Below are 101,472 nucleotides of genomic sequence, written 5' to 3'. Positions count from 1 at the left end.
TCGTCAGCTGATACTAGAGCTAGCCAATCAGGTGCCTTCACACATTGGCATTATATTATATAAATGACCCTCGCAGCCCCAAAATCAGCGGAATTCCGCAAATCCGCGGAAAATTCCCATCCCTGAATAATTCTGCCCACATTAATCCACATTAAACTGTCTCAAGTTGTTGCTTGGATTAAATAAGATGACAACATTTTTCTTCTACACATAAAAAGTGCAACATTAAACAGTTTCAAGTCAACTCATCAAGCTTAATTTATTACAGCATTTGGGAAGCCTGTTGTTGACTTTTATTATGTAAATGTTTTATTTTTGTCAACATGTGATAGGACGGACCCTGCCATTCAAAACTAGGCTGCTAAATTACTAATGACTAATGTAACTATTGCTGAAAAAATAGTACAATAGCAATAGGAGAGACTATTCATCCCTGAACACCATGGAGTTCAAGTGAAATAACAGACAGACAGTGCTTTGCTGCCCCTAACACACACGCACACGCACACGCACACACACACACACAGCAAAATGAGCTAACGTTACGCTAAAAGCTAATTAGCCTTCACCTCAAGCCAGAACTGCGACCTAGCTGAGCTGCAGTTTAAGTTTCTAGAAGGTCAACGGGCTCATAGTGATGTTAGTAGTAACTGTGACTGGGAGGTGTTTTTTATAATTTGGGGAGAGTACGCTGTTTTATGCTCACCTGCTGAACAATATTCTGCTCGACGCTGAAGCATTGACTCCATGTGCTCTGAATACGCACTGCTGAATGGCTGTTACCGCTCTGAATACACACTGCTGAATCAATCAATCAATCAATCAATCAATCAGTGTTTATTTCTATAGCCCTAAATCACAAGTATCTCAAAGGGCTGCACAAACCACAACGACATCCTCGGTAGAGCCCACATGAGGGCAAGGAATAACTCACCCCAGTGGGACGTCGACAATGATGACTATGAGAAACCTTGGAGAGGACCGCATATGTGGGCAACCCTCATTACAGTAATCGAGACGAGACGTAACAAACGCATGGATAATGATCTCGGCGTCGTTAGTGGACAAAATGTAGCGAATTTTAGCGATATTACAGAGATGAAAGAAGGCCGTTTTAGTAACGCTTTTAATGTGTGACTCAAACGAGAGTTGGGTCGAAGATAATACCCAGATTCTTAACTGAGTCGCCTTGTTTAATTGTTTGGTTGTCAAATGTTAAAGTTGTATCATTAAATAGAGGTCGGTGTCTAGCAGTACCGATAATCAGCATTTCCGTTTTTTTGGCGTTGAGTTGCAAAAAGTTAGCAGACATCCAATGTTTAATTTCATTAAGACACGCCTCCAGCTGACTACAATCCGGCGTGTTGGTCAGCTTTAGGGGCATGTAGAGTTGGATGTCATCAGCATAACAGTGAAAGCTAACATCGTATTTGAAGTATTATGTCGCCTAGTGGCAGCATGTAGATGCTAAAGAGTGCAGGGCCAAGGACCGAAACCTGGGGAACGCCACTCGTTACCTTAACATAGTCCGAGGTCACATTGTTATGGGAAATGCACTGCATCCTGTCAGTAAGATAAGAGTTAAAGGCCTACTGAAACCCACTACTACCGACCACGCAGTCTGATAGTTTATACATCAATGATGACATATTAACATTGCAACACATGCCAAATCGGCCTTTTTAGTTCACTAAATTGCAATTTTTAAAATCCAGCGAAGTGTCCTGTTGAAAACGTCGCAGTATGATGACTCGTGCGTTTGACGTCTCGGGTTGTAGCGGACATTATTTTCCAGCCCGATCCAAGCTATAAGTAGTCTGCTTTAATCGCATAATTAAACAGTATTCTGGACATCTATGTTGCAGAATCTTTTGCAATTTGTTCAATTAATAATGGAGAAGTCAAAGTAGAAAGATGGAGGTGGGAAGCTTTTGGCCTTTAGCCACACAAACACAGTCGGTGTTTCCTTGTTTAAAATTCCCGAAGATGAAGCTTTACTATGGATCAGAGCAGTCAAGCGAACATGGATCCCGACCAAATGTCAACCGGTAGTTTTCGGTGAGAAAATTGTGGTAATAAGTCAGCTCTTACTGGAGACATCAGCGGAGCTTCCGTCTTGCTGCAGCTGCGTGACTTCCCTCAGAGACTGGCGTCAACACACCCGTGGCCATACCCCTCCGCTTTTCAGGTACTTTATAATCTCACTAAAATACTAGTAACACAATAGGCAGATAAGGGATTTTCCAGAATCATCCTAGTAAATGTGTCTAACAACATAGATTTGAATCGCTCTCACTGCAATCGCCTTTTTTTCCTCTTTTTTTTTCCTAGTCCTTCACTCAAAATTTCCCCATCAATGAATCTTTCATTCTCGCTCAAATTTAATGGGGAAATTGTCGCTTTCTCGGTCTTACAACTTTACCACTACGCTTGACTTTATTGTGGCATGTTTTGCACTCCACCTCTTCATCTTTTTCGTTTTGTAGGATAAAATAACCCCACACAGCTGATATTTTTACCGTAATTTATTCACACGGCCGTCCGAACGGTTAGAACGCAGACCTGTGGATGTTTTGACGGTGTTCTGGAAAATGCGGAACAGAGTTTAGGGAGCAGCAGAAGAGTGGAATGTATTATTTAAATTGGTGTGTTGGAAAACACGGACCAAAGTCTTGTTAAAAACTGGATCTGGATCGGCATTTTCCCATGCCTTGCCGATTTGCATTTTTTGGCAAATATCGGCGACAACTCTATTAGCAACCAAAAGTTGCGAACTTTATCGTCGATGTTCTCTACTAAATCCTTTCAGCAAAAATATGGCAATATCGCAAAATAATCAAGTATAACACATAGAATGGACCTGCTATCCCCGTTTAAATAAGAAAATCTCATTTCAGTAGGCCTTTAAACCAGGACAGGGCTAAGTCTGACATACCAATTCGTGTTTTGATACGTTCTAATAAAATATTATGATCGACGGTATCGAAAGCAGCGCTAAGATTGAGGAGCAGCAACATAGATGACGCATCAGAATCCATCGTTAGCAATAGATCATTAGTCATTTTTGCGAGGGCTGTCTCCGTAGAGTGATTTGCCCTGAAACCGGATTGAAAGGTTTCACATAGATTGTTAGATGCTAAGAGTTCATTTAGCTGCTCTGCAACAATTTTTTCGAGGATTTTCGAAATAAACGGAAGGTGAGACACCGGTTGGTAATTTACCATGAGGTCAGGATCGAGGTTAGGTCTTTTAAGGAGAGGATGAATAACCGCTTTTCTGAATGCTAGGTGAACAGTGCCAGAGGAAAATGATAGGTTTATAATATTTAGCACTGATGGACCTAATTATACAAAGAGCTCCTTGATAGGTTTCCCAGGATGTGGGTCAAGTAAGCATGTTGTTCGTTTTATTCCATTTACACGTAACACATCTTCTAATGTTATTTCATCAAAACGAGAGAAACTATTTTGGAGGGCAGGATCCGCCGTATATACAGTCGTATCTGTGTTAATAGAACCCAGTTGTAGCTGGGACGCATTGTCTTTAATCTCCTTTCTAATGAGTTCAATTTTCTTATTAAAAAAATTCATAAAGTCATCCGCCGAGTGGGTGGAGCCACTGGAAGGAGTCCCTTGTTGGGTTAGCGATGCTACTGTACTAAACAAAAATTTAGGATCGTTTTTATTAAGGCGGATGATATTTGAGTAATATTTAGCTTTAGCTAAGGTAAGCATGCGTTTATAAGTTATTAAACTATCACTCCATGCTTGATGGTAAACCTCAAGTTTAGTCGTGCGCCATTTGCATTTCAGCTTTCTACATGATAATTTATGAGCTCTAATTTCTTCTGTAAACCATGGGGTACGCCTTTTTGGAGCCTTATTTAACTTCAGCGGTGCTATACTATCAATGGTTTCGAGCAGGACGTAGTTAAAATTGTCAGTGAAGTTATCAATAGAGCCCACATACTTTGGGAATGGTGCCATTACCGAGGGCAGTAAGCCAGCAAGAGTCGTCGTTGTGGCAGCATTAATGTTGCGGCTGCTAAAGCAGTTATTATTATTATTAGCTTGCCGAACATTAGTCTAAACTTCGAATTTTATAAGGTAATGATCGGACATTACTTTGGTATACGGGAGTATCATAACAATACTTAAGACTTGGGTCTTTGCAAACCTTACAAGCACTAGGTCTATCGTATTACCGTTGCGATGCGTGGGTTCATTTATTATTTGTGTAAGACAACAGCTATCAATTGTAGTCTGGAGTGCCACGCACGGTGGGTCCGATGGGGTATTCATTTGGATATTAAAGTCCTCCATTATAACTATATTATCGGCTTTGTATGTAACCAATCAGATGGTTGTGTGGGTGGGACAATTCTGGGTGCTGAGACAGAGGCAGAAGAAGCAAAGCAGCTTGTTAAGGATTTAGCTTAGAAAATCGTTCGGTACACCCCCGGACCTAACCGGAACCCCCGTACCGAAACGGTTCAATACAAATACACGTACTGTTACACCCCTAATCTATTTACATTAGAGTACGAGAGTTGAAGAACCAGTGGTGGTTGGAGAAGGCCCTGGAAATCCAGAGACTTGCAGACTCGGGAGACACCAGGGGTTTCTTTAACGCCACCAAGGCCGTGTATGGGCCCTGCTATCGAGGCCTAAACCCTCTCCGCTTCAAAGATGGACAAACCTTGCTGAAGGACAATGTTGGTATCAGTTCCAGATGGCAAGAACACTTCAAAGAACTCCTGAACCGAAAGACCACAGTCGAGCTCGAAACCATCAACCAGATCCCTCAGTGTCCCATCATGGAGCAGTTTGGCCAACCCCCAACCGAAAATGAGGTCCTGGATGCCGTGAGGAAACTGAGCAACAACAAGGCCTCTGGACCAGATGGGATTCCAGCAGAAATCCTCAAGCAAGGAGGACCAAAACTCCTGTGTCACATCCATAGCCTGCTGGGCAAAATCTGGGATGAAGAGGAAATACCGGCTGAGCTCAGGGATGCCCTGGTTGTTACCATCTTCAAAAATGGAGACAAGGCCGACTGTGGCAACTACAGGGGTATCTCCCTCCTGTCGACAACGGGCAAAGTGCTGGCTCGTATATTGGCCAACCGGCTACTGCCTCTGTCAGAGAACACCCTACCAGAATCGCAGTGTGGCTTTCGTCCTGCCAGGGGGACCTCCGACATGATTTTTACAGCTCGTCAACTGCAGGAAAAATGTCGGGAGCAACATCTACCTTTGTACATGGCGTTCATTGACCTCACAAAGGCCTTTGACTCCATAAACAGAACTGCCCTCTGGTGTGTTCTCTCCAAGATTGGATGCCCAGACAAGTATATAAAGATCTTGCGACTACTCCATGATGACATGACGGCAACCGTAGTCGGCAATGGTGGATTGGAGACACCTCCTTTCAAAGTAGACACTGGTGTTAAGCAGGGCTGCATCATCGCACCAACCCTGTTCGCCGTCTTCATTTCCACCATCCTCCACATCACCAGCCAGAACCTACCTGAGGGAGTCAAGCTCATATACAGGACTGAGGGAGGGCTATTTAACATCAACAGATTCAAGGCAAAAAGCAAGGTGTTCACATCCTCCATCATGGAGCTCCAGTATGCGGATGACAATGCCCTAGTTGCACACTCCGAAGTGGACCTCCAGGACATCTTAAACGCCTTTGCCAGAGCCTACAGACTCCTGGGACTTGACATAAACATAAAAAAGACCCAAATCCTATACCAACCAGCTCCTGACACACTCCCACAACCCCCCACAATTCATGTGGGAGACAACATCCTCGATAATGTGGATCAATTCGCCTACCTTGGCAGCCTTCTCGCTACAAGAGCTGTCATTGACGCAGAGATTCACCACCGCATCGGGTGTGCCAGTGCAGCCTTTGCCAGGCTGCGGAAGAGGGTTTTTGAAAACCGAGACATCCAGACAAAGACAAAGCTACTTGTCTATCAAGCAGTAGTTCTGCCCACACTGCTCTATGGAGCCGACAGCTGGACCACCTACAGCAGACATCTGAAGGCCCTGGAGCAGTACCACCAACGATGTCTCCGGAAGATCCTCAGGATCGGTTGGGAGGAGAGGCGTACAAACATCAGTGTTCTGAAAGAAGCCAACATCTCCACCATCACCACAACCATCATCCGACATCAACTGCGATGGACAGGCCATGTCATACGCATGCCTGACAACCGCCTTCCAAAGCAAATGCTGTATGGCCAGCTAAAGGAAGGAAAACGTACCCAAGGAGGGCAGAAGAAGAGGTACAAGGATAACATCAAAACCCACCTGAGAAAGTGTCACTTCAGCCTCAGCAACTGGGAGGGGGTAGCCCACCAGAGGAACATGTGGAGCAAGATGGTCCATGAAGGCACAACTCACCTAGAGAAGGACCTCCACCGTGCCGCAGAAACCAATAGGCAACAGAGAAAGGAGAGATCCACCACCAACACAGCTCCTCACACCACAACCACTACCTAGTCAACCACCCACGCATGCCCCCACTGCGACAAAGTCTGCGGATCCAGGATCGGCCTCTACAGCCACCTGAGGACCCACAGATGACCAGACCCACCGACAGGAGGACAATCTTACTCGTCTCGAGTGATCGCCGATGATGATGATGGAATCTATTTACATATATATATATACACACAAATATATATATATACACTTATATATATACATATTTATTAAATATATAAATGTATATATATATATATAAATATATATATATATAAATATGTATACATATATATATATATATATATATATATATATATATACATATATATATATATACATATATATATATATATATATATATATATATATATATATATATATATATATATATATATATATATATATATATATATTTCGGGACGGCGTGTCGCAGTGGGAGAGTGGCCGTGCGCAACCCGAGGGTCCCTGATTCCATCCCCACCTAGTATCAACCTCGTCACGTCCGTTGTGTCCCGAGCAAGACACTTCACCCTTTCTCCTGATGGAGGCACCTTGCATGGCAGCTTCCTCCATCAGTGTGTGAATGTGTGTGTGAATGGGTAAATGTCGAAGTAGTGTCAAAGCGCTTTGAGTACCTTGAAGGTAGAAAAGCGCTATACAAGTACAACCCATATATATATATATATATATATATATATATATATATATATATATATATATATATATATATACGGGGGTTTCGGTTTGGTCCGGGGGTGTACCGAACGAGTTTCTAAGCTAAAGTCTTAACAAGCTGCTTTGCTTCTTCTGCCTCTGTCTCATATATATATATACATATACATATCTATATATACACACACACATATACATATACGTATATATATATATATATATATATATATATATATATATATATATATATATATATATATATACACACACACATATATATACATATTTATATACACACATATATATATATATATATATATATACACACACACACATATATATATATAAATACGGTATATATGTATATATACAGTATATATATATACATACACAGACACATATATAAATACGGTATATATGTATATATACAGTATATATATATATACAGTATATATATATACAGTATATATATGTATATATATATATATATATATATATATATATAGATATATATATAGGGCTGCAACTAACGAATAATTTGATAATGGATTAATCTGTCGATTATTACTTTGATTAATCGATTGATAATCGAATAAAAGAGACAAACTACATTTCTATCCTTTCCAATACTTTATTTAAAAAACAGCATACTGGCACCATGTCCTTTCGACTTGCCAACTAAAATAGGGCAAGTGTTACACAAATGTTTTTTTTTTATAAAGTGCACCATTGTCCTGAACAATAGCAATAATTTTGCTTCGGGGAATTTCAAATCTGGCTTTCCTCTACTGGCATGGTCGTAAGGCAGATTGACTTCATGTTCCATTCGTCTCCAATGTAGTGGCATGTATTGCCAAGGTAGGCTACACTTGTCCACACTTCAGTAGTGAGAGCAATTTTGCTCTGGGTGGCTTTTATGTCAGTCTACACAGCATGGAAAGTCTGCTCGTACTTCCTCTCCATCAGTTTGGTAAAATGGGTCCTCGAGGGAAGAGTGTAACCAGGATTGAGGATGTGAATCATTTGTCTAAAACCTTCATCCTCCACCATTGATAGTAGCCTCATGTCAGTTAGCAACATATTCAGGAAGCCTCAGTCAATGCAGCCTCTTGCTGTGGCGTGCACACCTTCCTTTCTACCAAGTTGCTAATGCTGGCTTGTTTCTTTCTGAAATGATAGAAAACATATAATGAATGTACATAGTAGTATTATTTACATGTAATTCAATATATACCCAGTTGATTTTATTAATAATTTCTGACATAAAAGACAAATTCGCCACCACTTTGAAAAAAACAGCTAAATGAAATAAATGGACATTGGGGATGCAGCATACACCAATAATAACACAGAAATGTAACTAATTAGATCATAATTGAATCAGATATTGTACACGTTTCTGTTGTAAATAATAAAGGATTCATTTTAGGCTGCCTGTGAATAATAGCATGAAATATTCCAGCACCTTCATAACGTTTAGTTATACTAAAGCGTCACTCAAATCTAAATATATTTATATAGCTTTATCAGGTCCGGCTACATTGATCCAATACGAAACCAACCTGAGATATTTATTTTTGTTACGTTTATTTCCAAATTGGTAACCGTGCGTTTTCTCTCTGAAAACAGAGTCAAATGTGCCGGAGACAAATCATCAGCCCCGCGTTGCAACAAATATATAACGTTAACGTTACTCAAAAAAAAGCTGAACTTATGAATGCCTGTTGCCGCTCATAACAACACAGAAAATGAAGACGTCACACCATCGAAAACGTTCCTGACACTCTGAAAATTAATAGACAATAGTTGCTGCTGTGCTTCCTGAAAAAAATCTTGTTAACAAAATATTAAAAACACACAAAGACAGACACAACGGATCAATTTACTCGGACTATGGACTGAAAAAGTTACATACCGTGAGTTCTCTTCATGCATTGATCCAACATGCTTGCGCTTCAGGTGCTCCCGAAGCGATGTAGTACTTCCGTGCCACGCGAGGTCGATGCTGCACATTTTGCAGGAAATGTCTTCTTTGCCGTGTTTAAAGTGAAGTATTCCCACACTTTTGAAGACTTAGGTCGTACACTTTTCTCCAATGCTTCATTCACCTCCAGATGCTTCTGCGCCGAACTATCGGTACTGTTTCCGCCATTTTTCCAATGTTTCCAAGCAAATGAGACTGCGTGGTCACGTGAGCTGCACACGACACATCATTGGCTGGCTTACTGCCACCTCATGAGACGTAGCCTCAACGCCGCCCTGGCGCTGTTTTGTACTGTTTTTGTACTTATTTGATTATTGTTTCTCAGCTGTTTGTAAATGTTGCAGTTTATAAATAAAGGTTTAGGGGGGAGAAAAAAAAGAGACTCAGCGCATGCGCATTGCATACATCCAACGAATCAATGACAAAATAAATCGCCAACTATTTTTAAATTCGATTTTAATCGATTAGTTGTTGCAGCCCTAATATATACAGTATGTACACAGGAATATATATATATATATATATATATATATATATATATATATATATATATATATATATATACATATATATATATATATATATATATATATATTAGGGGTGGGCAAATTAATGATTTAATTACGAGTTAACTCATCAATCTATTAACGCCGACAATTATTTTATCGCGCATTTGCATATGTTGTTTACATGCTTTTATTTTGTTAACGCCTTTTCTTATAAAGATGGCGGCGCCTGGACGGGCTTCGGCGTGGAAGGGCTCTTGGTAAAGATGGAACATTTGGCAAAATACCGGACAATTCTGCAAATTTCATGGCTGGCTTACAGCGTGGTCACTCCGGGATCACTTAAGACCGGCAGACAAATCTGAATGTGGATAGATCGGGCCGTTTTGGACTGAATGACGCGTGCTTGCTAGACTGGCTAGCTAGCATGGGAATACTTTGCCGGCTACATCCAGCGGCCTGTGAAGCAGCGGAGTATATGTGTTGTCCGTCTATTTATGAATAATGCAGACGAGGAGTGTTGGCTGAGTTCTTAACGTTTGCTTTCAGAGCGTGCATATCACAACATACAAGATGCCGTCATGGCGACACACAACCTACACCGGGCTACCGCGCATGCTCGTCACTCCTGTTGCATGCTGGGTAGGGTAGTTCTTTTTTTCCCTGGCTCATAACATCACAATATAGTACCATGTATATGATGCGTTCAGTTTATTAAAGCACCAAGCAAACAATCGGAAAATTCCCATCATATCAATTCCTAGATATGGTCATAATCATTTTAAGTGCACTACGCATAATAAACACAAAATTATTAATATTGCTACTACGGATAATTTGATCAAAAATTCCCTAAAACAACCCACTACCTGTAATATAGTTTTTTTAAACATAAGATCCCTGATGAAAAAAATGTTCCTGCTGTTACCTCAGAAATTGCCTGTTCGGATGTTATGATTGTGGCTCAGAGATTTGTATGTAGATTATATTTATTTTCCATAACAAACAGGATAACTTAAATACCCTGGCAGTGGAAATAAGCTTAAATGTTTGTATTTACATTTTTTGAGTTGATTTTCATAAAATATGCTATTTAACTGCTACTGTTTAAGAAGTACTTTTTTAAATCGTGTTTGCACAACAAATGTTTTGGCACTTTTGTTCATGTGGTAGAATATTCCAATAAAGGTGCACTACACACTACTTTGGAATTCATTATTGGGCTATGCGTATACAATGCAGTTAATCGCGATTAATCAGAGAAAAAGTGTGATTAACTTCGATTAAAATATTTTTAATCGTTGCCCTAATATATATATAAATATATATATATATATATATATATATATATATATATATATATATATATATATATATATATATATGTATGTGTGGGGAAAAAAATCACAAGACTACTTCATCTCTACAGAACTGTTCCATGAGGGGTTTAGCTTTTAGCGTAACGTTAGCTCATTTTGCTGTGTGTGTGTGTGTGTGTGTGTGTGTGTGTGTGTGTGTGTGTGTGTGTGTGTGTGTGTGTGTGTGTGTGTGTGTGTGTGTGTGTGTGTGTGTGTGAGTCTATGCAGAGTATTCAATTGAATAGACTGCAAAGAAAAGATACTTAATATTTGAACTGGTAAACTTTGTTATTTTTTGCAAACATTAGCTCATCTGGAATTTGATGCCTGCAACATGTTTCAAAAAAGCTGGCACAAGTGCCTAACAAGACTGAGAAAGTTGAGGAATGCTCAACACTTATTTGGAACATCCTACAGGTAAATAGGCTTAATGGGAACAGGTGGGTGCTATGATTGGATATAAAAGCAGCTTCCATTTAATGATCAGTCATTCCCAAACAAGGATGGGGCGAGGGTCACCACTTAGTGAACAAAATGCATGAGCTAATTGTCTTACAGTTTAAAAACAACTTTTCTCAACGAGCTATTGCAAGAAATTTAGGGATTTCACCATCTACAGTCGGTAACAGCATCAACGGGTTAAGACAATCTGGAGAAATCACGGCACGTAAGCGGCAATACCTGTTATTTTTGATCCCTCAGGCGGTACTGCATCAAACACTGACATCAGTGTGTAAAGGATATCACCAGATGGGCTCAGGAATACTTCAGAAAACGATTGTCAGTAATTATAGTTTGACGCTACATCTGTAAGTACAAGTTAAAATTCTACTACTATGCAAAGCGAAAGCCATTTATCAACAACATCCATAAACACCGCCGGCCTCGCAGGGCCCGAGCTCATCTAAGATGGACTAATGCAAAGTGGAAAAGTGTTCTGTCGTCTGACAAGTCCACATTTTAAATTGTTTTTGGAAACTGTGGAAGTTCAAAAGTTCAAAAGCCAGCATCTGTGATGGTATGGGTATCTTACACATCTGTGAAGGCACCATTAATGCTGAAAGGTACATACAGGTTTTGTAGCAACATATGTTGCCATCCAACCACTGTCTTTTTCATGGACGCCCCTGCTAATTTCAGCTAGACAATACTAAGCCACATTCTGCACGTGTTACATCAGCGTGGCTTCGTAGCAAAAGAGTATGATTACTACACTGGCCTTCCTGTAGTCCAGACATGTCTCTTATTGAAAATGTGTGCCGCATTTTGAAGCGTAAAATACAACAACGGAGACCCCGGACTGTTGACCAACTTAAGCTGTACATCGAGCAAGAATGGGAAAGAATTCCACCTGAAAAGTTTCAAAAATTGGTGTTGTTAAAAGGAAAGGCCATGTAACACATTGGTAAACAATACATAAAAATAAAGAGGCTTGCAAGGGGAAAAAAGGAAGTCCTCCTGAGTGGGAACTTATCTTGAAATACCAATAGCTCTGCTTCATTCAAGGAAACATCCAGATACAACTCTTTTCTATCACCAGGATAAAATAGTTAAATACTAAATGGCTTACGTAGTGTTGATGCAAAATGAAAACAATATGCCGCGTTCTACAGCAATGCTATTGTGCTGGGCACGAAGACTTCCTTCCCATTTTTTAAATTTCAGGACACTCTCCCAGTGTTCATGTGTCATACTGGCCCATTTAATTACTTTTTGCTCACATTGAAGGAGAACAGGTTACTTAAAACCTGCAGATAATTAGGATAGTTCCAACCATTGCGGTGACTTGGCAGAAAAATGCTGATGTAATAGTTCAGCACTTCAGAGGCAATTCCATTCAAGGCTGTGACAATACCCTATGTGTGCACCATCACTTACAGAGTAATCCCAACAACAGGCCACAAAAACCATGCTGCGTCGAGACAAACAGCTGCATAGAAAAAAGCAGAAGGGCAAGTAAGTTTATGCGGTCAAGAGAATGAGAGCTAAGTGCTAATTACCTTGCAGAAAATCAGGTTACTGTTAGTGGCTGCCAGTTCAAAGGGGAACTCGTACACTCCCAGAGTCTCACTTACTTGCATCTACTGACTTTTAGCTACAAAAGTGGGAACAAATTGGCACAATGTAATATTCACAGTTCAATTTTTTAATTGTGATGGTTCCAGCCCCCTTGCAACCCCGAAAGGAACAAGTGGTAGAAATGGATGGATGGGTTTGTTTTGACCGCCTTTTACATTTCGCTACATTGTGAATTATTTTAAATTCATGGATTACATGTGAATGACACAGTCTAATTGTAGTTATTTTGTTGTTTGACTTAATAAAGTATATTCACTTAATAAAGTCTAACAACTCACTGGAATATATTTTTGAGAGGAACTGAGAGGCAGAGCAGCATGGTGGAGCATGTATTAGTGCATGTGCCTCACAATACAAAGGTCCTGGGTTCGATCAACAGGTTCGGGGTCTGTATGTGTGGAGTTTGCATGTTGTCCCTGTGACTGCGTGGGTTCCCTCCGGGATTTCCGGCTTCTTCCCACCTCCAAAGACATGCACCTGGGGATAGGTTGATTGGCAACGCTAAATTGTCCCTAGTGTGTGAATGTGAGTGTGAATGTTGTCTTGTCTATCTGTGTTGGCCCTGCGATGAGGTGGTGACTTGTCCAGGCTGACCCCATCTTCCGTCCGGATGCAGCTGAGATAGGCTTCAGCACGCCCTGAGACCCCGAAAGGGACAAGTGGTAGTAAATGGATGGATGGATGGTGAGGCAGACAATACTTTTGATGTTATCTGCAGAATTTGATTTTTTTTATTACTAATGATATAAGACTTAAGCCAATTTTGAATAAAATAAAAAATAATTCAAATATGGCTTTTTGAAAGCGGTGCTTTCTACCGATCACCACATGTTGGTGAGGGAGGATGCCAGACAGACCTGGCAGGCCCAAACATATAGCGAGGGTCTGCTGGGAACGTCTGACAAGAGTCTCCCCGTCAGAGTTTTAATTCCCACCTCCGGAAGAACTTCGAACATGTTAAGAGGGAGGTGCTGGATATTGAGTCCAAGTGGACCATGTTCCGTGCCTCTATTGTCAAGGCAGCAAGCAGATTGGAAGCTCTGGTCGCAAGGTGGTCGATGCCTGCAGTGACGATAATCCTTGAACCCGCTGTTGGACACCTATGGTAAAGGATGCCGTCAAGCTGAAGGAGTCCTATCAGGTTCTTTTGGCTCATGGGGCTCCGGAGGCAGTGGACAGGTACCAACAGGCCAAGCGATGTGCGGCTTCGGCGGTTGTAGAGGCGAAAAATCGGACATGGGAGGAGTTCGGAAAAGCCATGGAGAACAACTACTAGACCAGACATGGGCAAACTACGGCCCGCGTTTTAATCCGGCCATCCATCCATTTTCTACAGCTAATTCCCTTTGGGGTTGTGGGGGGTGCTGGTGCCTATCTCAGCTACAATCGGGCGGAAGGAGAGGTACACCCTAGACAAGTCGCCACCTCATCGCGGCCCGCAGAAATTGTCCAAATTATTGAAAAAAAATAGATAAATAAAAATAATTTTAATTTTTTTTTTTTACAAAAAACTCTTATCAATGTTAAGGCTTCTGCCTACCGTATGCGTTTTCAGCGCTTGACTATCATTAAAGGCCTACTGAAATGAGATTTTCTTATTCAAACAGGGATAGCAGGTCCATTCTATGTGTCATACTTGATCATTTCGCGATATTGCCATATTTTTGCTGACTGGATTTAGTAGAGAACATTGACGATAAAGTTCGCAACTTTTGGTCGCTAATAAAAAAGCTTTGCCTTTACCGGAAGTAGAAGACAAAGTGCGCGTGATGTCACGGGTTGTAGGGCTCCTCACATCCTCACATTGTTTACAATCATAGCCACCAGCAGCTAGAGCTATTTGGACCGAGAAAGTGACAATTTCCCCATTAATTAGAGCGAGGATGAAAGATTTGTGGATGAGGATATTGAGAGTGAAGGACTAGAAAAAAGAAAAAAAAAGAAAAAAAGTTTAAAAAAAAAATTAAAAAAAAGGCGATTGCAGTGGGAGCGATTCAGATGTTATTAGACACATTTACTAGGATAATTCTGGAAAATCCCTTATCTGCCTATTGTGTTACTAGTGTTTTAGTGAGATTATATAGTACCTGAAAGTCGGAGGGGTGTGGCCACGGGTGTGGTGACCGCCAGTGTCTCCGTAGGAGGTAATAGTCCGCGGCAGCTGCAGGAGGACGCAGGTTCTGCTCATAACTACGGTAAGAGCCGACTTATTACCACAATTTTCTCACCAAAACCTGCTGGTTGACATGTGGTCGGGATCCATGTTCGCTTGACCGCTCTGTTCCATAGTAAAGCTTAACCTTCGGGAATTTTAAATAAGGAAACACCGGCTGTTTACTTGTGGCTAAAGGCTAAAAGATTCCCACCTCCATCTTTCTACTTTGACTCCTCCATTATTAATTGAACAAATTGCAAAAGATTCAGCAACACAGATGTCCAGAATACTGTGTACTTCTCCACCTCGCACAGTATCTCAGGCTCCTTCCCTACCAGTGAGGTGATGTTCCATGTCCCAAGAGCTAACTTCTGTAGCTGAGGATCGGACCGCCAAGTGCCCTGCCTTCGGCCCCCGCCCAGCTCACGTCGCACCCAACCTCTATGGCCCCTGCTATGGGTGGTGAGCCCATTGTATGTGGGACCCACGTTGCCTCTTCGCTTGCCATCGTGCCCCACCTCAGGGCCTGGCTCAAAAGGGGGGCCCAGGTGACTATTGTCCGGGCGAGGGAAATCTGGGTCCTTTTCTTCTTTTCTTCATAGAGGTCTTCGAGCTGCTCTTTGTCTGATCCCTCACCTCGGACCTGTTTGTCTTGGGAGACCCTACCAAGGGGCATAAAGCCCCCGGACAACATAGCTCCTAGGATCATTGGGACACGCAAACTCCTCTACCACGATAAGGTGGAAGCTCAGAGAAGAAAAAATAAAATAAATAAATAAAAATGTTAACGTTTATGTTTCATTAGTCCTGGGACTATACACTATATCATCTTATACAGGGTCTCTAGTTGTTTGTACTACAAATCTTATTTTGTGGAAAAACATTTTGATTTCTGAAAAATAATAAATGTTCAATTTTCAATAGCTTTAAGATTATACAATATATCATTTCAAAAAACATATGACTTCTAGATGGTGTCTAGTTGCTAAGCTATGCAAGAACGATTTAAGTCACTTCCGCTAGATACTGTATGCACTGTAATTAAAATATTTGGTCAAAACTGAAACGTCACGTCATCTAGCCATCGTATCACGCCATATCTTCTTCAATAAAGAGTTAGTATTTGTAAAAAAAGGGGTGTGGCGGAAATTAATTTTTTGTTTATAATTTCTGTAGGAGGACAAACATGACAGAAACATCCCTAATTGTTAGAAATCCCACTGTTTGTTTAAACATGCTTTACTAATGACAGAATTTGGTAAGCGCCGTTTTGTCCTACTAATTGTGGCGGTCCTTGAACTCACCATACTTTGTTTACATGTAAAAACCCCGTTTCCATATGAGTTGGGAAATTGTGTTAAATGTAAATATAAACGGATTACAATAATTTGCAAATCCTTTTCAACCCATATTCAATTGAATGCACTACAAAGACAAGATATTTGATGTTCAAACACAAACTTTTTTTTTTTGACAAATAATAATTAACTTAGAATTTCATGGCTGCAACACGTGCCAAAGTAGTTGGGAAAGGAAATGTTCACCATTGTGTTTCATCACCTTTTCTTAACGTTTGGGAATTGAGAAAACTAATTGTTGAAGCTTTGAAAGTTGAATTCTTTCCCATTCTGTTTTATGTAGCGCTTCAGTCGTTCAAGTTCGGGGTCTCCGCTGTCGTATTTTACGTTTCATAATACGCCACACATTTTCGATGGGAGACAGGTCTGTACTGCAGGCGGGTCAGGAAGTACCCGCACTCTTTTTTTACGAAGCCGCGCTGTTGCTGAAATAAGCAGGGGCGTCCATGATAACGTTGCTTGGATGACAACATATGTTCCTCCAGAACCTGTATGGACTTTTCAGCATTAATGGTGCCTTCACAGATGTGTAAGTTACCCATGTCTTGGGCACTAATACACCCCCATACCATCACAGATGTTGGCTTTTGAACTTTGCGCATATAACAATCCGAATGGTGATTTTCCTCTTTGATGTTAACATGCTATTTAGGCGAGCATATATCTTGCATCATTATGCCTTGTTTGTAGGCATATTTGAGATAATTTGATTTCCTTTACTTATTTCCTATGTGTATTTAATTTATATTTGCATGTCTCATGACAAATTATCTGTATGTGTTAAGGGTGCATTTCTGATAGATGTTTGTGTGCCACGTTGTTCCGGACCTAGCTCGCAAAGATTGTAATAAATCCATTAGACGACAGACTGCCATTTCCTTTAACTAAGACACACACTTGACCATTCTAAGCCAGTAATTTCCAGGAGTTATTTTACCCTCAGAGAAGCCTACATTTTACTAATGTTTTACAATGTTGTAAAAATGTGTAGAATAAATAACAACTTTTAACATTTCTGTCAACAAAGATTTGTGTTTCCCTGCGACACATAGTAGTAGGCTAACATAGCTAATATAGAGACTTATGTGTTGGATTCCATCCATCCATCCATTTTCTACCGCTTGTCCCTTTCGGAGCCACTGGGGGTAATGGAGCCTATCTCAGCTGCATTCGGCGGAAGGAGGGGTACACCCTGGAAGAGTCGCCACCTCATTGCAGGGCCAACACAGATAGACAGACAACATTCACACTCACATTCACACACTAGGGCCAATTTAGTGTTGCCAATCAACCTATCCCCAGATGCATGTCTTTGGAGGTGGGAAGAAGCTGGATAATTCATTTAACACTCATGTAAGGCTTATAATTTTGTGTGGCTCAAGACAGATTGTATTTGTATTGTTGATGCAATATGGCTCAATTTTTTTGGTCCTATATGGTCCTCATGCAAATGCTCGGCAATAATCTTTGTGCCTGTATTCTCTAGAAGAAGGAATATTGGAATAATGTACAGTCCAAATATTGCACAGGATCATTTTTGATAGGACAGTTACTCACACAGTGGTCACTACAAATAGCACGAGTATAGAATTACTGTCAAGCAGTTAACCACATAGATCATTCATAATCGACCTCTGGCAAAACAAACACACTGCTTTTATTCTGGGAAAAACTAAATATATATTGAAGATACGGCATATGTAGAGTATATATCGATCTACTTTCTTCATACTTATACAGTTTGTTGCTTAATGTGCATTTCTTACACCTAAAAAGTTTTGAAAAATAAATCCCTCATCTTATCAAAAGTGCTGCAGCTAGCATATTTTAGGTCCTTTATTTAACAAGGCAGCCAAGCCTTCAATACCACTTGCATGATTTGAAGAATTACAGCATATCCAATACTACTTGACTGCAAGCGGCAATGACTGGACCTGGGAGTTGCTGATTTAGCAGCACATTTACCTTTCCCAACTATCAGTGTAGTCAGATTTAAGGCATCATCAGCTGTAGTATTAAATCCAGCAAAAAAAAAAAACAACATTACTCATTCAAGCAAAGACAAAGTAGTGGTCACAGACTTTATGGTTAAGAGGCAAAAGCTGCATGTACACCAACCAAACACAACATTGTCACCAACACACATTGTCATACCAAAAGCTTTTTTAAATATTTTGGTTACCTTCGCTTAATGAGCCAAATATTGCATACGGCTGTGTAGCATTGTAGACGGCTGAAAACTACAGTCACAGTATTAATAAACATATTGTTAGGCGAATGATTCACTGACAGTGCCAATATAAACTGGAAATGGTTCTCTTTTTAAAGGTGGACTTAAAGGCCTACTGAAATAAGATGTTCTTATTTAGACGGGGATAGTAGGTCCATTCTATGTGTCACACTTGATCATTTCGCGATATTGCCGTTTTTTGCTGAAAGGATTTAGTAGAGAACATCTACGATAAAGTTCGCAACTTTTGGTCGCTAATAAAAAAGCCTTGCCTTTACCGGAAGTAGCAGACGATGTGCAAGTGACGTCACGGGTTGTAGGGCTTCTCACATCCTGACATTGTTTACAATCATAGCCAGCAGCAGCTAGAGCTATTCGGACCGAGAAAGCGACAATTTCCCCATTAATTTGAGCGAGGATGAAAGTTTTGTGGATGAGGAAATTTAGAGTGAAGGACTAGGGAAAAAAAAAAAGGCGATTGCAGTGGGAGCGATTCAGATGTTTTTAGACACATTTACTAGGATAATTATGGGAAATTCCTTATCTGCCTATTGTGTTGCTAGTGTTTTAGTGAGTTAAATAGTACCTGAAAGTCGGAGGGGTGTGGCCACGGGTGTGTTGACGCCAGAGTCTCTGAGGGAAGTTACGAAGCTGCAGCAGGACAGAAGCTTCGCTGATCTCCAATAAAATCCGACTTATTACCACAATTTCATCACCAAAAACTGCCGGTTGACATGTAGTCGGGATCCATGTTTGCTTGACCGCTCAGATCCATAGTAAAGCTTCACCTCCAGGAATTTTAAACAAGGAAATACTGTGTGTTTGTGTGGCTAAAGGCTAAAAGCTTCCCACCTCCATCTTTCTACTTTGACTTCTCCATTATTAATTGGACAAACTGCAAAAGATTCAGCAACACAGATGTCCAGAATACTGTTTAATTATGCGATTAAAGCAGACTACTTATAGCTTGTCTGCTACAACCCGAGACGTCAAACGCACGCGTCATCATACGAGTCATCATACCGTGACGTTTTCAACACGACACTTCGCGGGAAATTTTAAATTGCAATTTAGTCAACCAAAAAGGCTGTATTGGCATGTGTTGCAATGTTAATATTTCATCATTGATATATAAACTATCAGACTGCGTGGACGGTAGTAGTGGGTTTCAGTAGGCCTTTAAAGGCCTACTGAAATGAGATTTTATTATGAGATTTTATTATTTAAACGGGGATAGCAGGTCCATTCTATGTGTCATACTTGATCATTTCGTGATATTGCCATATTTTTGCTGAAAGTATTTAGAAGAGAACATCGACGATAAAGTTCGCAACTTTTGGTCGCTAATAAAAAAGCCTTGCCTGTACCGGAAGTAGCAGACGATGTGCGTGTGACGACACGGGTTGTAGGGCTCCTCACATTGTTTATAATCATAGCCACCAGCAGCAAGAGCAATTCGGACCGAGAAAGCGACGATTTCTCCATTAATTTTAGCGAGGATAAAAGATTTGTGGATGAGGAAAGTTAGAGTGAAGCACTAGAGAAAAAAAAGGAAAAAAAAGGCAAAGGCAGTGGGAGCGATTCAGATGTTATTAGACACATTTACTAGGATAATTATGGAAAATCTCTTATCTGCTTATTGTGTTACTAGTGTTTTAGTGAGATTATAACGGCATACCTGAAAGTCGGAGGGCTGCGGTCACCGCCAGTGTCTCTGAGGGAAGCCATATGGAGGAGCCAAGCTGCCACAGCTGCCTTTTTGACAGCTGCTGCAGGAGGACGCAAACTCTGCTCAAGTCTCCGATAAGAACCGACTTAATATCATAATTTTCTCATCCAAAAACTTGCTGGTTGACATGTGGTAGAGAAACATGTTCGCTTGACCGCTATGTTCCTTATTAAAGCTTCACAACAAACAAACAAACACCGGCTGTGTTTTGGTTGCTAAAGGCAGCAGCAATCCACCGCTTTCCACCAAAAGCATTCTTCTTTAGAGTCTCCATTATTAATTAAACAAATTGCAAAAGATTCAGCATCACATGTCCAAAATACTGTGTAATTATGCGATGAAAAGAGACGACTTTTAGCCGTGAGTGGTGCTGGGCTAAAATGTCCGCTCCAACCAATAACGTCACAAGCACGGGTCAACATAAGCGTCAACATAAGCGTCAACATAAGCGTCATCATTTTGCGATGTTTTCAACAGGATACCTCGTGGGAAATTTAAAATTGCAATTTAGTAAACTAACCAGCCGTATTGGCATATGTTGAAATGTTAAGATTTCATCATTGATATATAAACTATCAGACTGCATGGTCTCGGTAGTGGTGGGTTTCAGTAGGCCTTTAATACAACTCATGTAGTGGCTCTCATTAAGCTGTTCAAGTGACACTGACTATTTTGAAATGTTAATGCTTTTATTCATTATGGTTTTGACTTTACTAAATTTAGCTTGACATGTGGGTTTCCCAAATGCTATTTGTGCATAGAATATACCCATTATTTGTCAAATTAATCATGAAAATGTATTTTAGTTTTTAAAATATTGAAATATTTAGAATGAAAATACATTCGTCTAATTTTTCTTTAAACACTGATTAAAAAATACTTTACTTCTTTTTCCCAAAAATACTTTTACAAAATACTAGTATAAGTATGTCTTTTGTTCAACAATAACTTCTACGGTATTTCTAATATGCTTGTTATTCAGAAATAAATAGAAGAATTAGGTGCGGTATGGGATGTTTTAAAAAATGCCTAAAAAGTTACATTAGGAACATTCCATGTTTACATTTTCACAGTTCAACACATCCCACAAAGGTGCAAGAAGCAATGTTTTTTATCCATCACCTTCTATATTGACACTTTTAGTCAATAAAAAATTGTTACCTCCTGTGTTTGCCACCCTTTTTATTTAGCCCAGAAAACAGAGATTGGGTAATAGACAATGTTGATCAAATAAATATAAAGATGTTGAAGGAATATAATTGAAAATAATTAATATAATTGGAAGAGTGGATCGTGAGATCGACAGGCGGATCGGTGCGGCGTGTTCAGTAATGCGGACGCTGAATCGATCCGTTGTGGTGAAGAAGGAGCTCTGGTCAGGATGCCACCCAAACGCCTCCCTAGGGAAGTGTTTTGGGCACATCCGACCGGTAGGTGGGCACGGGGAAGACCCAGGACAAGTTGGGAAGACTATTTCTCCCAGCTGGCCTGGAAACGCCTCGGGATTCCCCAGGAGAGGAAAGTCTGGGCTTCCCTGCTTAGGCTGCTGCTCCCGCGACCCGATTTCAAATAAGCGGAAGAAGCTGGATGGATGGATTAACGAGATTAAAAATGAATGTATAGACTCAGAGGGAGCTGTGCTCCTTTCATCCGACGCAAAAAGTGCATGCGGTGTTGAGCTCTTTTTACAAGAGCTCTGTTGTGTAGGGACCAGGTCATATTGTTAGTTATCTGCACCCCCAGGAACTTGGTGCTGCTTACCATCTTCAACGCTGTGCCAAAAAGATCATAGTTGACTTCAGGAAGCACCAGTCCAGCCACGCTCCACTCTTCATCAACGGCACAGTGGTGGATGTAAGGAGCACCCAGTTCCTGGGGGTGAAGATAACTGACAATATGACCTGGTCCCTACACACCGGAGCTCTTGTAAAAAGAGCTCCGCAGCGCATGCACTTTTTGCGTCGGATGAAAGGAGCACAGCTCCCTCCCCCCATTCTCACCACATTCTACAGAGGCACTATAGAAAGCCTACTGACCAACTGCGTCTCTGTCTGGATTGGAGACTGCAGTGCCTCAAACTGGAAGTCTCTCAAGAGAGTGGTGAGGATGGTGGCATATATCATCAGGACTCTTCTTCCACCTATCTAGGAGATTGCGAAAAGCCGCTGCCTTACCAGGGCTCAGAAAATCTGCAGAGACTCCTCCCACCCCCAACAAAGACTGTTTTCATTGCTGGACTCTAGAAAGAGGTTCCGCAGCCTCCGAAGCAGAACCCCCAGGATCTGCAACAGCTTCTTCCCTCAGGCCGTAAGACTCTTGAACGCATCATAATAATCCCCTCAATTCCCCCCCAAAATGGATTAACTCGCTGGAAACATAAACTAAAGACAATATAACATACATCCATAAACCTGGATGCACATGCAAAAGTGCAATATATTTATCTGTAGAGTGGTGATGGGTCTGGCAACACCGATGCATCGGCGCATGCATCGAGCTCATAGAGCGAAACCCTGTGTCGGTGCGCGTGCCGCCTTTAGAAAGTCACGTGACCGATCATGAGCTGTTTTGGTCATGTGACCGATACGCGAACTGTGTCGCACTGGCACCTGCGCGCCAACCATTGTTTATAAGGAAGCACATCTGTCAACGAGATGCTGCTGCCAACAGAATCGCCGCACTTCTGTCGTTGTTTATTTGTCATTTATCGTCGTCGGAGATAATTTCTGCCGTGTGGGAATATTTTGATCATATATCGGAAAACAAGGTATTTGTGTTCTTTTCCTGTCGTTTCATTCAAAGTTTCCAGGTATTGTCCCACCCATGCAACCATCATATTGGTTTTATTGATAAACAACAACAACCAATTCCCTCGATAGCTCAGTTGGTAGAGTGAAGGACTTTAGTTGCTCATGCTGAGTTCCGTAGGCCACTTGTTCAAATCCAGCTCGAACCCACTAACTTTTTTACCATGAATTGATTAACGGGGACCCCGACTTAAACAAGTTGAAAAACTTATTTGGGTGTCTCCATTTAGTGGTAAATTGTAAGGAATATGTATTGTACGGTGCAATCTACTAATAAAAGTTTCAATCAATCAATCAACAGTGTGTATTCAGCGCATGTAGAAAATAAAAAAAATTCCCAGTCCACAAGTATCCTCATTCACATCATGTTCTCTTTACATTATTTATTGACTGTATCTAAAAAAGATGAAAAATATATTTTTATTTAAATGAAGATATGATATAATCCTTAATTAAATACAATGACTTGGTTTATATTATTGTGTATAATATAATGTCATAAAATCAGTGTCAGTTGAGTCGGTCCATAGGCTGCCTGTAGGGATTTTTAATGTCCAACAGATGTCAGTATTTAGTGACACAGTATTGACACAGTATCAATAGTTTTGCAATGTGTCGAAACGATACATGACGCCTCATCAACCCATCACTACTGTAATCTATTCATATCTGCACCTTCTTGTTTGTTTTATCCTAATGCAACGGAATGTTGTTATTATCTGTACTGTAAAGTTCCAATTTGAATGACAATAACAAGAAAGTCTGAGTCAAAGTCTTATTAATAATGCATTTGCATAATAACTTACATTGATGTATTTTGGGGGGGGGAATACTAGGAAAATTTTCTAAAATGAAATTCAAACAACTAAATTTACTATTAAATATTTTTGTTCTTGGCGTCATAATCTTTTAGAGAATCAACTTTGCGTTGTTTATTGACCTAAAAACTTGATATGACCATAACTTAACTGCACTCTCTGATAATGATGACTATTGATAGTTATTGCAAATATTTGAAAAGACGATCACTGATACTATGGTGAAAATAAAGCAAGTGGAGAAGGCATAAAGCGTTGTGACATGAAGTGTATTTCTTTGTGTAGCTCTTAACAAAAGGAGTAAATAAACACAAGGGGAGGGGGCACTGGCTGCCAGCATGTCAAAATCAGGATCACACCGGCTAAAGTTAGCAGATGTGTGACATAGAGAAGGGAGGCAGCCAGCAACACTGCTGCTAGCTTCCACCAGGAATACGATGTTAAACAAGTAAATGACGGCATGACATGGCGGGTAAATCCAAGATAACTTACCTTTGGCTTGTAGAGCCACTTTCGGAAGCGGTTCATCGTTACCTCGCCACCTTCCTTTGTACTGAGCACTCGTCTTATCTTCTCCGGCGGTACCTGTGTTGTCTGACAGCTTTGCTCGGCTGCTAAGCTAGCTAGCAGCGGTGGCTACAGTTTAAAAAATAAAAATAACACACTAACGCAATGTAGGGTAACGTGTCCTATAGTTAACAACACAATGTCCAAGCCTAGACTACGAAGGATATTCGGAGTTATTTCCAGATTTGCTGTCAGTCTCCCTGGTCCGGCCACTTCCAAAGTCCTGAGCGCACAGGCAAGAGAAGACCGACTACTGCGCCGTCCACCGGATGACAGTCACGTTGACAACATTCACCTCCCACTTTCTCAGGCAGTGATGCGTTCATGGACCGCCCGCAAAACATCGCAATGCACACAACAGACGCGTTGTTATCACAGGGCAGAATTAGTTTTTAAAGCTATATCGTTCGTTTTGAATGAGAATCATATACCTATTGGCAAAAACTTATTTTAGATTAATGCATACGCAACCCCGAGAGGGACAAGCAGTAGAAAAATGGATGGGTGGATGGGCATACGTTACACGTTTTGGTCGTGTATTGGTGATCCAGAGATACGTGTCATTACTTAAAAAATAAATGTTTTTGAGAACAATGACACAATTATTATGTACATGTTCGATGGAAAGCAGATTACTAATCATTTTGAGACCATAGCGTCTAAAACATGTTTTCATGTGCTTTCACTAATCAGCTTTTCTCTGCTAAAGCGCTGTAAACGTGAAGTGAATTGACCTAGCTTTACTGCAATTAAAATAGGAGCATATAGTCCGATTTTAATAATAAATTACTTCAAGATTTCACATGTAGGTCTGTGGTTTCCTTTCAACCAAACATTTCCAATGGACAAGGAAGGCAACACACAGATTTCGCTTACGTCACAACACACTACGTCATTTTTGTTATGGCAGCTAACAAAGGATTTGGATCTTGACACTTTGCCAATCCAAAACAGATGTGCCACACTCGTCAAATTATAACAATACGAAAATAATATTACACAGTGTTTTTTTTTATTTGTAACATATTTCCCTTTCGTACATTTTTGTTAGGCGTCCAATTCTGTTGATGATTGTTGCTAGGCAACGCATGACTATGACAACGAGGAAAACAAACCGCAAATTGTTGTTGAAAAACGTCTTTCAAATCCTGTTTCATTTTTTTTGTTTTTATACAAAAGAGGCGGATGTATTTATTTCAATGTATATATTGAGTGTGACAAATTGTGTGTTCAGTTGAAGCGTACAGATTGAAAACCTTTTCAAACCTTCTGCGTGGATGTAAAATGGCAAAAAACTATGGATCACTTGTCAAGGAGGCCATTGTGATGCTCGACAAGTACACCGCTGGCAAACACACCACAGAAGACTTTACTGAAGATGCTACCAAAAATCTGCAGGTATGACAATAGGATACATAACTGAATAAAAATAAATATGTTAAACAACACTTAAACTCCAGATTTAAATATAGTCATGAGACTGAGTAATATTCTGACACTGATGGGGTAATGATTGTAAAACTACAAATGCTAGTGACTTTTTCAGAAAATGAAAACTTACAAACCCCGTTTCCATGTGAGTTGGGAAATTGTGTTAGATGTAAATATAAACGGAATACAATGATTTGCAAATCCTTTTCAACCCATATTCAGTTGAATTTACTACAAAGACAAGATATTTGATGTTCAAGCTCATATAAACTTTTTTTTTGCAAATAATAATTTAACTTAGAATTTCATGGCTGCAACATGTCCCAAAGCAGTTGGGAAAGGGCATGTTCACCACTGTGTATCGTCACCTTTTCTTTTAACAACACTCAATAAATAAACCTTTGGGAACTAAGAAGACACATTTTTGAAGTTTTTCAGGTGGAATTCTTTCCCATTCTTGTTTTATGTGCAGCTTAAGTTGTTCAACAGTCCGGGGTGTCCGTTGTAGTATTTTAGGCTTCATAATGCATCACACATTTTCAATGGGAGATCGGTCTGGACTACAGGCAAGTCAGTGTAGTACCCGCACTCTTTTACTATGATGCCACGCTGTTGTAACAAGTGACTTGGCATTGTCTTGCTGAAATAAGCAAGGTCCTCCATGATAATGTTGCTTAGATGGCAACATCCATCCATCCATCCATCCATTTTCTACCGCTTATTCCCTTTTGGGGTCGCGGGGGGCGCTGGCGCCTATCTCAGCTACAAATGGGCGGAAGGCGGGGTACACCCTGGACAAGTCGCCACCTCATCGCAGGGCCAACACATATAGACAGACAACATTCACATTCACACTCACATTCACACACTAGGGCCAATTTAGTGTTGCCATTCAACCTATCCCCAGGTGCATGTCTTTGGAAGTGGGAGGAAGCCGGAGTACCCGCAGGGAACCCACGCATTCACGGGGAGGACATGCAAACTCCACACAGAAAGATCCCGAACCTGGGATTGAACCCAGGACTGCAGGACCTTCGTATTGTGAGGCAGACGCACTATCCCCTCTGCCACCGTGAAGTCCAGATGGCAGCATATGTAGCTCTAAAACCTGTATGTACCTTTCAGCATTAATGGTGCCTTCACAGATGTGTAAGTTACCCATGCCTTGGGCACTAATGCACCCCCATACCATCACAGATGCTGGCTTTTCAATTTTTTGCACCTAGAATAGTCCTGATGATTCTTTTCCTCTTTGGTCCGCAGGACACGACCTTCACCGTTTCCAAAATACAATTTGAAATGAGGACTCGTCAGACCACAGAACTCTTTTCCACTTTGCATCAGTCCATCTTAGATGAGCTCAGGCCTAGAGAAACCGGCGGCGTTTCTGGGTGTCGTTGATAAATGGCTTTGGCTTTGCATAGTAGTTTTAACTTGCCCTTACAGATATAGCGACAAACTGTAGTTACTGACAGTGGTCTTCTGAAGTGTTCCTGAGCCCATGTGGTGATATCCTCTACACACTGATGTCGGTTTTTGATGCAGTACCGCCTGAGGGAACGAAGGTTCGTTGTATCATCGCTTATGTGCAGTGATTTCTCCAGATTCTCAGAACCCTTTGATGGTATTACGGACCATAGATGGGGAAATTCCTAAATGTCTTGCAATAGCCCGTTGAGAAATGTTGTTCTCAAACTGTTTGACTATTTGCTCACGCATTTGTTCACAAAGTGGTGACCGTTACCCAATCCTTGTTTGTGAATGACTGAGCATTTCACGGAAGCTGCTTTTATACCCAATCATGGCCCCCACCTGTTCCCAATTAGCCTGCACACCTGTGGGATGTTCCAAATAAGTGTTTGATGAGAAATCCTCAACTTTATCAGTATTTATTGCCACCTTTCCCAACTTCTTTGTCATGTGTTGCTGGCATCAAATTCTAAAGTTAATTATTATTTGCAAAAAAAAGAAGTGTTTATCAGTTTGAATATCAAATATGTTGTCTTTGTAGCATATTCAACTGAATATGTGTTGAAAATGATTTGCAAGTCATTGTATTCTGTTTATATTTACATCTAAAACAATTTCCCAACTCATATGGAAACCGGGTTTGTATATATAAAAATAGTGACATGAAAATACTAATGTTACTACATACATTTTGTAGGGTGTGGACGCTCAGGATAAGGAGTTCCTGATTGTTGTGGTCTCAGGATGTATTGAGCATAAAAAATTATTGGACATAGTCATCAACCCCTTCTATGCCCACAATCCAAAACACATACCAAAACAACATCACAGCCAACTTACAGGTAATTTCAATCAGCTATTAGTTTTGGTTTTAAAACACTTTTAACAATTTGTGTTTTTTTTAGTGATCTGCTACCTCATTATATTTCACCTTGATGATCTCGGACTTCCGGTTTACAGTAACATTGTCAGCTGCCTGGACTTTAGGAGCATGCACACTGTAAGAAAACCGTTGCTCTATAACGACAGTCCAATAAAAAACATTATATATATTATACAATATGTGCTGACCTGATTGTAGTTCCTCAGTTTCTTCTTTGAACACCTCACCACTTGGATACAAGATGAGTGGACTTGCATGTACAATGCTGAATATGTGATGGCGCACTGGATTGATCCTCTGCTAAGGTGACGAAAGCATTGAAGTTAGCAGTTTCCAAAGTAAGTTACTGTATGCATACACAGTCATCCCTTTTGTCCTTTAGAAGGCGCTCTAAAATTGAGACACTCTTGGAGAAGCTTGAAGCTAGAGAGAGGGGAGAGAGGGCTTCACCCAAAACTACAAAGCCAGTGGAATTCTCTTTTTCAAAACGTAAACCACATTATCCACCTCAGCCTACACTCAGCCCACCACCGGAAAAACACAGAGCAGTAAGAATACTTTATCATATACACATTACATAGGGGCCATACCCCCAAATCAGTGCCATTTGTTTGTTGTAAATCTGTACAGTAACTTACATTTCTGTCCTATTACAACATTAAATATGATAATACAGAACTACTCAAAATATCTAGATCTTAAGCAATATTTTGTACGAGATGACTCATTTAAATAGAAGACTGTATGATTTTGCAGATATATCACATAAAGCCACAGGCCAAGTTTGCTAATAGAATTTTGACACTTGGCACATCAGCAGTTCAACAAAATATCTATTAAAAAAAAGAACTATATAAGTAAGAGGAGTCATGACGGAAGGCCATATTTTTGGCCCTCCCATGATGCAACTTTCTGGACTATATGTGACTTCAGGTTCAGGAGTTGGATAACACTCCTGAGTAGGGATGATGTTGGTTAAGAAATTATCGAGTTCCTTATAGAATCTCTTATCTAATCCAGATAGGTTGCTGCGTGTGCACTGAGTTCCAAAAGCCATAGAGATGTTATATGACTGGGTCGGCACGCTGTTTATATAGAGGAAAAGCGGATGTGACTGCATGAGGCAGCATTCGGCCGTTATAGGGTGAAGGTTTCAGGTGAGCGAGGATGTTAAAGTCACGCCCCCAGTGAGCATATAGTGCTGCTATGTGCGTTGTAAATAAAAATAAAAAATGCCGACAAACACATCACAAACATGGACGGGGTGCCGCTCACTTTTGACATCCCAGTGAAGCACACCGGAGAAGAAGGCGCCCAGCCCAGTACAGTAGCGAATCAATACGCACAACGGCGCAAGAGAAGTCGGCTTTTTTTGTTGTGCTAGCTTGCTATGCTAATGGACAACGAGTCTGACTTTGAAAATGAGGACAGGGAATCTGGCGTGTTTGATGGACAACTTTCCCAGCTGTTCATTTCGGACACAGAAGATGAGGACTTTGATGGATTTGTGGATGAGAATTGATAAAAAAATAATGGGAGTACATTGAGAAATACTTCAATGAACTCAGCTTTGCTCCTGCTGTCTTTTTAAAACAGCGTCCATGCATGCCGTAAACAGTGCACTTATGTTTTAAACTAGCGTATATTTAATCATGTTTGCGCCCAAAAATACGCTGCGCCTTATTTGTGTTTAATACAAAAATAGCACCCGTAACTGACACGGCGCCTTTTAATACGGTGCGCCTCATGGTCGCGAAAATACGGTATAGTGGCTTCGATAATAGGAACCGGTTCCCAAAAAGGGATTTGCATCCATGGAATCTGTTCTTTTCTTATCAAACAATCGGGAAAACTGGTTTCGAACGTCATCCCTACTCCTGAGTGAAAACCCCTAGAGCAGTGGTTCTCAAATGGGGGTACGTGTACCCCTGGGGGTACTTGAAGGTATGTATGCCAAGGGGTACTGAGATTTTTTTTTAAATATTCTAAAAATAGCAACAATTCAAAAATCCTTTATGAATATGTTTATTGAATAATACTTCAACAAAATATGAATGTAAGTTCATAAACCGTGAAAAGAAATGCAGCAATGCAATATTCCGTGTTGACAGCTAAATTTTTTGTGGACATGTTCCATAGATATTGATGTTGAAGATTTCTTTTTTAGTGAAGAAATGTTTAGAATCCAGATGTCCAGATGGATCTCTATTACAATCCCCAAAGAGGGCACATTAGGTTGATGATTGCTTCTATGTGTAGAAATCTTTATTTATAATTGAATCACTTGTTTATTTTTCAACAAGTTTGTAGTTATTTTTATATATTTTTTCCCAAGTAGTTCAAGAAAGACCACTACAAATGAGCAATATTTTAATTTAATAAATCAGAAACTGATGACAAAGTGCTGTATTTTACTTCTTTATCTCATTTTTTCAACCAAAAATGCTTTGCTCTGATTAGGGGGTACTTGAATTAAAAAAATCTTCACAGGGGGTACATCACTGAAAAAAGGTTGAGAACCACTGCCCTAGAGTGTCATGATCATTTTCCAGTCTTTTTTTTTTAACTAAAATGAACCAAAATATAGTTGGGATGAAGAGTGACACAAATGTTGTTTTTTATTAATCACACTTTTGAATTTCGATTAATTGTGATTAATCAGGGTAAATTACTTGCTTACATTGCTTAAATTAACCTTAAAAAGACCTTACTATTTAACATGTTTTACACTAATACAATTCTATTGTCAGGTCATAAACATTTTTTATATTTTTCACTTGAATGAAAACTTGGCAACAGTTGTATCTAAAGTCCTGCTGTCAGGGTGTATTTTGAAGTGAAATTTGTGAGTGAGCACACCAGTCAGAGTGTTTGTACTGTGGTACAATATGCTTTGACCTGATCACTGACCTTATAGCAACCTGCTTTGTCTTTCAGGTATACATCTGCGGTTAAGGTAAAGAAGGATGTACTGTCAAAAATAAATTGCGTGATTAATCTGCAACTATAAACTATTAAAAAAATCACTTTTTGTGATTAGCCAAATGGATACTCATTATTTTTGACAGCCTTAAAAAAACATTTTTGAAGGATTAAAATGATTAGACATCCTGTAAAAGCCTAATTTTAGGAAGCAGGACAGGCATAATTTATACATTATATTTCCTGGGTATCCAGATGGCACAGATTCATGGGATTGTAGGGGAGTATGTGAGTGAATGATTTTTTGTCTATATGCGTGTGTGCCCTGCAACCATTACATCGGGTAACCTGCCCCTCAGCTGGGGTAGGTTCCAGCTTCCCCATGGTCGTGGAAGATGAATGGACACGGAACTATTGCTTGTATTTTGTGACATAGTTATTATAACGTTTCTTTATGATGGATGTACAGTATAGACTTCTGTACCTTTTTTAGATACCAAACAGCACATACAAGATTGGAAAAGATGTAAAAATATTAGAAGAGAAGAAGCAAAGGAACCATCAAATAATGGAGGTACTGTAGTGCACATTTCACTAATCTGACAAGGCATTTAATTGACATCCTGTCTGTTCTCCACAAAAGGATTTGCTGCATGAGGCAACAACGACATCATTCAGATGTGCAAACCTAAACAAATCTGACCACCCAGAGGTATGAACTAGCTCCCGCACTGTTTAGATTAAAAAACACAAAACAAGTGTTCCAATATGCAACACAGAAAGTAATGTCCCGGATAAAAGAAGAGTTGGACTCCAAGCTCAAGATCAGTTCAGAACACAGAGGTCAGCCTTCTCCTGTTAAGGTGAGCACTAAGTATTTTCGGCAAGCAACATTAGTAGATTATAATTTAGTTGAAGAAATATTAATTTGCAACTTACTTCTGTTAGAAAAAGTGGCCCGTGAAACTCAACAGTGCCACCATCCTGCGACAGAGGGCGCTATATGAACGCAATGTGGAGGAGGAGCTCCAGAGGTAACTGAATTCACAATGTACGGTATCCATCCATTTTCTACCGCTTATTCCCTTTCGGGGTCGCGGGGGGCGCTGGCGCCTATCTCAGCTACAATCGGGCGGAAGGCAGGGTACACCCTGGACAAGTCGCCACCTCATCGCAGGGCCAACACAGATAGACAGACAACATTCACACTCACATTCACACACTAGGGCCAATTTAGTGTTGCCAATCAACCTATCCCCAGGTGCATGTCTTTGGAAGTGGGAGGAAGCCGGAGTACCCGGAGGGAACCCACGCATTCACGGGGAGAACATGCAAACTCCACACAGAAAGATCCCGAGCCTGGATTTGAACCCAGGACTGCAGGACCTTCGTATTGTGAGGCAGACGCACTAACCCCTCTGCCACCTATATAAGTCAATATTATATTACAAATCACAACTTAAAATATGTTAATATCTTACACAAAATGACCAAACACAGTAAAACCCTTACATTTTCTCAAATAGTGGCCTCACTTTGACCTACGCTATTTCTCAGTTTTTACTATATGAGAACACAGTAATAACTGAATAATAGGGCACACTTTGATAGAAGGGCTGGTCGACCCAATTATTTTTGTTTCTTTCTTTTTTTTAAAATAATACTTAATACAACCTGAATTTAAGTTAAATGCATGTTCGTGAGTAATGCCAAAAATTGTGCAGTAATTTAATTGTCATAAATAGAAATATATCCTGCTTATCATAACAGAATACAAGCATTTAGCTTGGTCTTAAGTCAACCTAAATCTTTATGAATTGAGACTCCCTGAAAAATAAACAGTGCACATTGTTGGCAGGCCAGGCTGACCCTATCACCTGTTCCCCTACAATCATAGAAGACTATGAATTTGTTGGTTGCCATCCATCAATCCATCCATCCATTTTCTACCACTTATTCCCTACGGGGTCGCGGGGGACTCCTTTTTTTAAATTTGTGTGAATATTTTGTCAACAATTTGACTCAAATTTAAATTTAACATGAACATTTTTTTGCGCAAAATATATATAAAAAACAGGATAAATAAATAACGGTCTTTTGTCTTTTAATCACTGCAACGTGACAAAAACACATCTTATACAACTGTGTTATCCTCTCATCTGTGACGGAGCAGGAAAGGACTGAGAATACATTTGCCGTAAACTATTTTTGATTCTTATAGTCGCACGGGTCAAAGTGTTTCCCCTTTATTTTGTTCCTAAACATCAGGACAACCGGGCTCTCTGTGCCAAACTTCGAAAACCTTTGACCTAAATCACCTTATCTGCCATTAATACAACAGACATTTCATATACAGTGCATCTGAAAAATATTTACGCTTCACTTTTTCCACATTTGTTGTTTCAAATGCTACAGAAATTAACACATGACAATAAAAACATTTTGCAAATAGAAAAATACAAATAAAAATCACACATACAAAAGTATTCACAGCCTTTGCTCAGTACTCTGTTAATGCACCTTTAGCAGCAATTACAGCTTCAAGTCTTTTTTAATAGGATGCCATACACTTGGAACACCTATCTTTGGGCTGTTTTGCTCATTCCTCTTTTGCAGCAACTCTCAAGCTCCATCAAGTTGTATGGGAATCGTTGGTTTTCATCCATGATGTCTCTGTAGATTGACGCATTCACCTTTCCCTCTATCCTGACTAGTCTCCCAGTTCTTTCCGCTGAAAATCATCCCCACAGCATGCTGCTGCCACCACCATGCTTCACCCTAGGGATGGTATTGGCCTGGGGATGAGCGATGCCTGGTTTCCTCTAAACATTACACCTGGTATTCATGCCAAAGAGTTTAATATTTGTCTCAACAGACCAGAGATTTTTGTTCCTAATGGTCTGAGAGTCTTTCAGAGGCATTTTGGCAAACCTTTTTACTAAGAAATTGATTCTGTCTGGCTTTACCGTACAGGCCTGATTGGTCGATTACTGCAGAGATGGTTGTCCTTCTGGAAGGTTCTCCTCTCTCCACATAGGAATTATGTAGCTCTGACTCTGACTAGACTAAGATAAATGCATCAATGTATAGAGACATCCTGGATGAAAACCAACGCTACCATCAAACCTGATGGGAGCTTGAAAGGTTCTGCAAAGAGGCATGGGCAAAACTGCCCAAAGATAGGTGTGCCAAGTTTGTGGCATCATTTCCAAAAAGACTTGAGGCTGTAATTGCTGCCAAAGGTGACTCAACAAAGTGTTGAGTAAAAGCTGTGAATACTTATGTAATTGGATTTTTTACATTGTCATAATAGGTTATGGTCTGTAAAATTGTCAGAACAAAAATGAATGTATTCGTTTTTGGAATAAGGCTGTAACATAACAAAATGTGGAAAACATGAGGCACTGTGAATCATTTCCAGGTGCACTGTGGGTAAAACTTACATTCATGATGGAGTTTAAAGAGAAAGTTGGTCTGAATGGAACTACTGAAAATTATATTATAGTTCAATATGTCCACGATCAGTGTCAGAGCTTGGTCCGCATTGCTGGCAGTAAGTCGGACACGTTTCCAGTGAGGGTTGGACTCCGCCAAGGTTGCCCTTTGTCACCGATTCTGTTCATAACTTTTATGGACAGAATTTCTAGGCGCAGTCAAGGCATTGAGGGGTTCCGGTTTGGTGGCCGCGGGATTAGGTCTCTGCTTTTTGCAGACGATGTGGTCCTGTTGGCTTCATCTGGCCGGGATCTTCAGCTCTCACTGGATCGGTTCGCAGCCGAGTGTGAAGCGGCCGGAATGAGAATCAGCACCTCCAAATCCGAGTCCATGGTTCTCTCCCGGAAAAGGGTGGAGTGCCATCTCCGGGTTGGGGAGGAGACCCTGCCCCAAGTGGAGGAGTTCAAGTACCTAGGAGTCTTGTTCACGAGTGGGGGAAGAGTGGATCGTGAGATCGACAGGCGGATCGGTGCGGCGTCTTCAGTAATGCGGACGTTGTACCGATCTGTTGTGGTGAAGAAGGAGCTGAGCCGGAAGGCAAAGCTCTCAATTTACCGGTCGATCTACGTTCCCATCCTCACCTATGGTCATGAGCTTTGGGTCATGACCGAAAGGATAAGATCACGGGTACAAGCGGCCGAAATGAGTTTCCTCCGCCGTGTGGCGGGGCTCTCCCTTAGAGATAGGGTGAGAAGCTCTGCCATCCGGGAGGAACTCAAAGTAAAGCCGCTGCTCCTCCACATCGAGAGGAGCCAGATGAGGTGGTTCGGGCATCTGGTCAGGATGCCACCCGAACGCCTCCCGAGGGAGGTGTTTAGGGCACGTCCAACCGGTAAGAGGCCTCGGGGAAGACCCAGGACACGTTGGGAAGACTATGTCTCCCGGCTGGCCTGGGAACGCCTCGGGATCCCCCGGGAAGAGCTAGACGTAGTGGCTGGGGAGAGGGAAGTCTGGGCTTCCCTGCTTAGGCTGCTGCCCCCGCGACCCGACCTCGGATAAGCGGAAGAAGATGGATGGATGGATGGATGTCCACATATAATATATTGCAATATTATTTAAGGTGGTACTTGTCAATAATGCATTTAACAAAATCTTATTAATCCAAAATAAATTCTTGAGAATAATGTTGTTGTTTTTTTAAGACTATCTTTGTCTGCTCCTTTTTTTTTATTTTGAAGACAACATTTTGAAAATATTTAATGTGAACATACTGTATACTGTACACCAATTGTTATGTGTATAAGCATGTACATTTATGTAATAATAATTTTCCTGTGTGGAGTTTGCATTTTCTCCCCATGACTGTGTTGGTTCCCTCCGGGTACTGCGGCTGCCTCCCACGTCCAAAAACATGCACCTGGGGATAGGTTTATTGATAACATTAAATTGGCCCAAGTGTGTGAATGTTGTCTGTCTATCTGTGGTGGCGACTTGTCCAGGGTGTACCTCGCATTCCGCCCGAATGCAGCTGGGATAGGCTCCAACACACCCGCGACCCCGGGACAAGCGTTAGGAAATGGATGGATGGATGGAATTTTCCAAAATTCTTTTTACATATTTTTGTGATAGATAGATTGATAGCACTTTATTGGTTGTTTCAGGAGAGTTCCCCCAGGAATATTAAAAAAATATATATTAACTCAACAAGACACTGTGGTGACTTTTATCTAGATTGTTTACTAATTAATGTATGCTTAAATAGAGAGGACCCTCTCTTTGGAAAAAACTACCACCATCTCTTTAGTTCACAACTACATTTTATTCTTTTCAAAAACAATTAAAGACATGTTGGTCTTGAGTGAACTATTTTTGCTTGATATATATATATATATATATATATATATATATATATATATGTATTGTAGTTGACTTGTCTATTCTTGCTGCTGTAATAATTGTGACGTCTTGAGGGAGGTGACTTTACAAGACCTCCCTTACCTTTTCCTCACACGTGTTTTGCTTTATATTGTATATTATTTGCTTTTTTGGTGTGTGTGCAAATAAGAATAATTGAAGAATTAAGAATGGGAAACACAGGCCCAATCTAGTGTCCTGTGTGTCCACAGAAGAGAGCACACTGGAAAGAGAAATAAATACCGTAAATTTAAAGTATTCGATTAAATACATTTTCTTGTGAAAATAATTGTTTTGTTTTTATCAAGATTAAGTTTTCAGATAACTTTTTGGAATGCTGACTGACAAAAACTAGGTTTGTCCTCACTGTACTCTAGTAGAATACAAACCGGGCTTGACCGCTATAGGAGGAAATATTGTAATTGGAAAAAGTAACTACAACACAAAAAACTAACCTTAAAAAAACAAACAAAAAAATAGAATCCTCAAATGGTATGTACTTACTTTCCGCTGAGTTCCATTTGCCCTTATGTTGACAGATTAGAGACGCTGGCGGCGGGAGCGCACGAGTCTTCTTCTTTTCATCAATGGCAAAAAGAAATGCGTGAAAAAGACCAACAGGAACGGTTAGCAAAGATTGACCAGAAACATGCAGAAATCCTGCTTGGCCAATATGAGAAAATTATCAGCCGCACAAAAGCAGTAGAACTTAAAAAGAAGGCTGCTCTGCTCAAAAAAGAAGAGGTGGGTGCAAAAAAAACTCATGATGACACAGTGCAACATGTACAGTGTCTTCCCTCAAAGGAGTATACATAAAACGTAAAGTCGTTAGTGTACAGCTTGATAGAAGTATACATCTACTGTCCTCTGAAAGTAAGTAATAATAAATAATACAGATATTGTCTACACGGCTGAAAAACACAAGTATACCTCATCGTGAACCAAGTTGTCCAAATGTCCAAACTGTGTCCAAAGTGACAATATTAAATATTTTACTGCCTTAATCCACTTCTGCATGGAATTGACCAGAACTGTTACTGGAATTCTCTTCCACAATCCAGTAGGGGATCATACTCTGCGTCAGAATGTCACAGTATATTTAGATTTTCTCATTGGCGTCTCAAATTGTCAAACTGCAACTCCACAGAGCTCTCATGCAGTCCCAGGCCACACTGCCATGTTTGAGTTTAGGCAAGACACAATTATCTTGGTGCTTACTTGTGTTGCCGGCGATTTAGACAATGGGTGTGTGTTAACTTATTTTTAGCAGATAATAAATATTTATAGCTAAACAAGCTGTACATTAACTACTCTAAAGTGCATGTATGTACAAGTTTTCTACAGTAATTATATTGAAAAGAATATACTGTAATAAAGACAGTTGCTAAAATGTGAAGGCTATACTCACTTTTCTGACATACTGAATGTGAATGGTGTCCTACGGTGTCTTTCCCCCAGGCATCTGAACTGACTCTGAAAAAGGACCAAAGAAGGTTGCAAGAGGTAAATGAAAAGAGAGACTTAGTGCAACAAGTATCAGAGAACTTTAAAAAGAACCCTAAAGAAGCTAAAGAGATGGTGATGAAGTTCAAGCAGAGTGTAGGTAAGCACGCCACACACTGTAACACCATATTTCAAAGCGTAACAATCATTTGCTTTGGGGTTACTCTTTGAGACAATCATTTTCATTCTGTCATCACAGCAAAAGAAATAACACAGCACAGTCAATCGCTCCTCCTTCAAGCACAAGAAGAAGCCCAGGCAGAGCTCAACAGGAAATTTCACACCATCAGTGAACTCCATACCATTGAATATGTTCCTCTCATTAGGTTGAAATATTTTGATGACACAGAGGTGAGTAAGAGATTATATGGTGGCCCACCACACATAGATTTGGCTTTCCCCTCACTAAGAAACACATTATAATGGCATTGGACTATCTGTTGATGTAGCATCCCATTACAACGCCATACAGTAGGTTAGGGCAGTGGTCCCCAACCTTTTTGTAGCTGCGGACCGGTCAACGCTTGATAATTTGTCCCGTGGCCCGGCGGGGGGAAAGGGGATTTTTTTTTTTTTTTGTCATGAAAAGGGAGTTTTTTTGGGTTGGTGCTAAGTGTATCTTGTGTTTTTTATGTTGATTTAATACAAAAATAAAATAAAAACATTTATAAAAATGGTTAGGGTATATATATGGAAGTATGTTTGTAGTGTGGGTGTGAATGTTGTCTGTCTATCTGTATTGGCCCTGCAATCAGATAGCGACTTGTCCGGGGTGTGCCCCGCCTTCCGCCCGATTGTAGCTGAGATGTACAAAATGGATGGATGGAATGGATGATTGTAACAAAATTATTTGCAAACGTGTATCTCAATCTATGCGTGTGTGATCAAATTTGCATATGTGTGTACTAATTTGTGTCTGTACACCAATCTGTGTGTATTCAGATCCGCGTGCATGTGTTTTAAATTGTCTGTCTCTCCCTAATCAGAAAGAATCCTCGATAGGGTACAGTATGCCCTGTACAATTTTAGCGAGCGCATCCAGATTTGTGAGTTTACAATACAACTTGCATTGAGTAGTGTGTGTGTGTGTAAAATCATCTGGATGCACGTATCTGAGGTGTGCCTACATTTAACCAACCACGGAAGAACCAGGCAATTTCAACCAATCAGAAACAATGTACAGCTGAGTTGTGAAAGAGACCTCAATACCCGTCTTACATTTTTTCTAATCGGTTTAAATTGCATAGTGTTTTCCATGGTTGGTTAAATGTGAGCACAGTGGAAGATGGTACGGGTAAGGCCCAGAACATGCTGGGAAGACTGTCTTCCGGCTGGCCTCGGAACGCCTCTGGAGGAGCTGGACAAAGTGGCTGGGGAGAGGGAAATCTGGGCTTCTCTGCTTAGGCTGCTGCACTTGCGACCCGACCTCGGATAAGCGGAAGAAAATGAATGGATGGATAATTGATGATCGGTCGTTAAAGAAAAAAAAAATGTTACATTTAAACATTTTAATATATTTCATTATTACACAAATTAACATTTTGTACCACATGAAAACAAGTACCGAAAATTGGTGCCGTTGAGTATCGGTATCAATTCCCAGGTACCGGAAACTGGTACCATATCAATTCAAATGTGAACGGTACCCATCCCTATTTGTCAGACATGTTTTGTAATGGTATTCTGTGATATTTGCAACTAAAGAAATGCTACTAAATTAGAAGAGAAATATTGTGTACATTTTTTTTGTTAACATGTTCTGGTCAAGTCCTCAATTACAAATTGATTAGCAGGCTGGATATTACATTTTATTAATAGGGAAGGTTCAAACATTGCCGTACAGCAATATGAAGGCTATCAAGTTGTACAACATGGAATGTACAAAATATCAGAAGCATTTAGGTATATATATCACAGATTACAGCTAGGATAGCCTTCAGGCCTCCCGCGACCCGAAAAGGGATGAGTGGTAGAAATGGATGGAGGGATATTACCAAATATCTTTGACAATCAAAGCAAGATCATAACAATCCACATGTTGGGTTATTTATGCGTGAAACTGTTCTAAACATGGAAGTGTAGCTCCTCCTAAAGCAGTAATACAAATTCTGTATTTCTACTAAATACAAAATCTGGCAAGACACAACACACGGCAGGCATTTTTTTTTCTTTTCATTAAATCGTGTTTGTCCTTTTTGTGTTCAGCTGCTTAAAAAAGCATATTTAAAACACATTTCATCCATCCATTTCTACCGCTTATTCCCTTTGGGGTCGCGGGGTCGCTGGTGCCTATCTCAGCTACAATCGGGCGGAAGGCGCTTACACCCTGGACAAGTCTCCACCCAATCGCGGACAAATTTCATTAAAGCAAATTAATTGTCCATTCATGGTGTTAAAACTTGAGAATATTCTGTCCGGGGTACACTTATTAATGATGAAAAATTGTATGTATCTGTGATTAATCGTGATTAATTTTGAGTTAACTATGAACAAAATGCAATGATTGCAATTAAATATTATAATTGTTTGACAGCCCTGAAATTAATTTGTTGTTTTTCTTACTTTTCAAGTTTTTTAATTACTTTACATCTTGTTAAATCCTCTCTTCTACAGCATCTATTACAATTACATGCGTCACAGCCAAATATGCAAATTCTATGATGCCATCATCTTGCACTCTCTCCAACCGCAAATATGAATGTAACAGTCTCATGGTTTACCTTCTTTAAGCATGCGGGCCATGAACTGCTAGAAGAGATGTCACACGTTGAGCTGAAGGAACGGCTGTTCTTCATAAAGGAAGCAGAGATGAATGAGCAGCAGAAGAAGCGCGAGTGTATCCTGGAGGAGAAACAGAAAAAGAAGCAACTGTTGTTGGACGTCGAGGACACCATCAGCCTCCACAATAAAGCCAGGGAAGCAGCTACTACCATCAGGTCAGCAAAATGTGGTGCTAAAGACTAAGTTGTTGAGGAAAACAAGACATATTGATCTTGCTGTATTGTAGAAAAGAGGAGGAGAAGGAAGTCAAGCTAAGATTGCAGCAGACTCGAGAGGAGACGTTGGTGGCTCTGCGAAAAAAGTGTGAGGAAGTGAAACATAGGTGCCACAAACTAAAGCAAAGTCAACTGAACCAGACTAACTGCTCAAAGCAGGTACAGTAGCATCATCCTAACCTAGTAGTGTGCAACCAAGTATGACATGCCTTGCTGACTTTTCTCAGTGTTACTGTTAAGATTATCATAGTGACAGTAAATATATTCTTTGTCTTTGTTTTCATCGGATGGATTCAAGAAGATAAGCTGGGAAGACATGGAGCAGCGCTTAGAGCAGTATGTCGAGAGGAAAAACCCTCAAAATATTTCTCAAAAGGGAACATTGAAAAAATAATGTTGAGTTTTAGTTTAATCATTTAGCATTTAGCACATAGCACATTAAAACCCCAGTTGGCCAAAGTCCAGTACATTATTTAAAAAAAATGCAAAGTAGGGCTGGGCGATATATCAATATACGTGATATATTGCGGGTTTGTCTCTGTGCGATATAGAAAATGACTATATAGTTGTATTCGAGTATACGTTCTCACGCAGTTGCTTTAAGCTGAGGGCATTACATTACAGGCTCTTCCCACTCCTTGTGTCTCCTCCTCGCAGACAGTAAGCGCACATTCTTACATCCGTCACATACTGTCACGTCATACGTCACATACGTATACGCCCTCGCGGAGTAGAGAGGTAGCAGCATGGGTAATGTTAGCTGTGATGCTAGCGGAGTCCTGCGAGTGTTAATACGAGAGAAAGAAGGTGCGAAGGTGGAAACAAATGTAGGAAGAATTAATTCCCAAGAAAAACAGAAGGGGTCCATCGTCTGGCGGTGGTCCGGCTTCAAGCGGGAAGATGTCGAATAGACAACTTTAATTTGACAAGTGTGGGGCACAAGCGTTGCTACCAGAAGTAGCATTACTGCTAATATGTAGCATCATTTGAAAAGTCACCTGCTAGTAACTGTTTAATAAATACAGTTTTGGTCAATTCACTTAGTTGTGATTTCCTTCTCTGTATGAAAGTTTAAAATGAGTATATAATAATGCAGGATGAACAAGAATGTTTTAATGTATACACATAGAATCATCATACTGCTGTGATTATTTGTATCAAGTGTCAATTCAAGGCTAAGGCAAAATAGCCTTAGCCTTAGATATGGCCTAAAAATATCAAGATATTAAAAAAAGGCCATATCGCTCAGCCCTAATGCAAAGCACTGTCACATTTACATTTCAACACAGCAGGAAGAATAAAATACTGCAATAGCACTTATATTTCAAAGGAAAACAGCGTATAGTTCTACTAACTTATATCTTTCAGTAGACTCCATGAGGAAGTGCTAAAAACTACAACATGGCTGACGGAGAGAAGATGCAGTCAAAGTGGAGAGGCACGTAAATAGGACCGCCTTCATACCGCCGCAGCCTGAAGAGACGGTCAGAGAGTGGCTTAAACACGGTCTGTAAAACATAATCATGCAAAATTTTGACCAAAGAACCACCATTACATGTTATGTAGACCACAAGGTAGTGTTACTGTAGGCGTACTATGCTACTACTGTATTTTAATGTTGGTCATTATTGTGGTACTTGGACAGCTAAATGTTTTCTGAGGTGGTACTTTGTGAAAAAAGTTTGACAACCACTGTATAGAAAAAGAAAGGCTATTCAACAGTCTAGGCCCTGCTACCAAAAAGGCTCGCTCTTCTGCTTTTGAGCCTAGGCCACCTCATCGCAGGGACAACCATTCACACTCACATTCACACACTAGGTACAATTTTTTTTAGTGTTGCCAAGTAGCCTATCGCCAGGTGCATGTCTTTAGAGGTGGGAGCAAGCCAGAGGACCCGAAGGGAACCCACACGGTCATAGGGTGAAAATGCAAACTCCACACAGAAAGACAGAGCCCTGGAATCGAACCCAGGACCTTCTTGTTGTGAGGCACGCGCACAAACAACTGCTCCACCATGCTGACCACTTAATAAAATCAAAAATTATGAAAATGCAACATTTTAAATCCTACTTTCCCGGCTAAAAACATTGCCAAAACAAATGAATAGTGTCCAAAGCAGATCGAGAAAGACTCTTCCATGCCTTTGTCTCCAGTGTCCCTAGACTATTGCTACTGGTCTTCTCACACATGATTCTTGTCAATCCACCAGGTGGAACAGCTCTCTAAGGTGTGATTATTCCTTTTCAATTGCAGACTAATGAACAGATTTACTCTGATACAGGTGTAAGCTTTGGAAATGATTTGGGGATTCCATAGTTTCTTACAATTGAGAGAATCTATTTTTTTTATTCTGCTTGATATAAAAATAAAACTGTTACTATTATAAATTGATACTTGATTTGATTGTTTCTTAAGCCAGAAAGTTGCCGTTGAATTGACTATAGTTTTGTGTCATGTCTGTTATTTGCTGTTTTCTACAAAAAAAAACGAATAAACATATCCTTCAAATCCTGAGATTCCAAAATCTTTCAAAGACTATGACAAACCACCATAAAATGTCAGAAAGAAAATAACTGTAATGTTTGAGTAGAAATCTGATATATAAATAAAGTGAAATGTATTTAGTACAATTTGAATATACAAACCCCATTTCCATATGGGTTGGGAAATTGTGTTAGAGGTAAATATAAACGGAATACAATGATTTGCAAATCCTTTTTTGCAAATAATAATTAACTTAGAATTTCATGGCTGCAACACGTGCCAAAGTAGTTGGGAAAGGACATGTTCAACACTGTGTTACATCACGTTTTCTTTTAACAACACTCAATAAACGTTTGGGAACTGAGCAAACTAATTGTGGAAGCTTTGAAAGTGGAATTCTTTCCCATTCTTGTTTTATGTAGAGCTTCAGTCGTTCAACAGTCCGGGGTCTCCGCTGTCGTATTTTACGCTTCATAATGCGCCACACATTTTCGATGGGAGACAGGTTTGGACTGCAGGCGGGCCAGGAAAGTACCCGCACTCTTTTACTACGAAGCCACGCTGTTTTAACACGTAGCTAGGTATTGTCTTGCTGAAATAAGCAGGGGCGTCCATGATAACGTTGCTTGGATGACAACATATGATCTTCCAGTATTAATGGTGCCTTCGCAGATGTGTAAGTTACCTATGCCTTGGGCACTAATACACCCCCATACCATCACAGATGCTGGCTTTCGAACCTCACGCCTATAACAATCCGGATGGTTATTTTCCTCTTTGTTCCAGAGGCATACTTGCAAACCTTGAGACATCCAATTTCGGGAGGTGGGAGGTGGGGGGCGTGGTCGGGGGCGGGTGTGAGGGGGGGCGTGGTTAAGAGGGGAGGAGTATATTTACCGCTAGATACACCTAGTCAAGTATTTCATATATATATATATATATATATATATATACATAATAAGTTGTATGTATATATATATAAATATATATATATATGTTGTATATATATATATATATACATAATAAGTTGTATGTATATATATATAAATATGTATATATATGTTGTATATATATATATATATATATATATATATATATATATAATATATATATATATATATATAAGAAATACTTGACCTTCTAAACATTTCTTCAGTGATGTACCCCCTGTGAACATTTTTTTAATTTAAGTACCCCCTAATCAAAGCAAAGCATTTTTGGTTGAAAAAAAGAGATAAAGAAGTAAAATAGAGCACTATGTCATCAGTCCCTGATTTATTAAATTGTATAACTGTGCAAAATATTGCTCATTTATAGTGGTCTTTCTTGAACTATTTGGAAAAAAAGATATAAAAATAACTAAAAACTTTTTTAGTTATTTTTAAATAAATAAAGATTTCTACACATAGAAGTAATCATCAACTTAAAGTGCCCTCTTTGGGGATCGTAATAGAGATCCATCTGGATTCTTTAACTTAATTGGAAACATTTCTTCACAAAAAAAGGCATCTTTAATTTATGGAACATGTCCCAAAAATATCTTGCTGTCAACACTAAATATTGCATTGTTGCATTACTTTTCACAGTTTATGAACTTACATTCATATTTTCTTTAAGTATTATTCCATGAATATATTAATAAATGATTTTTGAATTGTTGCTATTTTTAGATTTTTTTTTTTTAAATCTCACGTACCCCTTGGCATACCTTCAAGTACCCCCAGGGGTACACGTACCCCCATTTGAGAACCACTGAGTTAACCTACTGAGTATAGCAGACTACATTCGAAAAAACTGCCTATATTTGTTGTTAGTCTTTTTTCTTAGTTATTATTTATTATTATTATTTTTTTAAACCACAGTACCTTGCTTGCTACTGTTCTCGAACAATTCTTCTTCGTTGGTCTCTGCATTTGACAGCCTGCTGCTGCTAGCTATTAGACACAGGTGGAAAAACCCAAAGGTATGTTAAATGCCATCCTAAAATATCTCTTTAAAAACAAAGTAGAGCTATTTTGAGGACAAAGACGTACCTGTCTTTTGTAATCAGGCGACTACATCCAATGTTGACGACATTCACGCTAACTATATGTCCAAATGTTGAATCCTCGTGCTGCTATCATAATGTTGTCAACTGGTTTACTCGACGTCATTCATTTAAACTAAAACATAAACATGAAAACATATTTTTATACGGAATATATAACTGTGATTGTTAATAAACGTTGTGTACTTTAAAATAAAAATAATTGTAAGATGTAATAACGAGTCGACGCATTTCCAATTGAACTCGAAGGCAGCGAAGTGATTTGCGGAATACGCCATAATTAATACGTCGTATGAAACGTAATGATTATGTATGATCTCACCTTGGGCAAACGTCACAATAAGTTACGTGTGTTCCACAAACATTTGGACATTCCTTGCGATTCTGATTTTGGATACATTTATCACAAGTTATGTGTAATTGTGTTGATTTAAAATGGCAAAAAGCTACGGAGACCTTGTGAGAGAGGCCATTGAGCTGCTGGAAAAGTTCAATGCTGGAAAGCAGAGTCTGGATGACTTTATAGAAGATGCAGTCAAGGATCTGCAGGTAAGCAAGTATGAGAATATAAATACCAAACACGTGCCTTGCATGATCACATATAAGTCCAAATATGTGCTTTCAATCCATTTCAGTGGCAAGAATAACCAATGCTTATATGACATTTGAAAATAAAGATACCTCCTTTACTGCAAACATTTTGTAGAATATGGAACCTCAGCATAGGAAGTTCATTCTTGATCTTGTCTCTGGATGCACGGAGTATAAGAAGCTACTGGAGGTAGTTGTCAATCCTTTCTATGGCCAGGGGGGGAAACTTATATCCAAATGTTATTACAGCCATTTTGTTGGTAAGTTGGAAAAAAACATTGGTTTTAGGTTTAAATGAAAATGACTTACAGTTTTTGTTTGTGTTGCTTTTTAGTGATATGTTACCTCATCATATTCTACTTTGAGGACCTTGGACTTCAGGAATTCAGCAACATTGTGAAATCTCTGGATATTAGGAAAATGCACAATGTAAGATGCTTGTTGCATTGACAAGACAAGGTGTTATGATGCACTGTATAGTAGTGGTTGGCTGTGCATTTGGTACCTGGGACATAAGTGGGGACCTAACCGACTTAATCCACCTCTTATTACCACCACTATCACATTGCAAAATATAGAAACCATCAATAATATAACAAGACGTGCCATTACAGAGTGTATTTGGAATGAATAGCCTTATTACAAGATACGCCTAAGTAACATTTATTCTAATAACTATGAGCATTATGTGGTGAGGCTTCCTGTAAATTTGGTGTTTGGCCACAATGTTACAATATTTAATAACATCACAAAAATAGGATAAAAAAATTGGCTTGTTGAACAATAGCTCTGATCAACCAATCACAGTACAGAAAAGTGCTGATGTTATTAAAAGCCTGCATGCAGGCACTGTGAGATAAATCTGAAATCAGATTGGTTAAAGCGGCCGCCTCATTATTACTATTTGTATTTGAGTGACATCGTACATAGACTCCTTATTCTGATGGCCCTGGGCAGATTACATTAACATGTCAACACATGGAAGCTGAAATCTGATTGGACAAAAACTTTGGCATACACATATGCTGAACAAAAATCTAAATGCAACACATTTGTTTTTGCTACCATTTTTCAAGAGTTGAACTCAAAGATGTAAAACTTTAAGTATACAGAAATTAACTATTCCTCTCAAATATTGTTCACAAATCTGTCTAAATCCTCGTTAGTGAGCATTTCTTCTTTGCCAATATAATCTAACCCACCTCACAAGTGTGGCATATGAAGATGCTGATTGAACACATGATTATTACACTATTGGGGCGGGGGGGTCAGAAAAGTCAGTATTTGGTGGACCACCATTTGCCTCACACAGTGCAACACATGTCCTTAGCATAGAGTTGATCAGGTTGATTGTGGCCTATGGAAAGTTGGTCACAGTATCTCTGTGCATTCAAAATGGCATCAATAAAATTGTCCATAACATACACCTGCCCATATCCTAACCCCACCCCCAACCATGGGCCACTTGAATCACAACGTTGACATCAGCAAACCGCTCTCCCACACGATACTGAATGGAGACAAGTCTAACTCTAGAGCCAGGCGGGAAATGCTAAAGCTTGTCCCTTTAGACTGCCCATTGATTGGCTTTCTATGCTTGCTTTCTTGCCAACATGACAATTATTTGACAGGACACAGCAGCTGACCAATCGGTGGTCAAATGAGAGATAAAAGCGAGTTTGCCTCCACACGGTAATGTGATTAACGAACAAGACAAATAAAAAATCCAAAACAAAAGTCTAGTACTCGTCTTAAAGGTTGAGTTGTAGACCAAGCCTTGCGCTGATGAAATAGGAATGTAAATCGCAGCTATTGCGTTGGTCCTTCAGCTTTAAAGGCTTAAGTATCAGTCCTTACGCAGAAGGCTAAAATGAAAGAAAATCATAATGCAATCTTGAAAAATAAGCATCTATTTATTAATTATGTTTACTTTGTTTCATGCCAAAAACAAATTATTGAGCAATTTGTTTCCCATTCATCCATCCATCCATTTCCTACCGCGTGTCCCTTTCGGGGCCGCGGGGGTGCGGGAGCCTATCTCAGTTCCATTCGGGCGGTAGGCCGTGTACACCATGGACAAGTCGCCACTTCATCGCAGGGCCAACACAGACAACACTTACTCACATTCACACACTAGGGCCAATTTTAGTTTTGCCAATCAACCTATCCACAGGTGCATGTTTTTGGAGGTGGGAGGAAGCCGGAGTACCCGGAATGAACCCACGCAGTCACCGGGAGAACATGCCAACTCCACACAGAAAGATATATTACTCCAAATTATGCATCTATTGCTGGGATGTTACTGACGTCAAGTATGGCTCACATTCTGCCCAATGAAAGCTAGTGGTGGTCAAACTAACTCTTGTTTTCCATGAGTACTAGGCGCCATTTAGCCTTTCTCAAAGAAAAATTGCCCTATGCCTGTGTAGTTTTCGGCTGTACGAACTGTTCAAATCGCGGAAAGGATAAACGTTTCTTCAGAGTTCTTTGAGAGGTCTATGCTTGTGTAGTTTTCGGCTGTACGAACTGTTCAAATCGCGAAAATTATAAACGTTTCTTCAGACTTCGTTGAGAGGAAGTGCAAGATTTGTGGAAATGACAACGAAAAAAGCATGCAGCTCACACTCCAGTCCAAAGGTGCAGAGCCGAAGAATACGTGAGTTTTCAGTGATCACTTTGTTATAGGTTTGTTTAATATACTTTTTATTATTTCCCATTTAAATATTATTTTGATATTATTTGTATTTCTTAAACAAATGTTTGCTATGAGGGTTTTGAAAAGCACCAACTTGGCATGTCTCAATAAAAGAAAGCAAATGTGGGCAAAACCTAAAACAGTTAAGCTTTTACCAAAGACAACAATCATATACTTTATTAAGCTTTCAGCACATATACAATGTTTAAAACTACAATCATATTTTGATAAAGACAGGGAAAAACACTCATTTTAAAATGCGCGTGCAACAGCAACAAACATGGTAGCTCAGACGTGATATTAAGTCATGAAATGCAACCTTATCCGAGAAAAAAACCGCGTATTTATCTGGGAGAGTCTTGATACCAATTTCCTTGACCCAGTCACACAAATAAATTGTTGACCTCCATGCTTTTCTAAGTTTTCCATCTGTTTTGTCGCATAGAGTGATGTCTGTAGCACACTCATTTGATATGTCTGGTAATGCGACCGATATATTCCTCTATATCACTCGACAAATCTTTTTTGATAAAGTATATGGGTCTATTCCAGTGGTTCTCAAATGGGGGTACGTGTATCCTTGGGGGTACTTGAAGGTATGCCAAGGGGTACGTGACATTTTTTTTAAATATTCTAAAAATTGCAAAAATTCAAAAATCCTTTAATAATATATTCATTGAATAATACTTCAACAAATAATGAATGAAATTCATAAACTGTGAAAAGAAATGCAAAAATGCAATATTCAGTGTTGACAGCTAGATTTTTTGTGGACATATTCCATAAATATTGATGTTAAAGATTTCTTTTTTTGTGAAGAAATGTTTAGAATTAAGTTCATGAATCCAGATGGATCTCTATTACAATCACCAAAGAGGGCACTTTAAGTTGATATTACTTCTATGTGTAGAAATCTTTATTTATAATTGAATCACTTGTTTATTTTTCAAAAAGTTTTTAGTTATTTTGATATCTTTTTTTCCAAATAGTTCAAGAAAGACCACTACAAATGAGCAATATTTTGCACTGTTATACAATTTAATAAATCAGAAACTGATGACATAGTGCTGTATTTTACTTCATTATCTCTTTTTTTCAACCAAAAATGCTTTGCTCTGATTAGGGGGTACTTAAATTAAAAAAATGTTCACAGGGGGTACATCACTGAAAAAAGGTTGAGAACCACTGGTCAATTCCATTGCACAGTTACAATATTTGCTCATACCTGCTTTTTACAGTAAGATTTAAGCCTCTTTTGTACTCTGATAGTTTGCACACTCATTGTTATATAACAGCCATCTTAGCTTGGTCGACCACCACTGTTTTTCATTTCCGGGCAGAAGTCACGTGTCAGAATACCAGCTATTCTACCCTTCAAACCACACTCCTTGTGAGCAAGCCAGTTGTGACCCTCCCTTCACGCACACTTTTGAAATCCAAGTTTTGTCCCTGCTTACTTACAGAGACACACGCTACACAATGTAAGTAATAGACTGTTGGGAATACACATATTTATTTTCATTAAATAAATACCGGTACTAGAATTATTTCATGTTGTAACTTTAAAAGTCAGTGTTTCCTATAGTGTTTAGGTTATCAGAGAAAGCCCACCACAGGTATATATACTCTACACATATGTTTTTGTTTGTAGTTCTTGGGCTTCTTCTTTACAAACCTCACCACTTGGATACAAGATGAATGGAATTGCATCTATGATATTGCATATGTGAAGGACCACTGGATTGCTCCTCTGTTAAGGTAAGAAGTCAATGAAGACTGTTTTGAAGCAATATTCCTTAGACAAAGAACGTTTTCTCTTCTTTATCTTTTAGAAAGCGCAATGAGATTGAGGCCCTCATGGAGAAGCTTGCTGCAAAAGAATCTGAAGGGATTCAGCCGCATAAAACTCCATGCAAAACCACTAAGATTGAGGCGTTCTCGTTTGTTAAACCCAAACCGCTATTACCACCTAAATCTACGCCCAGCCCTACCGCGGAAAAATACAAACCAGTCAGCTTCATTTAATAAATATTTCTACGATCAAATTAATTTCAAGTTAAATAAACTTATGTACTGCTTTTGTTTTTTAAGATACCAAAGAGCACTTACAACACTCCAAAAGAGATTCAGCTGTTAGAAGCGATCAAGCAAAGGAACCATCAAATGACTGAGGTATGAATAATATGTTAAAGAGTAAAAAGTAAAGAGTGTCATAATTCAGCTTTATAATATCGTTACAATTATTTTATTTTCTGGCCACTGTGTTGACATATTGTTTTTCATTGAAGGAGTTACTGCGCAAGAACAATATGACACAGTTCCGGTGTACAAATCTGACAAAGTCTGAGCGCACACAGGTAGGTACTTAAGCTGGGCAAATTGTAAAAAAAATACCACATTTCACTCATTAAATTGACTGTGCTATTTGTATGGAATCTGTTTTAAATTGTGACTTTCTACACCTTTGTATTGTGGTCACAATTTAATCTAAAATTCTGGCTGAGTGTATTTTGAAGTATAATTTGTGTCGGAGCAAAATAGTCGGAGTCTTCTTACTCCTCTTTGCACTGAGTCAGGGGTCGGGAACCTTTTTGGCTGAGAGAGCCATGAAAGCCAAATATTTCAAAATGTATTTCCTTGAGAGCCATGAAATATTTTTTAGCACTGAATACAACTAAATGCGTGCATTTTTAAGTAAGACTAACATTTTTAGAGTATAATAAGTGTCTTACTCTTTTTAATAACATTGTTATGCTAAAGTTAACCAATAATAAATATAATACTTCTTACCATTAATGCGACATTTTGAACAGGTGCGATAGAAAATAGATAGTTGGATTAAAATGCATGAGAATGTTTTATAATTTGAATGTTATTTTTAACACTGTGATTACGGAATTATTAATTACGTATCGTGTTAAGCAATGTCAGCTAAGATTTATCTGAGAGCCAGGTGCAGTCATCAAAAGAGCCACATCTGGCTCTAGAGCCATAGGTTCCCTACCCCTGCACTGAGGTATGCATTGACCTGATCACTCAGTTTAATAACCTGCTCCGCCTTTCAGATAAACTTCTGTGGTTAAGGTAAAGGAGCATGTTTACGCAAAATAAATTGTGTGATTAATCTAAAACTACATGATTAATGCAATCTTTTTTGTGAATAAGCACTTATTTTTGATAGCCTCAATAAATAATGCTAATTGTTTCTTTGTACAGCTTTCCACATTACTCTCCTAATTCTGCAAGCTTTTATACTTATGTTACAACAGTTATTTATCGGAACTTGGCTAAATCCCTTTTATTGTTTTATGTATCTAACAGGGCTGCGAGTCTCATTGTGCCACTGTGTAGTTTAGTGTATTACAATACAAACAACGTTATTCTATTACGTAAAACTATGTTTGCATTACTGATCATTTACCAAGTACATGTGTTTTGCAGAGAGTGCTGTACCAGATAAGTGAAGAGTTGGAGTCAAGGCTTCAGTTTGACTCCATTCATTACGTTAAACCTCCTCCCATTAAGGTGAGAATGCCTTATTCTATCAACAATTGGACTAGGTTAGTGGATAAGAATTCAGTAAAATATTAATTCACCGCACATGTTTCTGTTTTTTGTTAGAACGTCAGTCCTATCAAACTCAACACTGCAGCTATGCTGAGACGGCGGGCTCTCTATGACCGCCATATGGAGGAAGCGCTGCAGAGGTGCACACTCTCTATCAGTCAGCAATTTAGAACCTTTCATTTAGTATTACTTACCGTTTCTTATATCATGTTAAAATATGTTTTTAAATATAAAATGAGCATAACAGCCCATTATTTTCCCATGTATTTAGAATAGAGAGTCTGGTCGAGGGAGCACATGAGCCCTCAGTCTTGCTTCGGAGGCAGAGAGAAATGCGTGAAAAAGAATTTCATGAGAGGTGGGCCAGGATTGATCTAAACCATGCCGATGCTAATCTCAGCCATTGGGAGGCCAATTTGGCCCGCACACAAATTGTAGAACGAAACAAGAAGGCTGCTCAGCTTAAAAAAATTGAGGTGGGTGCAAAGACTAGCTGTCAACAAGAAGAAACACCAACTAAAAGTGTTTTAGCATGGATATATAGTAGACATTGCATGCAGGTGCAATTCCAAGACGTTAATTGGCAGACGTGTATAGACCAGGGGTCCCAAAACGTTTTGACTCTGGGGTCACATTGGGTTAAAAGAGTTTGGCCGGGAGCTGGACTATCTATTTGTGTATATACAGTCAAACCTGTCTATAGCGACTACTCAAGGGAAACAAATGAAGTAGCCGCTAGAGACAGGTGGCCACTATACGCAGGTTGGCCACCATTATTAATATCCATACATGTTGACCTTAAAAAAATGATGTATACATTTACGTGTGCATTTTACGTGTCATTTATATAGGTTTCTAAAATACAGTTTTGCAAACAATTACATTTGAGCCTGCTCATTGTTGCTCAAGTTAATGGGATGCTGTTCCCATTCATGCCAGACTTTCAACTGCCCAACGTTTAGCAGAGTTACGATGAGACTTGCCAATTGCCAGCGCGGCTGCATGGTCTAGAAGCTTGTGACCCCTCCGTTGGAGTACCCGTTGCGGCCACCGCAAATCCGGTTTAAGAAATGGAATTTCAAGGGCTGTGGTATGGCAAATGTATTTATCGGTGGCCGCTATACGGAGTCAATAAATTGTTTTGGGATGCAAAATGAATGGCCGTTGGCCACATTAAACAATATCAATAGATCAATTTATATTCTTAAATTTCAAGTATATTGATCTGTGCTTGGCAAGTTTGCCTTATGAAAGACAGGTATCGATCCAAGATCTTTTCAAAATGCAATCGATCAATTCTATCGATACTAGAAAAAGGAAAACATTGGATTTAAGAAGGGTAAACTTTATATGTTGTTTAGCACTTTTAAGAATAAGGACGCCAAACATTACATTTATTTTGGCTTTCTGTGACGTCATCAAAACAAATGGCGGATAGCTACAGTGGCTGAAAGGTCATAAATGTAAATGCCACAAGACAATATCATTAATTACAACACAAAAACTTTCGACAGCATAATTGAAAAAGCCACAACAAATATGAACGACACAACATATTAATTTAAAGCAGCACCAAAACTTAAAGCCACAAAAGATGCGACCGAAACGGAAGTGAAATCAGAGCAAATTACTGATTTTTTTTTTTTATCTTGAGAGGCACCGTTGTAGGTGTTGACAAGTGGTTGACAGGAAATAATGCCCACAAAGTGCCTCGTCTCTAACTTTGTGTCATCTGGGATAGGCTCCAGCACCTTTATGACACTGCACTGGACGACGGACTAAAACATGAACGTTGGGTTTTTAATATGGGGTTTCTTGCAGGCCTCTAAACGCTGTCAGAAAAATGCACAGAAAAAGCTAGAGGAAGTAAAAGAGAAGAAAGACCTGGTGCACAAAGTGATAGAAAGTTACAATAACTCCACAAAAGCTAAAGAGAGGGTGAATAAATTCAAGCAAAGTGCTGGTAAGAAAAGTATTATTTTTGTACTATTTGTTCCTGATTTCTCCTTATAACCGAACCATTCTATTCCATAGTAAAAGAATTCGCTGAGCACAATCAAGAGCTCGTTCGTCTAGCACAAGAAGAAGCCAAGGCAGCGCAAATCAAGAGGTTGGAACTTATAAATGAAGTCCACACCATGGAATGTCTTCCTACCCATCGAAACAACACATTTGATGATACAGAGGTGTGAGAGATTGCAAAGGATGTAAGATAAAAGTTTAAATTTTTTCATTGTTTGCCTTTTGTGTCAGATTGCAGGCCATGAGCTGCTGTCAGAGATGTCCCATGTCGAGCTTAAGGAGCGTCTGTTCCTTACAAAGGAAGCAGAGATGTACGAAGAGCAGGCCAAGCGACTGTACATCCATGATGAGAAGCAGCGAAAGAAGACGCTGCTGTCGGAAAACATGGACACCGTTATCCTCCAGAGTAGGGCTCTGGCGAAGGCTGCTGCCATCAAGTCAGCAAAATGACAAACACTAGATTTTAAAGCAAGAAATACATGTGTCAGTTAGAGTTGTGTTATGTTGCAGGAAAGAGGGAGAGAAACAAGCCAAGCTCCGATTGCAGAGGGTCGCTACTCAGGACAAGAAGGTCTTGGCCTTGCAGAAGAAACTTGAAGAGGTGAAAAAAGAGTGCCAGAAACTAAAGCAAAGTGAAAGCAACATTAATAAACCTCCAAAGCAGGCAGCATCACACACAGTTGAGACCCACAACGAAGTGAGTATAAAATCCATAACAATGAATGACTTGTTTGTGCTGGTGTTAACATTGTCACGGTCATAGTAAATAATGTTATCTTGTTTTGACAGGATGGAATGCAGAAAATGAATTGGGAGGACTTGGAGAAGCGTTTAGAGGAGTACATCGAGGGGAAAGACTCCCCAAGATAATATTACTCAGTGGTGCAGAGATAAATACTTATAACTTATAAATAAGTTACTTATAAATAAGTTATGTTATTGTGGTTGCAGTGTAAAACTGCACTACTGAATAAGTGCATAAGCAGCATGTTTGATGGAGATATTTCATCAGTGTTTCCCATTAATACATTCATTTATGATGGCTCGTCACGTGCGACCTGTTCACTTTTGTTCATAACCGCATTATAACGTACTTGGTCTGCCAGAGAATATGAGGGTGGCGCTGGTGGTATAGGTGACCATGTCACTATATTAAGCCTTTTTAGCGCTCGAGATACTGGTTTAGATACTGTTCCTTTTCCTTCATCACCCAACCTGGCATTGTAGGATCGTGGCACTGTTTTCCTTTTTCTCAAGCTCATCAAGACATGGACAATGACCAGATTGCCGTGTCGTGGATCCCAGAAGAGTTCCTGCAGGAGTGCATGAAGGCTTGGCAGTAAATCCTGAGAAAATGCATCAGGCTACTAAGGGATTTATAGTTTGGATGTAAAATACAGTGTAGCATTGTGTAAAACCAGTCCTGGATTTTTCTAAACCTATAAACCTCATATAATATAATTTAATAAAAGAAGAGGCCATAACCAACAGTTTTGTGGACATTTGACAGTGCTTATTAAGCTATGAATTTACCATGATTTGATTAACGTGGACCCCGACTTAAACAAGTTGAAAAACTTATTCGGGTGTTTCCATTTAGTGGTCAATTGTACGGAATATGTACTGAACTGTGCAATCTACTACTAAAAGTATCAATCAATCAATGTTTTAGAACAGGGGCGTCCAAAGTGTGGTCCAGAGGCAATTTGTGCCTTGCACCTCAGTTTGTATTAGCCCAGAGCACATTCTAAGGACAAACACTTCGAGGATTAGAATTTAAAAACAAATTAAACATTGGATGTCCAGCATCTTAACGCTAAGAAAACAAAAATGCTGATTATCGTACCTGCTAGACATTTGACAACCAAACAATTACATCAAGCGACTTCGTCTGATTTGTTCACCACCGACGCTGAGATTATTCATGGGTTTCTTACGTCTCGATTATTGCATCATAATTTCCGTGTCTCCTTAGGTCTAGCATTAAAGATGACAATTGGTACAAAATGCGTCTGTTAGACTTTTCACATGTTTTTGCTCATCAAGAACAAGAAGGTTTGATCATATTACGCCTATACTGGCTCACCTGCACTTGCTTCCTGTGGACTTAAGATGTGACTTTAAGGTTTTACTAATTACGTATAAAATACTTAATGGTTTAGCTCCATCATTTATTGCTGAATGTATTGTACCATATGTCCTGGACAGAAATCTGCATTCAAAGACCTCTGGCTCTTTAATGATTCTCAGAGCCCCAAAAAAGTCTGCGGGCTTTAGAGTGTTTTCTATCTGGGCTCCAGTATTCTGGAATGCCATACCGGTTAGAGATGCTACCTCAGTAGAAGCATTTGAGTCCCATCTTAAAACTCATTTGTATACTCTAGCTTTTAAATAGACCCCTTTTTAGACCAGTTGATCTGCCGTCTCTCTTTTCTTCTCTGGCCCCCTCTCCTGCTTGGAGAGGTTATCAGGTGACCACAGATGCTGTGCTAGCTGTTCAAAGTCGGGACCCAGGATGGACCACTCTTTTTCCCCTGCTGGTCTCTCACGGACTGGACTTTCACATGAAGTCAGGACCCGGGATGGACCACACCTTATGCATCAGTCGGTGACGTCTCTGCGCACCGACTTGTCTACATGCAAGAGGATCCCCTGCTGGCCCCACTACGGACTGGACTCTCACACTATTAACCTTAGCCACTTGGCATCCATTGCACCGGTTACCCAGGGTGTGGGTCTCAACATCTGCGGTCCCTTCCAAGGTTTCTTGTTTTTCCCATTGAATTTAGTTTTTTCTTGCCCTGATGTGGGTTTCATAGCTGAGGGTGTTGTGGCTTGTGCAGCCCTTTGAGATATTTGTGATTAAGGGTTCGATTGATTGAACTTAACACAAAAAACTACGAAAACATTTTACTGTACCAAGCACCCCACCCCCAAAAATGGGACCTGTAAACCAAAATGGCAGACGACCTGCGCGTCTCACTGTTCTTTGATGAGTTCCGTGCGTTCGCTTATTATGATGAACATATGTACACATTTCTTGCGATAAATAATGAGTTTTTGAGTGTCTTCAAAAACATTTAATTTGGTGGCATAATAGCATACAACTTAAGAAATGTAATACCTCAAGGGGGTTACATTAGGCAAAACGATTTTGTTCTAGAGAACATTGTGTATGCAAGGCAATGCAAAGTGGTTTACAGATGCATACAATTTATGAAGGTGAATGAAATCATGAAAATATGAATTTAATTTGCTTTGTTCTGTCACTGGTACACAGGCTCCATCCGGTACGCCAAAGAAATCAATATTGTAAAGACAAGAATCGAGCCATTATCAAAGGTTTATCAGCCTTCAGTGGAAGTCGTTACAATTTGACTACTGCAGACTAGTCGACACCAATGTAAACACTTAAGACACAAACAGAACCGTCTTACTCCGACATTTCTATCAGCATGCATGGGAACCAAATTTTCTCTATATTCACCGTTTACGTCTATTCTTTTACAGCCTCTCAGCCAAACAACTCACCATCCATTTTCTACCGCTTATTCCCTTTTGGGGTTGCGGGGGGCTCTGGCGCCTATCTCAGCTACAATCGGGCGGAAGGCGTGGTACACCCTGGACAAGTTGCCATCTCATCGCAGGGCCAACACAGATAGACAGACAACATTCACACTCACATTCACACACTAGGGCCAATTTTAGTATTGCCAATCAACCTATCCCCAGGTGCATGTCTTTGGAAGTGGGAGGAAGTCGGAGTACCACAGAAAACAATGACAATATACTCAAAAACTAACTCTTCAAACTGTAATGTTACAGTGGCCAAAAATATGAAATACTTTTCAATAAAACCTCTGCCTTGTTTTTAATTAATACTTAGACCCACTATGCTACTGTATTTTAATATTAGTCATAATGCTGGTACTTGGTGAGCCAAGTGTTTTCTGAGGTGGTACTTGGTGAAAAAAGTTTGAGAACCACTGATCTATACATCACAAATTTAACATGTGGATGTTTTATTCAGATATTAGCATATGTTGACTTACAGTACATTGCATGTCTTTCATGTAAAAGATGTAGCAAAGTGGCACCGCATCCTTTCATTTTTCTGTATGTGGCCCTAGCTCCGGTTTCCTCCCACCTCCCAAAACATGCACCTGGGGATAGGTTGATTGGCAACACTAAATGGTCCCTAGTGTGTGAATGTGAGTGTGAATGTTGTCTGTCTATCTGTGTTGGCCCTGTGATGAGGTGGCGACTTGTCCAGGTTGTACACCGCCTTCCGCCCAATTGTAGCTGAGATAGGCTCCAGCACCACCTGCGACCCCGAAAGGCATGAGCAATAGCAAATGGATGGATTGATAGATGGTAGTACTGCTTCATAAAATGGTGTATGTAGTATTGCTGATATATGCCATGTGTTTCATAATGACTCTCTCCAGCACAAAATAAACCATGCATGTGTTTGTGTAGTTAAAAAAGAAAAGTTTTCCTTGGATTATTCTGTTTGTCTTGAAGCTTGTTTAGAGTAAAAAGTGTAACAGTTATGTTGCAGCATTGACAATCGATTTGTTTTGCTGCACTTAAGCAGAAGCCTTGTGAAAAAACAAGCTGCATTCGACTGGTTTTCCTACTATTTTTTCCCCTCGAAAAGCAAAATCACATGTTGTGTATTTTGTCACATGACGCAGAGGTCCCGCCTCAATCTACACTGACGTCCTTCTCTCTTTTTTTTTTTTTTTAAGAAAACAAGAAGTTTGTCTGTGATTTGTCAAACAAGAGATGCTGTAGATGAAGTTAGTCAGGAGAAGAGTTGAGGACCATTAAAGGAGGATGGCTCCTCTACTCCTCATCTCTGCCCTTTGCCTCTTTGGTGAGTCATTCCTCCCATACAAAATTTAGAAATACTTCAACTGTTGTGTTACATTCAAATCGGATTTTGGACCCTATATACATTTCCGTCAGTTTTCTTTGCTTATTATAGCGAGAATTAATACACGTGTTGCTTTTCCACATTACTTAGTTGTGCCTCTAACTCGTTATTCCTTGCAGGAATGTCGCATTTGTGGTTATGTCTTTCATTTGGCAGAAATGCTGCCCTGGATTAAAATCACATGACCCCCTCCTTCTGAATAAGTCCTTTTCTTGAGGAAGATGGCTCCTCCTCATAGCTCCCAAGCACATATGGCTAATGTGATGACTCACACAATGTGCCCTCTTGTCTTATTCATTTAGATAGATAGATAGTACTTTATTGATTCATTTATTTCTTCATGTTGGTTCTACTTTATATGTTTGCACTACTGCTCTCTCAATGTCGTTTATACTTACTATTGTGTTGAAGATATGTGTCTTCCATATTCTTTTTTCAAATTTGAATTTCATTAGATTTGATATACACTGTTAGTATTCAAAATCATGTTCTCTTTCAATAGCTTCTGAGTCATGTGACCTATAAAAACCGATATCCACTGTCAGTAGTGCTGCCTTGCGATGAGATGGCGACTTATCCAGGGTGTACGCCGCCTTCCGCCCGGATGCAGCTGGGATAGGCTCCAGCAACCCTCACGGCCCCAAAAGGGACAAGTAGTAGAACATGGATGGATGGATTAGTAGTGCTAGCCTTGTAGTATCGTGCAGAAATGTTCTTTTTTAAATTGTTTTTTTATGTAATATTGAAAATTCATATGAAATCCTATTGAACTTTTTTTTTCAAATATAAAAAGGTTACACTAGAAGTGCCACTAATATCAAGTGAAATTAAAGTTGTAAGTCAAAGAGCCTAGAATGAATTAGGGGAAAAACATCCATTCAACCATTTTCTACCACTTGTCCCTTTGGATATAAAATTGTTTTGAAACTCAAATTTGAAAATAAAAAAAGGTGTGCATGATACTACAACACAAGCTCCGCTAATATGAAGTGGAAATAAATTCTTTGGTCTTATGACATAGAAGTTATTTTTAAAAAAGCCCCAATTTTTAACATTAGAAAATGCTATTATACTCAAAATTGAAGACAGGTGTGCATGATACTGCAATGATAACAGAACTTACTAGGGGTGTGAGAAAAAATTGATTCGAATTTGGATAGCGATTCAGAATCGATTCTAATTAAAAAAAAATCTATTTTTTTTATTCAATCCAACAAAACAATACATAGCAATACCATAACAATGCAATCCAATTCCAAAACCAAACCTGAGCCAGCAATCAATATCATTTATAATTTCAGCATAGCAGTGATTAAAAATCCCTCATTGACATTATCATTAGACATTTATAAAAAGAAAAAAAAGAACAATCATGTCACAGTGGCTTACACTTGCATCGCATCTCATAAGCTTGACAACAAACTGTGTCCAATATTTTCACAAAAATAAAATAAGTCATAGTTTTGATTCGTTTAATAGTTCAAATATATTGACATTATTGCAATCAGTTGATAAAATATTGTCCTTTACAATTATAAAAGCTTTTTACAAAAATCTACTACTCTGCTTGCATGTCAGCAGCCTGGGGTAGATCCTGCTGAAATCCTATGTATTGAATGAATACAGAATCCTTTTAAATCGGGAAAAAAATCGTTCTTGAATCGAGAATCGTGTTGAATTGAAAAAAAAAAAAACATTTTAAATCGAATCGTGACCCCAAAAATCGATACTGAATCGAATCGTAGGACACCCAAAGATTCGAAGCCCTAGTGCTTACGTCAAGTGGAATTAGGTTTCTATAGGTCACATGACAAAGAAGCTATCGAAAAAAACATAACTTAATAACTGATAAAAACCCCGTTTCCATATGAGTTGGGAAATTGTGTTGGATGTAATTATAAAAGGAATACTATGATTTGCAAATCATTTTCAACCCATATTCAGTTGAATATGGTACAAAGACAACAATTTTCAAACTAATAAACTTTTTTTTTTTTTTGCAAATAATTAACTTTAAAATTTGATGCCAGCAACACGTGACAAAGAAGTTGGGAAAGGTGGCAATAAATACCAATAAAGTTAAGAAATTCTCATCAAACACTTATTTAGAACATCCCACAGGTGTGCAGGCTAATTGGGAACAGGTGGGTGCCATGATTGGGTATAAAAGCAGCTTCCATGAAAGGCTAAGTAATTCACAAACAAGGATGGGGCGAGGGTCACCAATTTTTAAGCAAAATGGCGAACAGTTTTAGAACAACATTTCTCAACGAGCTATTGCAAGGAACTTAGGGATTTTACCATCTATGGTCCGTAAAATCATCCAAAGGTTCTGAGAACCTAGAAAAATCACTGCACGCAAGCGATGATACTACGGACAGTTGACCCCTCAGGCAGTACTGCATCAAAAACAGACATCAGTGTGTAAAGGATATCACCACATGGGCTCAGGAACACTTCATAAAACCACTGTCAGTAACTACAGTTGGTCGCTACATCTGTAAGTGCAAGTTAAAACTCCGCTATCCAAAGCCAAACCCATTTATCAACAACACCCAGAAACGCCGCTGGCTTCGCTGGGCCCGAGCTCATCTAAGATGTACTGATGCAAAGTGGAAAGGTATTGTGTGGTCTGATGAGTCCACATTTCAAAATAAATTCGGAAACTGTGGACTTGGTGTCCTCCGGAAAAAAGAGGAAAATAACCATCCGGATTGTTATAGGTGCAAAGTTCAAAAGCCAGCATCTGTGATGGTATGGGGGTGCATTAGTGCCCAAGGCATGGGTAACTTACACATCTATGAACGCACCATTAATGCTGAAAGGTCCATACAGGTTTTGGAGCAACATATGTTGTCATCCGAGCAACGTTATCATGGACGCCCCTGCTTATTTCAGCAAGACAATGCCAAGCCACGTGTTACAACAGCGTGGTTTTGTAGTAAAAGAGTGCGGGTACTTTCCTGGCCCGCCTGCAGTCCAGACCTGTCTCCCATCGAAAATGTGTGGCGTATTATGAAGCATAAAATCCGACAGCGGAGACCCCGGACTGTTGAACGACTAAAGCTCTACATAAAACAAGAATGGGAAAGAATTCCACTTTCAAAGCTTCAACGAATAATTTCCTCAGTTCCTAAACGTTTGTTGAGTGTTGTTAAAAGAAAAGGTGATGGAACACAGTGGTGAACATGCCCTTTCCCAACTACTTTGGCACGCGTTGCAGCCATGAAATTATTAGTTAATTATTATTTGCAAAAAAAACAACTAACATTTATGAGTTTGAACATCAAATATCTTGTCTTTGTAGTGCTTTTAACTGAATATGGGTTGAAAAGGATTTGCTAATCCTTGTATTCCGTTTATATTTACATCGAACACAATTTCCCAACTCATATGGAAACGGGGTTTGTACAAAAAAAAATGGTTTGCATCATACAAAGGATAGCAGTACAGTACTAAAATCAAGTGAAATCATGTTTCTAGATCACATGACTACAAGCTATTGTTTTAAAAAAGCCATGACTTGTTAATCTTTTAAAAAATTATATAAAATCTTGTAAAAGTCAAATTTGATGATATTACATAGCGAGCACTACTAAATACCAAGGGAAATTAAGTTCCAAAGTCACATAATTTAGAAGCTATTGAAAAAAAGTTTTTAATATTAAAATTGTATAAAACCCTATTATACTCAACTTCAAAAATAAAAGGGTGTGCATGCTAATACAAAGCTAGCACTACTAATATCAAGTGGAATTAACTTTTTATAGGTCATATGATCTGGACGATATTGAAAAAAACATTTTCTGTTCGAACTTTTAATAAAACCCAAATAAACTTGATGTGATGTAACACAGTGGTGAACATGCCCTTTCCCAACTACTTTGGCATGTGTTGCAGCCATGAAATTCTAAGTTATTGATTATTTGCAAAAAAAAAAGTTTATCAGTTTGAACATCAAATATGTTGTCTTTGTAGCATATTCAACTGAATATGGGTTGAAAAGGATTTGCAAATCATTGTATTCTGTTCATATTTACATCTAACACAATTTCCCAACTCATATGGAAACGGGGTTTGTAATATGACCCTTTAAAGCATGGGTGTCAAACTCTGGCCCGTGGGCCAAATTAGGCCCGCCGTGTAATTCAATTTGGCCCTTGAGGCAATATCAAATTAACATTAGGGCTGGCCCCCCGCTGTAACACCGCATTCACCGCTAATACTTTTACTTGCTAACCCTCCCGATTTTCCCGGAAGACTCCCAAAGTACAGTGCCCCTCCCAAATTTCATCCCGGACAACAATATTGGGGTTGGGCCTTAAAGGCATTGCCTTTGGCGTTCTCTACAACCTGTCGCCACGTCCGCTTTTCCTCCATACAAACAGCGTGCCGACGCAGCCACATTATATATGCGGCTTATACACACACACAAGTGAATGCGATGCATACTTGGTCAACAGCCATACAGGTCACACTGAGGGTGGCCGTATAAACAACTTTAACGCTGTTAGAAATATGCGCCACACTGTGAACCCACACCAAACAAGAAGGACACATTTCGGGAGAACATCCGCACCGTAACACAACATAAACACAACAGAACAAATACCCACAACCCCTTGCAGCACTAACTCTTCCGGGACGCTACAATATACACCCCCCGCTATCACCAAACCCCGTCCATCTCAACCCCGCCGCCAAAAAAAGGCATTCCATTTTTATTAAAATTTTATTTGATATGCCATTAATATTTTTTAATTATTATTATTATTTGAAACTTGATTTTGCATGTCACTATAAAGTTATATACTGTAAGCTTTGCTTGTTCAAGATTCAATGCAAAACTTGTTTGGGTCCCTATTAAAAGGTTAATTTGTTCAACCTCGGCCCGGGGCTTTGTTCGGTTTTAAATTTTGGCCCACTCTGTATTTGAGTTTCACGCCCATGCTTTAAAGCATACTTTAATAAAATAAGCGTTTACAACATATAAATAGCTAAATAAACTAAAAAAAATATCAATACTACAGTAGTATTGGCCACCAGGGGTGACCAAACCAATCAGTACCGTTGGCTGGGCCATGAGTAGCATTACTATTTCGGATTAAGAGTGTAAAGGTGACTCGGGGTGTTATTCCATGTCTAGAGGGCTCTCATAAAGTTGAAGAATGTATTTAAACGGTCATAAACAGTTGTTTTGCTCTAACTATGAAAATATTTGATTTGTAATTAATTAATTCTCCTCTGCATAAATGTATACATCGCGGCAATGTCTGGAACCAATTAACATCGATAAACGAGGAATGACTGTATTCTGGCCCCCCACGCCTGTTAGCTGCAGGTGTACTACATGGGTATTTACACAGTGCCAGTAACACAGTATGCACTACACAGCCTACCGGAGAGTGACATCTTTTTCGGTGCAACAGTTGAGGGGACTAAGGGTTGCATCGTCCGTTTTCTCTCTTTGGCACTGGGCTTACACCTTCTTTATTGGCACGTGGTGGTATGGCCTTTCAGGGCCCGAGTTGTGGGGGCTTTCCACTTCATACAGCGGCTCGTTTTCTTTTTTCGATGGCAAAGTCTTAGTTTTCGTTTTTGGGATGGTGTTGTGTGCATTTTGTCGTGTCTTGAGGAGCGTAAGTTAAATGTTAAATGGCTGACTGACTACTGTAACAATGTGAGTGTATTTGATTTAATGTGAACACTTTCATTGGTCCACCGTGACTGGTTCACTGGTCTGATGTGACAAGGCTAAATTTATTGGTAGAATGTGACGCTTGTGAACCCGGACAAAATCTTAAATTATCCACTGCATTGTATTGTGGCTTATAGAATGTCAGTGTTATTGTGCGCATCCCACAATTAAAGGAAAATAATACTTTTCCCTACCGTCTTTTTTCGCCCCTTAAATCATAGTAATGTTGTACTTTTGTATTTTTGAAAATAATGTCAAACAAACCCGGTTAGTATAATCATTTAAAGGTTAAAGGAGGGTAACACTTTCATTGCCTTTCAAACAGCGAAAAAATCCAAAAGATCCTTCTAACACCTCAGAAAAAACCTGTCTCTTCAAGTACCACCATAATGACCAACATTAGAATACAGTAGCATAGTATTCCTAAGTATTCATTAAAACAAGGCGGATTTTTTAGTTAACTTGTATATTTAATATACTGGCCACTGTAACATTACACACAGTTTGAACCGTAACACTGTGTTAGAATACAGGACAATAAAACACTACTTTATTAAAGTCATTCTTTGGCGTACTGTTAGATGGAGCCTGTGTACAGTGCCGCAGTTTGAGAATAGCTGCAGAAGTGAATAACATTGTTGAACGTCATAGTTGTGTTTAATTGTCTGTCCGGATCTATGGTGGTTAACGGAAGATTATATAAGACACCAGGATACCATTATTTATTCTGGGGCAAGAAAAGGTTTCATTTTCACTCATACAGCAAAAAACACAAACAACAGTGCAAAACACATTTTTAAAAGCCATATTTGTGTTTGTTCCTACATGTGTTAGCAAGCCACTTCCTGGTTCACAGAGGATAATGGGAGTCGGACGGTATCTTTTCTCATTCAAGGCACTTTCAGGTTATACTTAGAGTCAAACAGCCAATCAAAAAAAATATTGACTAACAAAAGTGTAAACATATTTTTTTCTAGACTTAGGGCCAGTTAAACTGTTTCATCTCCTTTCCAACTGCAAAAAACAACAATAAACCCCTGTAACAAAAGTAAACATTTATATATTTAATTTATCCCTCCAAGTGTTAGTGAGCTACTTTCTGCTTCAAGGTAGATATTAGAAGTCGATTAAAGTTTACTTTTCAAATCTTTTTTACTAAAGGGAAAACGAAACTGTTTCAAACAGCAAGAAGAAAAACTGAATGTGATAAACATTGTTGCATTTTGTTTCTTCCTTTTTTGTTAGCAACTGACCTCCTGGTTCAAAGATGATAATGTTGATAACGTATTACATTACTTTCAGAAATTTGGGGAAGTTTAGAAACTTTGGGACTCTCACCACTTGCAATCTGGGACAGGCAGTAACAGTTTAATTGTAACATAATTGCATCTCTTTTATCAAAATTAGCACAAAATGCTCCAATTTAAAAGGTTCTTCCTCATCACTTACAAGCACTGTAGCAAAGGGCTGATAGTGCTTCCCACTGACCAACAACTCTAGGAGCTCCATGCATCCAAATGCATCCAAACCAGCATAACAATCTGGCACAGAAAAATGTTATTCATTTATACTCATATTTTAGTCATCCAAATTGATTTTGTTTTAATCGGCTAAATTTAACAATGTCATTTCAGTCCACTGAAATTACAGTACATTTAGTCGACTTTAGTCCTTTGCTGGGCAGCACGGTGGTGGAGGGGTTAGTACATGTGCCTCACAATAAGAAGGTTCTGAGTTCAGTCCCGGGCTCGGGATATTTCTGTGCAGAGTTTGCATGTTTGTCAAGTGACTGCATGGGTTCACTCCGGGTACTCCAGCTTCCTCCCACCTCCTAAAACATGCACCTGGGATAGGTTGATTGCCAACACTAAATTGTCCCAAGTGTGTCAATGTGAGTGTGAATGTTGTCTGTCTATCTGTGTTGGCCCTGTGATGAGGTGGCGACTTGTTCTGGGTGTACACGCCTTCCCCCCGAATGCAGCTGAGATAGGCTCCAGCACCCCCCGGAACCCTAAAGGCGACAAGTTGTAGAAAAATGGATGGACGTACAGTCCTTTGGTCATTCTCAGTGGTGTAAGCATATTACAAGGTGGAACCTACTAAATGCATACAGTTTTGGTGAGGATTCCAAATTTCTTATCATCAAGAAGAAAAGCATCTGATTGGCTCTCCTATGTAACCCGCTCCCGACCTTTTCGCATGCGCTGTTTAAGAGATACACAGTGTTCCAAACTGGTCCCAAATACCTGATTAGACTTAGTGTCTGTCAGCATTTTTGTTTTGCTTTTATTCGTTGACTAAAATGTCAGTTAAATTTGTCATTGTCTTAGTCAACGTGCATTTGTTTTGATTATGATCATCATCTCATTTTAGTCAAGTAAAATAGGTTAAAGTTAAAGTACCACTGATGGTCACACATTACACTGCATTTGACCCATCCCCTTGTTTCGCCCCCCTGGGAGGTGAGAGGAGCAGTGAGCTGCAGCGGTGGCCGCGCTCGGGATTCATTTTGGTGATTTAACCCCCAATTCCAACCCTTGATGCTGAGTGCCAAGCAAGGTGTAATGGGTCCCAATTTCATAGTCTTTGGTATGACTCGGCCGGGGTATGAACTCACGATCTACCAATCTCGGGGCGGACACACTAACCACTAGCCCACTGAGCAGGCTTGTTGACAATAATTAAAATAATTATAATTAAAATGATTAGCAGTGATGGGCAGTAGCTCGTTACAAGTAGCAATGCTACGTAGTTTAACTACATTTCCCAGCAGTGTGGCAGTAGCGTAGCGATTTCTGTATCGTCGCTATTTTTAGACCCATGTACTGTACCTAGGTATCTTAAATCAAAGGTACAAAGAAGGAAAATTAACTGCAACGCCAAATATGGACATAATGATGAGTCACGGTTGACTAAGTTTAATGCAAAATATTAGGGAATGGCCAATCCCAGGCAAAATTGGGTGGCTCATCAAAACCAGGAAGCAAAATCATGACAGACTGACACATGCACTTGCCACTAGATGACGAGGGAGTCAGAAACAAAGAAAAGCTTCAAGCTGACAACTCAAAAAGAAAGAAACCTACCGGTACTTGAAGATGGCAGGAGGATTTTCTGTGCAGATTTTTCCTTTAGTGATGAAGACCACGTCCAGGGAACCCTCAATAATGTGTTTACTTTACTTGGCCATATTTAGGCACACATTCATGCATTTAGAGAAAACAACCTTTATTTTTAATGCTGTACTCTGTAAACCAACCAACATCCAAACTGCTCTCGACAAGTAACACAAATTTAAGAGGACACATTAAGGTGAGTAAGTTCATGAAAAGTTTTACTGCACATAAACATTGTCATCCGTTCCCGAACAACACATTGTACTTTTTTTTTGTCAAGATCTAGAAAGCTGCTGTTTTTATTTACTGTAAACAGAGAAAATTAATAAGATTATAAGGGTGGGCCAAAGATTTGGCAATCTAAAATAAATATATAATATATGTGGTGACTCCCAGAGGGAGTTGTAGGGTTCCCCCAGCTAAATGACAGATAGTTAATAGTAATCGAGCCTTATTGGGTCCATTTAGTCCCATTCGTATACTCTGTTACATTAACGTTGATATTATTCATGTGGGCCCATTGATAGGAATGCCATTAAATGGGGGTTTGTAGTTTAATATATGTCAAACTGGGGGTCCTTGCAAATAAAAGGGGGGATTTAATCACTGCTATAATATCTGTAAATCTTCTCTTATGGGGGTCCCTGGTGTATCTTTTCAAATGGGGGTCCATGTAGCTTCCTACGATCCTCTGGGAATGACTTCTCTTGTATCTTAGGTACATTTCATCCAAGTAGCATCACTAATAATTAGTTAACAAAATTAACATTGCCTTAACCCTTACCCAACTTCCCACACATGCATGAGAAACACTTACCTTGCACAACTGTGCTGAATGATTAAACAAATATATTTTGCTGTCGGGCCTGGCAGATGAAATAATATTTGGCGTGGTTGTCACTGTTCTATTGTAATATCATGTCTAAAACCCTACGTGAGATTAAATTCTCTTTTACAGAAGTCACCTTCTGGTCAAATGAATCATTGAATTCCCCCGTCCATGTTAGACCAAAAATATAGTTATGTAGTCACAGTCACACCATATTTATGTTGTAGGCACGGTGCTGAGTCAGACCACACCCACTCCTGCAGCCCTCGCCAGCACCCTGGTGGAGAACGGCACTGCTGTGACGCCAACTCCTGCTCCTGTCAGCACCACCACCTCCAGCTGCTCTGCATTAAACACTTCCAACTGTGAGCCGTGTGCACCCGGATCACAGTACGACAATAGTGAGTTTGTACTGTTTCTGTACATGTGTCATAATGTATTACTAAAGAGTGGAGACTAAACACTACTTATCCACATCCTAAGGCACACTGCTCTGTGCATGCTGCACCGTGCCTGGGCTCTGTCTAGTTCCTGGAGCCTGTCTGCCATGCACTACTGGCTTCTACCAACCGCTGTCTGGACAACTGCAGTGCCTTCCATGCCGGCAGGGCTTCTACACAAAGTAGGATTGCTCGTGGTTCTACATTACTGTGCCACAAAGTCCAGTACTGTTTTTATCTTCTTTTTTCCAATTCGTATTTTGTATTTAATCCAGCGCAGTGTTAAGAATTATTGTGTACAGTAGCCTATACCAGTGGTTCTCAAATGGGGGTACACGTACCCCTGGGGGTACTTGAAAGTATTACAAGGGGTACGTGAGATTTTAAAAAAATATTCTAAAAATAGCAACAATTCAAAAATCCTTTAGAAATATATTTATTGAATAATACTTAAACGAAATATGATTGTAAGTTCATAAACTGGGAAAAGAAATGCAACAATGCAATATTTAGTGTTGACAGCTAAATCTTTTGTGAACATGTTCCATAAATATTGATGTTAAAGATTTCTTTTTTTGTGAAGAAATGTTTAGAATTAAATTCATGAATCCAGATGGATCTCTATTACAATCCCCAAAGAGGGCACTTTAAGTTGATGATTTATGTGTAGGAATCTTTTTTTATAATTGAATTACTTGTGTATGTTTCAACAAGTTTTTAGTTATTTTTATATCTTTTTTTCCAAATAGTACAAAAAAGACCACTGCAAATTAGCAAACTGCACTACAATTTAATAAATCAGAAACTGAAGACATAGTGCTGTATTTTACTTCTTTATCTCTTTTTCTTAACCAAAAAGGCTTTTGTTACGGCTCAGACCCTTGCCAACGGCGCTCATCCGTCTGTGCGCTCCAGTGAGCGCACCTCAGGACACGCCCAGGGACGCGCCGCGCGCGTCTCCACCCTGCAGTGGCCGCCAGCTGTAATCAATCACCTTAATGAAGGACCTGCCTTCATAAGCCGGCACAGCTTTGCATGCCGGCGCCGGAGTATAGTCATTTGTACCTTCCCTGTGTGTATCCCCGAGTCAAGCTGTGCTTCTTGTGCTCCTGGATCTTCCTTGCCTACACCGCGCTTCATGGTTTTTCGACTCTTCGCTCGCCCCCGGACAACGACGCCTCGCTCCTGCCTCTCGACTACGCTTCCGCCCCCTGGACTTCCTCTTCTCTCGTTCAACACTTGGTAACACACACTTCGGTTAAATTCTACACATAGTCATACGCCATACACACTCTTGGATTTTGTCACAGTCCATTTCCTTAGTTTATTTTCTATTGTTTGATTTATATATATATATATATATATATATACACATATATGTTAATATATATAATAAATCTTTGGACATTACTTCCACCTGGTGTGCATTTGCTGTCGCTCCACTTAGTAAAACATAACAGTATACTCCGGCCAAATTACATTATATATAAGGACCTGACAGCACAGTTTGTTTCTTTTGCTCGTCCCCCAGTGACTTTAGCCCCGCCCCCAGTGACTTTCGTACCGCCTGCTGTGAAAAAAAAAAATTTTCCTCCTCTTTCCCCATTCACAATGTCTTTATTCTTTTTTTCGCTCCGAACCGGAGGAGTTGTTTTGTCCTGCCAACCTGTCATGGAAAGGCATGTTTAGCAGTGATATGAGCAAGGAGGAATTTACCCGTCGCCTGGACCCCCTCCTCCCACCCTCAGTGACTGTTCCTCAGCCAGTAAAGAGCGTCTGGCATCCGCCTTTTCGCAGGGGGCGGTATTACTGGTGGTTGTGCTGATGAGGTGGCGCAGCTGCACCAAGACAGGCTACCCCCTGCCAGACTAATTCCACCTATCTTCTGCTTTTCCCAGCCGCAGCCGCCAGTTCCCAGGCTAGCCTCCAAGCTAGCACTTGTCCCCAAGCTAGCCTCCGAGCTAGTACTTGTCCCCTAGCTAGCCTCCGAGCTATCACCAGTTCCCAAGCTAGCGTCTGAAATAGCACCAGCCCCCAGGCTATCCTCCAAGCTAGTACCAGCCCCTCGGCTAGCCCCCGAGCTACCACCAGCCCTTCGGCTAGCCCTCGAGCTAGCACCAGCCCCTCGGCTCCCCCCCGAGCTAGCACCAGCCCCTCGGCTAGCCCCCGAGCTAGCACCTGTCCCTCAGCTAGCCCCCGAGCTAGCACCTGTCCCTCGGCTAGCCTCCAAGCTAGCACCTGTCCCCGAGCTAGCCTCCGAGCTAGCACCTTTCCCTGAGCTAGCACCCGTCCCCAGGCTGGCTCCCTCGTCTCCACCAGCTCCCAGGCTGGCCCTGACCTTTGCTCCTCGGTCGGCTCCGCCGACCTCCGCACCCCGGCCAGCAGCACTGGCTTCTCAGCTGCCCTCCTCGTCTCCGGCGTCGATGACGTCCGTTGCTGCCTCCACGCCGTCGATGACGTCCTTTGCTGCTTCCACGCCGCCGATGACGTCCACTGCTGCTTCCACGCCGATGACGTCCGCTGCTGCTTCCACGTCGATGACGTCCGCTGCTGCTTCCACGCCGAAGACGTCCGCTGCTGCTTCCACGCCGAAGACGTCGGCTGCTGCTTCTACGCCGATGTCTCCTCGTTTCCGGCGAGACGCACCATGGCGCCACTCACGTCTGCCTTCCAGACGGCCTAGACGGTGGCCGTTCCTTGGTCGCCTGCCTTGCCAGCCTCAGCGGCGTTCTACTCGCCGCCGCCACCAGACTCGTCCCCGGTGGATTCGGGGACACTTGGGCCGGCGACCCAACACCAGTTCGCCCCTCCACCCTCCCTTGATTTTGGTTCCTGCTTTTGGGGGGGTTTATATTCTAGGACATCTGGAATCTGTCCATGGGAGGGGTGTGTGTGGGGGGGGGGGGGAGGGTGGACATTGTTACGGCTCAGACCCTTGCCAACGGCGCTCATCCTCAGGACACGCCCAGGGACGCGCCGCGCGCGTCTCAGCCCTGCAGCGGCCGCCAGCTGTAGTCAATAACCACAACTGCCCTTAATTGAAGAACCTGCCTTCATAAGCCGGCACAACTTTGCATGCCAGCGCCGGAGTATAGTCATTTGTACCTTCCCTGTGTGTATCCCCGAGTCAAGCTGTGCTTCTTGTGCTCCCGGATCTTCCTTGCCTCCCCCGCGCTTCATGGTTTTTCGACTCCTCGCTCACCCCCCGGACCATGATGCCTTGCTCCTGCCTCTCGACTACGCTTTCGCCCCCTGGACTTCCTCTTCTCCCGTTCAACACTTGGTAACACACACTTCGGTTAAAGTCTACACATAGTCATACACCATACACACTCTTGGATTTTGTCACGCTCCATTTCCTTTATTTTATTATTAGTTTATTTTCTATTGTTTGATTATTAAATATATATATATATATATATAATATATATATATATATATATATTTATATATAATAAATCTTCTGACGTTACTGCCACCTGGTGTCCATTTGCTGTCACTCCCCTGTTTAAACCTTAACAACTTTGCTGTGATTAGGGGGTAAAATCCAAGATGACTGCGTCCTCGCGGAGCTCCTGCTAAAGATGAAACATTTGGCAGAAATACCGGACAATTCTACAAACTTCATGGCTGGCTCACATCGTGGTCACTCCGTGATCACGTAAGACCGCCAGACACTTCTGGATGTGGACATATCGGGCTGTTTCGGACCGATAGACGCGTGCGTGCTAAACGTGCTAACTAGCATGGGAATACGTCGGCGGCTACATGCAGGGGAGTATTGTAGCAGCGGGGGCCGTCTACGGAGCAGACGCCAGCGGTGTGATCGGAAACGCGGATGCCGAGCGGGGCTAAAAACAAAGCAGAAGGCTAATCCCCACAGAACACCACTTCCCTCCATCCTGCAGCCGCATTTAAATGGAAGATGCGAGACTACTGGTCTGGGTAAGGAGTCAGTTAAATTAGAACAAGTTTTTTCTGCTTTGAGTGTTTCAGAGTTGGACATGTGTTTTACTGAGGTGGCTAACTATGATGCGTGCAGTTTATCAAAGCAACAATCCAACAATCGGAAAATTCCCGTCGTATCAATTCCTAGATATGGTCGTAATTATACTAAATGCACTGGGCATAATAAACACAACGTTATTAATATTGCTACTACGGATAATTTGATCAAAAACTCCCTAAAACAGCCCACTACCTATAATATAGGTTTTTTAAACATAAGATCATTGTCTCCTAAAACGTTGTTAGTTAATGATATTATCAGAGACAACAATCTTAACGTCATCGGTCTCAGCGAAACCTGGCTTAAACCAAACGACTTTTTTGCGCTAAATGAGGCATGTCCTCCTAACTTTACACATGCGCATATTGCCCGTCCGCTTAAAAGGGGTGGGGGGGTCGCACTGATATACAACAAAAACTTTAACCTTAGTCCTAACATAAATAATAAATATAAATCGTTTGAGGTGCTTACTATGAGGTCTGTCACACCGCTGCCTCTACACCTGGCTGTTATCTACCGCCCCCCAGGGCCCTATTTGGACTTTATCAATGAATTCTCAGAGTTCGTTGCTGATCTAGTGACACACGCCGATAATATTATCATAATGGGGGACTTTAATATCCATATGAATACCCCATCGGACCCACCGTGCGTAGCGCTCCAGACTATAATTGATAGCTGTGGTCTCACACAAATAATAAATGAACCCACGCATCGCAACGGTAATACAATAGACCTAGTGCTTGTCAGGGGTATCACCGTTTCCAGAGTTACGATACTCCCGTATACTAAAGTATTGTCCGATCATTACCTTATAAAATTCGATGTTCAGACGCATGTTCGTCAAACTAATAATAATAATAACTGCTATAGCAGCCGCAACATTAATACGGCCACAACGACAACTCTTGCTGACCTACTGCCCTCGGTAATGGCACCATTCCCAAAATATGTGGGCTCTATTGATAACCTCACTAACAACTTTAACGACGCCCTGCGCGAAACCATTGATAACATAGCACCGCTAAAGTTAAAAAAGGCTCCAAAAAAGCGCACCCCGTGGTTTACAGAAGAAACTAGAGCTCAGAAATTATTATGTAGAAAGCTGGAACCCAAATGGCGCACGACTAAACTTGAGGTGCACCATCAAGCATGGAGTGATGGTTTAATAACTTATAAACGCATGCTTACCTTAGCTAAAGCTAAATATTACTCAAATCTCATCCACCGTAATAAAAACGATCCTAAATTTTTGTTTAGTACGGTAGCATCGCTAACCCAACAAGGGACCCCTTCCAGTAGCTCAACCCACTCAGCTGATGACTTTATGCAATTCTTTAGTAAGAAAATTGAAGTCATTAGAAAGGAGATTAAAGACAATGCGTCCCAGCTACAACGGGGTTCTATTAACACTGACACGATGGTATATACGGCGGATGCTGCCCTCCAAAATAGTTTCTCTCGTTTTGAGGAAATAACATTAGAGGAATTGTTACAACGTGTAAATGGAATAAAACAAACATGTTTACTTGACCCTCTTCCTGGGAAACTGATCAAGGAGCTCTTTGTATTATTAGGTCCATCAGTGCTAAATATTATAAACTTATCACTCTCCTCGGGCACTGTTCCCCTAGCATTCAAAAAAGCGGTTATTCATCCTCTTCTTAAAAGACTTAACGTCGATCCTGACCTCATGGTAAACTACCGACCGGTGTCTCACCTTCCTTTTATTTCAAAAATCCTCGAAAAAATTGTTGCGGAGCAGTTAAATGAACACTTAGCGTCTAACAAACTATGTGAAACCTTTCAATCCGGTTTCAGGGCAAATCACTCCACGGAGACAGCCCTCGCAAAAATGACTAATGATCTATTGCTAACGATGGATTCTGATGCGTCATCTATGTTGCTGCTCCTCGATCTTAGCGCTGCTTTCGATACCGTCGATCATAATATTTTATTAGAACGTATCAAAACACGAATTGGTATGTCAGACTTAGCCCTGTCTTGGTTTAACTCTTATCTTACTGATAGGATGCAGTGTGTCTCCCATAACAATGTGACCTCGGACTACGTTAAGGTAACGTGTGGAGTTCCCCAGGGTTCGGTCCTTGGCCCTGCACTCTTCAGCATCTACATGCTGCCGCTAGGTGACATCATACGCAAATACGGTGTTAGCTTTCACTGTTATGCTGATGACACCCAACTCTACATGCCCCTAAAGCTGACCAACACGCCGGATTGTAGTCAGCTGGAGGCGTGTCTTAATGAAATTAAACAATGGATGTCCGCTAACTTTTTGCAACTCAACGCCAAAAAAACGGAAATGCTGATTATCGGTCCTGCTAGACACCGAACTCTATTTAATAATACAACTCTAACATTTGACAACCAAACAATTAAACAAGGCGACACGGTAAAGAATCTGGGTATTATCTTCGACCCAACTCTCTCCTTTGAGGCACACATTAAAAGCGTTACTAAAACGGCCTTCTTTCATCTCCGCAATATCGCTAAAATTTGCTCCATTCTGTCCACTAAAGACGCTGAGATCATTATCCATGCGTTTGTTACGTCTCGTCTCGATTACTGTAACGTATTATTTTCGGGTCTCCCCATGTCTAGCATTAAAAGATTACAGTTGGTACAAAATGCGGCTGCTAGACTTTTGACAAGAACAAGAACGTTTGATCACATTACACCTGTACTGGCTCACCTGCACTGGCTTCCTGTGCACTTAAGATGTGACTTTAAGGTTTTACTACTTACGTATAAAATACTACACGGTCTAGCTCCATCCTATCTTGCCGATTGTATTGTACCATATGTCCCGGCAAGAAATCTGCGTTCAAAGGACTCCGGCTTATTAGTGATTCCCAAAGCCCAAAAAAAGTCTGCGGGCTATAGAGCGTTTTCCGTTCGGGCTCCAGTACTCTGGAATGCCGTCCCGGTAACAGTTCGAGATGCCACCTCAGTAGAAGCATTTAAGTCTCACCTTAAAACTCATTTGTATACTCTAGCCTTTAAATAGACTCCCTTTTTAGACCAGTTTCTTATCTTTTTCTTCTATGTCCCACTCTCCCTTGTGGAGGGGGTCCGATTCGATCCGGTGGCCATGTACTGCTTGCCTGTGTATCGGCTGGGGACATCTCTGCGGTGCTGATTCGCCTCCGCTTGGGATGGTTTCCTGCTGGCTCCGCTATGAACGGGACTCTCGCTGCTGTGTTGGATCCGCTTTGGACTGGACTCTCGCTACTGTGTTGGATCCATTATGGATTGAACTTTCACAGTATCATGTTAGACCCGCTCGACATCCATTGCTTTCCTCCTCTCCAAGGTTCTCATAGTCATCATTGTCACCGACGTCCCACTAGGTCATTATTGTCACCGATGTCCCACTGGGTGTGAGTTTTCCTTGCCCTTATGTGGGCCTACCGAGGATGTCGTAGTGGTTTGTGCAGCCCTTTGAGACACTAGTGATTTAGGGCTATATAAGTAAACATTGATTGATTGATACTTGAATTAAGAAAATGTTCACAGGGGGTACATCACTGAAAAAAGGTTGAGAACCACTGGCCTATGTATTACAAGTAAATATTAATTTTTTGTTAGATTACACATGATTGTTATGGTTGATTTACCATGAAATTGGAAAAATACATGACAGAATAACCACCTAGCCTAATGAGTATAGGTTGCCGAATGTGCCAATCACACTTTTCTATACGATATATTTAGCTCACTTTTCTCACATTTATAGTACTTTTTTCACATTTAGCTCACTTTGTATACATATACAATTTTTCTTCACATTTGGGGTAAAAATAAATGGTGAATCCAATTGTTATATAGAAATGTAAGTGGTACATCTAAATATAAATTTTAAATCTGAATGTCAAATATACATGTTAAATATAAATGTTGAATTCAGATGTTTAATTTTAAAGAATAAATTATTATTTTAAAAATGTAAACTATTAAAGCATGTTATACATATAATATTTAACATATTTAATTATAAATTATTATAAATATAAATATTAAATATAACTTTTAAAAATAAATGGTAAATGTTGAATATAAATATGTTGAATCCAAATGCTAAATCCAAATTTAAGTTTAAGTTTGAAGTGTTGAGTTTAAATTAGGGATGGGCAACGATTAAAAATTTTAATCGAAGTTAGTCGCACTATTTCTCCGATTAATCACGATTAACTGCATTGTATACGCAAAGCCCAATAATGAATTCAAAAGTAGTGTGTGGTGCACCTTTATTGGAATATTCTCCCACATGAACAAAAGCGCCAAAACATTTGTTGTGCAAACAAAATTTAAATCAGTCCTTGTTAAACAGTAGCAGTTAAATAGCATATTTTATGAAAATCAACTCAAAAAATGTAAATACAAACATTTAAGCTTATTTGTTTGTTACGGAAAATAAATATAATCTACATACAAATCTCTGAGCCACAATCATAACATCTGAAAAGGCAATTTCTGAGGTAACAGCAGAAACATTTTTTTTATCAGGGATCTTATGTTTAAAAAACCTATATTATAGGTAGTGGGCTGTTTTAGGGAATTTTTGATCAAATTATCCGTCCATCCATCCATCCATTTTCTACCGCTTGTTCCCTTTTGGGGTCGCGGGGGGCGCTGGCGCCTATCTCAGCTACAATCGGGCGGAAGGCGGGGTACACCCTGGACAAGTCGCGACCTCATCGCAGGGCCAACACAAATTATCCGTAGTAGCAATATTAATAATGTTGTGTTTATTCTGCGTAGTGCACTTAAAATAATTATGACCATATCTAGGAATTGATATGATGGGAATTTCCCAATTGTTTGCTTGGTGCTTTGATAAACTGAACGCATCATATACATGGTACTATATTGTGATGTTATGAGCCAGGGAAAAAAGGAACTACCCTACCCAGCATGCAACAGGAGTGACGAGCATGCACGGTAGCCCGGTATAGGTTGTGTCGCCATGACGGCATCTTGTATGTTGTGATATGCACGCTCTGAAAGCAAACGTTAAGAAATCAGCCAATACTCCTCGTCTGCATTATTCATAAATAGACAGACAACACATATACTCCGCTGCTTCACAGGCCGCTGGATGTAGCCGGCAAAGTATTCCCATGCTAGCTAGCCGGTCTAGCAAGCACGCGTCATTCAGTCCAAAACGGCCCGATCTATCCACATCCAGAATAGTCTGGTGGTCGTAAGTGATCCCGGAGTGACCACGCTGTAAGCCAGCCATTAAATTTGCAGAATCGTCCGGTATTTTTGCCAAATGTTCCATCTTTACCAAGAGCCCCTCGACGCTGAACCCTGTCCGGGCGCCGCCATCTTGTTAAGAAATGGCGTTAACAAAATAAAAGCATGTAAAGAACATACGCAAATGTGCGATAAAATAATTGTCGGCGTTAATAGATTGATGAGTTAACTCGTAATTAACGCATTAATTTGCCCACCCCTAGTTTAAATGTTATATCTAATTATAAATGTTACATTTTAAATCTAAATGTTAATATGATTATAATGGTAAGTGTTGAATCTAAATCTAAATGTTAAATTTAAAACTATCCATCCACCCATTCATTTTCTACTGCTTGTCCTTTTTGGGGTCGCTGGAGACTATCTCAGCTGCATTCGGGTGGAAGGCAGGATACACCCTGGACAAGTCTCTACCTCATCACAGGGCCAACACAGATGGACAGACAACATTCACACTCACATTGACGCACTAGGGCCCATTTAGTGTTACCAGTCAACCTATTCCCTAAATATTATTAAGTATTATTGTTCAATGTAGATTTAAATGTTAAATATGAATATACTGTAAATATTAAGTATGAATGGTAAATATTTACCTAAATGTTAAACATAAATTGGAGAAAGAATGAAGATGGAAGATGGAAAAGCAACACATAAGAGACTGGAGCATTTATATTTATATTTAATATGTAGATTTAGTTATTATAGTCATATTGAATATTTTGATTTAACTTTAAGATGTAATATGTAGATTCACCATTTATATTCACCATTTGATTCCTAACTAAAATGTGAAGAAAATTAGCGAGATGTGAGAAAAGTAATAAGATTGTGAGAACGGTCATAAAATTGTGATCTAATTTTTACATTCGGCACCCCATAAAACAGTTTTATATGAATCATAGGTTGTAATGCACTGCCGTTCTTCCTGTTTTACAGTTTCACTGGAAGTCCATTGTGTCTTCCCTGCCCTCCTGGGTCATTTAACAACAACACTGGAGCAGACCGATGTTCAAGTTGCTCTCCAGGTGGGGTTTTTGATCCAGAAGTGTATTCCAATGTTTTAAAATGCAGTTTTGAGCTAACTGTAATTGTGCCCCTTTTAGGTTTCTTCTCATCACTGCACAGTTCCACTTCCTGTTCACCGTGTGCACAAGGGAGTTTTTGCAAGTAGGTTGCCGATTTTAATGTCTCTGCCTTTTAAAATGTAAAAATGAGTGTGAAGATCGGCCTTAATGCTTCACAATTAAGAGCATCACATGCTTTCAATATGCAGTGATGGGCAGTAACAAGCTACATGTAGCTAAGCTATGTAGCTTAACTACATTTTCCAGTAGCTTGGCGGTAGCCTAGCTACTTTTTTAACAAGTAGCTTGTTCTTTAGCTTAGCTACTTTTAGACCCATGTAACTAGATAGCTTATACCAAAAGGAAAAAATTAGTGTGAATCCAGGCCCCAAAAATATGGAGAAAGTACAATGACCTGGATACTGTAAATGAGAACATCCAGACATACGGAGAAAGTCCATGATGATTGGTTGGTGTTTGTGTGATAAGTCACAATTGGCTAGGGTTAGGGCGAACCATTACGGACTGGCCAATCAGAGGCAAGATAAGGCAGGTCATCGAAACCAGGAAGCAAAATCATAACAGACACTCACTCATGTCCCATGACGGCGAGGGAGTCGGAGACAGAGGGACGCGTCAAGCTGACCACAAAAAAAAAAAACATACTTGAAAATGGGAGGTTGATTCTCTCCCGCAGATTAGATTTTTCATTTAGTAATAAGACAATTGTCAAAGAAACCCACAACAATGCGTGTTCTTGACCACATTTAGACAAATGTATGTGTTTGAAGAAAACAATGCCCCAAACCTTAGTTTTTAGTTGTTTACTCTGTAAACCAAAATCATAACTGCTCTATTCATATAAGATGTCTAACACACATTTAGGAACCCACATTAAGGTGAGTTGAGTTCATGAAAAGTTTTACTGCACATAACTATTACTAAGAGTTCCAAGAAACAACACACAAAGCTCTGTTGTTTTCGTCATAATATAAATGGAGAACATGAACATTATGGGGGTGGGCCAAAGAAAAGGCAAACTAAAATAAATACATACAGTGGGGTGCGGGGACCCCTAGAGGTTGCTGTAGGGTGTCCTCAGCTAAATGACAGATTACTGGACCATTGGGTCCGTTTGTAGACTCTCAGTTATACATGTGGGCCCATAGCTATATAAATGTTGTTCAAAGTAGCTTTGACGTAGCAAGCTACTTTTGCCGTGTAGTTTGTAGTGTAGCTTGCTACAATTCTCCGGGTACGGAATCCCCTTGAAGCCTAACTACATTTAATCGAGAGAAACTTGTAGCTTACAGCTTACTACGTTTTCCAAGTAGCTTGCCCATCACTGTCAATATGCCTGAAATAGCTTCTTAGGGAACACACCCAAACGTATCCTGAGTTCTCTACTCTTCAGAGTATTTGATCAGCAATTCTAAACATGTGTATCCCCCCCCCCAAACCCGACAGCTCCTCTGGTTGCCCCCTGTGTCAGATCTGTCCTGGAGGGTCAGAAGCGCTCCAGTCTGCAGCTAAAGAGTGCACACCATGTCGGCCAGGTATGGTTTAAAACAACACGGCTCTCATTGGTCCTGCTTAAATATACTGGTGATGTGCTTTTGGACAGGCATGCACAAGCCTCGCCATCAGACGATGTGTCAGATCTGCAGTAGTGGATCCTTCCAGATTCACTGGGGCCAAGAGAACTGTGACGTCTGCCCAGAGAACCACTACTGCCCAGTAAGTACTTCACACAGTCTACCACATTAACATCTTCTGCACAATGCAATGAGATCCAATACAAGAGCAAAAATATTGCTCTATAGCAACAAAATAGAAATACCTCAGTGAATCCCGCTGTACATCCAATCTTCAAAGTTGTTTTTATTATATTGTTTCCATTCATGCAAGACATAAGGAATAATCTACATACCTGTGCCCTGTAATTGTATGGTGACCAATCCAGGATGCCCCTGCTTCTCCCTCAAAGTCACCTGAGAGCCTAATGAGTACAAACGGTATAGGAAATAAATGACATATATAATTTCAGAACGTTTGTTTTGGCAAAAAAAATGATCTTCGATTTACATGCACAGAATCATAAGATATATATGATATAAAAATTATATAAAAAAATATATAATGGGGAGATCACACTACAACTCACATTTTGATTCCGATTCATTGGGTGAGGATTTGATTCTGAATCAATTCTTGATACGACTTGATTCCAAACAATTCTCGGAATATATTATTTTGTATAAAAAAATAAAAAAACCTTTTCAAAATAAGTTAGAGGTTACATAAGCGCCTCTTGGTTGCTCATTTGGTACATATATGCACAGCGAGTAAACATGAAGATAGCCTAAAAAAACATATTTTTAAAATGTATAATGATTTTTTTCTGTTATTTTGATTTATTCTTGAAAATCATGATTTAGAATAGAAATACATATCGATTTTTTTGGCGCAGTCCTCGTATGTATACTGAACAAAAATAGAAATGCAACACTTTTGTTATTGCACCCATTTTTCAAGAGTTCAGTTCAGTACATTTGCTTATTTCATTCATAAAAAATCAAACAAAGGAATACAATAAAAATAAATAAATTAACATAACAAAGTAAAATATGAATTAAAAGGAGCAGAAAGAAGTTAAAAACGTATAATATATGCGTCCTATTTTTACAAATACAACAATTGACTTTCAATGTTGGCGACTACCAAGCCATATTTTCATTTTACAACAATTAAACTAATAATGAATAAATAATTGTACTCAGTCATATATTTTCATCATCATGATTTATTCATTTTTTTAATAAGAAAGAGATTTACACTGGTTTATTCCACTGTCAAGTTTTTTCTATAAACTAATACCTCTGATTGAAAAACTTATTTCCATTATCAAATGTTTTAAATCTAGATTTATCAAAGATTTCTGGTCCCTAAAAAATATAACTACTTTCTCTTTTTTACAAATATGTTTTAAATGTTTAGTAGAATTGTTGCATGTACATGATTTTTAGGATATTATACTCTGCCAGTTTATTAACTTTTAATACGTTTAACTGTTTGAATATTAGGTTTGTGGGTTCCCTGTATGCATTGCAGCATTACAGCTCTTTTGTGCAGAAGGAAGATTGGATTTAGATATGTTTTACAGGCACTACTCCACACTTCAAAGCAGTTTGTTAGATATGGAACAATCAGTGAAGTATACAAAATATACAATGCTTTTTGATTTAGCAATTCCTTCACTTTGTGTAAAATAGCAAATAGTTTTGGGTAATTTAGCCTTTGTATCATTAATATGTAAATTTCAATGAAAAATGTTCATCAATCATAACACCCAAAAACATAATCTCTTGTGTTCTTTAAATCTCAACTTCTTCGACATATGAGCCATCCACACTTTTCCTACTACTGCAAACAATCAGACATTTTGTTTTACTACTATTTAAGGTAGGGCTGGGCGATATATCGATATACCCGATATATCGCAGATTTGTCTCTGTGCGATATAGAAAATGACTATATCGTGATATTCGAGTATACGTTCTCACACAGTTGCTTTTAGCTGCAGGCAGTACATTACAGGCTCTCCTCGCTCTTTCTTGTCTCTCCTTCTCACAGAAAAGCGCACCTTCTTACATACGTCACATACTGTCACGTCATACGTCACATACGTATACGCCCTCGCCCCGCAGAAAGGTAGCAGCATGGCTAACATTAACTGTGATGCTAGCACAGCCGTGCGAGTGGTAATACGAGAGAAAGAAGGTGCAAATGAAAGAAGAATTAATTCCCAAGAAAAACAGCAGGGGGTCCATCGTCTGGCGGTGGTTTGGCTTTAAGTGGGAATATGTCAAACAGACAACTGTAATTTGTCAAGTGTGGGGCAAAAGCGTTGCTATAAAAAGTAGCACCTACTGTTAATATGTAGCATCATTTGAAAAGTCACCTGCTGGAGAATGAAAAGTGCTTACTCCGCAAGTCAACATCTCCATTCGGTGCCACACGCCCACGACATCAAAATGCCGAGGCAAACGTTTCCAGATGAACACCGTATGAAAAAAAAGAGTGTTTTTTTTTGTTGAGATTTCCTTCTCTGCATGAAAGTTTAAAATGAGTATATAATAATGCAGTATGAAGAAGAATGTTTTAATGTAGACACATAGAATCATCATACTAGTGTGATTATATGCATCAAGTGTTCATTCAAGGCTAAGGCAAAATATCGAGATATATATCGTGTATCGCGATATGGCCTAAAAATATCGCAATATTAAAAAAAGGCCATATCGCCCAGCCCTAATTCAAGGATAATCTATTAACATTAAACCATTTTTAAATTTTGATTAATTCATTTTCAACCACCTCTAACACCTCTGTAATATTTTGTCCTGAATACGATAGGATTGTGTTGTCCGCAAAAAAATACACTAACAGTTTGGAAACCATGGTACAGTATTATCATTGACATACATGAGAAACAGTACTGGTCCAAGGACTGATCATTGTGGTAGACTTCCAATTATTAATTTCCACAAACTGTTTTCTGTTCTCTGAACTCAAAGAGCTAAAACTTTTACAATATACGATTGAAGTATTCCTCTCAAATGTTCACAAATCTGTCTTAATCTGTGTTAGTGAGCATGTTTTCTTTGCTAAAATGATCCATCCCACCTCACAGGTGTGGCATATCAAGATGCTGATTAAACAGCATGATTATTGCACAGGTGTGCCTTCGGCTGACCATGACAAAAGGCCACTCTGAAATGTGCAGTTTTGCTTTATGGAGGGTTCAGGGTGCTCAGAAAATCAGTCACTGTGTGGTGTGACCACCATTTGCCTCACACAGTACAACACATCTCCTTTACATAGAGTTGATCATGTTGTTGATTGTGGGCTGTGGAATGTTGGTCCACTTGTCTTCAATAGCTGTGCCAAGGTGCTGAACTCTGGCAGGAACTGGAACACGCCGATCCACAACATCCAATCATGCTCAATGGGTGACATGTCCGGTGACTATGCTGGCCATGTAAGAACTGGGAGGTTTTCAGCATCCAGGAATTGTGCACAGATCCTTGCAACATGGGGTCATGCATTGTCAGGCTGCAACATGAGGTGATGATCTCGGGTAAATGGCACAACAATGGGCCTCAGGATCTCGTCATGGTATCTCTGTGAATTCAAAATGCCATCAATAAAATGCACTTGCGTTCGTTTTCCATTACATAACCCCGTCCCCACCATGGGACACTCGATTCCCAACGTTGACATCAGCAAACCACTCTCCCACATGACGCCACACACGCTGTCTGCCATCTGCCCTTATCAATGAAAACTAGAATTCATCCGTGAGGAGAACACCTCTCCAATGTGCCAGACACCATCGAATGTGAACATTTGCACACTCAAGTCGGTTACGACAACGAACTGCAGTCAGGTTGAGACCCGGATGAGGGCAACAACCTTGCAGATGAGCATCCCTAAGACGGTTTCTCTTCAGTTTGTGCAGACATTGTTTGGTTATGCAAACTAATTGTTGCAGCAGCTGTCTTGGTGGCTGGTCTCAGGAAGTGCACCTGCTGGATGTGGAGGTCCTGGGCTGGTGTGGTTACACGTGGTCAGCGGTTGTGTGGCCGGTTGGATGTACTGCCAAATTTTTCGAAACAACTTTGGAGACAGTTTATGGTAGAAAAATTAACATTCATGTCACGGACAAAAGCTGTGGTGGACATTCTTGCTGTCAGCATGCCAACTAAACGCTTCCTAAAAACTTGCGACATCTGTGGAATTATGCTGTGTGATAAAACTGCTAATTACAGAGTGGCCTTTTATTGTGGGCAGCCTAAGGCAGACCTGGGCAATAATCATGCTGTTTGATTGATATGCCACACCTGTGAGGTGGGATGGATTATCTCGGAAAAGAAGAAGTGCTCACTAAAACAAATTTAGACAGATTTGTGAACAATATTTGAGAGGAATAGATATTTTGTGTATAAAGTCAAAGATATAGCTCTTTGAATTCAACTCTTGAAAAATGGGAGCAAAAACTAAAGTGTTGCGTTTATATAATTGTTCAGTGTAATATACAAATGTTTATTTGAAATGTTTTTAATAACAAGTTTTTTTTTACAATATTTAAATATATTTGTATTTCATTGTAGTTATTTTTTATATATAAAAATACAATTGTGTTTTAATATGTAATACAATTATAACAGCTTGTAAAACAGTTCCTGTATTGGTAACTCATGTTAAAATGTTTTATTGTACAGTGGAATCTTAAAAGTCGCAACACCTCAAAGTGGTAGCATATTTAATTTTGGGTGGAAAGTCTTCATCAAAACCTTGGGCCCATTTGGCCCACCATGCATCACACAAATATTGATCAATTCCCAGTCGGGGTAAATTATATGGTAATATTTATTATCATTAATATATTTTGGTTTGTAACGTTACTGGCCGTTAAAAGGATTAACTAAAAAATTGCTTTTTTTGATTGCTTTTTTGTGTTTTTATGGTGCCATCACAGAAGGATAAAAGAAAAGAGGCCCAAGTGTGATGGTAAACATAGAGCTATACCTAGACTCACGTAGAAAATCTCTCGGATTGTTTCAACCACAACGGAGCATTAGCAATTTAGAGATGGCCGAATTTGAATCGGGCTTATTGTTGCCATTCAAAGTGTGGCTGAAAAAGTTTGCTTATTAACCTTTCCAGAGTCCAGACGTGAATCCCATCCATTGCCCCAGTGATGCCTTTTGTCCTCAGGGCAGCTTAGCCCCAGGTTACTGCATGGAAACATTCTTTCGCAAAGCGGGGGACACTTGTGAATTAGCCCCCGTCACCATCGCTTTGTTGGTTATTGGAGGCGGAGGTACGTACAACAGGAAGCTGCATAGTTTTGTTAAAGGCAGAAATAAGAATCTTGTGTGTGTCACGCTGTCATTATTAGTGGATTCTGATTGCATCTCTATGTTTTGCATCCAGTGGCCCTGCTCTTCATTATTCTAATGGTTCTGCGCAAAATGAGAGACACTGATGGGGAGCTGAGTGTGTCCCGAGCACCATTGTTACATAAAGAGAGGCCTCAAGGCCGCTACTATGGGATTCCAGGTGATGCAGAGCCCGTGTATGCTGGCTGGTGAAAGGACGCAACCAACAGCAAGTGAAGACTGACAAACATTAATGCCTTGGAGTTATAAAATACATGTTGGCCCGCGTGTGAAATATTGTACTATCACGTCAAACACTGTCCTTTTGTAAGCAAGTTTATTGGATTAGCAGCGTTATGCTGGAGAAGATGCGTGCCAGGACTCAGTGGGAGCCGTTTTGCTCTTATGAAAAGCACTTTTTACTGGAATAATCGATTCAGTTTGCACTCATGTGTTTGTCTGGCTGTAGACTCGTGCATGCATTCGCCAGCTTCTTTCTTTATTAATGAACACTATGACTTGTTTTCAATTTGGTTGTTACGCTACGTTTTTTTAACCGGTTGTTGTTTTTTTTAAAGATTATGTTTTAAAAATAAATATAGGTTAGAACCTGACTATATTGTTCCCACTACATGTTGTACACTTCCGTAGATAAACAGAAGGCCAGACTCGGGTTTCACAAACCAGGATCAGAGTGTCTTACTCCCTTTATTGTTGACAGATGCACCCGATGACCCTTTTACGACTCACAAAATCAAACTGCAAAAACTGTATATATATTACATGCATACATATATATACATATTTATTTAAATATGTGAATATATACACATATGTTTATGTATACATATACACATATGTGTATATATATGTATATATATGCATAGGTATATATACATATATACAAATACATTTATGTATATATAAATTGATGTACATATATACATTAATGTGTATACAAACACACACACATACATACATACATATCTATTTATATATATATATATATATATATATATATATATATATATATATATATATACACACACACACATACATACGTACAGTCGTGGTCAAAAGTTTACATACACTTGTGAAGGACATAATGTAATGGCTGTCGTGAGTTTCCAATGTTTTGTACAACTTTTTTTGTGATAGAGTGATTGGAGCATATACTTGTTTGTCACAAAAAACATGCATGAAGTTTGGTTCTTTTATGAATTTATTATGGATCTACTGAAAATGTGACCAAATCTGCTGGGTCAAAAGTATACATACAGCAACATACATTATCAATTTTGGTCATGTAGAAAAGTTACAAACAAATCAAATTACCTTCATGGCATTACCTCTTAACTTCATGTGAGTGATTATGTTTGATGACACCTGTTGACTTCTTTGAGCCCATTTAAATAGGGCTCATGTGATGCAGTCATTAGACACGGTTATAAACGCGACAATGGGAAAGTCCAAGGGAACTCAGCACAGATCTGAAAAAACTAATTATTGACTTCAACGAGTCAGGAAAGTCACTTGGAGCCATTTCAAATCAGCTTAATGTTCCAAGAGCAACTGTGCAGACAATTGTTTGTAAGTATAAAGTGCATGGCACAGTTTTGTCACTGCCACAATCGGGAAGAAAATGCAAGCCATCACCTGCTGCTGAAAGAAAATTTGGTCAGGATGATCAAGAGTCAATCGAGAACCACCAAAAAGCAGGTCTGCAATGAATTGGAAGCTGCTGGAACACAGGTGTCAGTCTCAACAGTCAAGCATGTTTTGCATCGCCATGGACTGAGAGGCTACCATGCAAGAAGGAAGCCCTTGCTCTAGAAGCAACACCTTAAGACTTGTCTAAAGTTTGCTGCTGATCACATGGACAAAGATAAGACTTTCTGGAGGAAAGTTCTGTGGTCTGATGAAACAAAAATTGAGCTACCACCAATATGTTTGGAGGAGAAAAGGTGAGGCCTTTAATCCCAGGAACACCTACCGCCAAGCATGGCGGTGGTAGTATTATGCTCTGGGCCCGTTTTGCTGCCAATGGAACTGGTGCATTACATATAATAAATGGGACAATGAAAAAGGAGGATTACCTCCAAATTCTTCAGGACAATCTAAAATCATCAGCCCGGAGGTCTAGGGCGCACTTGGGTGTTCCAACAGGACAATGGTAAAGGAATGGCTAAATAAGGCTAGAATTAAGGTTTTAGAATGGCCTTCCCAAAGTCCTGACTTAAACCCCAGTGAGAACATATGGGCAATGCTGAAGAAACAAGTTCATGTCAGAAAACAAACACATTTAGCTGAATTGCACCAATTTTGTCAAGAGGAGTGGTTAAACGTTCAACCAGAACCTTGCCAGAAGGTTATGGATGACTACCAAAAGCTCCTTATTGTAGGTCATGTTTATTTTAACTCAAATTTCCTATTGAGTGTCATGTTGGCGTCTTTCATATTGACTTGTTTAGTTCGACAGGCTATCACGACCGGCTCAACTGCCCATTTAAGCATTAAACAACGGTAACACTACTTGAACAAACAGACTGAAATACATTGCTAGTTACGATTCAGGGATCTGGAGTCGTTGTACATGAAGTAATTTATGATGGAATAATCAGTATTAACGTGTACATCTTGACAGCCCTACCACACAGAATATATTTAAGAAAATGTGTTTGCTGTTTAGTTTTATAATTTTAACTAATTTAGTGACATAGAGACACCGGTGCATTATCACCATTGAGGAAAAGACAGAAAATAGTGGTCCATCCTACTAACCTTACTAGAGGAATTGTCTTCATTTTGTTGGTCCCCCTGGCTTTGGACTTCTTGGTCCACCTGCATTTTGTTCTAAGGCGCAACGTTCAAACATTTTAGCTCACATTGACATTTGCAAGAAAATACACACTTTACTTACTAAATTGTTTTTTCACCAAATTGAAGTGTTAAGAGTATATCAAATGAAATGTATCATACCTAGTCCCCTTCTCTGCCTTCATTCAGTGGCTCTACAAAATTTGCATGTCCTCCCCTTCTCCTTTCTGGCTTCCTAATGAATTACCTGTGAGGCCCAGCCAATACTCCGCACAAAAGTGGACCACATTGCCTTTGTCTGCTGGACGTCCTGACGTGTGGGGCATTTTTTCTTACTCAGGCTGGCCGAAATAAAGTCGGACACGTCGTAGGAGATCATATACAGTACACACATACACACACGCAGATTTGAATGGGCACCTGCAGCATAGACTTTTCTCATTTACATTAACGTACCGCACCTTTAAGGTAATTGGTGGAGAACGAGGAAATGGTGTTGGTGCAGTGAGAACAGAGAGACATGTATTCGCAAGAGAGAAGATAGGTAATTGGAATTGAGCCTGCTGTTGGCAATAGAACTTTTTTAAATTACGGTAGTTATTACTTTGTTAGTCCCAGTACAGCTAACAAGCCTAGTGTGCTCACATGTACAATATACATACTAACCTGGAAGCTCTTCATGGCTGAAAACAAAAGTATCTTTGGGGGGGGTGGAGGCGCTTTCCCTCCCAGCCCTTTACCTCCATTGAGAGGTAAAGGGTAAACTGTCACCTGGTAAACTGTCACCTGCAGGAAATGGCACATTAGAACTTTAGATGTAAATGTGAGGTAAAAGAATTAATCAGTGGGATAAAAAGCTCACAGTTGAGCCATCAGAAGAAATCGAAAGGACTTCTTTAACCCTGTCCTGTCCATTTTGGAACAAGAGCTCTATGGAAACCTCGCCTTTGTCCAAGATGCTCACCTGCAAAGAGACAGACATGGATTAAAAACAGAGACATCCACAAAGCACAATGCCAGCAGAAACATCTTACAATGGCATTATTTTTAGTCTGCAATCTGATAGGCTTCAGCCTGGAGGTACACAGAGGCAGGACCAGATCTCTCAGAGTCTTCTTCTGCTTGTCCACGCTGGCTTTAGCTGAGGGGAGCTGTGATGATGATGAGGACGAGGAGCAGTGAGGAGGCTGAAAGTGAGCTGCAGGTCTGTGGGTACAACCTCAGAAAGGAATGAACATTTTTGTAAGAATCTTCTTCAGCTGTAGTTTTATATTTTACTGTGATTGGATGACTTAAAGCTATTAGTTTTAACTCCCATCAGCGGGAAAAAAAAGACAACTTGACAACCTCAACTTAATGCAGGTGGACATTTTGGATCCACTATTAAGTCGTTAGTCCCTAAAAAAACATTGATACTGTAATATTAAAACTTATTTTTCCCTGAATAGTGTGTCCAATACATTTATTTATTTGGACGGCCACAACTAGAATCGGCGCTACTTGTTCGCCCTCAATCAAACATCATAATGAGACTGTCTGTGTTGCAGAATACTACAAAAGCTGCAAAAGACCAGAAACTATGCTGAAGTACCAAACAGGATTTTATGAACATTTGAACCCTTGAACAGGAAGATGGCAGGAAAGAAAAACAAAGAGCAAAATATAAGAGCTACCTAGGGGAAAACGAGGGAGCATCAGTTCATGCCCATAGACTTGGTCAGATCAGATCTAATTATGCAATTAGATGATGGGGTCATCTGGTCAACACACCACTACATATATTTTACACCCCTGTAACAAAAATGGATATGACATCTTCAGAAGTTAAAATACTTTTTGAAACTTTTAAACTTAGCGTAATATTTTTCATAAAATTCTGGCATAAAATATAGACTTTTTCTTGTAATATTAAAACTTGATTCTCATAACATTACAACTTTGTTCCTGAAAAATAAAATCCATCCATCCATCCATTTCCTACCGCTTATTCCCTTTGGTGCCTATCTCAGCTACAATCGGGCGGAAGGCGGGGTACACCCTGGACAAGGCGCTACCTCATCGCTGGGCGAAAAGTAGAATATCTCCTAATATTGCAACTTGAATTTTAGATTTGTATGTTTTTTTAAGTGGTGATATTCAAATTAATAATATTTGTATGAAGTTATTCTCTTAAAATTACACATCATAGTAGTGGTATTCAAATGTATAATATTTCTATCAAGTTATTCTCTTAGAATTACACATCATTTTTTAACAATTACTTTATTTTGGTGATATTACAACGTAATTCTCAGATAAATATTTGAATCCACTTATCGTATTTTCCGGACTATAAGGCGAACTTAAAATCATTTTTCCCTAAAAACTTGACAGTGCGCCTCATAACCCGGTGCGCCTAATGTAAGAAATAACTTTGGTTGAGCATACCCACCTCAGAGCAATTTTATTTGGAACATGGTGTAATGACAAGTGTGACCAGTAGACGGCAGTGAAACATAAGAGATAAGTGTAGACTGCACTATGATGGGTCTCAAGTAAACATTTTAAAGGCTCCACAAAAAATATAGAAATTACACACGGGGCTCAAAAATTTATCAAAATTTTTTAGTACAACTTTGGTAGCTATGAAGCCGCATCGCTTGAAGGATTGTCGTCACATTAAACATACGAGTGTTATTATGGTGTGTGTATAAGGTAAGACATATTATCTGGCATTTTGTTTCGCAATATCATGCAAAAGCAACTTTTCTTACCCTCTGGTACCTGCTGATCTGTTTTTGAAGTCTGCATAAATCCTGAAAAATTGTGCGCATCCGCGCCAACGCCCTTATCTTCTACTTTTTCTCCATCTTCTTGTTATGTGACATTCATCCTGCGCTGTTGACATTTCTAATAAATAAATGGGTTGTATTTGTATAGCGCTTTTCTTCCTTCAAGGTACTCAAAGCGCTTTGACACTCCTTCCACATTTATCCATTCACACACACATTCACACACTGATGGAGGGAGCTGCAATGCAAGGCGCTAACCAGCACCCATCAGGAGCAAGGGTGGAGTGTCTTGCTCAGGACACAACAGACGTGACGAGGTTGGTACTAGGTGGGGATTTAACCAGGGACCCTCGGGTTGCGCGCGGCCTCTCTCCCTATGCGCCACGCCGTAATAAAAAGTAATGTAAAGTTCTTACTTTTAACCGTCAGTAAACTCGCCATGAAAGCGCTAAAACATACCGGCATAGTGAGTTTACATTAATCACCCAAGGAACTTTGTTATTAAAGTTCTGGTCGGATGTTTTTTCACCAAGTCTATGGGCATGAGGAGATGCTGCTTTGTAATTGATTTAAGTAAAATCTGAATGTCATTAAAAACCGTAATCTCCATCTTTTGACACTTCTTCCATTCCCGTCCTTGCACACGACACGGCTACAACAAAGATGACGGGGAGAAGATGCTACCGAAGGTGAGCCACGTAAATAAGACCGCCCACAAAACGTCGCATCCGGAAGCGACTGTCAGAAAGCGGTTTGAAGATGATTTGTAAAACATAATCTATGCAACATTTTTACCAAAGAACCACCATTACATGTTATGTAGACCACAAGGAAATGTCTTACATTTAGAAAAAAATCATAATAAGATGACTCCTTTAATGCCCCCTAAAATCTGGTGCGCCTAATATATGAAAAAAAAAAAAAATAGACCATCGGCAGTGTGCCTTATATTTCGGTGCGCCCTATGGTCCGGAAAATAAGGGGACAAAAAAACAAGAATGACAACTTTTGTTCTTTAAAAATTATATTTTTTGTTACTACTTTTTACAAATCTATGCTCATAAAAATATATAATGTTTTCTAACAGAATTACACCTTACCCCCTTCTCTACGACAACTGTCTGATATACTTTTGCATCATAAGATTAATGACTTTAATGATTTTAATTTCAATTACACCTTTCTTCCCATACTTGAACCATGGTTTCTTTCAGTGTATCACTAAGTCTACTGTGTTTATAGACATGGAGAAGATGAGTTTACCATCATTATTTGGCCAGTTAGTAACTCCCCCCCATGTCCTGATTATGAAGGCTTGGTAGATGTGCTGTCTGTGGTGACAACACGTACGCAGAGCTGCAAAACAAAAGAGCAGAATTAAACACCTAGGGTCTAATTAAATTAGAACAGAAAGAAAAAAAGTGTATTTACTCTGCAGACTGCTTGACAGGAGGTGAAGGTATCCGGCCGTTTTCTGAGAATGGATGAGGAGTGGAGGAAAAAGGGAAGACCAGTCTTCCTTTGCCTGTCAGAGATTCTTTTGAGTGACATCTGCCCTGCTCAGCCAGACCAGGTCCTTGGAGCGGTCCTGGGGAGCTGGAGCGATCCGAGGAGTGGGCCCTCCGTACGTAGTGTAAGTGAGACGGACTACTTTCACCTCCATGGCGCACCCTGCCCCTATCTTCATTGTGAAATCTGTCCTGTGGAGGCCACTGCTGCCACTGGTCTCCATCCTCAAAACCATCCCTGCTTTGCTGCAGTGGAAATCTCGGGATCGCAGAAATTCGGTTGGGCAGGGCTGTGCTAATGACGTGCCTCGTTCTCCTCTGATGGCGGCTGCCACTGCTGCCCGACGTGGAGGAGGTACAGGCAGTGGAGAAAGTAGCTACGCCACTATCCATGGTGCAATCATCGACCAGGCCCAGCTCCTTGGTCCTGCCCAGCAAGCTCTGGGTCATAAACGGGTGGTCCAGCACCGCAAACAGGCTGGGCCGAAGAGAGGGATCTTTCTGCAGCAGCTGACGGATCAGATCCCGAGCCTCAATTGAAACATGAGTGGGCATTTTATATTCCACATGGGCTACTTTGGAGAACGTGTGTGGGACCGTGTCACTGTCAAATGGGGGGTGGCCCATGAGGAAGGCATAGAACATGCAGCCCAGAGACCAAACGTCAGTCTCCAGACCGTAAGCGCTGCGTGTGGCCACCTGAGGGGAGATGTAGTTGGGCGTCCCACACATGGTCAAGTGCTTCTCATCAGGGAGTTTGAGCTGAGTGGCCAGGCCAAAGTCTGCGATCTTAATGTCCATGTCTTTGGTCAACAACAAGTTGGACAAGAACAGGTCACGGTGCAAAATATCGTGACAGTATGAGTGCAGCATCCCATTCACTAGTTCTCTAAACTTTCTGTTCTGGCAAAAGTGCTTAAATCCCTTATCAGTGAACAGATGAAATCATTTTTGGACGCCAGCTTTATTCTGTCACCATTTCAGTCAGGTTTTTGCAAAAATCACAGTACTGCTGCTATGAAGTATATAGATGATGTAACTGAAGCTCTTGATAAGAAGCAGTGCTGTCTGTCCCTCTTTATTGACTTTTCAAAGGCATTTGATACTGTTGATCATGTAATTTTAATCAAACGACCAAAAATGTAGTCATTCAATGATCTTCAACACTTTAAAGGGGAACATTATCACCAGACCTATATAAGCGTCAATATATACCTTGATGGAGCAAAAAAAAGACCATATATTTTTTTAACCGATTTCCGAACTCTAAATGGGTGAATTTTGCCGAATTAAACGCCTTTCTGTTTATCGGTCTGGAGGCGATGATGTCAGAAGGTGATGTCAGCGAAGTAATACAGCCGCCATTTTCATTTTCCACACATTGCAAACACCGGGTCTCAGCTCTGTTATTTTCCGTTTTTTCGACTATTTTTTGGAACCTTGGAGACATCATGCCTCGTCAGTGTGTTGTCGGAGGGTGTAACAACGGGTGACGCAACCGAGTGACGTAAGCGCGCTCACGCCAGGGGGTGCATTTTACGGCGGGGGTGCATAATTCGGCACAACACCGGTGATGACAGACATGGCACAGAGATGTATGGATAACCTGCAGATGCATTTGCAACTATATTACGTTTCCTTCCGCCCACATTTATGCGAAAAAAACACTTACCAATCAAAGGATTTAAGTTGCTCAAGTGTCACAAGATGCGAAAGTCCTGAGCGTTTGGTCCGCACATTTTACCGGCGATGCTAACGCAGCTATTTGGCCATGCTTTGGCTATGAATAGCGTCAATAGCTATTCGCTCAATAGCTTCAGTTTCTTCTTCAATACTTTCATACACCAACCATCCGTTTCAATACATGCGTAATCTGTTGAATCGCTTAAACCACTGAAATCCGAGTCTGAATCCGAGCTAATGTCGCTATATCTTGCGGTGGTATTCGCCATTGTTTGTTTACCTTGACAGCAATGTATGACGTCACAGGGAAATGGATAGTCGCATCACAAATAGCGAAAATCAAGCACTTTAAACCTTTTTTTAGGGATATTCCGAGACCGGTAAAATTTTGAAAAAAACTTCAAAAAATACGACAAGCCACTGGGAACTGATTTTTATTGTTTTTAATCCTTTTGAAATTGTGATTATGTTCCCCTTTAAGAATCAATATCAGCATTGGTATAGTCAATACTACTCCTGTAACTTCTTGGTATTGAATTGATATTGTAGAGTGTCTCTATGTCTCGGAGGTAAGAGGTGTGCCCAGGTTCAGCCCAGCAGACACGTGGCCCTAGGCAGTGTGGTTGAGGAGCAATACCTACCTGCATTCCTCCTCAATCAGCTTGAGATGATGACAGCTGTGTCTAATCACCAATGGAGGACACCTGGGTTCTGATCAGCCTGGGCCATTAAAGGCCTACTGAAATGAGATTTTCTTGTTTAAACGGGGATAGCAGGTCCATTCTATGTGTCATACCTGATCATTTCGCGATATTGCCATATTTTTGCTGAAAGGATATAGTAGAGAACATCCACGATAAATTTCGCATCTTTTGGTCGCTAATAAAAAAGCCTTGCCTTTACCGGAAGTAGCAGACGATGACATCACAAGGGCAATGGCTCCTCACATCCTCACATGGTTTATAATGGGAGCCTCCAACAAAAATAGCTATTTGGTCCGAGAAAACGACAAATTCCCCATTAATTTGAGCGAGGATGAAAGATTTGTGGCTGAGGATATTGATAGCGAAGGACTAGAAAAAAAAAAAAGGAGATTGCATTGTGAGCGATTCAGATGTTTTTAGACACATTTACTAGAAAAATTCTATTGTGTTGCTAGTGTTTTAGTGAGTTAAATAGTACCTGATAGTCGGAGGGGTGTGTCCACGCGTGTCTTGACGCCAGTTTCTGAGGGAATTAGTCACGGCAGCACCACCACGACAGAAGCTCCGCTGATCTCCGGTAAGAGGCGACTTTTTACCACAAGTTTTTCACCGAAACCTGCCGGTTGACAAATGGTCGGGATCCATGTTCGCTTGACCGCTCTGATCCATAGTAAAGCTTCACCTCCGGGAATTTTAAACAAGGAAACAAAGTGTGTTTGTGTGGCTAAAGGCTAAAGCTTCCCACCTCCATCTTTCTACTTTGACTTCTCCATTATTAATTGAACAAATTGCAAAAGATTTAGCAACACAGATGTCCAGAATACTGTGTAATTGCGCGATGAAAAGAGACGACTTTTAGCCGCTAGTGGTGCTGCGCTAATATATCCCCTCCAACTCGAGACGTCACTCGTCATCATACGCGTCATCATACGAGTCATCATTCCGCGACGTTTTCAACAAGAAATTCTGCGGTGGAATTTAAAATTGTAATTTAGTAAACTAAAAAGGCTTTATTGGCATGTGTTGCAACGTTAATATTTCATCATTGATATATAAACTATCAGACTGCGTGGTCGGTAGTAGTGGGTTTCATCAGGCCTTTAATGCAGCAGCTGGAAACTGAACTCACTCTACCTCTGCATGGGACGCTGTCGGGCGATAAGACGCACACTCCACTTTCTGGCTAACAAAATGCTTGCTGTATATACTGTGTAAACTAATTGATCTTTGTCTGTGTGTGAATGTGTATGTGAATGGGCGAATGTAGAAAATACTGTCAAAGCGCTTTGGGCTCCTTAAAAAGGGGTACAAAAGCGCTATACAAGTACAACCCTTCCATCCATCCATCCATCATCTTCCGCTTATCCGAGGTCGGGTCACGGGGGCAACAGCCTAAGCAGGGAAACCCAGACTTCCCTCTCCCCAGCCACTTCGTCTAGCTCTTCCCGGGGGATCCCGAGGGTGTTCCCAGGCCAGCCGGGAGACATAGTCTTCCCAACGTGTCCTGGGTCTTCCCCGTGGCCTCCTACCGGTTGGACGTGCCCTTAACACCTCCCTAGGGAGGCGTTCGGGTGGCATCCTGACCAGATGCCCGAACCACCTCATCTGGCTCCTTTCGATGTGAAGGAGCAGCGGCTTTACTTTGAGGTCCTCCCGGTTGGCAGAACTTCTCACCCTATCTCTAAGGGAGAGCCCCGCCACACGGCGGAGGAAACTCCTTTCGTCCGCTTGTACCCGTGATCTTATCCTTTCGGTCATGACCCAAAGCTCATGACCATAGGTGAGAGGTGATTAAATTCATGATGAAAAATACCCCGACCGGGAGGATGATTTAATTTGACTACATTTACTCCCCCTCCCCCCCCTTTGTTAAATAAACCTATTTTCGGGAGAACTGAAGCCTTCTCGGCGTATTGGTGTTGGGCAAAGTCTACAAGTGGTGGAGAATTCGGGTATAGCGGATCAGCGTCAAACAACATGGAGCAAGTCCTGACTGCTCTACTGCGAACAGAAGCCGACCTACGAGCGGCTGAGAAAGAACTCTGCGAGAAAATGGAATGCCTGAAACTTTGAACTGTTGGATATTGTTTTCGCACAGTCGTTGCAATAGAGCGCACAAGAGAGCTGTTTGAGGGACATGATCTGAGTGGGCAGCACGGTGGTACAGGGGTTAGTGCATGTGCCTCACAGAACGAAGGCCCTGAGTAGTCCTGAGTTCAATTCCCGGCTCTAGATCTTTCTGTGTGGAGTTTGCATGTTCTCCCCGTGGGTTCCCTCCGGGTACTCCGGCTTCCTCCCACCGCCAAAAACATGCACCTGGGGATAGGTTGATTGGCAACACTAAATTGGCCCTAGTGCGTGAATGTGAGTGTGAATGTTGTCTGTCTATCTGTGTTGGCCCTGCGACGAGGTAGCGGCTTGTCCAGGGTGTACCCCTCCTTCCGCCCGAATGCAGCTGAGAGGCGTCAACACCCCCCACGACCCCAAAAAGGGACAAGCCATAGAAGATAGATGGGTGGATCTGTATGGCAGAGAACCGCTGAGATTGTTTTAATTCTTATTAATGCACATATGTTAGAAGTGCAATTTCCATGTTAATGTGCGTTTATAAGACAAAAGAATGTAGGTTATGGCAAGCAGAAAGTTTTTTATTTAAATTATTTTCCCTAAAATACACAAATTTGAGGGTATAGAGTGTGTTTTACAAGATTACTTACTAGGTTAATTGAACAAACTAATTGATAGAGAACTCTACTATGAAAATATTGGATAGCTGCAACCAAGGTTCCCTCTAAGGTACGCGCCTGTGCAATTGCACACTGCTCACGCGTTGTCTGCGCACGGCAAATCTACGCCGCGCACAAAATTGAATAAAAAGATAAGCGCGCAACAGTGTGCACGTCTTCCGCCGCTCACATGTGCGCCACTGAATGCTCAAGGAGTTTTGGCGTTCGCTCACACATATGAAAAATTGGAGGGAAAATTGGCTGCAACCCCAATTATTATTATGCAGTGGATTGCTGTACAATAGCCTAAATCTGAGCCAAAATTATTTTATTGTGTTGTCGATCAGTTCTGATCTCACACTGTGGGGTATAATTGTGACAAAATATGCTGCCTCATACTGAAAAATTTGGAAATTTAAAATATTTCATTAAAAATATATTATGCAGAGTCACTACAAAAAGCGGGAATCTGAATAAATACATTAATGTTCACAGTCAATACAACCACCAAATTCAGTCAATTCTAATCTTGAAAAATATTCAAAAATCCAATCCACTGTTTCCATAGCAAATTTAAAAAAAAAAAAGGTTTCACAAAGAGCTGTATAGCAGTTAAAACACACATTTAAAAGCAGGATAAAACAAAAGACAGTCAAGTGTAAGGAACATTCAACTAAAAAAAAAGAAATACATAAAACAGTCCATCCATCCATCCATTTTCTACCGCTTATTCCCTTTTGGGTTGCGGGGGCGCTGGTGCCTAGCTCAGCTACAATCGGGCGGAAGGCGGTGTACACCCTGGACAAGTCGCCATCTCGTCGCAGACATAAAACAGTCATTCTGGTTTAATAACTAAAGAGTAAAAACATGTTTTAAAACATTTTTTAAAACTCATAAGAGGGCGAAGTTTAAATAACCTGCAGGTACCTGGTGCCTCCACTCTGCCACATGATGGACGCCAAAAGGGATGATCCAACAAGCCAGCAACGGTGTGTTGCTGGTGAAATCCGCCCACAACAAATGCTAACGGCCAAAGCAGCCAAGACCACCTGACGCCATCAGATGGCCAACCACAGCCTTTCATTATCCCGGCATTCTTCCCGCTAGAGAGAACACTTAAGCCGTCTCCAAACAGCATTTAGAGAGGCAACAATAAGATCACCGCTGGTCCCATGGGGCCACCGTAAACTTAAGCCAATCATGTAATGAGTAAGACAGCCGCATTTCACAGTCAAATTAAACAGGTGATGAAAGGTTTACACGCTAATTATTATAACTAAATAATGATTTATCATACATGTATATAGAATAAAGTATCAGTGTTGACTTTATTTGGTCAACACAATGACTCATATTTTAAATATATATTGTAGCGTCCCGGAAGAGTTGCTGTTGCAAAAGGTTCTGGGTATTTGTTCTGTTGTGTTTATGTTGCGTTGCGGTGCTGATGTTCTCCCGAAGTGCGTTTGTTGTTCTTGTTTGGTGTGGGTTCACAGTGGGGGGCATGTTTGTGACGGTGTTGGCGTTGCTTGTGCGGCCACCATCACTGTGACCTGTATGGCTGTTGACTAAGTGTGCATTGCGTTCACTTGTGTGTGTGTGTATGTGTGTGTGTGTGTGTGTGTGTGTGTGTGTGTGTGTGTGTGTGTGTGTGTGTGTGTGTTCAAAACTAACATGATCATTAAAGTTGGTAATGATCGTACAGCGTATCAGCATTTCTTGACATCTTTGAGTAAAAACATTTTATGAAACCCGTCCAACGCTACATTGGTCTCAGAAGTGGGATGACTTTGTCAAAGAAGCTTGAGGATCTCAATGCCAGAAGAATACACTTCTGGATGAAGATCAACTACCTCGTCACCAGGAAGAGGAAAGGAACAAGCGCCGCCTTGGTGAATTGGAGGCTCAACTACCTCATCGCCAAGTAAAGGAGAGGAACTTGCGCCGCCCTAGTGGACTGGAGGCCCATCCACTTGGAAGAAGAATGGAAGCTCAATCTGATGGGACAAGAGTGGAAGTTCATCCAGATGGAGGAAGTGCACCTCGTGTGGGAAGGAGTGCCAGGCGAAGAAGTGCCTCTCCTGTGGTGATGTTGTACACAAATTCCCTGTGAGATGATTCTTTTCAAAAAAAAAATTGATATTCGACCCTAAATGAGAGTACGTATACATATATGTATGTAAGACTATATAGTTTGCCAGTTACATTTGAAAAAAACA

At 40.2% G+C, this 101,472-nt stretch overlaps 5 protein-coding genes across 7 annotated transcripts in view; 3 read left to right on the top strand and 2 right to left on the bottom strand.

The window, feature by feature from the left end:
• Positions 1-25,028, bottom strand: part of zfyve28 (zinc finger, FYVE domain containing 28) — a 118,585-nt gene extending 93,557 nt beyond the window's left edge. For 2 of the 3 annotated variants that reach the window (XM_061895223.1, XM_061895224.1), the window contains exons 1-2: positions 24,688-25,028; positions 22,332-22,442 (exon numbers count right to left, since the gene is read on the bottom strand). In XM_061895223.1, the coding sequence (XP_061751207.1) occupies positions 22,332-22,442; positions 24,688-24,723 (147 nt within the window). In that variant the 5' untranslated portion in view covers positions 24,724-25,028. The remainder of the gene's footprint in view (positions 1-22,331; positions 22,443-24,687) is intronic. The other variant, XM_061895225.1, reaches the window with a different exon arrangement.
• Positions 25,029-26,046: 1,018 nt separating this feature from the next.
• Positions 26,047-43,741, top strand: LOC133548761 (cilia- and flagella-associated protein 99-like). Its single transcript, XM_061893718.1, has 15 exons — positions 26,047-26,160; positions 28,361-28,505; positions 28,569-28,663; positions 28,745-28,851; positions 28,929-29,094; positions 31,962-32,042; positions 32,112-32,180; positions 32,248-32,331; positions 32,417-32,502; positions 37,357-37,561; positions 38,276-38,420; positions 38,520-38,671; positions 41,051-41,256; positions 41,328-41,475; positions 41,615-43,741. The coding sequence occupies exons 1-15, from the start codon at positions 26,047-26,049 to the stop codon at positions 41,708-41,710; spliced, it is 1,899 nt and encodes a 632-aa protein (XP_061749702.1). The 3' UTR covers positions 41,711-43,741.
• Positions 43,742-46,282: 2,541 nt separating this feature from the next.
• LOC133548846 (cilia- and flagella-associated protein 99-like) lies at positions 46,283-56,190 on the top strand. The gene is made up of 13 exons (XM_061893781.1): positions 46,283-46,396; positions 50,785-50,891; positions 50,966-51,143; positions 51,225-51,305; positions 51,422-51,490; positions 52,575-52,658; positions 52,755-52,840; positions 52,972-53,176; positions 54,522-54,663; positions 54,735-54,886; positions 54,954-55,159; positions 55,233-55,419; positions 55,512-56,190. Exons 1-13 carry the CDS (start codon positions 46,283-46,285, stop codon positions 55,590-55,592), a joined length of 1,692 nt encoding a protein of 563 aa, XP_061749765.1. The 3' UTR covers positions 55,593-56,190.
• Positions 56,191-59,441: 3,251 nt separating this feature from the next.
• Positions 59,442-87,658, top strand: si:dkey-21a6.5 (multiple epidermal growth factor-like domains protein 9). Its single transcript, XM_061895193.1, has 9 exons — positions 59,442-59,601; positions 69,532-69,705; positions 69,788-69,926; positions 79,973-80,061; positions 80,140-80,203; positions 81,568-81,656; positions 81,725-81,837; positions 86,830-86,986; positions 87,100-87,658. Exons 1-9 carry the CDS (start codon positions 59,562-59,564, stop codon positions 87,255-87,257), a joined length of 1,023 nt encoding a protein of 340 aa, XP_061751177.1. The 5' UTR covers positions 59,442-59,561; the 3' UTR covers positions 87,258-87,658.
• A 2,977-nt stretch (positions 87,659-90,635) lies between these two features.
• On the bottom strand, positions 90,636-95,085 carry LOC133548845 (serine/threonine-protein kinase PLK4-like; the record flags this gene model as incomplete). The annotated part of the gene is made up of 4 exons (XM_061893780.1): positions 90,636-90,825; positions 90,896-91,080; positions 93,896-93,988; positions 94,064-95,085. Coding segments are annotated over 2 exons (1,098 nt in total), but the record flags the coding sequence as incomplete, so codon positions are not given.
• Positions 95,086-101,472: the final 6,387 nt, after the last annotated feature.

Source organism: Nerophis ophidion, linkage group LG03 (assembly GCF_033978795.1).
Source record: "Nerophis ophidion isolate RoL-2023_Sa linkage group LG03, RoL_Noph_v1.0, whole genome shotgun sequence".
NCBI lineage: Eukaryota > Metazoa > Chordata > Actinopteri > Syngnathiformes > Syngnathidae > Nerophis > Nerophis ophidion.
Note: the sequence above shows the minus strand (reverse complement) of the source record. Positions and strands in the feature narration are given on the sequence as shown.

Excerpts from the sequence above, each read along its gene's own strand:
- si:dkey-21a6.5 (XM_061895193.1), top strand. The coding sequence starts at position 59,562 with ATGGCTCCTCTACTCCTCATCTCTGCCCTTTGCCTCTTTG. Across the intron at positions 69,927-79,972 it reads CGGCAGGGCTTCTACACAAA|TTTCACTGGAAGTCCATTGT; the intron begins GTAGGATTGCTC and ends CCTGTTTTACAG. Across the intron at positions 80,062-80,139 it reads ATGTTCAAGTTGCTCTCCAG|GTTTCTTCTCATCACTGCAC; the intron begins GTGGGGTTTTTG and ends TGCCCCTTTTAG.
- LOC133548846 (XM_061893781.1), top strand. The coding sequence starts at position 46,283 with ATGGCAAAAAGCTACGGAGACCTTGTGAGAGAGGCCATTGAGCTGCTG. Across the intron at positions 51,306-51,421 it reads GGAACCATCAAATGACTGAG|GAGTTACTGCGCAAGAACAA; the intron begins GTATGAATAATA and ends TTTTCATTGAAG. Across the intron at positions 53,177-54,521 it reads CTCAGCTTAAAAAAATTGAG|GCCTCTAAACGCTGTCAGAA; the intron begins GTGGGTGCAAAG and ends GGTTTCTTGCAG.
- LOC133548761 (XM_061893718.1), top strand. The coding sequence starts at position 26,047 with ATGGCAAAAAACTATGGATCACTTGTCAAGGAGGCCATTGTGATGCTC. Across the intron at positions 32,503-37,356 it reads GTGGAGGAGGAGCTCCAGAG|ATTAGAGACGCTGGCGGCGG; the intron begins GTAACTGAATTC and ends TTATGTTGACAG. Across the intron at positions 38,421-38,519 it reads GAAGTTCAAGCAGAGTGTAG|CAAAAGAAATAACACAGCAC; the intron begins GTAAGCACGCCA and ends CTGTCATCACAG.